A 144,179-nucleotide genomic window follows, 5' to 3' on the forward strand; every position below is an offset into this window, starting at 1 on the left:
TGCAGCTGACAAGGACTCTGCATCAACTCCTGACAAATATATTCACTGTCATCGACTGACTTGTCAGCAAGTGACAGAAAAGGGATTTTCTTTGCAGCTGGTTCCCTGCGGCAAGGGAAGTGAAAATACATAAATAAAAATAAATAATAATGCGAGAGTCTTTCCTCTGTAGTAGTTATGTGATGGGAACTAGTTTATCAAGATGTGTTAAAACAGGGAAATGGTGCCCAAAAAAAGCTTTTAAGGATGATTAAACTTCTCTTTTTGTCCCTCAGGATTTCCTTTCTATGAACATTCTAAAATGAATAGCTGTACATATTTTAAGCAAACATGATGCTTTATTGCAGACGCTTACATGAGCTGATTTTCAAGGGCCTTGTGACTTTTTGGTTCGAACACTGATGTTTTATAGACTTTGAGCATTGACTTGATTCAGACTCACAAAGTAATGTTATATTACTGTGTCATACATTGTAGCTGTTCTGTTACGAACCAAATCTTTGAAACTGGGTAAATGGTGTGATTTGCATTGTATATAAAATTAAATGGACGTAGTCTTCCAATTGCAAAATGAACTCGAGCTGCAATTTGACCGGAGGAGGAGTCCTGGAGGAGCTTCCCGGAAGTGATCTCTGCTGCTGGACCAGAATTCACCTTCTTCAGCCCTCAAAGTATGTTTGCTTTGTTTAGCCTTAGGTACCTTCTGCTAGTAATACTTTGGTTTCCTGCTTTGACCTGGACAAACACAGGTGTTGCAACCCTGAACCCTAGACTTCGACCGGGTTTGAACATCCTCTAAATGGTAAGAATATTTTACAAAATGGACCAAATGGAAAGGAGAGCATAAACTTGCTACTTATACAATTAACTCATTAGGGAAATGTTTACTTATGTATGGAAGTGAAAAGCCCAAGCTCATTTTTTCCCTTTCAAACCAGTGGAGTCACCCCGCGGTGATTAAATGCTACTTCCATCACTTCCTAAGCGTCACTTTTCCAAACTGATGGCTATGCCCAATTTTATAATAATAGTCTATGTTTGGATGTCATCTTGGAACTTGACTTCATTGTTTTTACACCTAATAGTCTGCCACACTCGATTTGGGAACTCGGTTCATTTGGGGGATGCAACATTCAGCCGGTCCGAGTTTGCTTTCACGCTGAATTTAATGAAATTAAACTTTCCGAGCAAACAAACTAGGGTTTGATTAAGAAGTGCTAGTGTGAATGCAGCCTTAGAGAGTTACAACCCTGGATGATTTCTAATTCTCACATAACAGTTAAACAGATGTATGAATCTGTCCTCTCATACGCTGAGATCTTCAAGCCGACTCACCACCCTCTGATAATACACGACTGGGCCACTCAATGTTTACAGGTGCTTTATATTAAACGAAAGGTGAGGTTTTAAATGAACAAGACAGAAATCGGAGTCCTGCCTTTGCCCGGCGATAAGTGTAAACTCGCAATGTTTATTAGGAAAGAAGTGGATGAAAACAGAACTAAAGGCTGTAATAGCCCCGCAGTATCAGCAGGAACAAACAGCAGTGAACTTCTTGATTTCCTCTGATGTCAAAACCTGGTGGAAAAAAAAAAAATCAATATGAAGAATGAAACCTTATTTGCACAACGCCACCTGATATACTGTGGCTCACTGCAAGATGTCAACAAGCTTATTAATGTTTCAGGAGACGACTGCTTTTTGTGGCTAAGTGGGGGATTAAATGATGGTGGATCTATTTTTACCCACAAGCACGCGGGAGAGTAGAGATTCATTTGAATGGGATAGATAGCTTTTATTAAGGGTGTATAATCAGATGGACATCTGCCAATCTCAGTCCGGCGAACAAGCGATCCCACACACAAACAACGCAGGTGGAAGTTTCTTTAAACAACACATAGGCAACATGGCCCAGCTTTATCTGATCCACCATAAAATTAAGACCAGTGTTTCCCAAAAGTTTTGTGTGGGGACCCACTTTGTGAAGATGGCAAACAATCATGACCCAAATCTCAATATCAACTGGGACAAGAGCAGAATTGTGCATCATTTTTTGGGACTAATTTAGAGCCATTTCTGTGACACATAATCATTTTGAACTGGTAAACAAATAATTACCTAGAGACGCTAGAGTAATTACAACTTCATTTCATGGATGTTATTTAAAAACGTACACATGAATCTTGACTAAAAGGTTGGAAAATGTGGCAAATTTGTTTGAGGGTAATCGGGTTTGGGTTTAGGAATCACTGCCTTTGAAGCACGTGCTGCGACAGCTTCACCATTTACCACTTACACTTGACTTAAGATGAGTTGATGCTCACAACAGAACATTTACATGTTCTACTTCTGCGTCTTCTGACAAAACATGGCTTAACTAGGTCACACGGCAGAGTAGTGGCTAGCACTGTTGCCTCGCAGCAAGAAGGTTGCCTGTTTGCATCCCTGTTTGGCGGAGGGGTTCTCCCCTTTTGCACATGGGTTTTGCCGATGTCCAGGGTTTACTCCGCCTTTTGCTCTATGTCAGCTGGGATTGGCTCCACGTTCCCCACAACCCTCATGTGGAGGATAAAGCGATAGACAATGAATGAATGAATGAATGAATGAATGAATGAATGAATGAATGAATGAATGAATGAATGAATGACCAAACATGGCACAACCTTTATTTTGAAAGCTTCGGGCCATGCATTGTCTCAATAAGTTAACCTGTTACAACTAAAATAAAGTGATTGTTCACTGCTCCTCTTTCACTCTGGGTGTCTTGTTAGACATCAAACTCTTATTCCTGCTCTTTTTTTTTTAACTCAGGTGTGAATGTTTTATTAAACATGATATATTACATGTTACACCTCATTCTGTTGCATAATATACAATATACTATACTGCAATCCCAATAAAAAACATTGAATGACAGTGGTTGCCAGATTTGATGAATTACATAAATAAGATGCTGCACAAGCACATACATCTCTGTCCCTTTGTTTTATTTTCATAAACACATTTTGGTAATTTTTGCATGTTAGAAACAGATGGAGATTGAAAGTGAAAGTGTCCTGCCATCACGAGAATTATCACATGATGACAGGAGACGACGACAAGGGAACAATAACGGACCATAATAACAGTATTTATGATAAATATCAACTGACAACGTGACAAAGCGAGAGAGAGAGAGGGCACATTAGCTGACCTTGGATGAAGTTCCCTGTTTTGCTGCCTTTCTTGGAGAAAAGTATCCACACTGACATGTCTGTCACAATAATTTTTCTTCCGTCTACAGTATGTTGTAACACATAGCCACTGCAGACAATCGTTTTTCTTCTCCATTTATGAGAGGGGTCCTGAGCCTTTTTAGTTTCAGTATCACTCAACATTTTCAACTGCTCCTGGCTCAGGTTGCTGTGTTTTAAAGTGCTATAAGTGTTATTTGGTATCTGGCATCACAGACCAGCACACCAAAAAAAAAAAAAAAAACCTACAATTTGCAGCCCACAGATGATTTTACAGAAATGTATTTTGTGAATATGATACTGTTATCGGTGAAGCCAGTATTTCAATTTAAAATGTTCCCTTAAGCTCTGATGACACATAGTGGTCATTTCATGCTTTAAAATAATACATTTTCTACATATATCACCTTTAAAAGATCCATTTCAGATTGAAAAATGGTGTTGTCATAATTCGATGTGTTGCACTTTATCTCCTTTATCTACGTCAGTTTGCACCTCAGGGGGGAAAAAAATGTTGTGATAAACCAAAAGATGAAATGATAACAAAAGTTTATCATCAAGGCAGATAAATGGTGGGTCTTGGTATGAGTTTACCAAGTCCATGAAGGCAGGCAGCATTTAAGCGACTAAGTGAAATGCTCTAAATGAAAAGCCTCAAGTCTGGCCATAATGCTGCAGTCAGTTACGGATTCCCTGTCAGGCTCAATCAGAGTTTGAATGTGGAGCGGAATACATTTTCACCATCACCGACCCTGTCTGTCCCCGACTCCCAGTGAGTGAAGCGTTTGTGGAGAGAAACATAAAAGGTTTGCTCGCTGGACATGTTTTTGCCCTCGGGGGTACACAAACTCAATAGCTAGCTGGCTAGCCGGCTAGCCCTCTATACTTGAGTGCACCTGTGCTTTCCTGGTGGCAGACACGGAAAATTGAGGTCATGATCCTCATGAGTATGTGAGTCAAGATGCCTCAGTGTTGAAATATCTCTCTTTTCTCTCAGCTCCATGTTCCATCCCCTTGAAATATCCATGCCGAGTATGATATGCAGTATATATAATATATTACATATTTACATATGGAGTGCAAAAACAGGACGTCGAGTCTTCTCTTATGAGAGAGACTTCACTTTCCACATTTATTTTACCCAGTTTCTGTTCTGTCGCTATCATTCTGTGGGAATGGATTGCCAAAATGTTTGTTTAATCCCTTTTAAATTAAATCAATACCTAGATAAATATGCACAGGGGTAAGGATACTTTCCACAGTCACTTTAATTTCCCTCATTAAATGGAGAGCACCAGCAGGACATTAATGTAAGTACACTCGATTTATCAGAATAAAGCACCTTAAAAACACTGTAATGCAATAAAGGGAGCGTCTCACCCCCAGTGTTTGAAATCTATGGGGGGGATTAGGGTTTGGTATCAGGTGAAATAGCTGCGCGGAGCTGCACTCAGTCCAGAGAAATCAAACCAAACAACCTTTCCTCTTTGAAGTGAAGTGCAGGCTTGTAAATGTGATGTGATCTCTGTATTTTAATCTTTAAATCCCTGCCTCATGACTGTTTGGTCAAAGTCATGCAATACGTACTCTGAGACCTAAAGAAACACTGCCGGATTCAAACGTCTCTTTGTATTACATCTGTGTCTCTTTAAAGTAACATTGTAACTTGCAGTGACGTTGCTTTGCTTTTTGTTACCCATTTGTATCACTTTGCATAACTTTGTGTAGAGTTTGTATCAGTTTGTAGTCGCCTTGCATTGAGTTTGTGTCTCTCTGAAGTGAACTCGTTGCAGTGGTTTCTCTTGACTTTTGTCATCAGTCAGCATCTTGTTAGTCACGTCGCATCGTTCCGTGGCCTGTTTGCATCTCTTTGTAGACACTTTTTGTCTCCTCGTTGTCATTTTGTGGTCACTTTACATCTCTTGGTAGTTGCTTTATACATTGTTGTCTCATTGTAGATTTGTGTTTCTTTATAGTCTGTCTGTGTCTCTTTGTACAGTAGTCGAAAAATGTATCATCAAATATTGTCATCAACATGCCAACTAGCCCCGATGATATTGACTGAACAGCTGAATAAGCTGCCACATTGTTGACTTTTACATCTGCTTCTGCTGCGGCATGAGAATGCAAAATAAGATGTTAATTTCATGACAGAAGAGACTGCAGTCAGGTGCAGTGAAAAATGTATGCATAACAGTATCAGTATCGGTTTAAGTTACAATCACTGCCAATATATCACGATATCCACAATTGTGCATTTCTATTTCAGTCTCTTTGTAGCCAATTGTTGTCTCTTTGGAGTCATCTTGTGTCTCTTTGAAGTCATGTTGAATCTCATTGCGGTAACGTTGCAGTCCTTTCTCTTCCAATTGTAGTCACTTAGTGTCTTTCTGCAGCCAGTCTGAGTCTCTTTACGGCCATTTTGAAGTTTAATTTTATGTTTGTTGTTGCAAAAGTCAAAAATTGAGGCTGCCAGGAAGCCAGCGGACCCATGGGCCACCTTTTGCTTCTTCTTTGTTGGTGTTTTACGGTAGTTGGCGTCCATGGTAATGTCACATTATTGCCTCCTTCTTCTCTTCTCTTCGCACGTCATATCAGTACTCTACTGTATGTCCTTCAAACTCCCTTCAAAACTGCATTAAGATGAAATAACTCTACTGTGCTTTTGAAACATAATCTGTAGTCAAACAATGTTTAGGATGTCAATAAACCTTCAAACCCAGTCGTCACCGTGCGGCACAGTGTTTTCGCGTCTGTTGAGCCTGTCGCGGCGTCGCTTGTCAGTGCGTCCACACTGGTCCTGAGCAGGTGACGGACAGCTGAGGCCAGTGGGACGTCAGTGAGAACAGCTGATCCCTGCAGAACCAGCCTGGATCTGACCCAGATGAGGATGCTCCACTGTAATCGGCCTCCCTGAGGTAATCTAAACAGGACATTATCTGCTCCGCTGCTTCTCTGCAGTATCTGGAGGCCTCTGTCGAACACCTGCTCTGGAAGGCCTCATGCTGCTCCTCTGCCTCCTGTTTTTGTTTTCCCAACTTCTCTCACCCGAATTGAGACAGATAGCAGGCATCTAAATGTTTGTCTGTCTGAGCCCTGAGTGACATTGTGTTCTGACTCTCTATTTTTAAAATGCACTCACTGATGGCCCCATGCACTAACTGCCATTAACAATTATGAAGCATCAAACAGAAATGATCCAATATATTAGATGTTTCCCATGCACACAGTTCCTAGACTTATTACCATCGTGACCGGGTCACTTCTAAATTGCCAGTTGCGCTCGCTTTGCATCTCAATGTTAAATTAAGTGTTTGCCATGTAGGTTGCTTTCCACGATAATCTAATTTCAAGGACAAGCAGTTTTAAGCTCGGCAAATTGACCCTTAGACCCATCGTGTTGTTTTCATATTTGATCTTTCCCATTAATTATGTTTTTAATTGTTCTTCTGGTAATTACAGATGTGATTTTGTTTGATGGTACATGTTGTGCTGTATGTTAAGTGCTTGTATTATTCCAGAGACACAAAGACAAAGTTTCACAGCACATGACAAGGAAAATACAGTGTTTTTTTTCCTCAAAATAGTTGATTTCTAAGACTTGTTTGTCAAGTATCTCCTATATCCTGTGTGTATATTTTGAAATAATATAAATACAATTAAGTAGGCAATGATTTGTTTGCCAATGCACTGGGCTATATTTAAAAAAGTGGGTCTCTAAAAAGAAAGTTTGGGAAACACAGGTATGAGGCAACAACAAAAGTGAAGAGGTAAAAAAAGTACAACAAGAAAGATGAAGTTTGTTGATAATGAGTACAAGTGTGTAAAAGTATAATTTGTCCTCCTGCCCAGCCCTATGCTGTTTTATCACAAAGTTAAGTTCCCTTATGCTCCTTTTATGCACGTTAATATTACATAAGAAAGCTTGAGACACATTGTTGTGGCACAATCGTTGGATTCTGCCAAAACATTTCAGTGTTATTGCCACAAATCTGCATATATCTATATATTTTTTTGTCATCTTTAGTACGGTCATTTTCCTGCTTCAACTTCAGCGATGACTCAAAAAAAAACAAAAAAAAAACATGTAATATGCCAAAGAAAAAGTAAGTGTGATACAACAATGAGTCACAACGACATTTCACAAATCAAATAAAATGACAGGAGACTGTGAGGGGGAGACAACCCCAGGATCTGCCAATCTGAATCCATCCTGGATGCTCTGTGATGCTGCTGTTGTAAAGATTTCGATATGTTAACTGGACTTGAAAATAAAAGGTCTGGCCCGGATGCCGTTTGAGTTTGTTGGATCAATATCTAAACACTGCGCTGACAAAACAGTGAAACGACTTTAAACTCTCCCTTTAGTAAACAGTTTCAGTAGATATCTGCCAAAGTCAGATATGTGGGGACATCTGAAATCCATCTTTCTCTGCAGGTTCAGGTTTTGCCTTATCAGCCCCGAACCGCATTTCTTCTAAAAATAGAAAAAGTAATTCCTGTGTGAACTTGTTTGCTTCTGATAAGGAGAAAAATTGGACGCGATTGTGGCTTAATTTACCCGTTTCTGGACTGTACTGACACTGCTGTGAATTTATCTTTTCCACAAACACCAACTCTCATTTTTGTACTCAAAGGTCAAAATGAATGTCTTGTCATTTACTCTAAATTCACTGGTTTCTAATCGCTTTCAGTGGCTCCTTTTGGCACAATGATTTAAGCTCAAGGGTTAATGAAACACAGCTAAAGCACAACATGGTCGAAAACCTGAAAAATACATTGAAGTCCCCCCGCATGTCATTGTATGAGGCTCATTTAGGTGACGCACAATAACTCAAATGACTCGCATAATAGAGGCTGGAAAGTCATTCAGCCTGACCCTATTCTTCAAATATGGGTTTAATTGCCCAGAATATGAAGTGTTAGATCTGCTCACTTATCAAATTAACAGCTCAGAAAAGGACAGTAAAGTACTTAACACTTCTTTCACCGGGAACGAGTCTTAGCAAAAAAAGGTGAGTTGTTTGTCTGTTAAAAGAGGAAAAGAGCAGGGAGAGAAGAGTGCACTTTTCCATTCACTAGGATGGGAACATAATCATATAGAGTAGTTGTCTATAGTTGCACTATAGGACTGAGCACAGCCCACAGATGACGCAGCAGAACGGTTTTCTGTTTGTCATCACAAACAAATTGGATTATTAAAGAAAGAAAGCAGGAATCAAGTAGCACACAATGATGATTAATGTTACTTGTAAGTAAGAAAAATGCAAGAAAAGCAGACTTTATATACTTTATATCTTCACTGTATTCAATTCTCAGGCCACCGCTTCTTTTGTAATGACTTAATATATGTACTAATATGTGATTATTACGTTTTTCTATTTTCAACAAGATACAGCAGGTGTTATCAAGGACATTCATTAGTGTTGCAACTGCAGGTTTAAGAGAGTCAGACCCTGCTATTGTTATTGTTATTACTTAATTACTTAAATACCAAAGACTTTAACCTCTGAAAGCAGTTTTCTCTGGAAAAAAATGTCTGTTATTGTAATGCCACGGACCTGTTCATCGTATTTCTGGTTGAAGTATAATGATGAACTGAACGCTTTAGTTACAGGAGAAAATCCTTTACTTCAAGCTGGGCCTTTTGATTAGTTACACTGATCTACAGCATTAACATTTGAGTGTAAAGTTAAAGCAGACCAGCTGTCCTATCACTTCTTCTTTTGGCTTTACTTAATCAGGTCATAAAAGGCCCAAAAAGGTCCATGTGTATTTGTACATATGCCTATAAAAAAACGTACCTTTAAGTCAAAAATATCTTTCACTCTCCTTTCCTCCTGTTCTGACTAAGGTGTGATGTCGGTGGTACATCTCTCTCTCTCTCTTATTTGGTCTGAACAGCATGCGGCATGTGCTCATTTGACTAATCTAGGCAGAGGAAGCGGCCTGTTAAAGGAGCATATGCGCCTCATGCGTGCGTCTATATACAGTACGTGCTAAAAACAACATCCATGGATAATTACCCATCACGTGTGTGGCAAGATACGACACGCAGAGCACGTTAATTATGGTTCCGTTTCGTGCAGCTCAGCCACGCCGAAAGTGTCGTTTATGACTAAGTGCACGTGTAGATTCCAGTGAAAAGCACCGGTGTAAACACAGATCACACTCACGACGTCGCACGCACGCACGTGACAAACTGTGTACAACTTGTGTCCCCCACGTGATGTTTTATTCATGGCAGCAGACGTATAGCCACACGTGAGCGTATCATATTTCACCGTGCGTCTCTCTTGTGCCCGGGTCTGTTTTGGCCCAGATAACGGGAAACCTGCCTGGAGGGGAGACACAACACACCGCAGGACGTAATAGAAGCTATCACACCGCTCGGCAGGAGAGACGTCCGGGAGCCTCACGCTGTGGAGAGAAACACCTCTCAACTCTGGGGCGAGAAGGTGTGCTGTCGATGTGTTGTGATGCAGCACACTGAGGTTTGGAGAAGCAGGAGGGGAAATGTTTGATTAAAACGTCACTGAATGAGAATGAAATACAACACATGAGAGAGGAAGTCGTTTAAATCTGAAGACACTGAGCTGCAGTTGTCTGAGGCTTATTTACCAGGGATAATATGGTATAAAAATGGAATATTAACTCTTTTTTTGCTCATTTTTGGGTGAAGGACATCAAATTTCAGACTAAATAATGACTTTTACTCCTGTCAAAAGTCAAAACTGTAGTATGTAAGGGTTAACTTAAAGCTGCAGTGCATAACGTTTGGCGTTATTATTCCGTCTCTGTTTGGACGGTGTACTTGCACTTGTATGCTTCATCTGAAAACAAGCTCTGCCAAAGCAAAACTGTCAGACCTGACTGAGGGAGTGTTTGTATATATACAGCAGCAGCACAGGGGCGGGTGGAGACGAGGAATAACTCTTGTTTTTTTTTTGTTTACTTCACAACAGTGCAATGTCGCCGTTGCCTCCATCTGTCATGAAACGCAGCACTGGAATGTTGCCGAGGTGACACATGATCTTAACACTGCTTTTCTGACAAGGCTTAATTAGCATTGACACTGTTTTGAATGTCATGGAGGATTGTTTATATTTAAAAAGTAACACAGTATAACACTATACTACACTGGTGTCAACTACGACATAACATACAACATCAACATCATGTTCTATTGAAGAAGCCCTGAATCTATAGGATTGAGACAATTATCTCCCCCAGGAAACGTTAACCGAAGCTGAGTCGTTCCCTCGTGACGAACTTGCTTCTTTCATGTTATTTCCTATAGGCTTTATACTGCAAAACAAAAGACTATAATTATGTCCACTTGTGTATATACACTCATGCTCCAGACTGGAGCTTTACTATCGATAAACTACCTGACCTGACATCCTACCCCTTTTCTGCATATTTATCTGACATAAAATCTCACCCATACTGCCGTCTTATTATTAATTTATACAGAAATAATGAAATCATGACGCTTTTGGAAGACACACCAGCCTTATTAGGGGGGAGTTTATTAAATGTAGGGAAAGTTCTCACATAATTGCTCTTGTACTAAGTTATCTCAGGGGGCCGTCTTTCAGCTCGGGTCCCCTGTCGATTGCCTGTCTTCCTTGCTTAACCCCATTGTAACACTCCTGACATCAGAATGTAATTGCTGGATTGAATGCCTTTACTTCTCTCCTTAATAACCCTACAGACTCACTGGTAAAGTCGCATGAGTTCCTCCTGAACTTGGACGTTCATCTCTACGGGACCGTAAACACAACAAAAACGCTGACTTGTAAAGACGCCTCCGCGACTGGACTCCACGTTATTGTTTCCAAATCGTCTCACAGCTTTTTTTAAAATAAACATTTAAAACCTCCCTTGTGGCTTCTCATCTACGTCTGCTTTATGGCCCGTGTAGATTTAACAGTAGACAGGGAAATCAATGCCTCTTAACAGCCTTTCAATACATGATAAAATGTGGAACTTCAATTGCCCTAATTAGTTCGCCTTTTATTAAAAATGTCTGTGGTGATAGTCCATCTCACCACATTACAGTAAATTGCAATGATTCTGATCTTTGATGGCAGCCTCTTTAACGACACCGCGACTTAACAGCCTTTTACTCACACTTAATGGTCCAGCCTCAAATATTTTATAGGGCTGAAATATGTCTGTGTTCCCTTAAACTCGATACGTATGGATTGAAATGAAGCAGAGTGCACGAGCTGAACAGCTTTAATTAAAGCAGAGAAGCTAATATTGAAACAACAAAGAGAGATGATTCAGTTTAGTGCAGGAAGAGTCTTAAATGACTCAGGTCTGTATCAATGAATGAATATAAGGTTTGTGTATTTCACACACTTATTCCATTGACTGATTGCCAGTTTGTTATTCCCTACAGCACAAAATAAGATTCCATTGATGAATCAATAAGTAAGGCACTTAGATTGGACTTTCCCCCCCCCTATAATTGTTATTTCCCCACACATTCTAAAGCACATGTAAGCTACTGCAGTTTAAAGACATCGGATGCAGGCGTGGATATGGTTATTTCTGCTTGTCCGAGTCAATATATGGATGGAGCTCGGGTTACTTTATGTGTGGGGAATCATTTAAGTTGTAAGAGTGCATCCTTCCATAGGGACCTGCATGTAGCTACTTACATTCATTCATCAGCTGCTGCGATGGCGTAAAGGTTGTTGAACTCACAAGTGACCGAAGCAACCTTTTGGTGTTTGATTTCAATTCCTTGCTCTTGAGCAGTTTTAATGAAGACTTTGTGCACAGATTGATCACATAAGGTTGAAATCTAGCCTCTCTCGTGAGCAATAACAGGTCAGCCACAGGTGCATATGTTCTGTCACCTTATTCTTTATTGTAAATAAACACAAACGTGTCATTTTTTTTTGGTCCACTCTCGTTATAAGAGCCTACCTGCAAAAGGGAAAATGTCTGTTCATCCTCGTTGATACAGAAAACAAAAACGCATTGAACTCCCCCAAGAATCAAAACTCCCCTCGTCCACCCAGCATCATCTAGTTTAAAAAAAAAGAAGAAGAAAAAAAAAAAAACACCATCCAAAAATACTCCAGCAAATACACCAGCAAAAGTATAATGAGATCGAAAAAAAAAAAAAGAAAGACAGAGAGAGATGAACACAAAAAAAAAGAAAAAAAAGAACAAACCTGTGAGATCGGCTGCAAGAAAAGTATCACGTTAAAACGTCACGTCAAAAATGACTCCGGTTTTTTTTTTGGCTCATTTTCTCACAAAGAAAAGAGAAACAAAGTAAAATCAAGGATTCGACCGGTGAGATCCACCGATACATCAAAATCACAAAACTCGAAGGCAACAAACAACACTGCAAAATGCAAACCAAAGCATAGCAACAGCAAAAGTCGACAGAAAACAGAAAAAAAAATGAAAAATAAAAAACAAAAAATCTTCCAAAACCACCAATAAATGTTGTCAAAAATCTCAACACTGACAAAACCTGCTTGGTTTCGACCCTCGAAACAAAACTGCAAGCAAGGAAAAGCCTCCTCAAGACTGACAAGGTACCCGTTTACCCTTCTTGGCACTCTCCATCAGAATAACTGCATGCTAAAAACTTGAAGCCTGGGATGTGGAAAAACGCTCAAAACCACCATGTCAACGCTCAATTCAAACACCAGCAAAAGGAGGAAAAATTAAAAAAAAGGAGAGGGGCAATGAAAAAGACAAAAATATGCTTACAAAAAAAAGCCAGTGGAAATGTACTCACCGAGCGGGAGTAAAATGTTGCAATAAAAATGTGATATGGCTCAAAATACAGTATGGCGGTGCGAGCCGAAATGCTGTGCCTTTTCTCTCTCTAGATCTCAGCCTCCGGTTCTGTCATGTGACTGATTCAGCCCCGGCTTCCAGCAATAAGAGCCCAGTGTTGAACAGCTGACGCTGAGCGCTCTCCTAACGGCTTAGCTCGCTCCAAAAGTCAAAAGAGGTGGTGTTGGTGGGGTCCTTATCATCCCACAGTTATGACTGAGCTGCTTGTGTTGTGTTTTTGTTCAGGTTTTTCCCCTCTCTCTCTCTCTCGCTCTCTCTCCTTTTCTGTTTTAAAGACACGGCGCTCGCTCGCTCGCTCACTCACTCGGTGGCAGCGTCACGGCAGCTTCCACATCCACGCACACACACGCGTCCATTTGATTCAGTGTGGAAGGAGAGGCTTTTTATACACCGCATGTTTCCCCTCTTATGACAAATTAGGGGGACGGGTTTGGGGTGGAGGAGGTAAAGGAGGCGGAGGTGGGGGGTGGTTAAAAAACGGGGGGTGGGGGGGGGGTTCGCGTGTGTGTGTGTGTGTGTGTGTGTGTGTGTGTGTGTGTGTGTGTGTGTGTGTGTGTGTGTGTGTGTGTGTGTGTGTGTGTGTGTGTACAACAGTTTAAGAAACTGCACCACTCTCGGAATAGCACCCATCATGCCATTCCGTGAAGATCGTATCAGAACAGTCCATGGTCCTGAAGTAGGATGTGTGTGTGAGGGAATGCAAGCATGCCAACAGTAAACACGAGTGTTGCCACAGAGCTCTGTCCGTGGTGCTGAAGCAGAATGTACTGACTGTACAGTCAGCATCGATGAAATCATTGAGCACTGTCCGTGGTGCTGAATCATGATACAGGCACATGCTCACATGTACAGTTGGCATCAGTGATATCCTGAAACGCTGTCCGTGGTGCTGAAGCATAATGTGAGATATACCGATAAAGAGTAAGGAGCAACAATATCGTGAAGCACTGCCCATGGTGCTGAAGCATGACACAGGTACATGCACGCATGTAAGCGCTGTCCGTGGTGCTGAAGCATAATGTGAGACATACAGATACACAGTAAGGATTAACACTATTGTATCTATTATATCTATCTATCTATCTATCTATCTATCTATCTATCTCAAGCACTTGTCCATGACACCACCTACACAAAGACTTATTAAGGGCATTAGCAAGATTTTGAGGGAGTACTAAATCACACAAACAGATAATGACAATGTCAAATTTTAAAAACTGAAATAGTGGTGCTAAGTGGCATGCATTGTCACAACATGTTGTATAATTTATGATTAGACATGAAAAAGAAAATTAATGGTACCTGACCATGGTGCTGAATATGATTCAGTGCAAAAACAAAAAGGTAGTTTCTTCATGTCATATTGTCATTTTCAGCTTTGTTTGAACTATTTTGGGGAGTTTACAGTATGTAGAAGAATATGTGGTATATAATAAGTAGACATATTGAATAGTTCTTTAAAAAAAAAGTACAAACAGTATCGGAGTGCATCCAGTCTGGACACAGTATTCATGACTCCAAACTGAAAGAACATCAAGCACTATTTCCAAAAATAAACAGGCATTATAATTTCCCTGAAGTTGTTTGTCTCTGTCCGCGGTACCCGAAACAAAATCGCTTTCACTCCTTACTCTATTTGCCTGATGACACCTCAGCTCTTTAAAAGTCACCATGCATGTTTATTTACTCCGCGTTTGTTCCTCAGCTTTAATAGGTCATGTTGACTTCATTGCACTTACACTCATCCCTGTAAAAGCCACTTCCTCCCGCTGTCATTTGTTAAATAAATACACCTGAGAAATGTAGGTTGTTGCCAATTGCGCCAGACAGGAAAGTAATAATGCGTTATTGATGCATTAGCTTCTGACTGCAGTTGTCAGGCGAAATTCGGTACAAGTTCCTGTAACACACACAGCGCCAGAGACAACTGTCACCATTCATTCATCATAACTGCGGCCGGTGCACTGTTTCTACCTTAAGCACTGTCTAATTTAATTTGCTTTTCAGATCACATCCATGCCTCTGGGAGGCACCATGTAAAATGCTTTACGGTCTCTGAAGGAAACATTAGGTGTCCAATAACAGTGATCAAAGTTGGCCTGAAGCTAAATCTAGCAGCTTTATCACTGATTGTGTTTACCTCTTTCACTTAGCCACCAGAGTGTGTTAAGCCGTTTTAGAAACACGCTGATCTTTATTTTTTTCATTTACTTTTTTTTACGCCATTTGGTGTGATATGTCAACAGTGTCAGAGCATGTTGGTCTTCACGCCCATAAAATTCACTTGACAGTCAGCGTGTTGCTGCGCACGACGATCCAGAGTGTAATTATCGATGCCTGAGGGTGCTCATGACCTAACTCACTGTCAGCGAGGTGATTGGCGACGCTGCAAAAGGTCTGACTCCGGTAAATAGATGGAGTTGGGTTCCAACGCGTGGGTAGAGCAGAGGTGACAAACAAAATGACACAATTAGGCCACAGCCAGCCTAAACACATGCTAATCCAATCCCACATGATAAACTATGACTAATGCAGGATATTGTTTTTCACAAACAAGTCAGTTGGCTTCAACTCAACCTCTGAATGAATCACTAAATGAATTGTCTTTGATAATCGACCAACTAGCATGAGGGTATGTTTTTAAAAAGTAAAACAAGTTCTCTGAATTTTCAGCTTCTTAAAAGTGTGAATATTTCCTGGTATAATGTCATTATTATTATTGTTTTTTATATTCATTTCTGTTGCAAATGAAGTTGTGTTTTAAATATATTATTATGCACACTATATACAGTATATTGCATATCCCATAGTTAATGACAGTGGCTAATTACATGAATACATACATACAAATACATATAAACTATATATTAATAATATAATACGATCAGTTAGTGTATATATTCTATTTCTGACTTATATGTAAAGAGCTTTAAGATGATGCACAATTGTTGATTTCATATAGATTCTTCTTGCTTTTGGTTCCTACCTGGCCATGTTCACGGGGGGAACAGTTGAAGTTGCGCATGTGAAGGAGAGATAAACAAAGAAAAACACTGTAACCTGTGTATAACCCAGAGAACACTACCATTCAGAAATCAGGGTTACACTAACAAGCTAAAAAGGAAACCCAGTCTCATAGCAAAGCGTGTAATTGAGCCGTCGGGCCACATGACTCTGCATGATGATGTGACGCCTGTGCTTGTGTGAGGTAAACGCCAGTTTTTAGCAGGAATATCGACTGGGGGGGTGACGCTTTAACTCCATGCCAACAAGTTTCAACAAAGGAAAAGAGTCGGTGGCAGTCAGTGCTTCCCAAACTCCGAGGTTAAAATACGTTGTCTCTTCTTTTAAATCATTCATGGTTTTTTATTAAAACGTTTTAGATTTGCTTGGTAGAGGAGTTCTTTAAACTGTTATTAAAGTAAACTCAACATGAGAGTTTTATCGGTAGTTTGGAGAACTGCTGAACAAATGTGTAGTTTTGCAGGGTTTCATGATATGTTAAGGTTAATGTCACGGACTGGACTCTAAATGGAGAATAGAGTGTAGTGTAGCATAGTTTGACAAACTTTCATAAACTGATTGCCATCGTACTGGTATCAGGGTGTCCACACCTTAATTGACATCAAATTCAGGGACTTTCCAGGACCAATTCCCTCAAATTCAAGGCAGCACGCTTTGCATCTGGACAATCGATTGTCTTTGGGATCTTGGGCAAATCAGTCTTCTTTTGGTGAACCAGAAATATTGGAATTTGCATTTCCCAGGCGTCATGTCATTTGCTCTCTCTTGCTTAACTTTACTCCCTCATTGGTCTGCACGAGTCTCACGTCAACGGCGGAGAGAGAAAGTGGACTCAATTCAACTCAATGTTTGGTCTGCATTTACCTATATATCAACCTAGCATTTTTCTCTCACACAATTCAAGAGGTTTCAATGACCCATGTCTATTTAGGGTAGATTTTCCAAAACTTTCATTGATTTTCAAGGATTTCAAGGACCCATGGTAACCCTGTGGTAAACAAGTAAGTCAGTAAGATAGTAGTGGAACCAAACAGCGAAGTCTAACCGCGTGCACTGGAAAGATGTACAGGTAAATAAAGAATTCATGTTGCTTTCAACATTATTTATACATGCGACTGTAAACATGGGAGATGCTGTCCTTGTTTACACCAAAACACACATCACTCATACGGACTCTTCCCTGATGTGGTCGAGCAGATTTGGTTAGACCAAATACACACAACAAAAAAAAACAAAAAAAAAAACATATTTTTTCCATTTGATTCCGGAGTAAATGTGAACCTCGGTTAATTTCCCAATGGTGGACTTACTAATTAATTAAAATATGGAGCTAAGCTTGGTTGCCTAGTATGATATCCTCATTAGCAGAACACAGTGGAAGGACCACACATTGCCTTTGGCTATAAAGAGCCAAACAGAGGCAAAGGCTAAAAAACATGGATGCTTTCCGAGTCTTTCCACACTTTGGAAGCATTTCTTCTTGACCTTCGTTAAGCTTACACGTAAGTACATTATTTATAGACTGTGTGCCACAATATATAGAGATATGTAGGGGTGTTCACCTGATGATGTCAGATGTCTACGATTCCCGTGAGTAATACATTTCAAGAATGTTCCACTATATATTCCCCTTTCCTACTTTTATTAATTGTATGGTCTCCAATCAGGTGAGGCCTACATTACTTGGCATTAGTGCATTGGACTGTGTGTGGGAACGTGCACACAAAAAACGGAATTAATTCAATGTATTAAAGCAACAACAGGATTTATATTCTTTAATTACCATTCTGTCGAGAAGTCTCTAGAAACCACGCAGGATATTTCAATCTAAATTAAATGGAGTCTGCAAACACAAAGTGTAAGTGGATTTTATGCTCATTACGACTGTATAAATGGGTTACATTTACAAATCTAGAGCTTTAGGTGGAAAGGATTATATCTAATAATTCAGAATGAAAATACACTCGAAAAGCCATTTTCCGTTGCCTGTGTTTGCTTTTATCAGCGCCGGAATGTGGGTTTAGTATAATGACTGAATGGAGGGTTCTTTTTTTTTTTCCGCCATTATGCATATTTTAAAATGTTGGAAATGTGCTTATGTGTGGGCAGGGTCAGGTGGGAGAATGTCAGCCAGTGCATTTCAATGATCAGACACAAATAAATGGATCTCCCCCGAGTTTTTTCCCTGTAACATTCATTTTCCTGCTTCCCTTTGTCCCTGCAAATGGCTGCACTCCATCCAAGCTGACTGACACACAGCGGTCTGTTGGGACCCGAGGCAGGTTTACTGACATGATCATCAGTCACCCTGCAAAGAATTAACTGCTACGCCTTAAAGAAAAAAACAAAAAAAAAAAAAACTGGAGTAGGAGGGCCCATTGTTGAATGTTTATTTCATTTAATAAGAAGAGACTGCAGAGCCTGAGAACGTCTCGATTATTTCATGCATTCTTCAAAACGCCAGTTGCTTCATTTCCCTGCAAAGCAACTCAGCAGAAGATCAGGTTGTTTTATGCTCGTGCTATTGCTAATGTAGACTTCGCTCACTTAGCGAGGTGAGTTTATTCACACAACGCTGTTTTTGCACAATGACTACAGTTCAAAGTGTTTTATAAGAAAAAAAAAAAGGTATGGAGACATATTAAAATAATACATCAGAGTCAGCGTCCATGGCACTGGGGCTGCAAGAGTGAACTGTAAATTATTTCACAGTCTTTAACTGCAAATGTCACAATAAATCACATCACTATCAAGGTGATCACTTATTCTTTAATACCATACTTCTGTGCTCTACTGTTAAATTGCATATTATAGCAAATTACTTTTTTTTTTTTTTAAGTAAATTTTACACAGTTAAAACAGTATTTAGACAGGAAAATACTATTAAAGTTCAGTATTATACTGTACTGCATTACCCTTACTGTGCAATACAATACAAAGGGCTGAAAAAGGTGCAGGATAAGATGTTGGGAGTAAAGGCAACTAATGTTCCAGTGGTGATAGGACTATAGGAGCTGTAACAGCCAACCTGGGAAAGCTGCTAAATCACAGTATAATAATTTACCTTAAAGATTATACAGTAATCTACTGGGAATGATTTCCAGGTTTGTTTCCTCCATTTAACAAGATAAAGAAAGTAGAGAATAGTATCTTATAATGTAGAGTCAATTATGTTATGGATAAATGTGGCGAGGATTGCTTCCTGAAAGGAATGACCACTGTAGACAGGGAAGACAAACTGCTGTGGTGACCCCCAAAAATGAGAACAGTTCAATGAATATATCAGAGTCCCCAAAAAAAGAGAAGAAAATAAATAAATAAATAAATAAATAAATAAAAAAGCAATATGTTTTGACCAAAAAACTATTTTCACCTTGCTTGGTTGTGACTCTGGTGACATTGAATGAACCTGTCCTGTGTGACCTGAGGGGTCTGAGAGTTTTATCGCATACAGGCTGATGGGAGATATATTTAGAACTGAGACTATTTGGTGCTTTATAGACGAGTATAATAGCATTTAAAAAAATGTATCCTATGACATTTGAGGCCAGTGCAGTGATTTATGGGTCCGTATAATGTCCTCCAACTTGTTGGGGTTAGTGAGGTCACAGTGGACGGAATGAGCTGCAGCTGTCCCCTTCATGTTATTATTATTATTATTATTATTATTATTATTATTATTATTATTAATAAGAAGATGTGAAATATAGCTGGTACGGCAGCTTATTTTGTCTGTCTGTGCAGAAATCATTTATTTTTTTACTTTGTTTGGAAGACGCGTTACAACACTTTGCATAGAGGAGGAAGAGGACCCAAACTCCAGATTTCAACAATGAACAAAAAGAGAAACACAAGGAGTTTAACCAGGAACACATGAAAACAGAAGATGAGAAGACTGAAATGTGACATAAACATAAACATAAACAACCTAAACAACCAACCAACTAACCCAAATGAATCCAAACAGACACTGAGGAGCACAGAGAATAAATACATGCAGCCACAATCAAACACAGGTGTGACAAAAACGAGACACAGGTGAAACACATTAGGGTGGGGGAAGACAATCAGAGAAGACAGGACATGAAGCAAAACTGGACAAGGTAAACACACACACACACACACACACACAAGAAAAAAAACAGGAAACAAGGAACTGGAAACCAGACCGAGAATGGAAAAACCCAGTGTTAAGAAAACAGAACAACAAAAAGTCCAAACAGAATAATAGGCTCCTTCTTTGCAGACTCCCCCTCTTGGTGTGGTGCACTTTAGTAACAACAGAAACAGCATATGTCTTTCTTTCCTTTTTTTTTTGTAAATTAAGGATGCTGAGGTGCAAATTAAAATTTTAACACTCAATTGTTTTTCTTCAAGGGGTTTCAGACCAAGAAAGTGTTGCGTTCTCCTGTCCACGGCCAACCCTGGTACATAAGGGGGTTCTCGATACAATACGATGTGATACTACACTTAGCAGTGCTGCATACATCACATTTAATCAACAAAGCCACACATTGAACTGTTAATAATCAAATAAATACGACTGAATCAAATACGATAATACGTGTGAACAGTTACCTAAGAATGATCTGCCAACCATAAACATATTGCACTCATCTTCCATCCATCTTCTACAACTTTATCCTCCACATGAGGGTCCCGCTGTGCCTTATTGTTCATCTTGCCTTTGCAAATTTATTCAGCTGTTCTCAAGGGGGGGGGGGGGGGGGGGAAGGAGGGGGCTCATCTTCTAGGGGCCCCTGGCAATTGCGTGCCTTACCTATCATGTTGCGCCACCCCTGGTAACATAGCACGATGTAAGCGAAGGTAATGAAGCATAGCTGTTATTGTGAGGCAGTCACAGGTTCATTACTGAGGTTATAGAGCAGCTGATCATAAAAAATGCATTGTCATAAGAAGACTTGAATATTTTAAGCGTTTCTGACACCACCGAGCGAGAATCGCGACACTTTCGATTGGCCTTTTTTTTTTCTTCCTAAAAATATAAATAATGTCAACGCTTCGTGTTTGAAAGCAGTACAGTACAAAACATGTATATGGCCCAATGATTGAGTTGTCAAGTCTCTCATTCAGATCTAACACGCGATGAGTTCTCGCTAAGCAATACAGTATTTAATGGGATTGTCATTAGCATGCGGTTGCGACAAAGGACTTTGTCTGGTCTATCAGAGAGTGAAGCAAAGTGAAATGTGCAGCATTATTCTTTTTCCGAACAGCATTCTCCACTGTATTTCTCTTCTGTCTAACCTTCAGCTGCATCTTATGAGATTCCCTGCACATAATCTCATGATAAAAGCATCTCATTATAAGAAGAGGATGCTCATAATATAACATGATGTTGCTCTGCTGGATGTTTCTTTTCATTTATAGCTTTATCAATAGAGTGGAGGTGGTCGTCTGCCTTGCAACCATACGGATGTCCAAAGTTTAGATGACGCAGTGTCTTCCCCGACTTTCATTTGTGTGTCTGGAGCCGCGTTCATCAAAGTAAAAAAAAAAAAAAAAAACTGATCTTGATGGATCAGCGTTTGGAGGATGAGATCGTGATTCATTATCCAAAATGATTTGCTTAAGACCGGGAAAACAGAGCAAAGCCTTTTATGTGGAACTTGACTGTGATATTATTATATCGTGCTGATTAATAATAAGTCTCAGGAGATATACATGTATATCTTCAGTTTAAGCGTTGTATCATAATATATTCATGCGCAGGTCCATTTTTATGTTAAATTGAATCCGACTTTGAGAAGGTCACACTTTGTCCCGCACACTGTATCCAATCGACTTTGTCCAAAGTACATTTTACTCGCGCAAACTTTGGTCTAATTTGTATGCCGTGAGAGTTTGATATGACTGAAACACAGATTCCACCTTCAGAATATGGTGTTTTCACTTTGCTTTGATATGCGCTGTAGGGTCTGCACTTTAAAGCCTGTTTACAAATCGGCAAATGTGAATCCCCGGAGTATATTAATGTCCAGTAATGGCGGACGCTGCCAGTAACCATGACAGCTGGGCTATATAAAGAGGCAATTACTGTATATATAAACAATTACAGGATATTGCAGGAAACAAACAGGGTTTGTTTGGGCTGAAAGAGGAACTCGATTTTATGCATCCAAGTCAGTTTACTTGGGCAGTTTTCTGCTCCACAGGGAGAAGAGATACATCTGATAAATTCTTATTTCTCTGTTGTTGAGTTGTGAAAATGGAAAACGGACATTGTTGGAGAGATGTGAAGTTATGAAAACCGTGTGGTCTCACTCCTCATCTTCAATTTAGGCTGTAGGAGTTCAACGTTCCATTAGCTAATACTTAGCCATCAATGAGTGTGTTTCCATGCACGTCAGATTTTAATTGGACTATAATTCAATTTTCATAATGCCATGTATGCACGTTAGTCCGACTAAAATCGAGCTAGTCTTAGTCGGACTAACATACCTGGATAACGTGATTCAGGAGGACATATTTTGAACTTGTTTTGGTCCTCTGTTGTTACATCTGGCAACATAACAACACATTGTCACAAAAAGCTGCAGCGTTTGAGTTTTTAAGGTTAGTTGTTTAATTGTTTTGATAATTGATTTCTCGTCCCTCATTCAAGTTTTTTGTTGTTGCTTTTTCCAAGTTATAATTCTCCTTGAAGCAAAGTAAACTCAGGCTAAGCCTTTATTTATTAATGCTTACTTTCAAGGTCTTGTTACTACTTCCCAGCTGGAGTCATACGATTCTCACCAGAAATCCCAGCACAATTTACTTTAAAGGTCTCAGGTTTTTTTTTTTTTTTTTTCAAGCTGTGCCCTTGTGCACTGTTTGTCTGTTTGCTCGTTTACTTGCGTTGTACTGGAGCGGAACCTCTTACATCATTCTCATCCAAAACAATAGTCGACATTTGTAATTCTCATGCAAACCAAAGCTCTCTCTTCACTGTCATCCGCCGGTGAAATAAGATCAAATTACAGGTCTTCCATATTCATTCAGACGAGCAATCATTTTGACGTCTTTTCCGGAGAGGTAAACAAGAGGCCAAAGGTCCAGACATTCGCAGACAGTCAAAGAACCGAGGAGACGTGAACGCTCGTGTGGGTGCACAGGCTGGACTCCAGTTTTTCATCATACGACCTCAGAGTAACATAGTAACAAGAAAGAGGAGTGTTATGGTAAATGTTGGCCTCTGCGTTAATTCATCGTGCTCAGTTGTTGACAGGAATCGAGGCAAAAGTGTCTCACCTTGTTACATGTTCATGAACAAAATAATTGGCTTTGAAAACGGAGGTAAACACCGTAACAGCTTTAACCTAACACATGAAAAAAAAAAAACACACAGGGAAGAAGACAATAAAGATTTTATTTCAAATGGTCCATTTCAGGTTTGTTAAATGTATAATATGTAACATTTCCGCACTATAATATCCAAATATGATGAGATTAACATTAAATATTTTGTTGAGTAGTGCACTTACATTTGCCCGTGGCGGTTATTCTTAAAGTTAAATTTGAATTATTCACAACGGTGACAGAGAAAAATAATCTAGGGAAAAAAAACAGCTCCAAAAGAAGTAAATGTGCAGGGGGAGGGAACAAATTAAGCATTATTTATTAGAAACAAAAAAAAGGTAAGGTCAGCTAAAGTAAGGATTCAATTTAAATAAATTAAAAAGGACCAGTATCATCAGCAGGCCTTGAGGATGTGAGGTCTGTTTTTTTGCTACTCTGGTCTGTCCACCTACCTCCAGGCCTCCCTTGCTTTTTGGTACATTCCAGTTTCGGCAGGAACACCCCCTCAGGTCAGAGTCCCCACTTCCTCGCTTCTCTTCCAACTTCTCAACTGGAAGGCGGTCAACTTTGGAGGTGATGGAATTGAGGTGACGGAATGCACCGATGTCCTGCAAGCCCACAGCCACTACATGGAGACTGTGGGTTCGGTTTTGGGTTATTAATAACAGTATGAAAGCAATAATTTTAGCTCCTACAAGCCATTATTGTTCCATATATTGTTTAGACTTTTTAAATGTATAGAAATGGACCGTTGCCCTCCATGCAAATGAGACGAGACAACAATTCCCCTGCTTCTTCAAACTAGGTCTTCTGTTATTGTTGTGATTAAGAGATTCCGAGCGGCTGAAATGACATACTGTGCGCTTAGATTACACGCATGCAAACAAACGTGCAAATTAACCTTCGTAATTATAATACCGAAAAGAGAAGAAGAGGATGATGATGACGAGGAGGAGAAGGAGGAGGAGGAGGAGTCCACGTCCAATCGCGCCGACCTTGTTAACAGCAGTCAGGCATAATTATCACTTCACACGTGGATATTTCCATTTCGGTGACATCCACAGAGACTGACGCAGGATGACCTTTTCACCACAGAGGAGCTGGACTCTCCCGGCCATGACAGCGCGGGAATCAGAGGGGAACAGAGGCAGGTTGATTGCACTGTGCACTGACCGTGCCCTTTGGTTTAATTAATTAACATAAGTATATGACAGTTAATTTGTTTGCATGCAGCAGTGCTGTACCGCCGAGTGCCATCACTGTTCTCTGTGGTTTTATTTAATTGCACGTTTGAGCATATGGTGTGAGATAGAGGGACACAAGTGATTTGGATTACTAACGGTGGACATCTTATTAGCTTTTTTTTGCTTTTTTTTTTCCCTTTTTGCAAATTCATAACCACATCATTTAATCACAGGAGCATGAAATTGGTCCATCTGTTGCGTCCAAAATGTCTGTGGCTAAAAAACTTCATCAGTGAACTTGGTTTTAGTGTGTCACTTAGAAATTGATGTGGTTATTATGGATGGCCGATTCCTGCATTAGTAATGTTATTATTATTATTATTTGCCTTGAGCCATTATTTTTCCATACTAAAAAAAAAGAAGGGGAAAATACTTTTACAGGCTAATACTAAACGTATTTGCTTTTTTTCTCAAAATATCCCAGTTAAAGCAGTGTAATACTTGGTTATTGTACATCTTTTTGGTACTTTTCACTTAGCAAAGATCTGTAGTGTCTACTCCACAACGTTTCTATTATACCTTGTGTTACGACACTGAGACATTGAGAGGGAAACTGGTCCAATGATCCGGTCAATGTGGGCAGCTAACATTGGACTTCAACCTAGATCAACACGAGCAAAGCTCTGGTGCAGAAACACGGATAAAACACACTAAAATGCTATAAAACTGCAGATTGTATTCTTTCTTCTTCGCTTTTTTATCACTCATTACATAACTGTGTCACTGATGGTAAATATTAATAACACTAATAATTCATATAAAAGTGTTTGCAGTTTTACCTTGACTCAATTTAATGAGGTACATTTCACTTTCACATGATTATTTCTCTCTTTCTTTGTACTTTTTACATAAATGTTTGACTACTCTACACAAACTGAATAAAGCAGAAAAAGCATTGCAGCGACGGCTGGCTCTGTTGCCTCTCCTCCGCAGGTTGATGCTCTGTGACATGTTTTTCGACGAACATATTTCAGGCTCACTTCACAGTGCTGAGTCTACGTAGACTATTTAAAAAAAAAAAAAAAAAAAAGGTGTAATCACAGTATTTGTGTACCACATAATTGTTTTGGGCAAGTGTCAAGTCTGGAGGATGTTCACAGTGTGGACACTGTGTGGTGCCATGTTCTTATCACTGCCAACTGAAGTCAGAGCCATCGCGCGATCAACAATCCAACAATCTACTTCCTAATTAAATGTGGAAAACAATTATTTCTGCTAAACAGAACACTGAGGTTCTCTTTTCCCCGTGGTCATAAAAGCAAAAATACTGCACTGCACAGTGCACTGCACAATATGAGATTATGTAACGCCGTGTCATCATTTGTCTGCAGTGGACTTGTGAGAAAAATCACCTGAAATCGTCAATTTGTCCTTGGCACTTTCAAGGCCATTTACGGAAACGTATGGAGCATGATTAGGTATTCAGAGCTTGTGTGTTTTCCATTTCTGTGTCTGTCGGCAAAGTGTCGGAGGGGGGGAAAAAAAAAAAACATACCGGGGTGTCTTTGATTTTGATATATTAAAGACCTCCGCATAAGTCTTTGTCGCCTTTGCTGATTTGCTGCCACCTGATGCCGCTGCGTTGCTGGGAAAAGAAAAATTATCTTGGCTGAAAATGAGAATTAGTAATTGTGCCCAGCTGAGGGAACTATAAATGCCCGTGCATCGTATTGCAGTAAAGCTACACAGAGCTCCTGTCACACTGAGGCCTATACAAGTCACGGTGCAATGTATTTCATGACTAACCACAAACCTGACATGACATTAAGCATCTTTGTTGACAAATACTGTATTATTCGTTGGAAAAAGTTTGACATTTGGGGGATTTTTCCCTCCCTGGCAGCTCGTTCAGTAGTCTAGTAAATACGGTACATGGGTTTTCTTTGCCTGTTTCTTCCCACAGTCCATAAACATGCAGAGGTTGATCGAACGCTCTTAAATGCTTTATGGTGAGACGACGAAGGATGGAGCTTCTCGAGTCAGTGATGAGTTACGTTGGAAAGCTTTATTGGAAACAGCTCAGATCTGAGGAGAGCCGAGTACAATGCCAAACAAGAACAAGGAGATGTTAACAGTTGGGGATCCCAGAGTTGTGGTACATCTCAGGTTTTGGCGAAATGGTGGAGAGGAGCGAGACACCAGGTCAAGATGTCTGGTGCCTTCCTCTGCTGATACCTAGAGAGGTTAGGTTAGGTTCAACAAAGATATGAGGAACACTGTAGACAAATTATGGGTGCCAGGGTTACACAGAGTTGCAGCAGACCTTGTCCTGTGTTTGTTAGGCTTGTGCTTTTAGGAAAGTGACTTGCTAATTCAAAGAAGGCTGAATAATACGTTTTAGTTGACCTTAGTTTGACATTAAGGAGGTTTTTAGCTTCTTGCTTTTATATTTCTAATGCATTTCTCAGCTTTCAATGTAATTTGTGATAAATAGCAGCGAGTTAGTTAAATGTATTGCACGCACAACACAATGTGGTTCAAGCAACGTCCCATGGAAATGTTTGCGTGTTCACGGGTGAAACTTAAGGAAAAAACACTTACACTGTGGTGTCTACAGTAATTTAAAAATTTGGAAACAAAAGTGGTTCATTAGATGAGTTTACTTTTAATTTCATAGCTGAGTGGAGCTACACTGTTTTTCAAGAAAGCAGTTAAAGTGTATCTCTTCTTGGCTCATGTCTACAGGTTTCATGCATTCAGTACCAGACGTGCGAGTGAATTGTGCGAGTTTGTTGTTTGGGTTGGACGGCCTTGTGTAGCCCAGCTGATTCCCGAGTTTATCACTGTTTGATACCAATCTGCTTTTGATATAAAGATGGGCTGAAGTCAAATCTCACATCACAGGAACCCCAACAACGACACTCATTACAGAGGATGTGGAGCAGCTGGCCGAAACAACAACAACCTCTCCTAGGATATGAAAAATAACAAAAAAAAAAAACACAAGATAATTGTTTATTTCAGAAAAGCGAAACCAGAGTGCAACATCCCCTGCTCGTCACCAGCACAGACATGGAGAGAGTCATGAGAATAAGAATCAGGAACACAAGGTTGCAAAGTGCTTAAAAAGGGAATAAAATTATTTCAAACAACATCCTTTACAAGTAGTAGTAAAACTAAGGGGAATAAACCAATTTTGCATTGGACTAACAGGACACAGAGAGAAATGCGATAATAAAAATAAGGAATAAATGTGTTACAAAACTGACAAATAACATAAACAATGAACTCCCCAAAGGCTTTAAGAAGGTAAATCGTATATACTGTGAATATATTTTTGTACATAGACTTGTTTCCAAGGTTACGTGGTGTTCAGCCAAACAAGAAGGTCTTTCATTTATTGGTACAGGTGTTTCTGGAGGAAGCGCTCGCATAGGAGCCAAGGTAGAAACCGCAGACATCCTTTATAATCCTATGCTGCAGAACCTGATAGTGGAGAAAACGCTTCCCTGTGTCCAATAGCACTTTGGCTGCCATGCAGTGTCTTCCACAGGCCAGGAGGAACTCCAGGGGTTCTTGCCTGATATTGTCTCTCTCTCTCTATTTAACCTCTTGGCGTTAGTAAATGGCTCTTTTTTTTGGGGGGGTGCATTTGGCATGTGATGCTTGCCCCCTAGTTGAGTGGCTTCCAGTCTGAGCTGTGTACACACACGCCTGTGCATACGACGCTGCAGCGTTTGTGCAGGACCACGAGAATCCATCTGCACAGATGCAGTGTGAATTCAAAACATGAAGACAATCAAGATGCAGGCTCTGTAAAAAAATGAGAAAGGCTTGATTCCCCACATTCCCCTTTGTGTTATTTGTAATTTATTTTTAATGTGTTCACTTCTCTCATATCCCACATGATCGATACGATGCGCCTTATCGTCCCCATGTGGACATTCGTTGCGGGGCTCAGTGGTGCTGATATATCACAATCGATAAATTAATAAAACACTATTATCCGGCACGCAGCCAACATTGCACATGACCACATATTGTGCTCATCTAGATATCGCACACAGCCTCCTATTGCATTAGTGACGAGATAGTGTTGAATAGAAATGTGGCGCACAGGATTTTGTTGGCAGAATGTTGAAAATTTGTTTCGAAAAGGATTAATTAACTTTTTGGTCCACTGTATCACTCCAAGTGAATGAATGAATACCCCGAGTTGGTTAATGATTTTACGATACTTCATCGTCACACAAATTGTTATGCTTTCATTGTTTCTAATTATAACCAAAATATGTATGCATATCACATCCTATCACATATCATAAAATATCAGAGAAACGTGATGTTTAACTCTTAGAACCATTCCATTTCCATTACGGTTTAAACATACAGTATATACAGAGGCTATAAGATATAGAGTGTATTATATCCTTTTTTTCAGCACAACCAAGACAATCTGATATAAAAAAAATATATTTAATTTTCACCCGTTATAGAAGCACACCTGAGCAAAAAGTACATCAAATGTTTAAAATCAGATTTAATTTTTAAGTTTGTTTGGCTTATTTTTATGAATTATTGTGACTTCTGTACAATAATTATTGCTACTTTATATCACTACTAATAAACGGATATACAGTTAATCTTAAAGGTGCCATATGTAAGAATGTGGTCAAAAACGGTTACTACACTCAAATTCAAAATACCGAGGTCTTTTAGGTTTCGTTTTCTCCTTTGTTCTAGCTCAGACGTAACTGGCAACCCGTGGTTGCTCGGCAGCTGAGACTCTACTCACTGCAATGATTGGTAGACGGTGGTAGGTGGCGCCACATGCCAAAACATGTTTGTGTATTCATTTCAAAACATAAACATGATTTGCGGTCTGCAAAATATTTTTTTAAGGCAAATATTTTGGCTGTACTGTTGTTGGTGTTTGTTATATGAACATTAATTTCCGAGTCTCTGTGACATATTAAGAGGATTTTACGACCAGTTGCTTTAGATTTTTACATAATACACCTTTAACTTTGACTCAACAACACATAAGATTTGGATTTCCATATAAGGAGTTGTGTATTATTCCCATAAGTTCATCATAAGTTTATAACTTACACTTTGAAAATCATATGGTTTTACTTGTTGTATTTGCTCCCACTCTACATTTTATAGAGTATATGTATGTTTGTAGAGCCCACGGTTTGTGTAGTGGTTAGCACTCTTGCCTTTGCAGCAAGAAGACCCGGGTTTCCTGGGTTTGAGCCCCGTTTGGAACAACTTCAGAACAGGGGCCTTTCTGCAAGGAGTTTGCATGTTCTCCCTGTGTGTGTGAGTGGGTTTTCTTCGGCTTCCTCCCACAGTCCAAAAACATGCAATATGGGGATAAGGTGAATTAGTCACTCTAATTTGACCGTAGGTGTGTGTGTGGGTGATTGAATGGTTTGTCTCTATATGTGGCCCTGCGATGGACTGGCGAACGATACCCCGCCTATCGCCCGATGCCACCTGAGATAGGCCCAGGATAAAGCAGTAGATGATTGATGGATGGATGTATGTTTGTATGTTTCTTTGTGATCCATGCGCATCAAACACCTAAGGTGCTGTTACAAATGACAAATAAATGTGCTGTTCACGTGACCCATAATGCTAAAGTGAATGAAGAAAATGATCTGGGGAAATCAAACAACGCTTGACTCACCAAAGGAAATAATAATAATAATAAACTGAGTCAAAATCAAACAAACAAATTAAATGCAATTTTACTCAATATGGAACTTTAAAGTTTTACTAGGGCCAAGATTAGTTGCTCATATATTCAAACACATCATAGTGTGGTTTTGTTTTATTCATTAAACTGATTTGCTGCGTTAAAAAACCCGATCTAAAAATCTAAATCATCTGTGACACACACTCTCCCTTTATTTACACATAAGTAGCTGCACATAATCTGAGTTTTGTTTTATAAGCACTATAATGAAGCAGTAAATGCTGACTGTGGCTCTTTTTCCCACTTATTTCTCTCTGCATAAACAGCTGGTTGTGACAAGAACACTGCACTTGGTGCTCATCAGGGATTTGTAGCTTATATACGCTAACTACATGAATATTAATTATGCTTCCGAATCTACTCTATATGCCTTGCACAAGAGGCTTAGTCCGCATCTAATTAGGGCTCCCCAACTTTATTCATAAACCATTGAGTCACATTTATTTTGTATTTGTTTTGAAATTGGATCTGCCAGTGAAGGAAGACGGATAAGACGAGGGGAAAGAGAGCACAATAGAGATCAGATGGAATGTTAAATGAAATGTAGTCAATGGAAAAACAGGTGCCTGAAAAAAAACAAGATCAAGACAAAACGAGGCACAGCAAAGAAAGAGAACAAAATATTAAACACTATATTGTTATATAATCAGCAAATTTATATTGAATGTGACATAAAATGCACTGACAGCCACGTTTCCCATCATTCTCTCCCTCATTCTCAATGCCTCCACTGCTCCGAGATACTTTTTTTTTTTTTTTTTTTTGAGACAAGATTTGACCTACATGTCAAGTCGAGTCAAAATAATTGGTGTAGCTTCACCAGGCAAGAGTTGAAGGGCTTTATAGTGTCGTAGAACAAAAAAAATCACGAGTGAAAAAAACATCCAGAACTCGAGGTTCCCCGGGGAGGGTTAGTGTTCCCGACGAAGCTTGCACACACTGCGCTTCATTTCAACAATTAACATGCACCGAAAGTCCGGTCTATCGGCGTATGGATTATTAATAATGTAGACTCTCGCTGCATGTTTAACAATCTGTCATCACAACAGTTGACCTTTCTGAACATAATTGAAACAGATTTGGTTCAACCTCTGTTCTTTCACAAGTCTTTGCACTCGTTGCTCGTTTGTATTCCGTGCTGCGATTTCCTCGCGGCGCACGCATTACTATTTGCTTTACCCCCAGCTGTGCTTCTGTTGTTTATCGTGCCCTGATGAAAGGCACACACTGAACTCCATGTAAAGTTGCGGGAACTTCGAGGGCTTTTTTCGCATTTCTCTCTTTCAAAAGTAACGCCTCATTAGTGGCTCTGCGGCAGGACGGCAGCATTCGCAGAGAACGAGATTCTGAACTGCTTTGTTGTGATTTCCCTCTCCACAATCACTGAAGATATAAGTGGCGACGGTTGTTTTTCATGGAAAGAATAACGAGGGGTGTCAGTGATGAACGGCGATGGAAATTAAACTGTATCCCAGACATTTATTCTTGACAGACTTTTCATGACAACATCAAGAATCATAAATTTTGCTGCGTGCTGAGAGCGGCGGCTATGCTGAAGAAGCGGCGACTTTGATGGAACACTTTTTGAACTGGAACCGGCAAACCTCACAATGGATATAAAAGTTGTAATGAGGACGCTATTATGTCATCTAAATACCGGCGTTGTGCCACGGGCTAAATTCAGAGGTCTGATTTTCTCGAGGATTGTGAAGTCGTTTATGATCCGAGGCGAATCTGAGCCAGTGTTCTTTTAATAATCCTGTAAAATTAGGCAGTTTACAAATTAATGCAACAAACTACACTCTTACCATATATCAACCATGCAAGGTTCTTCGGTTTGTCCTAGGAGAACCCTTTTTTCGCTCCAGAACCTTTTTATGAAGATTCCACCAATAACCTTTTTAAAATCCTTTATTCTGGAAAGGGGTTTTAAAGGGTTCTCTGGATCAAAATGGTTCTTACTGGAACCATTAGTGTTACCAAGAACCCTGGATTAACTCTGTGCTTGAGGGTTTTTCAGAAGCAAAATGGTTCCAGGTAGAACCTCAGCGCTTGTAGAAGAACCCTTTTGGAATCCTTATTTCTAAGAGTGGAGACAGGAATACAATTCCAATCATAGTGAAATCAAGTCAAATCTGTAACTTGTTGGCCAGAAATACATGGGGCCAATTCCAATTCCTATCTTAACCCTCAAGCTCAACCCTTAATCTTAACTGGCCCTCAAAACCAAGTGTTGAGGGTTATTTTGTCACTTAGAAATGGGACACCCCTTAAATGCAGATACGTCTTCAGACTGTGGGGGGCAGAATAACGCGAAAGCTGCGTCCAGTCTGTGAACTCCAAAAAAGAAGAAGAAGAACACATTTACGTCACGATTATTTATAACGATCCGTTTGTCAGTCAAGTTATTAGGTTGTCAGTTAGTTATAAGATGATACTCATACAAATACCACAACCACGGACATATTCAGCTGGTAGTTACCACACACCACGACTTATTGAAAAGTAAACGATAGCAAACGATCGCGTGTGCGCACCGGCCGGCTATTGACAAAAGGTCGTAAAATAAAAATAAATGTTACGCAACAATGACATAAGTAATCCATAATATGGGTCTAAACTAAGATAATACAATGGTTTTCATCATTTTTATATCTCTATTAACAAAGAAAATACTTAATTTGTATCATACTCGTTTCGCTGCTTTCGGTGCCATCTTTGTTTTGTCAAAACACGCAGGGTGGTCTCTGAAAATCTCAATATTGAGGGCGATACAGCCCTTAAACTTGACCCTCAACTTAATTTTTCTGAGAATTGGGACAGCACTTGCGCGCATTTTTGAGATTGAGGGTTAAGCAAGGAATTGGAATTCACCCATAGTCCCAGCTCGCCTCAAACTCTACACGGTTAGGTTGGTTTTCCATTACAATATAATACCTCCTCATCACTGTGCGGCTGCATGAAACTGCCGTGACTTTGTATTACACACGCACACACCCAAACAAGTGACTAAAGCAGTTGTTTTCAGTGTAACTGAATCATTAGAATCAGTTAATTAAAAAGATTTGTTCAGTACTTCCTGCATGACCGGAGCACAGACTCTCTGTCTGAAATACAGCGGCAAGGTTTATGACGCGACTCGCTGGTCGCTATCGCAGGCTTTCAGCAGTGCTGATGTAAATACACCAGACTCCTCTTTTAAATGATGACATTTTAGACACTTCCTTTGCTAAGTGTTGGAGATTAACTGACGTTTTCAGGATTGTTAAGTCTTTTTACCTGATCTACAGTTCGGTTTGATTCTTGTGTCAGACGTCTTGCTCATGCTTCTTCCTGTGACGGTACTCTGACCAATCAGTGGCCGGTCTGACAACATCACACATAGTAGCAGTTCCTATTAGTGGAAAAGGGGCCTTAGTTTGCGGTTCTCTCAAATTGTGATTTAACTGCAGTGGTTAATATTTCATATTTTATTTAATAAACTTGTATTTGTACATACCATATGGGAAAAAGCATAAAAACCACCAGCATTTAGCCGTGGTGACCTCAACAGTTATATGTTTGATTTATCTCCCCCGCTGTAGTTTCTCTTTGGCTGCGTCTCATCTTTGCAATGATGGCTTAGTTCCATCAAGAGTTCCAGTAAACCATGACAAAGAAGCGGCACACTTGTTATTTATATTATTAATTACACTTCTGCTTCCCCAACGAATGACTGGGCAAAAACGTCTGCCGTGGAAAAGAGCAACAAAATAATGAAGGTGAGTGCATTTTCAACTTTTTAAACAACTATTCCTATACGGTGCTAAATGTTTTAACTTTCTATGATATTTTGAAGTTTGTAGACTCGGGTTAATCTCTCATCCTGATTGGATTAAAAGTTTAAACTCAGATTAAAGCCGACTATTGTTAATAGCCATTATAGAAAATGGGAAAAAAAAAAATAACACGTGAGTTTATTCTCATCTGCATAGTTTGGTACAAATCACCGCCGCACTACATATCTTAATGAATTCTCAGTGGGATTTAATCAAATCACACTGATGCAAAAGCCGATGATTTACAAGCACATGTTGAGGTTTTATGGGATGTTTACTGATTGTCTGTGTATAACACACACACACACACACACACACACACACACAGACACACACAAGCCCTGCATGATTCAGTGTGTAATCAGTTTTTAATGAACTGCTTCATGAACACTTTCTCTGGAGTATTTCAACAGTTAATGCAGCCAGGTGTCGAAATCTTTACACGTTTGTTTGTTGATGGTAAATTATCTCTTTTTTTCTTTTTCTTTTTTTGGGGTCCAATTTACTTTTATCACTGCATTTAAAGAAAAATACAGCTTGAATTTGGGGAGTTTACGCCCTGTTTGGTTGCAGAGTTTAGTGTTTTGGACAACCAGCTCTGTTTTATTAAGTAAGAGGAATAAAAAAGGCTTCATCATGATTGAACTTTGACGTAACAAAAAGTCTTTCAATTGGTTAAAAAACACACCACAATTATTTCGTATTTTTTGGTTTTGTGCTCATGCACAAAGCATCAGTAAAAGGTCGTCAAACTTTTTCAAGGACAAAGGGGAAACACTCGACATGAGTGGGTGGAAACAGTGTGGATCATAGACGTTTTCAGTGAAAAATAATTCATCTTTCCTAAATCCCATTGCCTGTCAAGCATCCCTGTGGCATGCTGCGCCATTATTATTTTACCATTAATGACAAACTGCTATCAATCACAAAGAGTTTCATAACTCTGTGCCACTTGATTGTGAACTGCTCATCATCCCGTCCTCAACGATGAATAATTGCCCGAATCGTCGCGGGGAGTCGATGACAAATGAAGGTTAACAAAATGACGACTTTGAAGCATGTCATCTAAAAAACGATTAATAATCATTTGAGGATTCACGGAACAGGAGATGTTAATATGGAGGGGGGGGGGGGGGGGGAAAGCAGGATTTGCAGAGATTTGGATGGAGCTGGCGTGGGTCTAAGGTTGCACCGATTATCATCAATGTCGCAGAGATTCAGGCTGAAGGAAGATGGAGCAAGTGGAAGAGCCACACAGAGATTTCTCTACAAAGGCCCAGCGCGGCTGAACAGGAAGCACTGATAAGACTTCTAAACGTATAAGTCTTTGCCAGGACTTGCACTGTGGTGAAAATTGAAACATAACAGACAAGAAAAGATAAGCTAAGGAAATTATCTTCTTTTCACTCTTGCAGCAGCAACATGATAGAAGCATCAATCTCACCGCTGCTGCTTTTATGAACTGAAACACCGCACAGGCTGAGCCATCAACAAGAGTTAAGTCCGGTTAGGGGAAAGCACAATATGGAATTATAAAGGATTACACAGGAAAAGAGAATTTATGTGAGAAAAGGCTACGTTTTCTGAGACTTTTCTTAGATTCAACTCTTTTATAACAACTGGAGAAACTATTATTACCAGATTGCGGTTGTTGAGTTACTGCCAATATTTTACTTCAGGATTTGGACTCAAAATACCACGAAGCAATGACTGTGACCACCTGTAGCACGGGTTTGACAGAATCTTCAGCAAAATGACAGACTTGTCAGAGACAGCTGCGTGAGTGAAGTGTGTCAGATATTGCAGGAAGATTCTGCAGCTACATTTAGTTATAATTTAGATTCCTAAAACTGTGGCCTTATTTTATCGTTCTTTGTACATAGTTGTAAAAAAAAAAGTCATGAAGCACTGTTTAATTTAACCTAAGCTTAAATTCAACGTGCACCTACCTTTATATATGATATATATATTAAAATTAAAGGCGCCATATGTAAGAATGTGGCCAAAAACGGTTACTACATTGGAATTCAAAATACCGAGGTCTTTTAGGTTTCGTTTTCTGACGTAACTGGCAACCCGTGGTTGCTCGGCAGCTGAGACTCTACTGACTGCAATGATTGGTAGACGGCGGTAGGTGGCGCCACATGCCAAAAACATGATTTCAAAACATAAACATGATATATATATTATATATATATATATAGAATATTTTTTTTAATGCAAATATTTTTGCTGTACTGTTGTTGTTGGTGAGTTCAGTTTGTCATATGAACATTATTCCTGAGTCTCAGTGACATATTAGGAGGATTTTATGGGCAGTTGCTTTAGATTTATTACATATTGTACCTTTGACATTTACTTGTATAAGTTGTTAAATTACACCATATTCTAATATTATTTCTGTAAAAATAGTATGTATTATATGAGTAAATCATATTATATTGAGTTAGTACCGTAAGTTTGATGGTTATGTGAGGGTTATGGAAACACTGACGTCAGAATTTCATTTTAAGTTTGACTGATGAGACTCGACGTGAACCCATGCAAGAGTTTGCTGAAGCTGCATTGAGGAATGACTGATTTCCGTCATGGTAGCTTTAATTATTCACTTATTTCAAACATTATATCAAAAGACATGACATCAAAAAATCATGAATAATTAAAGAAACAGAAATTGAAAAAAAAATGTTGCGCATGCTCGGCAAACTCTTTATCATATGTTGACTGGAAATCCATAATTGATCAAATGTACTCATATTTGCATCTGCTTGTATTAGTATTGCATGTGATTTTCATAATTGATAAGGCTCTTTGTGTTGATTTAGCACTCCTCATAATTTCCCTGCAAAATAGATTATTTAGAAAAAACTGAAATAGGTTTGGTTAAGGTGCGAGAAACACTGAATTCACGTTTGACTTGAGAATATTATTTAAAAGTTTGACTTATGAGACTTGTCATGAACCCATGCAAAAGTCATTGTAAACGTGTCACCTCTGCTTCTCTCTGCTCGCCTTGAGCGTCACACTCCATTCCCACTGAACGTTGCCTTTTGACTCTGGATCCCTCTTGCAAATGAAAGCGCTTCACAGGAGACCGGTCTTCTCAGCAGGTTTCCTTGCACTTTGCCTTTGTATGTACGGTATTTTTAGTTATGTGCAATATTTTAAGGGTTCACAATGACTTCACAAAAGACATTTTTCAGGTTTAAATGGAATGACTTTGCTCAACAAGCTGGACTCACATCAGCCCCCGGTGCCTTACGATGAAAAATAACAGCCGAGTTCAGCTGAAAGTTATGCTAAATCTTAAAATAATATCTGTAGTTGGCTTTCTTTGAACCTGAAAATCGCAGTGGATTTGTGAGTGTAATTATATCTGAGGGATATGCATCAGCTGCACCGCTAAAATGTCCACTGTCCATTGTGGTCTATTTCTAGATGAATGACTGCACTGTTTCCTCCTGAGGGGGGAAATGAAAAAAAAAAAAAAAAAAAAAAATCTGACAGTGTGTAGAGTGAAAGCAGGGGCAGGGACTGGGAAGTATCAGTCTGGCTTCCACCACAGAGCTGGTGACTCAGCAGAGACCAGCAGTGGATTTCAATAAATCAAAACGCTAACTGGACTCAGGGGGTGGCCGTTGCTGAGTGTTTCTCATTACAGCTGGGTAAGACAACAAAGAGCAGAGTGACAGTTTGGAGAGGAGCCAGAGAATAATCTACACACTTTTGAGCTTGTAAGCAACTTTACTGCAGATTCGTTACCTTTTTTTTTTTTGTCCACCCACAATGCATCAACACTCCACTTTGATTTGTCCCCACTGTGAAACCTTTTGGATTGACTGTCCTGAACAGCTTGGGACTTGTCGACTAGACTTCATAACTGTAAAAGGAAATAAAAGACCTTCGGCCAAAAGTGCCAATAAAAAAAAAGTGCAACGAGATCAGAGAATTGTTTGTGCTCCTGCTGAAAAATATACTACAGTATTAACTCTTAGATTTTACTTTTCAGTCAAAGGCACAATGCATAAAAGTCATACATTTACATAGTAAACATTCTAGACCCATGGTTCTCAAACTGTGATACGTGTACCACGAGTGGTATGCGAGCAACCAGAATTAGAGTCACTTTATCTCTCGCTCCATCTTTATCTACTTTCACTATACCAGTGTGTGAAGTATATGTGACGAAGAGGAGGATGATGGCAAATTATCATACTGGGAAAAGTCCGTAGCCGACTTTGCTCAGAACTATTAACACCGCTGTATTTTAAAGGCGCCATATGTAAGAATGTGGCAAAAAATGGTTACTACATTCAAATTCAAAATACCGAGGTCTTTTAGGTTTTGTTTTCTGACGTAACTGGCAACCCGTGGTTGCCCGGCAGCTGAGACTCTACTGACTGCAATGATTGGTAGACGGCGGTAGGTGGCGCCACATGGCAAAAAATGATTTCAAAACATAAACATGATTTGCAGTCTGCAAAATTTTTTTCTTAATGCAAATATTTTGGCTGTACTGTTGTTGTTGGTGAGTTCAGTTTTGTTATATGAACATTATTCCTGAGTCTCTGTGACATATTAGGAGGATTTTATGGCCAGTTGCTTTAGATTTATTACATAATGCACCTTTAACGTTTCCAATAATGGTGTTACTTCAAATACACATACAGCACTTTAATATGGAGTTGGTTCTCTCTCTTTTGCAGCTATAACGGCTTCCACTCTTCTTGGAAGACTTTCCTCAAGATTTCGAAGCGTTTCTGTGGGAATTTGTGTCCGTTCATTCTTGTAGAGCATTTGTGAGGTCAAACACTGATGTTGGACGAGAAAGACCTGGCTCACCATCTCTGTTCCAGTTCATCCCAAAGGTGCTTGATGGGGGTTGAGGTCAAGTTCTTCCACACCAAACTTGTCAAAGCATGTTTTTATAGTGTTTGCTTTGTGCACTGGGGCACAATCATGCTGGAATAGAAAAAAAGGGTCTTCCTCAAACTGTTGCCACAAAGCATGGAAGCATAGCTTTGTGCAAAATGTCTTGGTATGCTGATCCGTGAAGATTGGCTTTCATTTGAGATAAGCAGCCTCGCCCAAAGCCTGATTGAAACACCGGATACCTTTTATATTTAGCCAAACTCGGTGGAGACATGCATGTAGGACAAAGTGCATGTTTTGCTCAAGTAAGGACAACACTGTACTTCTGCAAGACTGTGGAACATGTGAGGGAAATCATGAAAAAATTAAAGTCCCCAGCTCCACTGGTCTACATTGCTGATGTTTACCTATGGGCAAGACACTTAGGACCTTATTTAAATGATCTAAAGCACAAGTACAGTTGAGTGTGTCCAATCCAGGAGCAAATTGATGTGCAAAAGGGTTGTGTTTACTCACTGAATTATTCCTAAATGTGTTTTGGGCATAGCAAGTACAGGTAAAACTAGAGAAGGGAACACATCTCTGCTGAGGAGATGGATCTGACATCTGTGCATGAGGTAAAGGCATGTAGCAGATAGTCTGCGGTTGCACCAGTGGAAGCTTTGTCAGTGCTGCCCACTGATCCTCTGTTCCATTAAAGCTCACATAGAGTGGTCCTGTTGCACATATATGTTATTTATGGAGGTCTACTTACACACATTAACTTGTTTTTATGGTCAAAAACCTCCTAGTTGCTGTAAACGAGCCGATAGAAATCCTCTTTTCTGACGGTGTTCCCCAGCCGCAATATTTCAGACTCAACTCTCACACCCAGAAGACAGAGTGTGTTGTGATTGGCCAGCCAGCGTAGAGCGTTTAAATTAGCATTTTCCTGCCCTTTCCTTAAGATATATATATGCATATGTTTCACAGGTCCACTGTGTACCATCTGGCACCAAAACACTGCCAATGTCAGTAATTTAAAACAATCTTCTATTTCTTTTCATACATAAAAGCGACATAAATTAGCCATAGCTCTGTCTGTTGCACTGAGCAGGTATAGTGCACATTAGCTTTATCGGAAGGTTAACTGTTCACGTATTGGCTGTAAATATGAGCTTGACTGATTTGTTTCTGTATCCTCGCAAAGTCTTTCCCCAAACTCGTTTGATATAAAGTGTACGGCATACTGTATATACAGTATATAACTGGGATGGGCTTCATGTTAAAAGTTGTCCCGGTTCCCCAGCATGTGTCAACTCTTCTCAGAGTCTCCTTGAGCAAAACACTAAGCCCTTAATTGCTCTGCTGCTCTGTGTTTCCAGGCCAAGCCTCCACTCTCTGCTCTCTAGTGACATTCATGCTATTGTATCATATGTGCTTTGGGAATATGTGTGGAGAACACACACTATATCTGTGTTTAATGAGGTATGGTAATTGCTAAAAACACTATGAAATACAGTAAATAAAAACTAATTAATTCGGGCTTATAAAACTAAACAGCTACCATTTGAAATGATACTATTGTAAGGATATTCTGTCCTTTTAAGCTTATTTAAGCACTTCAGTGACAGTGACCTGAATATAACGTTTGCTTAAAGTGTCCGTTTTGCTTTTCTGCATAGATAAAATCCATTTCTCCTACTTTAACAAATGCAAAAGAAGCTGTGTTTGCTCTCGTAGGAAGTAAACAAAATTGCAAGCTCTACTTACACAAAATAACATAATTAACAGACACCGAATCTGACAGTGCACCTGGTAGAGTCCCTAAAACCCTGTTCTGCCTGAGGAGCGAAGCTGCTGCCGATCTGCTTCTTCTAGGACATTCTTCTATAATTGTCTCAGTATGGAAAAATCCTGCAAATTTCCTCTAAATTTTTGCGAAGAAACCATGGTGACAGCGTCCAATCTCATGGTCTCTTGGCTCAGACTCTTTGTGTGCTCGGCACACCTGCATTCCTAAGTGGCCACTTTTTGGGTGCACGTATGTGGTGCTGCATGTTTTGGTGTACAATTCTTGTCCATAATGAGCTTGTGAAATCTTGTGGTCTGCTCTAATAGCCACATCCTAAGCCATACCCCTGGGCTAAAAGGTCGCGCTGTGCTGTTGGGAGCCGAGGCGAGGCACCAGCGCCTGGCAGCCTGCAGCCAAACCATCCATCAGCACAGCTTAGGCCATCGCTACTGCTCAGCACCGTAGCAGAGGCGCCAGCTGCCACACTCTGCCCTGGCTGGAAAACGCAGAGACAAATCGCACTTATACAATACATGCTGGGTTTATCTAAGAGCAGCACTCAGAGGGTGAAAAAAGAAGAAAAGCAAGACGGATGCACAGACACCGCCGCTTGTGTTGCATTGTGACACTTCAATATGCTCCAAAAATAGCTGCAATTACTTATCTCCTTTTAGATTAATAGACGCTTTTATTGCCGGTTACTCAATCCATTAGTAGTTTGCACATCCACAGGGGAAATCTAATCTTTAAAAAGGCTAATACAATTTCAACAAAAACAGAGCCGTCATCTGTCCATGCAAATATATTACCTAATACCTTGCAATGAGTGTACATTTTTCAGTGTTGCGGCTCAGAAAATGCCAAGCTCATTAGCATCAACTGGCCCAGCTTGATGAAAAGCTAAGCCATGATTTGAGAAGAAGCTGAAATGAGAGGGGAAGGATTAGTTGCTTGTCAGCAGGCTGCAGAAGAAGTCAGACTGGGCGCCGCACAGATGTCTGTAGCATCAAACTTCACTTTTGTATTTTTTTTTATTAACAAGATTATTTTACAGCGTCTCATAAATCACACATGGTTCCTGGAGCAGACGCAAAGATGGCTAACGCTTGTATTACACTACAGTAACAATAATAGGAGGTTCTATTTTTACTATTTTTTCTGCATACTAATCTCCAATTAAAAGCTTGATAATAACAAAAGAAAATGTGTGAGGACGAATTTAAACTTTAACACGTGGGGATTATCTATTCCCATTGTGAACGTATTACCCTGATGATAGCCTTTTCTAATTCTCATTACTAAGCCATTACCTGGATATTAATATGGATAAAACACAGTGTTATTGCAATATTATCTCCTCATTACCACACCATTATTACCATTATTATGAAGCTGTAAATGAAAAAGATGATAGATAGATAGATAGATAGATAGATAGATAGATAGATAGATAGATAGATAGATAGATAGATAGATAGATAGATAGATAGATAGATAGATAGATAGATAGATAGATAGATAGATAGATAGATAGATAGATAGATAGATAGATAGGAAGGATTATATTTCTTATATAAGTATCTCAGTCTGACAATAGACTCAAATTGAAGTATTGACATTTATGCCACTCTATAAAATCCTTTTTACATTCACTGATTATAATCATTGGCCCATACATATAGCACAGGCATGAGTGATTCATTCTCCTGATTAATTACAAAGCTCATTATGAAAAACTAAGATTGCAGAATGAAACACCTCATGTGAAAGTCTTCATTAGGGGCGAATCATTAAAACCAGAGAGACAAATGCATTGAAAGCAAGAAAACGTCTTCTAAGACAAAGACTGAAGTCATTGTATTGGATATGATGAATAGTTCTTGATTTCCCATATTAATCAGGATTTTTTTCTTTGCATGTACAGCTGGTTAAATAATGTGGTCAATTCATAATCCACAACACAAAAGGCACAACATCACAGACATCCTTTCCCCTCAAGGAATAATCAGATAAACCATTGCACGAAATAATCGTCATTATTTTTGGGGCAAGTCTGAAACATCCTTTTACCCGACTGTTTGAGAGAGGGGAGCTGTAGCCATTGATCAAAGCAGTGATTGTAAGGTGGCACTGGATTGAGTCCAACAATCACCCGCAATTACATTGATTGGATAAATCTCCAATAGCACGCTGTGACTAAACAAAGAGGAAGCAGTTGGAGACCAGGGAGGACAGTGTGAGGTGATGAATGATTCACAGTGTATTCTGCACCTGTAATTTAGTTTGACAAGCTGATGAGGCTATGCCACGTGCCACGCTGCATGCTAATACGCTTCATGCACAGACTGCAGTCCCACCTGCCCATTTACCTGCCGTTTCACCACATAATGCACTGAACGTCTGGAAAGGAAAATACAGCGCAAGGCTCCGACTACAGGAAATGGCCTCAACGCAAAGATTTAATGAGACATCAAGAACTTCGAACAACCTCAAATTATCTGTGTCCATTAGGAAGAGAGAAAGAAGACATCTTGACAGCTACATCTGGATGAAAATGACCTTTTTCTATTCATCTAAATAATTCCATGTTTACGTCCTATCTTCCCTACACCTGCTCATCAGTCACATCCTTGCCAGTGCTCTATCTCTATCCAGAAAACCATATCTCCCTTCTCCAAGACTGACAATGACGTCTCCTCCTCCCCGCCCCCCCCACCCCCTTTTCATTCCTTTCCCATACCTTTAAATCCGTCCATCTGGATGAGAAACATGCACGATGATTTATGCCAGTTGTTGAAGATATTGCAGGAATCTTACGTGAGCCAGTTTATCTGCAAATAGATTAGAACTGGTGCACCATTTTAGTAAGCTTTTAATGTCTTTCTGGTGATTTACAAACTGGAATTTTACTGTAGTATAAATGTAAACCAGTGGTTTCCAAAGACTGGGTTGGGCCCCACAGGTGGGTCACAAGGGGATTTATGTTGGATCAATTACACACACATTAAAGACACACGACAGGTGAAGAAGAAGAGAGTACAGGCAGGGGGCAGAGTGGGTGACAGGAGGTCTACAGTGAGACCTGTTATGATGTATTGCTTGGAGACAGGGTCATTGTCTAAAAGACAGCTGGAGGTGGCAGAGCTGAAGATGCAAAGATTTCCATTGGGAGTGACCAGGATGCACAGCATTAGAGTAAGAGATTCAAGGTTGAGATGGTTAAGGGGGGGGGGAGTGATTATATTGGACAAAGGATGTAGAAGATGGAGCTGCCACAGAGCTTCATGTTGTGAAGGAGGACATGAGGACAGTTGGTGGAACAGAAGAGGACACAAGGGAAAGTACAAGGTGTACAACATCTGCTGTGGCGGATCATCTTGCCTCCATTTAACCAACACAGAACCTTTCATGTAAATTGTTGGGGGATTTTATAAAATATAAAACATGATCTAAACTGGATAGAATTTGATTTAATAATGCATTTGTTTCCACTGAAGAATCTCATTTGTACGTGATGTTTTACATGCATTACTCAATTTGTAAAGGTTAGCTTGAAATGTCATTCATTTCACCTACACGTGCACCTAAACGTCAGCTCATTTTACAGTTGTTGCCAATATGGTTTACAAAAACAGCCCTGTGTTGTCAGATAATGAAATACAGCAGCCATTAACACTTTGGTCCACAGAAACCAGACTGTTCACACATCACATCAGCACATCTGAAGCCAGATGATCAGTCAGCAGTAAAAGTGCCAAGGTCAGAATGAAAACTTCACAGTATTTTTTTTTTTTCACCCGAGCCCATTATCTTTGTGTTCCTTTGCTCTGCTATGCACCCACTCTCTGCACTCTTTGTGTGTGTGTGTGTGTGTGTGTGTGTGTGTGTGTGTGTGTGTGTGTGTGTGTGTGTGTGTGTGTGTGTGTGTGTGTGTGTGTGTGTGTGTGTGTGTGTGTGTGTGTGTGTGTGTGTGTGTGTGTGCCTTCTCTGATGCATGAGATTGGACATTGCACATTAGCTGGTGAGATGTGTTGTGCAAACGCGGAGGCCTGGTCTTTGAATTACTAAGTGCAAAGTGAAAAGCTGTTTCTGTTTGTTGTGGGAGCAACAGTTTGTATCCCAGAACATTTCAACACTTTTGTTTCCAATTTCCAAGAAAAAAGAACCGCGCAAGCCCCACAAATGTACTGGCAGGAATGATTAGAGTCTTACTACTTCGGCCTTGACTAACACAACACTGCCACTTTTGTGTGATTGAAATGTTTTTTTTTTATTCTCCTTTGTCCACTTGAATGAAAGATAACCATTGATTAATTCGCTGAGGGAAGACAAATCTCATCATTCCGACTCATTTCGTGATTTCGTTTCCAAATTAAAACAGGGCTGGTGACCAAAAAATTACAGCGTTCATCCATAAGGAACAAAAGCCACTGCTTTTATATCAGGTCATTTTTGATTCACTGGGTTCCAGTGACACGTGCATTTCAGGGTTAACCATCACTTAAAGCTTGTCCATTAAGGAGACTTATGAACTAAACCACACCGTCTAGAACATTGTTGTGCTCAGTGTTGCAGTACTTCAGAGGAGGGATTGAGTAATTGAACACCCAGAGAGCCATTGTGCTCACAGAACAACTAAAATATATATACATATATATGATGTCTGACTGAAAACAGGTTTTCTGTACATTATTGATATCTTCTAGCATCCCATGATGCCGTGTGATGCACTAGACAAATAAACACAAAGGGAGTTAAATGCGAGTTATTGTCAAATCTCACAGTTGCATTCAACACAAACCGTATTTCATGGCTCGTCAAAGCCTGTTGGGAATTCCCTCGCTGAGGAAATGAAGGCCATCGGTGACGATACAAAGCAAACAAATCTGACATGATGTGCCGTAGCCAAGACTCCCGAAAGACCCTGTTTCTTTTTCAGACAGCTAATTAGATTTCAAAACGGGGATACATGAAAGAGTTCAGGTGTCTTTGACTGAACACGCTTGTGTAATATTATTTATGTTCAAAAAGAAATCTGCGAGGGAATATAAATCTGATAATGAATCAAACATGGTGTTCTTAAAAGTTAACCCTGAGCTTGTGTGTGTGTGTGCATTGTTAATGAATGTCGGCTTTACAGACTCGCACCCGTTCACCCGCGGTAAAAATGCCACTTGAAGCCAATTATAGGACAAATTTTGAAGGATTTCGCCAATTAACCGGCAGGCTCTGTCACCCCACACCCTGCAGTGTTTCCCTATGTGTGATATTGACCCATGCAAAACCCCTTTGGAATAAATCATTTGTTAATCTGCTAATGAAGGTGACCTGGACACGATTCCTGAACTGTGACGGCTCTGAAAAGATCCCTTTCTCACTGAGTTCTCGCTCTTCTATTAGGGGGAAGTCTGTTTTTTTTAATAAGCTTCAACGTCTCGGTCATTTTACATCAAACTCTAACAGGATTCTTAGAACTATGTCGTGTGGTAGATGTTAACATTATTTATTCCCTATAACCCAATGGAAACACGTGGCTTTGCAAGCCGAGTGCAATTAAATGTTATTCAAATGTGCAGCAAATACGAATTCAATTAATCACAATGTCCTCTGGCAAACAGATATTTCAGTTTCAGTCTGCTCCCTATATGCGAATGATATTGGAGTAATTAAGTGTTTTCCTCATCTCATTCTGTTTGTGTCTTTAGATGGACTCCGATGCCAACTGCCTGCGCTGGGCTAATTAATCCATCGGTTGCTCGGTGGGTTCAAAACAGTAAAAGGAAATCTATGTGAAGTGTTCTCGCAAACTCGTCCCTCACAGCACCTGCTTGGGTGTGTGTTAAAAACTCGTTTGCAGTGGAGGAATATAAGCTGATGTAGATGAAAATACAAACAGTCGTATGACTGAAAGAAAACCAGAACAAGACAATAAAGGGTTAAGAAAACATAATTGTTGAAAAAAAAATCCACTGGGATACAATGAAGAGGCACAGAGTGCAGGATGTATCTTCTTCGATATATATATATATATAATGGATTGAAAAACAACCTCTTTGACGCAGGGTTAAAGGTAAATAAACTAAAACATCCAAATTAACTTCTGCTGGTTGATAAAAATCCCGACCACGGAGGCCACAACGTCTTAGCGTGGCACTTTAAACGGGTAATTTGCCATTAATGAGAGCAATTTCACCACCTAATCTTTCTGTTGAGTTCAATGAGAAAATAAGCACAGAAAATCATCAGTGGCTCAAGACCTATTATTACTGTAGTGGGAGGCACATTTACAGTTTGTACTTGGTACCAAGCCAATTACTAAAATCCTGCTAATGTCATGAAGGTTAATTACAATTATTGCATATCATTTATAGCAAAAACTTTCGCAAAAATGGTGGCAGTGTGTTCTAATTTAGTCTTAAATTTGATTTTTTTTCCACCCAATTTCTGCTAATAATGTGGGACCATGTCAATGGAATTTGATTTTACTGTCACTTTCTTCAGTATTTTCTGTTAAGTAGATTTAAAACAAGCATAACCATAAGTTATCAACCACAAAACTATACATACTAAATTATGATTCAATTACATCCTTTGCAATTTACCAAGTGAAAATTATGAATTGTTCAGCCCTGGATGAGAAGCTGGTATCAGGCAGTGTACGTTTTATCTTCCTATACCAACAGTTAACCTGATATATAATCTGTCATTTTATTCATTTTATTATGTGAGAGTGATGCACAGGTCAATTTTTTTTTCATGAGCTGCACAAACACCTGAACCCACTACTTCTATTTTTTTCACGCCATTATTATATAATTATGTTAATTCTCTCTGAACAAATTTAGCTGCAAATACTACTGCTAAAGGTTAAGGTTATGGACCAGCATCTGTCAATGCATGACTGCATTTTACAAAGAGAATTCAAGGACTCACGGTCACTCACATTATGGACCAACAAACAGTGAGATGAAAGCAGCAAAGCACCACAGACCAGATTCTCGAAGGGATCGACAGAGCTAGAAAACACGTTTCATCGCTTCAGATTATTTGTGTCTTTGTTGACATCATGCAGGGACCCTTATGTTACAAGCTGTGGAGCATAACTTTTAAATATTAACAGACATCCCTTTCATTCGAACCAGTGTCACAGGAGTTAACACTATCACGCATCAGGAGGTGATTAGTGTTGTGTCAAGACAGACGGAGACAAAGGTGAGTATGACTGAGAACACAGAGAAACACCCACAGATGTAAATTCTGCTAAACACACAAACACTCCCCAAATAATTTCTGACACGCAGAACCTGTTGTAGAGTCTCTGCGTCGTCTCCGGCTGCACGGAATATTTTTTAAGTGTCCGTCACTCCGTCAAGGGACAACGGAGACGGCAAGAGCTGCGACTGGTCCTCAGGACAGGCCGAGCGAAGCTGCTCTGTGCCGGCTCACAGTGAGCACTGAGCGTCCACAGAGGGCAGAGCTGATCCCCGCCGACTTCGTCGCTGCCGAACTATAAATACGTCATATCTTAACACACACAGCACATTTTTAGACTCTAAATGGCCAATTTCTCGCCTCAAATTATCTTAAAACTGCGTTCCGGGACACAGAAAAGTGAGAAACAGCCACTGTTTCAACAACAACAGTCTTTCTCTCTCGGACGCCATTGCTCACTGTAGCCAAAAGCACAACAACCTTGCGCAGCGACCCCTACTGATCGGGCGGGAAATTGCAGCGCCTATCCGTCACCACAACGCATAAGTATAAAGGCTTGAGTGGTCTACGTGGTGACGCAGACGGATAATGCATTACGCAGTCGGAGAAGTATAATGTGGCCTTAATACTGTGTTTCTGTTAACAAAGTAAAAAAATGTATTTTAAATGTCATAGCAGGCCTATTTCCCTCCACATGTACTGCTTTTGTTCCGACAGTGAACCTTCAGTTTACATTTTATGATTTTACTTATTTAATACCCAGGCTTAATAATTAAGTTTAAAATAGTAGTCAAGTGTATCCATGTGGACATGTTGTCAAAAGCAGTGGCACAACAGAAATCTAACATGAATTAGTTTCACTGCGAATAAGGTAACAGCAAGGCCCTCAGAGCTGTCTGCATAAATCAGTAGTTCCCAGAAGCCACTCAGTGTTGTATGAGGTAAAGATCTGCGTAGAGTTAAAAAAAAATCAGTTAATTAGTCATTCTGGCCTAAAAAATGTGCAATATAACCAGATAACTCGCATGCTTGGAGAGCTTCTTCAGCGCTTTCACTTTGGCTTTGGTAAACCTGCAGATATTTGAATGGGTGCTGACTCTCAGTGTGAGAGGAGGAGGCAGACATGTTATTGGTTGGTGGAACATCGGGGCCAGTCTGTTAGGGCTGTCTCCCTCTGTCACAGTCTCGGCTACTTCTCTGTTATCTGTACAGAACACATGTCCACCCGTGCTATTACACACTGACTGCTAATGGAGCACAAGGCTGAGGTGGACCTCCTATTCACTACTGGCTCCCCCGGTGACTTTCTGACTCAAATTCAATTCTTGACTGGACAGAAACACACAGAGAGGCAAACATGTGTGCAATATATATATATATTTCTATGAATTATACATGTGCCCTAGTTGTTTTTTTATTCAAATCTATGACAAAGTGCCCTTATTTTTTACTGGAGAAAGTAAAGATAACTTCAACAGAGACAGACGACGGGCCATTTTGCTCGAGGCAAAATATCTTTAATAGAAATGGTAATGTCCTCCCTGTATCTGATCACGTTCAGTTAGAGATGCATTCTCTGGGCAGCAATTTGAGTTATACTGATTTCCTATTTCTTTCCCCTCTGTCTTTCTGCTTGCTTCTAATAACGGAGCTGCCGAGAGAGCGGCGGCGTTAGGAAGCCGACAGAAAAGCAACTTAATGAATTTGACGTCACTCTGATATTTCAGGCCATGCACACGTATGAGGGAGAAAGTACCAATCATGAGAATTTTTGGCGTTGCCTAGGGCTGTGCGGTATGAGCAAAAATATATATCACGGTATTTTTCCACATCTTCGACAGTTTCATGCATAATCAGGTGTTTTTCTACTGGTTGAGAACAGAATTACTGCAGTAGATTGACTTAGGGTGGTCTATTTTACTGTCATGAATACTGTAGAATAAATCCACACTAGTACAGGTTCACGTGGCCCCAGAAAATGATGCTGTTTACAAAGAAGAGCTACTCATGATTCTAATGAAGTGAGGAATCGGAATACAAAGACAATTGCTGTCAAAATACAGAACTTTTACTGTGCAAATCAACATCTTTTATAAAACTTCCCAGTGTTACCTGATGATGTGGAGGGTGCTGACCTTAACTTCATGCATTTTTTTTTATATTCCAAGACATGCTTACTAGGGCTGTCAAAATTGCTCAAAATTGATATTCAAATATTCCCTCAAAAAAAAACACAGATATTCGAAAATATCTGCATAGTATTTGCATCTGGTGTGCGTTGCATCCGCTGCAATCAGCCAGACTGTCAGGCGATGACAGCATGACGTCAGTTTATTAAACTTTAGACATATATTTCACAACATATTACCTACACAAAAATAAGTAAATTAACTAATGACCAAGAGCGCAGACCTCTCTGGCTCACTCTCTCTCGCCCCCGCCCCTCGTGCTCTCTCCGCACACTTGTTTAAATGACAAACAGACAAATGCTGAGTGCTGATCAAAAGTTTACTCTTGTCCCAAATATGACAGGCTTCGTTCAGTGATTGAAACAAATATATTAACATTAATGAAACGCTCACTCGCAAAGCAGACAGCAGCGCCGATGTTGTGTAATCAAATACACCAATACGGCGGTATATTGAAAATTCATATCGTAACGGGGAAAAAAAAAAAATTGGTATTCGGTGTGAACCGGTATACCGCCCAGCCCTAGCGTTGCCCCAAGTCTATTGTGGGCACGATTAGGTGATGAGTACATTGTGGACTCCTATTTTCTGTGGTTGTTCTGCCTGGAAAACGTTTTAGAACTCGGTTGCTTTTTCATGAGCTGGAGCCACCACATACTTACATCGTTATGTCACGTTATACATCACTTTATACACACTACGACAGTCACTTATTCTAAAATTAAGGTTGAATGAATATTATGTGCACATGCCTCGCCTTCTGCCTCACCTCCTCCGGAGCTAGGAGCTAAGCTAAAAGGCGAGTCAGCAGATTTGTTTGCCCTTATTGAGATGTTGCCCTGCTACGACACACCTGATTCTGAAAGAATGGCTCATTATTAGGCTTTCGTAGAGCTTGATGATGAGCTGACCATTTAAATCAGGTGTGTTAGGGCAGGGTGACATCTGAAACATGGAGGGCACTTATGCCAAAAGTCTGAACAAATATCCAAACTGTAGGTGTCTGAATTTCAAATTCTCCATAATATGCAGAAGTTTTCCTCCTTGCGAGAATCAATAAAAGGGGAAAACTGAAGGGTAAAGCTCTCGAAGTGATTGTCAAGACTAGAAAATCCTGTGGTGTTGATGGTATATACACCATGTTTTATGTACCGTAGTTGTCCAGTCTAAAATTGGGGGATTCAGATGTTTTATCTCTCTTTTTTTCCTGACTAAGTGGGCATCACAATGTTCCCTCTGTTTCAGAGCTATTTTCTGTGCCAGAGATAAAGAGCCAAAATAAGCACCTACTTAGGGGATGACAGTGACCAATATCACTGGTATCACGGTGAACCCTCAGTCCATTTAATCTTATGTTCCTTACTTTTCTCCTCGCACTAAAGGCTAGGTTCAGGAACAAAGTTTAAAAACTCTTAACTTTCTTAAAAAGAACAAAAAAAAAACATGACAAACTTTATCAAAGACGATTGTTGAAGGAGACCAACGATGCCAAAGTCATAGAGATACAGCAAACTTTAAGAGCAAAATGAGGAAAAAGTCAGCACAGGGTTTGTGAAAACTCCAAGTACTGTGAATGAAAACTAATCAGAATAAAAGTTACACGACATTTTCACCTGCTGTGACCTCTAATTAGTCGACTGTGCCAAGGGAATGGAAGAAAAATGTGGTGCGAGAGGGTCAGAGAAAGGCCTCATCCTTCTGAAAAATGAACGTTCTGACAAAAATCAATAATAAGGCCATTAGACGAAATTTCTCAACAACTAGCTATTAGTTACCTACAGATTATCTTCAGGCAAAACAACAGCTTGTGCAATATTTATTATGATGTATGCTGTAATGTTGCAGGAGAAAGATTTGAGCTTGGGGCTGTTTTCTTTTCTTTCTTGGTATTAATTCCGACTGTAGAACAGAGCAAGCACAATTGTTGTTGTTTTTTCCAGGATGGAAGAAAAAAAATAAGATGTTTCACAGTTGTTTCTAGATTATAGCATAAATAAAGGAAATACATCTCGTGAATTATTCGGTTCAGAAGGAAAACTCACTTCCACTTGCAAACATCGTCTTTACCTTCCACTTCCTTTCCTTTTGTGTGCACCACATGGTTTGAGGAAGAAGGTCAGGAAAACAGGATAATTCTGCATAAATGATGATAAAGTGAAACCTGTAGTGTTGTGTTGGTCAGGAGTGATTCGTTCGAAAGTACGAATCATTTGAGTGAACGAACTGACTGGGATCACTTCATGAACCGATTCGTTCCTTTCTTAGTTCAGTTGAGCTCAGCAGCGAGAGTGGAACTGCTGCGTTTCTGTGAATCACTCGTGAAGTCGTTTGCCGACGCCGTCACTCACTCGTGAATCTTCGGCAAACGACGACAGCCAACGTGCGTCGAGCGGGGAGGGAGTGACTAGTAAGAAGAACTGTGTCTGCCGTGCTGCTGTGATTCGTTCGCACTGTCAGTACACTGACTCAGTCATGATTCCCGAACGAACTGACACAGAGAGCTGGTGAACTGTGGCTTTGGACGTGAATCTTGTGAACAAACTGAGAGCCTGTGAACTGTGGCTGTGGACGTGAATCTCGTGAACGAACTGAGAGCTGGTGAACTGTGGCTGTGGACGTGAATCTCGTGAACGAACTGAGAGCTGGTGAACTGTGGCTGTGGACGTGAATCTCGTGAACGAACTGAGAGCTGGTGAACTGTGGCTGTGGACGTGAATCTCGTGAACGAACTGAGAGCTGGTGAACTGTGGCTGTGGACGTGAATCTCGTGAACGAACTGAGAGCTGGTGAACTGTGGCTGTGGACGTGAATCTCGTGAACGAACTGACACACAAAGAGCTGGAGAGCTGTGGCTGAGGACATGAATCTCGTCCGTGCTGTTACTCACTCTATGACCCGTGGGGCGAACGTACTGCACTCAGGGAGGAGGTGTATCACGTAGCAGGGCACTGGGCTCCTGCTTAGCACGATTCGGTGAACAAATCTTTTGAACGAATCATTTTAATGAACTGATTCAAGTGATTCAGTATCACTAGAAAACCTGCCACACTTTGTCCAGCAAACACATCGTCATTGGGCTGTGTTTTGTGAAGCGCCACTTTTTATGTTAGGAAAAGTGAAGCAGAAGATCCACAATGCAGTGCGGTAAAGCTGGAGACCGCTCCATTCCAAGTGAATGAGAAGGGTTTAAATTGAAGCCTGTGAGTCGGGCCGTTATATAACGCCGCTGCAAAGAACACAGATAACACTGTTCCTTACTGCCACTCAATTTCTGGAAAACTTCATTTTAACAATTTAAACTTGTACCAGAGACTCAAAGAAATCTCCGGAGACCAGCAAAGTATAATCACCAAAGTTATTTCCCGGCGAACAGTAAAGCATTTGCACAGGAATCCTCAAGTGGCCCCCACAGTTGTCGAGAGCCAACATGCTCAAGTTTTAAACATGATAAGGCTTTCTTTGATTTGCATGATCCGCTTATGACGTTCAAACGCGCTACATGCAGAAACTCAAATGAAATGAATATATTTTAGCTCACTATGTGTCGCTTGCCTTTCCTCAAATCACTGTATTTAGTGGAATGGATAACATTATTTTTAGACTCTCAGTTGATGATATACTTAGTCCTTTTTCAATAAATTAATCAGATCAAAGTTGTGCCCCTGACAATTGGCGACCGCACATGCCACAGATTCTCATCCTCCTTGGAGATGGGAAGTGGCCATTAGCCGGGACAATGATTTGATCGCTTCTGTCAATGACAACATAGTCAGCGAGCCCATTGCATCACTGAGCACCATGAGGAGCTTTAGCCTCGATAACATTTGCTTCCTCTGGAGCTTTCAAGTTTACTTTGCAGCTGTAGAATCGCAGCGGTAGTAGAGAGCCATTACTGACTGATGTTTTCGTCTGTCGTCTTGTGTTTTTGAAAGGGTAGTGATGTATCTTTTAGCCGATGTACATACAAAAGGGACTGAAAAAGCCCAGCTGACATGTTTGTATTTCATTTCAGATTTAGCCTGAAGGCGAACCATGTACAATTTCTAGTATTGAGCCAATAGTCATCTTAGTTAAGAAAGATGATCTTTAGAGGCTGCTCACATGCAACATTAAAGACGAGTGAACATTTGTGCAAAAAGCCAGAGGTGTTTATGACCGGGGCACTTGTGCGGTTGTGCTTCTGTAGCATCGATTGTTACCAAGCAACCAAAACCTTGGAGCTGCTGAGATGAATAAAGTGGCTGCAGCCTCATTAAACATGGATTATAGGCACTTTCCTAACAGCAGCTTTGCTCCTCTATATGTGTGGAAATAAAAGGAAAAAAAAAATATGATCGCTCACCAACTGAAGTGGGAGATTCAGAATGTATTTTTGAGTGAGCAAAATTCAGTTTGACCAACTTCTTTGGCCCGAGTATCAAAAGAATGCAATGAATATACTTTTTAAAAAATTTAAATTTTAGTGAAATGTGGACAGGCGCGTGTCTCTATGCTGATTATTTATGTGACGTGTATCTATCTATAATAATGTATCTGCACATGCAAAAGACGTTGTAATGGTTTAATGTTATATCCTTTAAACTTTTAACCCATTGTCAGATGTGTCCACACAATACTGATCAACTCCATCAGCCACACGGGACCCTCTGTGAGTTTTTCAACATAGCAGTGATTTGTTTTTACATTTGCTTCGAGGGAGAGTGATGTGTTTTACATCACACCTGAAGGAAGCACAACAGCTACGTGTGGAAAGCAAAATGGCACTGAACTTCATTTAATCGGAATTATCCCCAGTTCTCTGAAACATGAGTGAGGTGAAATAATGTTCGAAAGAGAACTTTGGGTGAAGACATTAACACCGGATCTCGTAAGCACCTGAGGCGTGGGGGGTTTATCTTGGGTGGTAGCGACACAGGCAGTGTTTTAGTGATAGAATTTACACACTGGAGCTTATTTTCTTTCCTTTTGAAGCTGTATTCAGGTATCTAATGCCTATTTTGAAACTGAAAACAGAAAGTCAGAGCCACACCCCCATAGTGTCAGAGGTGAAATGCTCTTCTGAGCAAAGAATCTGTGACATTTAAAAAAAATGCATCCTTCTCAGTCAGAATTTAGCTAAAATGAAACGGCTCCGTTTTGGTTCTCTTCCATCATGAGTTTAGCAGTTTAATTGCAGTGCTCTTCGCCCACACTGTCTCACTTCATTTGTCACATAAACACTTTGACCCATCTGTCACAGTCCCACTGGCCATTGGCAGCGCCGGGAGAAATTCCTGCCACATCGGGGAGCCATCAAAACATCCATAAAGTTTTTTACAAACCTCAACAGGCAGGCAGACCTCAGCATAACAGATGAGCAGCTTGTCAACCGGTTTAACATTCAGGAACGGTAACATGTCGACATGCTGTGGGGTTAGATTGACAGCCAATTAAGTGTGGGACAAAATCAGATAGCACACAGTGTGTTAGGGATGAAGAGATGGAGCCTCATGAGAAGCTTTGGTGAGTATGGGCCAATTCCAATTCCTATCTTAACCCTCAATCTTAACCCTCAAGCTCAACCCTTAATCTTAACTGGCCCTCAAAACCAAGTGTTGAGGGTTATTTTGTCACTTAGAAATGGGACACCCCTTAAATGCAGATACGTCTTCAGACTGTGGGGGGCAGAATAACGCGAAAGCTGCGTCCAGTCTGTCAACGCCAAAAGAGAAGAAGAAGAAGAACACATTTAAGTCACAATTATTTATTACGATCCGTTTGTCAGTCAAGTTATTAGGTTGTCAGTTAGTTATAAGATGAAACGATTGCTTGCAAACGATCGCTTGTCTGCACCGGCCGGCTATTGACAAAAGATCGTAAAATAAAAATAAATGTTACGCAACAATGAAGGTAATACAATGGTTTTCATATTTTTTACATCTCTATTAACAAAGAAAATACTTAATTTGTAGCGTACTCGTTTCGCTGCTTTCGGCGCCATCTTTGTTATGTCAAAACACGCAATGCATTCTGGGTAGCCCTTGCTCCCAAAGGTGGTCTTGGAAAAATCTCAATATTGAGGGAGATACAGACCTTAAACTCGCCTCTCAACTTAATTTTTCTGAGAATCGGGACAGCACTAGCGGGAGCGCGCATTTTTGAGATTGAGGGTTAAGATTGAGGGTTAAGCAAGGAATTGGAATTCACCCTAAGTCTGATTAATGTTAACTGGTTTAATTGCAAATAATGTCATGTTTCTATCATGTAACGGTTCTGTTTGGTACCCTGATGGAGAGGTGCCAATGGTTGGGGGAGAGTTATTTTGGTACTATTCTTCACAGAAATATAAAACAATGCAAACTGTACTGAACCGTTCCACCCTTTTTGGCAGCAGTAGCATAGCTTACTTTGTCTTTAGTTTTACTAGATTTAGAATAAGCACCTTTCTTTACAGAGGCAACCATCTCTACCATGTTTCTATAGCAGCCCAAACTGACAAAGCAACAAGAGCATGCGCTTTCAAGCAGAAGTTTACAATGCAAACAAAGAATGACTCTGCCAACATAACCTTGATGCACATACCAATGAAGAATAAGAAGTAAAACATCTCGGCGAGTGTAGAGAAATGTGAGCGAGTGCAAACATCCAATATGCTATGTCAAGGCCTCTGTAGTTTCCTGACACACTTGGGACAATGAAGATAAGTATTTTGTCTGTTGTTTATTTGTTTGTACGTTCTGGAAAGAAATGAAAAAAAAAAAAAAACACACAAAAAAAACAACTCACTCACTTGCTGAAGTTAAATAAAAATATCCAATTCAGCAGATCTCAGACCCGTGTCTGTTGTGTATTCCCCGAGTGACAGAGACCTGCACTGTGTGTTTAACTGTGTGCTACTGGTTTTGTCAGTGATGCAAGCTGCACCGCTTGCGTAAGTCACGTCATGCATTGTTATCAGAGTTCCACTGTATCACTGCGGCTGACTGTGAAGCAGTCAGAGAAAATAAACTCAGTTTCATTCCCCTGCATGTTTTACAAGGTTCCTTGCTCCACCACACCTGATTCAAATAAATGGCTCATTATCAGGCTTCTGCAGAGCTTGCTGATGTGCTGATTTGAATCAGGCGTGTTGGAGCAAGGAAGCATCTCAAACATGCCGGGACCAGGATTGAGAAACCCTGCATTAAAAGACCAGTGGAGTTGTTGAAATCTACCTCTGGTCTCCTTGTGCGCTCAAATAAAAGACACCTGTGGTGTTCAATGGATATTTATGCAGCATTGTCACGGTTAAGCCCAATTTATACTTCTGCGTATACCCCTATACGTCACCTCTGCGTCATATCCTGCTGCACAAAAATATGTTTTAAGTGTCCGTTACTCCGTTAAGGGACAACGGAGACGGCAAGGGCTGCGATTGGTTCTCAGGACAGGCCGAGATAACGCTGCTCTGTGCCGGCTACTGTAAGCACCGAGCGTCCACAGAGGCGGAGATGATCACCGCTGCCAAATTATAAATGAGTCATATCTTAATACACACACCACATGTTTAGACTCTAAATGGCTAATTTCTCTCTTAAAACACAGTTTTAAGAGAGAGAACCACTGTTTCAATGTTATTCCACTGCAACAACAACAGTCTCTCTCTCGGATGCAATTGCTCACTATAGCCAGAAGCACAACGACCTTGCGTAGCGACCCCTACTGATCGGGAAACGGGAAATGCAGTGCGTATCCGGCACCGCGATGGAGGACTATGAAGGCTCGAGGGGTTTCCGTGGTTACGCAGTCGGAGGAGTGTAATGTGGCCTTTAAAGGTGAAGTCAGTAGTTTATAGTGCCATCTAGAGGAGAGGCTAAAATTTACAACAAAGAACTGCTCCTCTGCTCACCCCCTTCCTTCCCTGAGCGCTACGGAACCACAAAACTATTAGCTTAGCATACATTCTTGTCTTTTTACAGCACAGTTTATGTATTGGTTAAGCAAATAAATGTAATATAGCTTATATTAATAATGAATCAACTTGCAGGAATAATAGCAACCTGCTCTATGTGGGCAAAGAATGTGTAACACTTAGAGAGCTATTAGCTGAAGTCTTTGTGCTAAGAGCCTTCTGCAAACCTACACCTCTAAATCAGTAATTCCACATTAGAGTGGAATTTTAAGCGTGCAAATGAAAATGCGGGTGGTCAGATATGAATGCTGTCTAATGAAATGTCAGTCTAACTTGGCAAAAACTTGTGAAAACTATTAATTTAAAAAGTTCTTTCCCCACATCTTGTACCGCGAAACAGGTCTGGTATTTCTTTGGTATAAGTCAACAAATTATCAGCATGTGGCCATGATTGAACTCAGCTGGGAATTATATCCCCGGGCATATTAGCTGCCACCATTCACCTGCCACATCACGGCTCAGAACACTGAAGTTGACCTTCTCATCAGGACACGGACCGTGTTAATGGTACACCATTTTCTTATCTTTCATTCTGTGCCTAAGCTCTATATAGGGCTCTGAATCAATGGGGGGAAAATGCTTTTATGATAGAGCCCCCAGATGATTTACTGTTCCCATAAATGTGCTCACGGTGATATTGCAGAGCTCAAAGAAATTTAGCGCAGCATATATTCCAAATGAATCGTTTATCAAAAACTCACTTAACCTCCATGAGAGTTTGAACTGTGGTAAAACCTGGGCGGGTGTGTGCAGGTGAGGAGAGGCGTCTATCAAAGCCTCCATACAACCTCCTCATCAGCGAAACAGTCTCAGAGTCATATTATTTATCATTTAGAACGAAGTCGTTTCAGCTACACTTTTAATAAAATGATGTTCTGATGAATTGTAAAAGAAGTGTTAATAGTTTTTTTTTTTTTTTTAATCAATCCTCATCCCATTTTACATAATATTCATTCACTTTCAAGTGCTTATCATTTCTCAAATCACCAGGGGTCCCATCTGAGCCCGGGTGACGCTTTGGCAGCAAAAGAGTGTCGACATCGTCTCCCAGCATTGGCAAAGCCTAAAAAACAATGGTGGATAATGCGTGTCCTCTAGAGCCAAATCTCACCCATAAATGTGCTGCAATAGGTTCCGTTTCTGACCTTTCTCCAATTTCAATACCAAGAAGTCCCACAAATACAACATTTTCTGTTACACATAGAAATGGGTGTCAAATTGGGGCATGTGTGGCACTTCAGCAAGTCAGTGATGAACGTGATCCATCAAATCTGAGCTGTAAAGAATTGGATTTAGCCTAATTAAACCCAATCTACATGGTCTTTGGACTATGGGGGAACCTGGAGTACCTGGAGAAAACCCACACACAATGAGGCAATGACTCTTACCGACAAAAGAACCCTTAATTTTATATGCTTAATATAATTTGAATAATGTTTTCCCCTCTCCGCCTTCCTCTTTTGTGCACAAAATCAAGATGGAAAGGTGTAATAAGACTGTAGTAACTAATGATGTATGCCATTAAATATAGGAATAAAGACGAACTGTGAGCACCTTTTTACCACTAAACTTTATTGCCTCATCCTCATATTCCCTCTGGCTCTGTATCTTCAAAAGTTTATGAAGTGCAATGTGATGCATCCTGACCTCTCGCTGAGTTTGGGGCACTCTCTTCCTCTTTCATCTCTCTCGTCGGCCTTCTCTGCAGCCCAGTCAGAGATTATCACAACATGCAAAGGGCACCTGAACTTAAACCAGCACTGCAGAGTATAATATTAACAGTCTGCCGAGCTTCTTCACTCCAGAAACAGCATTCTCCTCATCTATCGCCCTCCCGCTCTTCTCTTGTCCTTAGCCAGCCTCCCCCCCTGCAGGTCCTGCACACAAGCAAGAAGGAGATTTGGGCAGCGGGTCTTTGCTGCCTTCTCCCTCAATAAGAACATGACTAAGAATAATAGCGCTCAGTGATGCGTTGCGGCTGTCTGCACTGTTGTGCACAACAACATTGATTAGATTGCTTCTCTGACTAATGGCCACTTCCCCTCCCCTAGAGGAGAAAGTGAATCTCTATCTGATAGTCAGTCTTCCATTCAGCCCCAGCTTGTTCCACCGCTTCTTCATCTACGGTGCATCCATCTTAGCCGACTCGGAGAGGGAGAAATCGTTAAAATTTTATTTGATATCCTCATTTTTTGTTTGTCAAAAAGTCAGCAAAGTGTGAGCGTTCGTGCAGCAGTGTCTGTGTAATTGAGGGAAATGCACATAAATGAATCAGTATCAATATTCTCTGGACAGCTGAGCTTAAGATGCATTTTTTTTTTTTGGCCTATTCATTATGATGTTGATGCTCTCGTGAGATCAGTATTCCCAGCAGTCAGGAGAGTTTCACTCTCTCTCTGCACTCACTTTTTACTCCAGTTCATTATTGCCTCGACTTAACCTTGATGATATTCCAATGGGCAGCTTCAAGTTACCACTTCAACTGCAATTTCTCACCTTTCTCAAATTCACGACTACTGAATTTTAATAGCGTGGGTAAACAAACCTTAGAAAATATGCAGTAACAAACAAATGGGAAAGACACGATGGAGGGAGTGGAGTTTAAAGCACGGTGATGCAAATACTATTATGCCAGTGCTGAAGATAATCCATACTTTGTAAATAAATACAGTTATAGTCTTTGGAACCAGAGAGTGAAGCCAATGTATGACCTGGATTTTACTTAATTTCATACATCTGTTAAAGGTGCATTATGTAATAAATCTAAAACTACTGACCATAAAATCCTCCTAATATGTCACAGAGACTCAGAAATAATGTTCATATAACAAACTGAACTCACCAACAACAACAGTACAGACAAAATATTTGCATTAAAAAAAATATTTTGCAGACTGCAAATCATGTTTATGTTTTGAAATCATGTTTTGGCATGTGGCGCCACCTACCGCCGTTTACCAATCATTGCAGTCAGTAGAGTCTCAGCTGCCGAGTGACCACGGGTTGCCAGTTACGTCAGAAAAACGAAACCTAAAAGACCTCGGTATTTTGAATTTGAATGTAGTAACCGTTTTTGGCCACATTATTACATATTGCACCTTTTACATTAATCTAAAATGTTAAGTAATTACCAGAGTTCTTCAGTTCAGCATGGAGTCCATTATATAATTTATAGTACAATTTTGAGTCAAATAGATGAGCCTGGTTTTATTAGCCAGTGGACATGACGTGAATGAGCGGAGACTTGCTCATGCCTGACTTTTCAACCATAACTATAAACCCTTGTTGGTCACCAACAAGACATACAAGCAAAACTTGTTCCAGTAACAACAATGACGCACTTTGCAAGAGGAAAATCATGTGTTTGGACTGATAATGAAGCTCTTACTCAACAGCACAGTTGAATAAGATGTTAACCAAACACATGAAGACGTTGAATGGGAGTCTTTTCAGTCCAAGTACACTGATATCCTAAGCTCTTTTCCTAAGCTCGTGTTGCATTCTACATTGGAGGTTTGTGCTGTAGTGGCTTATAAGAACCTATCAAGAAATTAATGCAGATATGTTATCGTTTCCAAAATCTTGTTTTTGCCAATCCATAAAAAAATACAGCGCCAAAGTTTTCAAACAAAAACTGAGCCAGCAGCATTGTCCCATTTTTTTTAAGAGCTCTAAAACGCCGGGGTAATGTGGACAACAGGCATATCTGGAGCAGAATTTATGTGTTGTGAAACCAAAAAAAAAGAGAGTAGTGTGGATGTAGCAAAAAGGCTTACAAACCACTTTGGTTAAATGGGCAATCTGATAAAGATGGTGTAAAAAAAAGGCAGGGGTTTTATAGTGTGGGGACAAGGGCTGTCACTTTTTATTCAAAATTTGATATTATTTCGAAGTTGGGGTGTAAAGTTTACGTTGGATTCATGCTGCAGTATCATAGACCGTTTGAAAGTTGTACCTCTTAGGATCCAGCAGAGGGCAATTGTAAGGTTCCCTATGATAATAATAATAATGATTATAATTAAGAGGGACCTGTACAAACAAACAGAAATGAGTTCGACAAAGGCAGTCACAGCATCAACGGCACCTGGGACATCCTGGTGCGGAGTCCTGCAGATAGCACCCACTGCTGTGGTGGATATGCATGGGGTAACTGCAACTCTCTGTTAAGCTGGCTCATAAATATCTGTGTGTGGGCGACATCTGTGCACTCTGAGCACATGTTTACATCCACAGGTGGAGTGGGGGATGTTTGACTTTATTAGAACAAATTACAGATCATTATAAATTTGTTCAAACTTGATTTTTTTTGAAGTGACAGCCCCACTGGGGCACATAGTAGATGATGAGATGATTGTGTGCAGGTGCATTGATCAGGTGGAGGGGAGGTTCCAGAGTTTTTATGAGAGGGAAGAGACAAGGCCAGGCCCTGGTCCACAGCTGAATGGTCTGAAAAATGGAAAAACTCCCATGACCTACTCGTGGCAAAAAAAAAAGTTGGGAACTCACCAAAGTCATTTGGATTTATATGCAGTGAATAATGCAGTTTTCAGAAAAGCAGCCCCTCTGATGTGCACACTTTGCTAATCACCTGGAACAGTCTTGAAGCCACGCAGTGTCTCAGTCAACAACATTTGGTAAATACAAAAGGATGTGAATCCTAGTTGTTACATGCATGAAACATGCTGTCCCCAACATATAACTACACATTTGTTTATTTTCATGTGTAATCCCATGCACAAATACTCTGTCCAAACACACGTGTCTCCTCTCAGCACAACAGCTGGGTGCGTCTCCTCTGCAAAGTGGCGTGGTTTTAATCAGAAAACATGTTGATGTGATCAATGAGGCGTAATGGCAGGATGTCTCAACAATCTGGGGCTCGTCGATCAAAATTTGATCAGGTATCGTCACTCCTCTGACGAGTCTGAGGTCTGAGGTTTGGAATTGAAGCACTCCCCTTGCAATCATTGCTTATTACAGTCATCTAGGATTGTAATTTTCACTCCATTATGTATGAGCTGGCTGTCTGATGAAGGACATCTGTCTCTGTTACAATGTATTATCACCAACAGGCTGTTGGGTGAAATGGACAGACAGTGTGAAAATGAACTCGTGTACTATGTGAGATTATCTGACCACCATCTGCTGCAACCCAGAAGAGTTGGCTGTGCTGTGTATACGAGAAGTGATGTCTCTGTGAGGACGTGGACGGTCACGTTTCAATCATTACCGGTGTTTTGAATTTCCTCTTTTAAAACTTCACTCTCTGTATAATAATGAATTAATAATTAAAGTTGTAAAAAGTAAGTCCAAACTTCCAGATTCCATGCACTGCAAATAGCTGGTTTTGCTCACAAAACCTGGATAAACAATCCATTTTAAAATAATAATCATGGGTCAAATTATGTGACATTGTTTTTTTTATATATTTTATATTTGTTAACCATCATTTACACTGCACATGTCTGCAATAAAGGAAAACAAACTGTGGTTATGCTGCACATCAGGGGAACTCATTGCAGCTTTTATAACCACATCAGGCTCCGGTTCAGGTTGGAAACGAAAACAGAGACACTCGTGGGATTGGTTTGTTCTCTCTTAGACCCAAAATGAAGCAGTTTATGAGTCGCTGCGGCAGCTGCACAAGTTCACATTCACACACACTTTGTTTACTGTGATGCACCTTCAGGTACCGACAATTGAGACCAATTGATTTAACATGAATCCGTACTTGTTAATAACAGCATAATATAGCTGGTACCATTGAAAGGAGAGCAGACCTTGTGGCATAAGGATATTTTTTTGCAAACTGAATCAAATGTGTTGTCCTGCCAAAAGAGCATTACACCATTTTGTGGTGTGAAAATTACATTTTGCAAGTGAGGACATTTTGGCTTGTTTTCACAACTTTAAAGGGCATTCTGGGGGTTAATACTTGGTTTTAGTGTAATGGTAGAATTAAGGTTATGTTTAGGGTGTGGCACTTCGTGGTTAAGGTTAGGGTAGGGTGATAAAGTCTATGATCCCCTTTGCACCCAACATTAGAATGTGTTTTCTGTGATCGGATAGCGATTCACCGCATGCATGTTCGCCTGGTATTAACATGCGTCTCCAGTGTCCACATCAAGATCTGATTGCTATCTGATCACAGTGACCCCACCTTATGTCACATCCCGCCTCTTCTTCTGCAAAGATTCCCGGAGCAGAGTAAAGTCACGTCCTGAGTGCAATGTTAAGGCCCTGGGATACTTCCGTGCACATGCCATGCGTGCCTAAGTGCGCTTAGCATTGTGTGTTGCTTATTGTCACGGACCCTGGTATAATCGTGCATTAGGCAGATGTGCTAACAATCCGTCTCGGGTGCGTTTAAACCTGTATGTACAAGTGGTTAGGTAGTATCTGTTTGCACTCCAATCACATAAAATGCATTTTAATGTCCTGCATAAAGGGGGTGTCTAAGAGTGTCCTCAATAAGAATGCTGCACAAAAGAGTATGTGTGTGTGTGTGTGTGTGTGTATACAAATAACTGTGTAAATATTTGGTGTCTCCATCTGATGTTTGCTCAGTTAATCAATAGCACTGATGCCATACTCGGATGACATATAGTCCAGACGTCCCTATCGCCTCATTCCAATCAGATTAACACTGAATATCATCTATGTACACACCGGCCTCCTGGCCAGGATTTGGAGCTCAGGAGATGCTGCCAGCATCACAGCAGAAGGAGAGCACGCACACCGTCTGAACGGCACTAATCTGTCAGGAGCTTTGACAAAAATAACACCAGATTTTGTGTTGATAAGAAAGCAATTACAGGACCTTTAAACAGTTCAAATCAGAGGTGTACAAGTCCGACAAACAGGCAAGGTCAAGGCAGCAGGTGTCCAGAATGCAGGTGTATGATATCTCACAGCATCCATACTCTATTCATAAACGGTCGGTGGAGATTGTATTCAAACCGGCAGCTGAATGCAAACATTAGCTGCAATCATGAAAGCCATTTCTTGCTTGATTTCTATCAGCAAGAGCCAATTCTGCACAAGGTTGTGGCATCAATGTGGAGCATTTTTTTTTTTTTTTTTCCATTGGGTAAGAGACAACACTAAAATGCTCCTCTGCATTTGGAATTGTTTCATATTTCTATTCCTGCCTCCTCAGCCATGTAATACCATTCTCTCATAATCAGTTGAGGATTTAATTTCACACAAAGAATGCAAAACAAACGCATCCAGCAGCCGTTCACTATATTCATCCATCACCTTCTTATTGAAAATCATTCTGCGAGGCCTCCCTGCTCTCCATAAATCCATTTAATTTACTGAGCTGTTTCCACTGCGCCTTTTTTTTTTCTTCCTTTCTCTTCTTTAGTCTGTATTCCTGACAGTTAATCGAGTTCATTTTGAGAGGAAACAATATCAAATCAGTCAAAAGTTCTGCCAGTGTCAGCCTCTCCACCTTGATGTGATTGATTGGTTGGGATCTCAGCAAATGCCTGTGGAGTGGAAGCAGATTCTGTCAACGGGGGGGACAAAGGTAAACACAGGCGGGTGTCGGACCGAATGAAAAGGGGGAGACGCACACAATCGAGTCATTACAATGCCGGTCATCTCTGGAAGAAGAGGGAACATGCACAGTCTGTTTTTCTTTTGTCAAGAGCACTCAGAAATCCCTTGAACCACAGCTCTTTTGTCTGAGATAATAATTTGCATCTTATTTGGCTTAAAAACGGTGGGACACCCACATGTCTTTTTTCACCATTGAGCCATGATTCCATAATAACCTCTTAGTTTAATATAAATCAAGCGACTTTTAACTTCTGCAACCTATAGATTTGGACCAATCACAGGGCAGTTCAGAGAAAGAGAGGATGCTCTGATTGGCTGTTCTGCTAAGCAGTGCACGTCACCTTGGCCTCCCAAAGAGGTCCCTATTCCAACACTGGAGACAAAGAAGCATCTAAAAGAGTCGATAAACAAAATGTGTCAATACTTCTGGTGGGAGGAGCTAAACACGTTAGCAATCAATAATCAACTTGCAGTAGTTATAATAGCCAAGGCTTCGAACAATTCAATTAGCAAAGGCTACAACTGTTATAGTTTTTCTACGGCAATTACAAAACACACTAATAATTACATGTTGAAAGCACATCATATTAACTTCACACACACGTCTTTGGTAATGCTCCACATGTTAAACTGGGACTAAAAGGATTTATTGCAAATCAAATCACAGTATTTGACAAACCAATCTCAGTTGGATATTTTCCAAAAAACATTCAGGTCAATAGCTCCAAACTGTCAGCAGTACTGATTTTTTGGGGGGGCTTGATGTGTGTTCATTTTGTGGTAAGTTATATTACATAATTCATTTGTAAAGATATTTTAACTCTGCTGCTCTCCTGGTATTAAGATTTTTGCACGGATCAAGTTTGCAGATACTCTTTTTAACGTGCGATAAACAACCTCCTGAATAAGTGACTGACAAACATTTTCCTCAAAAACGTAATGCAGATAAGTAAATCTTTCTCACTTCTCTCGCTCTTTGCCATTAAGTATGGATTCTCTTGTTCATTCCCAGCCATTATCAAAGTGCTTGCAGTTAATCATCATTAATCTCTTTGGGTATTGAGTTATTATCTGTATTCAAAGGTCAAGGAACTTGTGCATGTAGATAACGTGTCATCACCGAGTATTTGCATGAATAGAAAACAGATTTTGGAGGAGGAAAAACAAGGAAGGATGATTACCAACTTGACCTGAATGTCGTCATGATTTCCCCATTTATTACGTGTTCACAATTCTGCATCTATGATTAAGAATCTAACAAGAGAAGCTTAGTTACAGCAGGAAGAACACAATAGAGTTTAAATTATATCCAAAACTCTTTACATTTTAGGTGTAGAGGATTAAATAATTGAGAGACGTCCACCGCTATATCCTTCCCTGCTCAAACACACCTGATTCAAATGGTCAGCTCATCGGTAAGCTCTGCTGAAGCCTCAACGACCCATTTATTTGAATCATGTGTGTTGGAGCAGGGAAAAACCAAAAAACATGCAGCACACTGGACCCCAGGACCAGGAGTGAGAAACCCTGATATTGGACAGGTCGCCAGTCCATCACAGACACACATAGAGACAAACCACCATCCATACTCACAATTAAAAAAGTATTTGAGAGCTTACACCTGTGGATTTCCTGTGAAATGTGGTTTATTTAGATACAAAAATGTAAAATTAAAGTGAATGACTATTTTCAATTAGAAAACAGTAAGAAAATATTTAGTCCTGATGGAGTGTGAAGAAGAAGAACAGCATGTAATGACCGTAACAGTCTGCTTCCCATGTGATGGTGATAGTGATTACAACACTGTGGCATCTGCAGGTAAATCCACTGTCACCTCTGGTGCGCGGTTGTAAACACTCGGCGGTATTTATCGTCATTATCGCCGACCTCGTCGTCTTCAAACATAATCATGTCTTAACCATAAATCCTGGTCGATTTTTTCAGGGCGTTCGAAGTTATCAGCGATGACGAAACTCCTCAAAATCACTGCCTTCAGAAATTTCTCCGCTGTCAAAGTCCTCCACGTTCGCTCGAAGTTATTTCAAAACAATGTCTCGCGTAACCCTTATATCCCCGAAAAGTGACGTATCCGCTTTACTGGCATCTATGGTAGTATAAAACGTGCAGCCGCTCTCCCAGCGTCAATGGTAGAAATGCGGCAATGCTTTCCCGGCGTAAATGGGTTAACACCCACAGTGTCCAATTAGCCTCTGCATTGTTTTTGGACTGTCGGAAGAAACCGCAGAGGAACCCACGCGCACACACGGGGAGAACATGCAAACTCCATGCAGAAAGGCCCTTCTGTTTCCGACCCTTTGCTGCAAGAAAACAGCACAAACCACTACACCGCCATTTGGTACATGGTATGTTTTTGTTAAATGATCCATTTGCATAAACCTCAATGAAATTCATCAATATGACAGCTGCAGCCAGCTTAAATGGCTTAAAATAGCACAATTGTGTGTGATACATTGTAGTGTCAGCCATTCACAGCTGGTATTACTGCCTGCTGTAGTAAAATTGCACTTAAAGGCGCCGTTTAAACTAACAATAAATAAATAATCACACTGTAGAATTTGGAAAAGGTGTCTGTAATGTTCTTTTACTGTAAATTAGTGTAACATTATGGCCAAAGAAAAAACACACGTAAATTGCCAGTCAAGGTCTTTGTGTTTAATTACTCTATAGTTTTCAGATGTAAACATTTGAATAAAGAAAACAAAAGAGGGCTTTTGTCAATAAGCATCAACTACACTGTCGTCTTCCAGCCCATTGTTCTCCCACAGCAATCTAAGACTCGACTGCAGATGCATTCCACTTCTCCTCTGATTAGCATATTTGATTATGCAGAGGAATTCTCGACTTCACCCCGCTTCCTGAGAACGTCTATTAATTTCCACTGAAGAGGAAAAAATCCGATCACAATTAAATGATAAATGGTTAAGTGTTGCATATGGTAATCGCACCCTGTCTAGATGCAAGTCTCTTCTTTGCTTCTTTTTTTTTACGTGCAACAATGAATAGCATTGAATTAGCATGAAAGGTCACATTCCACACTGGGTCGAGGGTTTGACACTCGACGTTGCATGGTGATTGCTGCTTTACATAAATCACGTCCTCTTTCAAAACTGTATTGAGACGAAACAATGTTCTCCACAAAATGATTTCCTTGGTAAACAAAGTTTTCCTCGCAATTTGTGAATCAGAGCCGTGAAGGATTTGTTTTTGTGTATCAGCCCCTTGATGTATCAGACAGACATCCTAATGCTAATTAGCCCCTTCAAAAAAGCTCCAGTGTCTCAATGCTTGTGCACATTTCTGCCTCTTATTTCATGGTTCATGCAGTAGGGGGCATTGTTCGAGGTATAGAAGCAGTTAGATTCTCTTTTTTTTTCTAGATAAGTTAATGCAATAAATCTTTTTGCGACTCTCCTGGGTTTGCTCCAGGTCACTGATGTCTGGTTCTCAATGAAAGGTTAATGTCTGACAACTGAACCTGAGGCAGATTAAAGCAGATGTGTTTCTATTCAGATGTTAATAAAAGTCAATGACTGAGACAATTTTCTTTAACTTCTGAAAAACACCCTTCTTTTATAGTCAGCGTGAGGGAACATGATGAAAAAATACACCTATAGAAACTTTTTTTTTTTTTTTTTTTACCAGTACCAGACAGAAAAAAAGGTTCAAACATATTATATATTGAGTGTATTATTAAGTATTAAAGGTGCCATATGTAAGAATGTGGCCAAAAACGGTTACTACACTCAAATTCAAAATCCTGAGGTCTTTTAGGTTTCGTTTTCTCCGCCATTGTAGCTCAGACGTAACTGGCAACCCGTAGTTGCTCGGCAGCTGAGACTCTACTGACTGCAATGACTGGTAGATGGCTGTAGGTGGCGCCACATGGTTTCAAAACATAAACATGATTTGCGGTCTGCAAAATATTTTTTTTTAATGGGAATATTTTGGCTGTACTGTTGTTGTTGGTGAGTTTAGTTTGTCATATGAATATTATTCCTGAGTCTCTGTGACATATGGAGGATTTTCAACTGGCCATAAAATCCTGCAAATATAATATAATAAAAAACATAATGCACCTTTAAGTAAATACTTTTGTGTTAATGTACATTCAGGCAATGTTCCATCTATATAAACACTGAATGGTACATGTACATGCTGTTTAGTATGATAATATAAAATACTCAATGTCCAACACTCAGTTATTTTCTACGTTTCTGAAGTAAAATCAAGTCACTAATTTAAAATGCTATATTAATACAACTTGATATGCAAGTGTACATGTCTATGTACTAATTGCATTGGTTGTAATAATTGGTGTAATAATAAAAACAATACAATTTCCAACAACCAAAGCTGTTTCCTATGGTTTATCCTCTAAAATAAAATAAAAAAAGTCCTCACATCATCACACTTATATTAAACCACTGAACTATAGTCCAGCTGTACATATATATAGAGTCTCAACTGTAGCTGTGACTCTCTGTGCATCAGATATCGAGTTACACTTGGATTAGCCTCAATGAGTCTCTCATTTCACAGCTCCATCCATTTGACTGGCACAGTAAAGGAACGTGATTACATATCTCATCTATGGCAGGGACCAGCTCTACATGGAATTCATCTTTTGTGAAAAGAGCGTTCAGTTGTACAGAACACAGAGCACATTTATTTGTGTGCACTTCAGAAAGAGCTGGCAGTAAATCCCCCAGTAGGCCAGATACTCTGATCTTCCATTACACATTGTATTGAACTGCCTTTTGGGAGGAAACACAGTTGTGAGGACCCCCGCCCCCCCCCCCCCCTCCACACAGCCTTTTGTGCTTTGATCGTGTCTTTGTGCTCTATTGGAAGAAAAAAAGGGAGCACAAAGCAGAACAATCTCATGTGGTAAGAAATGTTCTCCATTGTTTCATTAATCAGCTGTGTGTAATCTTTATTTTTTCCTTGAGGCGGTCGAGTTACAAATGAGGACAGCTGTAGGCAATAGAGCAAAAGAGAAACAAGATGCAAAGATAAGAGCCCACAGGTGAAGCAGCAGCAGCAGCAGTAGCAGTGAGGTTTTAATGGAACAAGCCTGAAAGCAAAAGTGAAAAGAAGAGGTCTGGAACATGAGGATCACACTGCAGCCTCATGTTGTTCCACTTTTCCCTGTCTAAGTAGCTCTGCTGCTGATGTGCAGGTCAAGGTTCCATTATTACCCGCATCTAGGACCCATCCTCCATAATATTCCATAATCTTTGACCAGAGCCCAACTCAGCCCAACCCAAATAGCCCATTGTAAAGTATGATTTCTTCCTATTTGACCATTTTCTCACTTATAGTCTCTTCTTTCTAACGAGGAAAGGATTGGCAGTGATCAACAAACGCCTCAGATATATCCCACTCAAAAAAAAAAAAAAAAAACCTCTTCAATTGCGGATTTAAAGGGATTTCTTTTACCAGTAAGAATGTGTATAATTGGCGTTTACTCCCAGGTCAAATGACTCTGCAATGCACGCCGGTTTTATCTTTTTTAATTAGCGGGACTGCAAGAGCCGGTGAACACGCTAATTTCTTCTTTGTCTGCTCTATTTCTGGCACAATAATTACCATTACTGTTTGTAGAGGTCCTTACATTTTAAAACCTGAGACAGCTCTCAATATCCTGATTGATTTATAGTAACCCCTGTGACATTATCACGGAGGGCTGTGATAGGGTGGTTGCTGTTCTTTTTGGTTGGGTAAAAAAAAGCACTATGGAAACTGGGAAACTATTAGCAATAGGACCGGACTACAGGACACGAAAAGGGGACAGAAAGGAGAAAACCACCAAGGGGGGTCCTCCTAACTGACATCAGTGAAAGGTGCCATATGTAAGAATGTGGCCAAAAACGGTTACTACATTCAAATTCAAAATACCGAGGTCTTTTAGGTTTCGTTTTCTGACGTAACTGGCAACCCCGGGTTGCCAGTCACTCGGTAGCTGAGACTCTACTGACTGCAATGATTGGTAGACGGCGATAGGTTGCGCCACATGCAAAAACATGATTTTAAAACATAAACATGATTTGCAGTCTGCAAAATATTGTTTTTTAATGCAAATATTTTGGCTGTACTGTTATTGATGAGTTCAGTTTGTTATATGAATATTATTCCTGAGTCTCTGTGTCATATTAGGAGGATGTTATAGTTGCTTTAGATTTATTACATAATGCACCTTTAACAATTCCCTGAGTAATACACATGTGGCGCTAATGCTAAAGCTATACACACCAGAACTAACTAGTTTGTCCAACTTTAACACTCTTTAAATCTCCTAAAAAAATCAAATTCAAGGTAAAGGGACCATGTCATTTAATTTCATTTCATCTTTAATGATTTTGTCCATTTTAGCGTCTTTGTTGTAACTTTCAAGGTAAAAAAAATTGAGAGATTTTCATCAGCAACAGTGGTGAAGACAACTCGGTCTTTTATTAGCAGAAATCATGATTAACCAGTTTAACACATTCATTTAACACTACATAATTTTGAAAAATTATTATTTTCCCTCCTTTTGTGACCAAAATCATATTTTCATTCATAAAAATACTTTTTTTTTCCACTTTGTCCATCCTTGACCTTATTCCGTGTGTATTTAGAAGACACTGAGCATCAGTTTAGTGAAAATAGATGCTCTCAAAATGTCATCGCACTAGGTCTCCGCCAACTAAAATTAGAGTAACAACAGGAAAAGAAATTGGGTTGAGTAGCAACAGAGCCCCTTTTGGAAATAATACTCTATAGGGGACAGCGTTTGAAAAAGGAAACTACTTAAGATTTGTTCTTCACAGCTTGTGCCTGAGCTCAGTAAAAGCACCATCTAAAATGTCAGCGACGCCACATGCACATATGCAAATTGACCTTTGTACAATATAATGTGGGCAAACCGGGGATGCAACTGCAATCAGACGCTTGTTAATGAAAATAAGAGCAAACACAAAGAGATGGTGCATTGAAAGTGCAGAAATAAAAGCTGTTATGTAAAACAAGCTCGCGTTGGTCATCCTCACAAACGTATAGCTTTAAGAGAGATGTTTTATGTCTGAAAACTATGAATATTATTACGTTACTGTGCCAGTTGTGGGAAGAGGAAGATGACCTTATGTTTGGCTTCAGCCTTATGCCATAAAATATTCCATTACTACAAATGCACCACTAATTTAAGTGGAGAAGGACCATAAAAAATGTTTGAGCATTAAACAGTAAGAATAAACAGTTTATGTAACTAATGTTAATCATTACTATTTATCTAGTATTAATCTACTCAATGGAATCATTGCCATTTTCAGGCTTATATACATGCAGTACGTTCAATAAATGTTGTATAACCGTAAATTGTCATTATTCTAGAGTGCGCAGAGACACGCATCCAACAGTTCTTTTTACTGTTCACTCAGAATCGTCTGAAAAACAAAATAAAACCCAGTGAAAGGGGGTTTTACAAACGGTAACACGTTATTGATGATGGGGGTGTTTGGAGCCACGGGGTGCAGGCTACAGTCGCTCAGAGAACCACTTTTTACAAGTGCGGTGAGAAAAAAAAAAAGAAGAAAGACCTTGTTAACATGTCAAACTTTGAGGCTATACAGCAGTCGATGGCCATGTCGGCCTTCCACTCCTGTCAGCCAAGAACAAAAAATCAGAGGCTGCAGTCGGCACCAAACAGTTGGAGATTGATAAAAATGTGGTCTGGTCTGACGAATCTCAATATCTGCTCAGGCACGCAGATGGTAAGTCCTGATTTGGCTTCAACAGCATGGATCCATGGACACAACCTGCCTTGTGTCAACAGTCCAGGCTGGTGGTTGAACTGGATCGTGTGAAGAAAGTCATCTCGTCAGTTTGGGCTCCCGAATGTAAAATGCCACAGCCTGTGCGAATGTCGCCGCTGACCACGTGCGTCTCCTCACAGCCATGATTTACCATCTTCTAAGAGCTACTTATGGCATGATAAAGCACCATGTTACCAGGCAATACATTTCAGATTGATTACATGGGCAGAACACATTCAGCGAATTTCAATGAAACTCCCCAGTCACCGAAACCGAATCCACTAAAACACTGTCGCGAGCTGGCAGGAAGACAAGCTTACAAATCTCCGGAAATAATGTGGTGCAATCATTTCAAGTCGAGACGAAGGCTGTTTTGCAAGCGTACAGACGCCCGACTCACTAATGTTCCTATAAAACACTGAAGTTCACCCGTTTAAAAATACATCTACTCACCTTCTTAGATCGGTGGCGGCAAAAATAAATGGCACAGAAAAGCAAATAATTCAACGGGTGAATATGGAGGCACTCTCTTTTCGACAGCATGTGCAATATGATGAAGGAAATCAATTACAAGAAGAAAAGCGGTTCATGGAAAGACATGGGTCGAGTCAACATCGTCATATAACTACATATAGAGAACATCTAAGAAATACTAGGATATATACAGTCAACACAGGTGTAGAGAGGATAGCTTGTTTGGTTCAGTAGATTCAATTTAAACACTTTGACACTTCAGGACGGACTATTTGAATAGTTTTAGGGGCTGTCCACACACACAAAAAAACAGTCTAGATGAATCCACCAAAAGTTTTTAATCATGTCGGCTTTCATCCACACAGGAACAGCATCTTGGGAGCCATGAAACTATATTTTTTTTGGAACGGGTCCCAGAGTATAGGTGAAAAACAGCATGCTTGTGTTTTCTTGTAGACAACCAATACGCCACTTTGGGGAATTTGGTCCCACCTCTGTCGTTGCTCACATCATCCTCTTGTGTGTGGAGATTGTTTGGTCTTTCTTCACTTTGATAACTTTTATTTTCTTTACTTTATTTCCCTGAGCTTGGTTCATTCTGTCTGTTTCTGTATACAATGTAATGTCTACTCCCTGAATAAACCAATGTCAATGTTTTTGAGCTTTCGGGAATTCCAATAGCACTAACCGCAGTGGGACTACGGTAATCCAAACGTGCGCTTGTGCAAATGTGTTGTCTGTGATACGTTCTGTGTTAAAGGGTTAAGAAATTTTTATAAACAACAAAGACAAAGATTGTTGATGTTTCCTTCTGTTCCTGTGTGGATCAGGCCTTATTTCATCAACAACACACTGATTCTGATCGGTTAGATGTTAACTACTCTGAGGCAAATTGATGAAAATGGGGGGGTGGGGGGGGACATAAGCTTGAGCTTCAGATGTGTTCCAAAAAATGTTATTAATGATTAATTAACTGCATAAAAAAGGTTGTTTGATGTGTCATTGCCTCAAGTGTAAACACATGCGCTAATTGAGGAGAAACGAGGCTGTGACATGGAACAGAGGTCCACAGGCAAACCAGGAATGTCGCGCACTGCTGTGTTGAATAGCTGCATACATACAGTGATGCACTTGGGACAAATCATCAGTATACCTGGGTTCATAAGGGGTTTCTGGTCTTTCAGACCCCGTTTCCCTGGTGACTGACCTGAATAGAACTCATCATTTCTCAGCCCGTGTCCCCGAGAAGCCACCACACAATAACATCATGTCCCTCGTGATCCACAGCCACCCCGAGGTGTTTTTTTTTGTGTGTGTTTTTTTTTACTGCAGCCTCTGAAGTTCCACTCGTGGCTCGTCTTGTGCTCCCGCTGATGCCCAGGAGACGCTCTCCCTCCCCAGTATATCCCCAGAAAATGTTCTTCTTCATTTCACTTTTCATATCTTTTGTTTAAAAATAGATAAATAAAACAGGGGGGGAACAGCCACAGTGTCCACTCAAAAATGCCTGCTTCCAAAGTGATGATGGACAGCCTGGAAGGTAAAGCCGTTTCAGAGTTATATATTTATTTATTTATTTATTGCAGCATTTAGATATTTGAAATCCAATATTGGTCCTGTATTTTTCATTTTGTCAGTCTGTGCCTCCATAATATTTTCTCAAAAGAGAAAGTTTTATTCTTATTATATGTGAAGACAGGAGTTGTAATAGTAATAATAAAGAATTCTATTGGCTAAATTAGTTCTGAAGTGACCTTCAGGTAATTGTTAGTAGATTGAGGCAGTTCATAAAGAATCCCACACTATTCTTCTCAGCCACAGGTTCAGTTTGTCCCGAATAGACTGCAACTCAAGAGTCTCATTGATTTCCCAGAACTTGTGCAGAATTGTAAGAGCGTCCCTCCATCTGGAAGGATCAGACTACAAGTGGCTTCAGAGTTGAATTGATTTGCGAAAGAAAGTTCCCTACTTATATCTTCATATTCATGTGCTGAGGAAGACGAGCACAAACTCTTAAATGTCAGACAGCAGCCATGACAACATGGTGACTATACGACAGCAGGGAAAAGTCAAATTTAAGTGCAGGTTTGGAGACTGGATTTTCAAAATTGCTCGCAAACACAGTTTTCTCTCACAGGTTTCTGTCGCTTATGTGGCGTGAAAAACATGTAATCATGTGAAAATATAAAAGCTGTAGGGTTTTTGTATTATTTTATTCTCACCTGTGTGTTTATATATTTTTTCATACACTATGTTTTTGTACACTATACGTGCTCGGAAACAGTTTTTACATTTATAATGTGCCGTTTTGCACGATTTTAAAGAAAATTATCCCAAAGAGACATTTAAGTTTTACCTAAACTTATCTTTTCCATGTTTTGTGGCAAGTAAATCAGATTTTTTTTTTCCCCTTTCATTGATAAGAACTAGACCTTGGCCTTGGTGTGGTTTGCTGATTTCTACTTGACTTATTTTTAAGTCATGACTTGTAGAAAGAGTGTTATTATTCCAGGTTATAATGTGTTCATATTAAACCAGTATTCACAGAAATAAGGTTTTTTATTCCAGTGCAAAAGTAAAACTGGGTATGAACACATCCTGGAAATGTTGACAGAATGCTGCAGAGATGGGTGAGCAAAGGGCCCCAACAGCAATTTTATCTTCCGCCGGGCCCAATAACAAGTTAACCCAGCCGTGGTCAAAGGTTAAGAATTCAACAAGATTGTGCTGACAGCTGTAAGGAGACTTGCAAAGAATACACTGTTGAGTATCAGTGTGCAGTGGAGCTCACTAATTTCTCCATTCTTCAAGCTCCTGTTTTCCGGCACACACTGCATGAAACAAGGAGAAGTCCTGAACTCTCTGTGTGTGGAGTCTGGGAGGAGACTGGAGCGGCAGGGTGACATGGAGAATATGTGATCGCCTGCACGAGGACGAGCCGCACTTCTTCTTGATGCGAGTTGACAGGCCACGCACTTAGCTTCCGTGATGATGTCCTCCACTTCATCCTCTGAAGGATTGCTCATCTTTCTTTTAATATCTGCATTAGGCTGCGGCATGAGTTCTCACTTTGGTTAATGTCAATTTGAGTGTTCTGCCAAAATGAAATTAGAAAATGTACAGTGTACTATTAATATACTAGAAATATACCTCAATGTTGACAAGTACATTTCGGGTGTATTAAACTTAGACACAGCCAAAACACATCTATATCTAGAAATATACCTGCTACATTTAAAGTGCAAGAAAACCCTATTATAAATGTACTTATTGGATTTAAAATGAGTACACAGATAGATGTTGATCATTAAATTGATATTAGGTGTATTTATACAAAGTAAGCAACACCGAAAGAGTTTTATTAATATGCAAAACACACAAATCTTTGTATACTTAATGTATGCCATGTGCACTTAAAACACGTGAGGCAATAACGCCACGAGAAACAAGCATTCAGTCCCTTGTTTTTAAAAGTTTTCCTTTTGATAAGTTACCAGCTTGAAAAAGAAGTGCTGTTAACCTCTCTCCTTGCACTCGTCCTCATTTCAGTTTTCATGGTGTAATGTGACCGGAATAACGTCCCTGTTCATCTCAAAAACCTGCACAGATTCCTATTGTTTCCCCTGGAGATGTGTATAAAAGAGAAAAGAATTTTAGTCTTGTCAGCATTAATCCCACTTTGTACCCCGTTTTTATATATGCGTGTATTTCAAATTTTGACATCTTTTTTTCCGTGTGTGTGTGTGTGTGTGTGTGTGTACTTGTATATTTGAGAGGACAAATATGGTCCTTTTTGAGGGTTAAGTTAACTTAGTTTTAGTATTCAGGCTACACTCAGGCTATTGTGTCCTAACCAAGTACAATAATGTGTGTTGTGTACAAGCACACACATATTTATGCTTTGTATTTTATCGTATCTGTTCACCTGCCTGGGGACTACAGATGGAAATTACCTCGAAGCTAAATCTGGTACGCAGCATCTTTTGTTTCTGCTGAGATTTATGCATTTTTTCCGCCGTCCCTTTTTTTTCCCCAAATAAAGACAATTTTTGACCAGAAACAACAAACGGTGGGAAAAGTGGTGATCAATTTTAAATGTTCAGATGGCTTAGTGTGGAGGAAAGCACAGTATTTATGGTTTAAGTTGTGGAACGAGTCAGATTCAACCACTCATATCACTGGAGGAAGGTTATATGCATGGCAATTTATGATGCTGGATGTTTTTTTTATTTGTATCTCACATAGTAATGGACTTGTGTGGACATTATTAAAATTAATTAGCTCATTTAACTTCAGCTTCAAACCAGTGACAGCACAAAAACATGGTCATTTGTTTGCCTGGGGGGCTCTGGTGTGCTCGTACAGTTACAATGAAAGACCAGGAGTGTGAGAAATCACTCTGACTCTGTAGAATGACTTGTGCATATATTCTGTATGGCCTACGAGAAAATCCAAGCCGGACAATTTTTCATAAGACTGCACCATCTTGAAAAGTTGCAAAGCTGATGTTACAAAGCTCAGAAGTAATAATAAGGCAAAAGAAGAATAAGAGGCAGCCAGAATAGACTGCAGGCAAGCAGCTTCAGAATAAAGAGAAATGATGCAGAAGGGGAGAAGAAAGGGCTGTGATAAAAAAAAATAAGAGAGGGTATAAAGAAAGGGGTATTAAAGCAGTGGGCGATCCTGACAAGTAAGAATCCTGCCTGATCACAAGCACTGAGCTCAGATCAGATGCTGAAGTCAGCGCATTTGAAGCAGCAGAAGCCACCATGGGAATAAATTTCCCCCCAAACTGAGGGAAGACAGAGCAAAGGAGAAAGGAGGCATATGGAGATGGAGAGAGTGGAAAGAAGAAAGAGGCCACTGTGGGAACTTGATGAATCTCAAGGATTACCGAAGATATAGAGGCAGGGAGCAAGAAAGAGGAAAAGACAACAATGAACATCCTTCTGCAGATAGACCTTTGAAGCCTTCAGCGAGAGAATTGAAAATTGACAGTTGTTTCAGTTTTGCAGTTTAATACAAGATGCAAACAATATAAAGCGCAAGACTGTGCACACAAAAGTGGACAAAGCGTTCCAGTTGCAACCCGTGTTTTGAGGCCTGACGATTTGCGGATGATCATCCCGATTGTGTTGTATTTGAGTCGCTATGCGTTGTGTCCGAGTCTTGTGTCTCCAAATGTCTGAATCCAGTCCACGTTCCAGTCACTAAAAAGAGTCAGAGTTGAGTAAGATTCTAATTCCCCATTATACGAGTCTGAGTCTGTGTCATTAAGCCTGAATTTGATGTAAAATCCATGAAAACAAAGCACACAAATTGCTTCATAACCCTAAAATAATCCCAACTGTCACTGACAGGATCAGTCTGAAAGCCAGTCACCAACTGCATGGTTTATTTCTCAATTGGACATAACAAAATAGCCATATTAATGATAGATTAGTTTTTGACCATACAGTAAAATAGAAGTGGAGGTATTATGCTATTTTATTCTTATGCAAATTGTACAGGGTGCTAGTAAGCAGCAAACCTGCAACAAAAGTAAAAAAAAAACTTTAAAACTGGAAGTACCCACACCTTTGATTTAGGACACTGTTCACATCTGCTCTGCCACAACTCTTGATTCCTTTGGGTCAGCCAAATGACCACCTCGGCCTTTGGAAGGATACAATTAAAAAAGAAACTACTCTTTTATATAGAGAACACATGGACACCACACTGCAGGGCCTCTATAGGGTATGACAAAAAAGGTGGTGGGGGTATTTGAACCACAAATAAATTGTGAATACTCTGAAGTGCTGTGAAATTAGAAAGTTAGAAATCCTATCCCTTTAGTACAATATTACTGTATTGCAGATGTTAGCGTTGCTGTACACCCAATTACATAGCAGCTTTATTACATTTGTGTGGTTTACAGGGACCTTGACACTGTGCACACGCACCGAACATCCGCAAATTGCCTGATTTAATAATGTAAACGTATTTTAATTAAACACGTCTGTGCAATTAAGATTGTACATGGTTTTATTTAGGCTTTCCAAATGTGTGGAAGTCATTGCAGTGTCCTTAGAAGAAGAGCTGCACGAACCTGTGTAAGGAAGAGCAACAAGACTCCTGGATCAAGATGTTTAGCTAAAGACTAAGACGTCCAAGGAAAAAAAAAAGAACTTAAGTATTTTAACATCCTGCCACTATAAGTCAACCTGCAGTGAACGTTGGTCTTCAACAGTAAATGTCAAGGGCAGAGGCAAAGTCAGACGGATGAGCCTATGTAGCGTAAAAGAAGCCATTTGTCACTGCTCTGCATTCTATTAAAAGAGAGGCCAATTTGTAGCTCCAGCTCAGCACCATACAAGATGAGGAGGGAGAGAAAATATCCTCCATCATCAGATAATCTCCACAAAGCCGCTGTGCAATACTCCCCCGGTCGTCTTTTGCATTTGGCGAGCATCCTCAAGAGGTGAAGTTTTTGATACGAATCGATGGTTTGTTCAGCCGCGCAACACATTAACTTTGCTGCACTCTGCTATAGTTGCTCGCCCGAAACATGCTAACCTCTGAAGATCAGATAAACTGCCTTTCGCTGTCAGAGCTTTTTAATGAAAATGCCACAAATGCCAAAGCAAATTTTTTTGGAGCTGATGAGAGGATAATACATGGCTTCCCATTTGAGATGCTGATATGTGCAAACTTTACTCCTTAGACTGAATAGAAAAATCTCACAAGGCTGCAAAACAGATGTTCCTGGATGTCACCTGCACCCAGCAGTGAATCATAATGGTGTCTACTCATGAGCTGTGTTTTGAGAATAATACTGTTGAGAATAATACTGTATAAAGTTGACACATTTTCGTCCATTGTAAAGGAGTTATTTTTGCACCTTGCGGAGTCACCCCTTTTTCGCCAACTGCCATGTCTGTCCTACTTCCTGAGCTTCGCCTTTCAAACCAGAAGACTGCATCCATTTTATATACACATCCTATATATGATCCTTCCATTCAGGTTACAGTGTGTTCCTTGTGTGCTACATTGCTGCTCTCTATATTTAGTACATCTTGATCAATGCTTGATGATAGAGCCATTTTCTGGCTGCAGGCATTAGCGCAGCCATTATACTTTCTCTGATGCAGCACTTTCTGTGTAAGTGGACAATTTTGCTGACTTTACCACTGTGGGTCGATGATAAATTGGATTCTAAGTAAACAGTGATGAAGCACCTAAAGCAGTGGGTATTGGCAGTCATAAACCCTACCTTCATTTCCTGGTGATTCCAATCATCAGTGACAAATATACTTAGGAGCACCTCAGGAGCACGGTTGACAGAGGCATTGTGTGCACTTTAGATGAAACTCAATCCTTTTGGTTGGTCACGCAGCCAACCTGACCCACCCTTCATGCACTTCCCTGCCTCCTGTTGCTATTTCTGGACTGTATTTCCCCAGTAATCCACTTATCTGACAGCATCTTCAACCTCTTTCATAATAATCTTTAATAAGTATGACCTTTGATGCCGCAGACAGTTTCACAGTACCGTCTGATTTCCCCTCAACATGCCGACAGACTGGTAATCCTCCTCCTCTCTTATCTCAGCTCCTTCTGATACCAATGCTTTAGTTTTCTTCAGGCTGTGGCAGCCGTTGGTAATGAACTTGACATTTTTGACTCCAGCACACAGACAGTCAGAGTTAGGACTGATTGTCAATCCATTACAAAGGGAAATTTCTCCTTTTAATGATGTGAAAAAACCTGCATTAAACCTCTCCAAAAATGGGGAAAAAAAGGATATCAGAATCAGAGGCACGACTGCAGTACTGACATTCCCCCCAAAAAAACAACAGTGCTCATGTACTCACCATGTCACTTTTTGTAGAAAAAACATCAGATTCAGACAACTGCTTTGATCCAAAGACAGGCAATTTATTTGCAGCTTCTAGTCCACACAGAAACAAAGCTAGACTGCAGGTTATTACTAGACTGCAGACTTACTGGCCACTTTATTAGGTACACCCTAAGAGTGATAGCCATGAAACCAGCTGCTGATGTTTAAGCTCAGACTTCCTCAAATAAATACAGATCTGCCGTCTTAAATACCGAATCCCTGCTGATCAACTCAGGTGATGCATCACATTTACAAAGTGCATGTTCATTAAAATATGAATATACACACATACAGTATGTGTTTCTTCTGGTACTGTAGCCAGTCCACTTCAAAACAGAATGTCTTGTACATTCCATGATGGCGTCCTGCATCCCTTGGTTGTAACAAGGGGTTATTTGAGGTACTGTTGGCATTATATCATTCCAAAGTATTCTGGCCATTTTCTCTCTCTCACTCTCTGACCTCTGGGATCAATGAAGAGAACTGCCACTCACTGGATATATTCTCCTTTCCAGACCACTCTCTGTAAACCCCAGACATTGGTTGTGCAAAGTCTCTTATATCACATTTCCTCTCGATTTGGATGCTTGGTTTGAACTTCAGCAGGTCCTCTTAATGAGCTCTACGTGCCTAAATGCACTGAGTTTCTTCCTTGTGATTGGACAATTAGATATTTATGTTAAACAGTTCAATGGGTGTACCTAATGTAGTGGCTGGCAAGTTAACACCCCCACTGAGGAGGTATACCCAATTCTGCAAAGTGTATACAGTATGTCAGAAGCAGCAAATTATGGGAAACAATTTCTATCATTTAAAACCATGACAATTACTCAAAAATATGACTATTGTCAGTGTTTAGTCGCTTGGTAGCAAATAAGGAGGTTGGAGTTTGCTCACATTATAAAACCTTTCCCTGAAGCCATCATAAGCCCATTCCAACAACATGCCTCCTTTTGGGTGATAATATTAAAAACATGTTTGAGTTATAAGTCACTGAATGTCCCATCTGGGCAGTTTGTGTCACCTGGCATCTGCGCGCCCCAGCACTGAAAAGTGAAAAGTGCCTAAGTTGAGCAGATCCATGTTTGAGCTGCAGGCGTCTGGAGGAGCAGAGCATCAGCTCACTCCAGTCTCATGCTTTCAGCCCAGGGATAAGCCAAAAGATGAGCATGATGGACTTAAATGTCATTACAAGCTTGTACCGTTGGCAGAAGCGCTTGGAAACACACTTCCATAACAAGCCGATTAAATGAAAATGTATGTCGCAAAGTTAAAACCTGATAAGAGAGGGACAAATGTATTAATATTCCCATCGTGTAGCGAGGCATCGTGAAGCAGGTCTCACAGCTGAGCCAATGCAATACCCTCGTGCCTAGCAAAAGTCTTGTGAAGGGGCATTAGTCTTGGTTCATTGAGGACATCATAATCTGTATCGGGCATGGGGAGATTCTTTAAATTTGACAGTATTTGACAAAGCAGAACAAAGAAGAAGACACTCATGGGCAACAAGTATCGAGGCAATATGGGAGCAACTTTATTTTACTGGTAAGGCTTTTCAGGGCCAATCTTAAAAATCAGCACCCAGAGTTGTTTGGTCACCAGGTGCCATACGTGAGACCAATTTGTGCTCAGTGTTTTAATGACTGTACAAATTAGGGATGTTAATACTTTGGATGGGAAAAGTGAATATAGACAGTCCCATGTGTAACAGATGGTGATACTGCATGTGATTAGAGGCTCTTTTGGTCAGCGGGAGTCGACTTCATAGTTTGTGTGTGGTGGTATAACCTTAAGCCTGCTAAAGTAATTGGACTGAAACAATCCCCCAAAATAATCTGTGCTCAGCTCTCTGTCTTGTGAGTGAAACATTGCATCGCGTCCCTTTTTTTTTTGCTCCCTTCTTGCCAATTGAAGCGATGCCAACCTGTAATTCTCTTCCCTCCTCCAGATCCCCACACCGACATCAAGTGAAACAAGTCCATCCCTCCTGCCTCCAGAGGCAAACTGCCAAATGGTTCCATTAGCATGCCTCTGGAGGAACAGGGCCAGGCAATAACGCTGCTCATTCTCTGCAAGTCAGATGGGAAAGTGCAACAAGGCACCACGGAGAGTCACTTAAGCAGCGCGACTCCAGTGTATAAGGTGTTAACAAATGAGACATGGCTACATATAGATTAGACCAGTGTAAAAGTTCCACTTTTAATACAGTCTCTGAACTACATATGCAGTTTTTTTTGACTCCGTGCCTCCATGAGGAAGACATACAGAAGGTAAAAAATAAGAAGAAGACTCGGCTTTCTAAATGTTCTGGTAACTCGTCAGCTGCAAGAGTTTTGTGTGGCAACACATTGATTTGATCCAAGAATGATGTGACAGCAGCATTAAAGCAGATTGAAACAGGATAAATGTCTGCAGGGAGACTGGAGTCACATCCACTCCGCTGCCTGATATGTGGGACAGTTTGGGAGGGAAAGTGGTTGGAACTTATTGAACACAATGATTTAAATTCAGTGCACATGGATGCAATATCCCATGTTTACACTGTAAATAGCAAGCCCATACTGCACATAGTTTGCTTACACAATGTCTGTACTGCATATTCTATTTTTACAATCTTAAATCCATATTTATTCTACATTGTACATTCATATAATATGAAAGTACATGTGTATTACCTTTTCCTTTACTGTCTTTGCTGCTGTGACACTAAATTGCCTCACTGTGGGACTAATAAAGGATTATCTTATCTTCTTGCCAAGTGAACTGCACTCATTGCCATTACTCAAAGGTTAATTCAAGACGGTCAATATGTTTACCACAAATCTGATTTTTAATTAAGACCGCGTAGCATTTAAGAAAACAAAACAATCTGGAAAACGTTAAACAAATCAACGTAAAACTTCTCAAACTCAATTCATTTAGGATATCATGTATCACTTTCACACACTGTATAAATTTCTCTGAAACATTCATTTTGTCTATGATTTATCAGTTGCAAGTATTTCCTTCCTACAGTTTCATTGAGAGACTTTCCTCTCTATATTAATGAGGGAAATTGGCTGGGATTCAAGGGCAGTAACGAGGAGGCCTCGTCCTGAGTGAAACGAAGCTAAAACACTCTGTACAATTTCAGCAAATGCAGCGTTAAATATGTGCAAAATAGAGAGTGAAGTAAAAAGAAAAATCTTAAAGGGAGGTTAATTTTGTCCACAACAGACTTGTATTATGCTCCAATTAAAATAAATGTAATATCTGTATACATCTGTGACACTTATGTGATATCAGGTACTCAATTAACTTCAATGTCGTGAATTTAACCCTTCTCTTGCCATCCTGATAGGATTTTCATTAGTTATCATTTTGATTATCGTAACTCCTAGATTATATGTGATATCTAGAAAATTCAAAAACTATTGACTTGCAATCTGTCCAGGATGTGACCCCACCTTTCGCCCTATGTCAGCTGAGATTGGCACAGCACCTCGTGGGACCCTCATGTTGACAGATACAGTGGTAAAAGCAGAAAAATAGAGCTTTGCGCCCATATACTTGTCATTACTGTAGCCCTCAGGACTTCTGCGGAACGTCCGCGCTATCACAGACCAGATTCAGCAGCGCCTCACGCGTTTGTGACGTCAGTTTAGCGGTTGAATAACTGCCAGAAATCGAAAAGTGAAGGTTATCTTGGGGAAAAGGGAGCAGAAAGGGGCAGAAGCCCTTACTCATTGAATATTTTATGACAATACTACAGCCATAAAAACAATATAAATCCAAGCAGCCTCGTTATCTTGATGGTCATAAGAGGGTTAAAGACAAATCCATTCCAATTTACAATATATCACCCCCTGGTGGCTGGCTGTAATACAGATTATGAACAGCATGGCCATATTTTAATGCATTATGTCTGCGTGGACACACCAGGGCCTTTCTGTGTGGAGTTTGCATGTTTCCCTCCGGGTGTGTGTGGGTTTTCTCCGGGTTTCCTCCTACAGTCCAAAAACGTCATTAGATGCTTTAAATAGATTTAATAGATGCAAGTGTGAGTGAATGATTGTTTGCCCTATGATGGACTGGTGATCTGTCCAGGGTGTAGCTGACCTTTTGCCTTATGTCAACTGAGATTGGTCTCCAGCCCCCCTCCCATGACCCTCATATGGAGGATAAAGCAGTAGAAAATGAATGATAGTTACATTCAGTGAAGGGCTTTGACTAGAGGTTAACATTTAGTCCATACTGAGGTGATGAGAATGGACAGCAGTGATAATGTCAAACAGTGGGACCTGACAAACATGATCCGAGCAAATCTCAGCAGAATCTCTCCCATTGACTTATTTATAATATATACTGTACAGATTCCATATTCAAGTTCATATTCAAATAATGTCCTGCTCCTGTACTTCTCATAAATATTCTGAACAGCCACCAGTGCTGCAGCTGTGGAAATTAGCATATGGACATTACTACATGATGTCAGGCGTCAAACGATAATCCAGGTTATTTTCTGTCTTTTTGTCGGTGTTGCTTTGTGAGGCCCGGGCCACAGTCTGCTCCTCCTGCCCAAGCTCAAAGCAACGGGTGCGCGTTTCCAGCACGCAGTAACAACGCCCACGCCGCACATGCCAACTTCCTCACAAAAGGAAATTTGTGAGCACTGCGAGGAGTTTTTCTGAGAGCCGAGCGTCTAATACGAACTTCGCTGAAACATCTCCAAACACACTCGGTAGCTTTAAAGCTTTATAGCACACGGCGCTGATGCCTTATTCTGGCTGCTGTGATATTCTCTCCAGTGCTGACTCACAAACTAAATCCACACGCCGCAGTACCAAAAATGGAATGGAATGGGTTATTTTTAAGATTCCAACAAATAACAGTCTTTTGATGCTTGTGGTAAAATATACAGTTCTTTTTGCTGGTTTTCTCGCTGCTCTCTTCTGGAGTTTAATAGCAAACAATTTGGTTACTTGATCAGTTATCAATTTAGATAACTTTTGTGATTTACATCTTCTTTTTTTTCTTCTTTGGGATTTATTCATTTTCACTGTTGCTATTTTTAATCTTAAAGGGCAATAGGGAAATGTCATCGCCACTTTTCAAACCTGTGAGATGCGTTTTCTTTTAGCTGAATCTCTCTTTAATTGTGGCACAAATGTGTCTCGGCGAGTGAAAGCCTTTACTATCAAATATGCTAATCAGATGGAATATTTTAACATTGAATTGTCACATTTTCGCCTCTCAACGAACGCAAACCTCCGTGAGAGGAGGAATGTCACACTGGCTGCTCTCTCATCCTCACACCTGCTTCTCAAACCGTGTGTCTGCTGCTGCTGCATCCCTTTAAGCCATTTTGCATATATTTAAAAAAGCCATTTTTGCACGCATTTAAATGAGAAAGTAGCTTTTGTGAGGGGAAAAGCATCGCCGTGATTGAGGGTATATAGGTGCCGTGATGGTGGTAAAGTCCTTTTGTGGCCTGCTGGGAATCTCATCAAGCACAAGAGGAAAAACACATTGGGTCGTATGCATCGCTGGCACCGTATATGTCAGTGTATGCCGGTATAAGTGGACTTCCTGCATGAGAACAAATCAAAAACCATTCACTTTTCCCCATATACCATAAGATGCATGCTGTTAAAAGTCATTCAACTGACACGTTTAGTGTCATACTTAAAAAATAGTGTATTCAAGGTCCACAAATTTCATAAAGGCTAATACGTTGCAAGAATTAACTGCATTGTCTAAAAGTGTTGAGTGCACACATCTTTCATCAAAAACAAAACATAACACATGTAACTGCAAATGTATGCCAAGCATTAGAGAGAGAGAGATGTCTACTATTAGCGTGGAGAGACTCTCGACTCCCTGTTGACAGGAGGACAGATGAACCTCACTTGAGTCCTTGACATCTTATTTAAATGTTGAAGAGGAACATCACTGAACATTAGCTTTAAAACATTTCTTTGCTATGCTCCGTTGCCACATCGCTCCGTCACTCAGCACTCGCAGCGTGAGACAAAAGGGAGTCACTCTCATTGTCTCGTCCTCTGCGGTGTGAGTGCGCGGCTTTGTGGAGGGTGAGATTCATCTGCTTTTATTTTTATATCCGACTCCGTTTCTCCTTTCTTCTGAGCTTGAGTTATAACCATAAGTGATATGTAAATATATATATAAAAAAAATCTAAGAATCACGCAGTATGTGATCAATTTTCCAGTCACTGTCAATCAAAAGTACAGCAAACCGGTCTTTAGCTGTGGCCTAATTACATACTAATTTAACCGTTCAGTGTCTTTTAATGTAACTCGTGCAGTGCTCGTAGGAAGTATGTATTCCTATAGTGTAAAGGCTAACAAAATACAACACATTTTTATTTTTTTTTCGATTAGCATTAGCGGTGCTAGCTGTTGTGACTGTCAGCCAGTCAGAGTTTGTATTTTGTTAGCCCTACGCTAATGCTAATCGTAGCCTCGCTAGCTTACCTTTGGAAACAGGTTCGCCAAGTTAGCCGCAAAGTAGTAACATAGTAGCATTATGTCCATATGTGGTATGAAATGTTTGTAAATCTGTCATTTTAGCTTTTTGGTTTCGTCATTTACGTACCATGATTATTTCTTTGATATAAGACTGGGTTTCTCACTTCCTGAGGAGCCACTGCTCCAGCACACCTGATTCCAATAAATGGGTCGTTAACAGGCTTCAGCAGAACTTACTGACAGTAGTGAGAAACCCTGTTATAAGATTTGGTGATCGGACATGTCTGCAATTGAAAAAAATAATTTGTATATTACATTTACATATTTAAAAAGTGGCATAATGGTGCCCGCAGAGCTCTTAGCAGCAACTTAAGGTGAGGTGATTCGCCCATCGATAGATTGACCAGAGGAGCCGCAAAACGAAAAATCGGAAAAATGATCTCCGAAAACACCACTGACCCTGGAACGTTTGGATGAAATGATTGGCAATATCTTTGGAAGGATGCAGATAAAGTCACTATAAAAAAGGTCTAAAAGCAACACACAACTGGCTGCACATGAATAAAACGGTATCAAAAGTGGAAGCATATGGATCAGCTGTAAAAAGAACTGCAGCTCCCACTGCTTTTGGAAAAAGTCTCAGCGGAGTGAGCTGCAGCAAAAGAGATTAATCTCTGAAGTTTACAAGGATAAACCTCCTCCTCTCCTGTCTCAACTTTACATAACAATCCAGATTTTTGAAAAGCTAATACATTTTCCTGAGCTGCTCTTTATGACTTCTTTATTCCCCCCACATCCAATGTTACATAAGCTTTATTCATTCGATTCTGTTTTTCATAATAAAATACAAGTTAAAAAAAGATGGGATCAGCCTTTTTTCTCTTTTTATTTGCTTATTTATCTTGGTTTTGTTCATTGTTGGAAAGTAAATATAATTTGAACACAAAACACTGGTCATGTTGTATATTTAAGTTTGTCAGAGCTGTGGGAATTCAGCAGCAGACATCGCTGAAAATAATCTCATTTTTATTGAACTTAAGGAAAGCCAAAAACCTCTTGCCTTGTTCAAATGAAGTGGGGTATGGTTTTTAAACAGATTATAATAGAGTTTTAATTTTATGAAATAAAAAAACAGTGAATAGTGGCGTAATCTTTGTACTGCTCCATAACAACGTTATTAAGTTACAGGGCACATAAAAAAAATACAGCAAAACATTTTAAGAGAGCCTGGTATAAAAAACAAACAAAAAAAATACCACAGACAGAATAATTGGTCAATTGTTCAAGGTGAACACAGTCAGGGGAAAGTCGTCCAAATTATTGCCCCATTTTCTCTCCACAAAAAGCTCCCACGCAGGCACGGATCCACTCCAGCCTTAGTCTTACATTTCCCTTCAACCCATGTCAAAAAGTTGAGACTCACGGAAGAGACCGAGTTACCGCTCGACTTGTGAATAATGCAGGCAGGATGACAGGAAGGTAAGGGTGGAGAGAGGGGGTTTGTGCTGAGAACAGCAGGTGCCTTTCATCATCATGACACAAGGAACACGGGGAGACACAGTGGGGTGTTTGCTCAGCACAAAGACAAATAAAGCACATGTATGCACGTATGTAGAAAGTGTGTGCGCAATACATGAGATTCTTAATGTGTGTGTGTGTGTGTGTGTGTGTTTGAGAGGGGGGGGGGGGTTGCAAAGGCAATGACGTCCTTGGGGAAATTAACTTGTGAATGTGGTATTGAGTGCACTTTGCTGATAGAAACTGAAGCCTTTTTGAAAGCCAATGCCCAGCATTGGAACTCAAATGAGTGCAATTTGATACAAGGAAGGTATAAATCTGCTTTTTTGTTTACAGATATACACTACAGTTCAAAGGTTTGGGGTAACGGATACATTTTTTTTATGTGTTTTCCATTAAAAGTCACACTTGTATTCGTCAAGAGTTGCAAAATGAAGAGGAAAATATAGTAAAGACATTGCCAAGATTAGAAATAATGATTTTTATTCAAAATAATAATTTTGCCCTTTTGTCAAAGAACCAGCAAAACTGTTTTCAGCTGTGCTAACATAATTGCATAAGGGTATTCTAATCATCCAATAGCCTTCTAACATGATTAGCAAACAATGTAGCATTAGAACACTGGAGAGATGGTTGCTAGAATTGGGCCTCTATACACCCATGTACATATTCCATTAAAAACCAGATTTTTTTTTGTAGCTAGAATAGTCGTTACCAACAATTAACAATGTATAGAGTGCATTTCTGATTCATTTAATGTTGTATTCATTGGAAAAAAGTGTTTTTCCTTCAAAAAAATAAGGACATTTCTAAGTGACCCCAAACTTTTGAACAGTAGTGTGTAATAACAAAAATGAGCTGATTTATTCAACTTTTTAAGCCCGATATACAGATTCTCTACATTCTCTTCAATATACACTGAATTATGTCCACAGTTCGAACTGTAACTTTCACAACATTAGACTCATGTCACAGGTTTTTAATCATTGTGTGTTTTATTGTGAAATGAGTGTGTGGCTATAGGAGACTCATCTAAAAGTGACATTTTGTCTAATTTATACAGTTAAATGCAGTATTTGCATAAGGAAACATCACAGTAATGTAATGCATGACATTACTCATAAGTTATCGTAAAATAATCAGGAACATATTGCTGAATTAAAGTAATATGGTAATAGACAGTAAAAAATTGCTGCTTTATTACAATAATATACTGTATGGCATGTGAAGTCACAGTTAAAGTTATTATAAAGGAAAATACTACTACAATAATATACTGTAGGACTCAAGTACTGCAATTACAATCAAATATAATGTTGAGATCCTGTTAAATCACAGTAATGTGGCACATGACTGAAGTTACAGTAAAAAATAAAGCGGAATTTAAACAAGAAACCTTTTAAAGTGTAATAAATGCAGTTAAATACAGTATTCACACATGGAAATCATAATATACTAAATGAGATAAGTACCATGGAGTAACAGTAAAGTACTGTACTTTCACAGTAACCATCACTCGCACTATAGGAGTGTGTGTGTGTTCTTGTTGGAGGCCACGGCAGCAGAGCCACGGTGGTGCACATCAAGCGAAAGCTGAAAGCCAGTGGCATCCGCCTTTAAGGATCCAGTTCAACTTTTAATCACCCTTCAAATTCCCTTTGATACGTTCTACCGAGAGGAGAAGGAGTGAGAAGATGAGACAACGGCAGCTTCCAACAAAACCGCACTGTATGGTGATGCTCGCCGTAGATAGATCCTCTGTCTAATTACCTAAAACTTCAGCTGTGATTTCCTTTGAAGACGGCTGCCTCACAGGCACGATCAGACTGTGACCATAGGCCAAATCACTCTAGCATTCACTTCATGTGCTCAGGACTGTTGGCTGAGAAGCTGCAGGAGATTTCAGCTATGATTTATTATTTTTGTGGTAATTCAAAGTTGGGAGTTTTGGGGATCAGGGTCTTTGAACTTGGATTTGAGAAGGGGAGCTGCACCATGTTATCAAAAGGCGCTTTAAAAAAAAAAATGCTGAATGCAATTTAAATAAAGAGAGTTTTTCTGTCGAGGTTGATTTGTTCTGGAGTTTTGCTCAAAGAAGTTCACCTTCATACTTCTGTTTAGTCTACTGTCAATGGAGAAATATTTTCTTTTCATTATCTGAAGGATGAAGTCCAGACACAGTTCAGCAAACTGATATAAATAAAAACCAATGTCATTGGTATAAGAGGCAAATTATGACCAATAGTAGAATTCTTGGAAGCGCAAAGGAGGATAACGTCAAAAAATATATTTCTCATCGTGATTAAATGTAGGTGTTGCATACATTTGTTTATTTACCTATTTCGAACAGATACTTTTTTTTCTTATTAATGCTGAACCATATTCTCTGGTGATGGCATCAGGAAATTATCCCATGGTACGCATCAGGAGAGACCATTCGTAGTGTAACTTCAACCTTTTACCTGCTATGTTATGCCAACACCAAAAATCTTAAATATTTAAAAAAAATAAATCCAGGCGAAGCAAAGAAACTGAAATTTAAGCATGTATTTTTAATGGTAAATTACTGGCAGCTGTAGTTGCCAGAATTATACCGTGAAAAATCTGCATTTGTCGACATAATTGCTGATTGAAGTAATCAAACATTCAGACTCCAAGATATTTACTTCTGATATGCATTATGGTAATTTTCGGTCCTCAACACAATTAGTTCATAGACTAAACAGCCATAATGTAAATTTTTACAATGTAATCAAAGGGTATTTTTCACTTATAAACATAGTGCAAGTATTTTAACAGAAGGAAAAGAGAATTTCCCTTTAAGAGTTTACGGTCGGTTTATTGTCGGGGTTTGACAGAATGTTACCATATAATCTACCGACTTTAGAGTGAAGTGCTGATGAAGACAGCACCAGCTCAAGGACCCTATAAGTGCAATATTTACACAAATAAACAGCTGCTAATGCTGTTTTATGTTAACAATGTAGCAACAGTAAGAGCTTACATACAGCCCCTTTAAAAACGGGCACTTCATGTGTACAGACTCATTAATTATTCACCCTTGCATCAAACAAAGATACGAGTCTAATTTTATGCTATCCAATATTGAAAAGATGCTCTTGAATAATGTATTGATTCATGAGCCAATATTTGACATATGTACAAGTCAAGTGAGTTCCACCTCTGTCATCCGAGCTACTTCATAAACCCCCTGTAGAGTTTATTCTATGTCTATATTAATCTTCAGGAAATCAAATCAATGTCTCTACCCGCATCTTAGCTCCGCCTGTTACCATGGAAACCAAAAAGGCTAGTGAATATTGCATGGGGGGAAGGGGTGAGAGGTAAGGCTGGTTGGAGTGAAGACGGAGAACATGGCTTTGACACTCAAGAGGGGGATCAGGCAGCAGAGACAGAGGTTAGTGCCGCTCATACATCACACACGCTGTCATCTTGAGAGCATCACATTAGGGAACTGGGTGGTGGGGAAATCCAGTCAGGAGTGTCAACTTTCACTAATGCGCCACAGTAAATCATCAACACTGTGTGCAGCTTCACTCTGTACCGTTCTGCTTCCTGCTCTTCTTCTTTTTCAGGTTTCAATGTCAAACACCATCTTCATCATATCCCACTTACTGTAACCCCCACTGAGACTGTGAGCAGGGAACACACACACACACAGCTAAGGTTGTAGCTCAACTTGACATTTAAGTGCACTACTATTCTTGTCCCAGTATACAAGCACTGGCTTGGATTTGATTGGTGGAATTAAGTGTGTCCACCTCTGCTACAGGAGCTTGTTAGTATCAGTAATTTTCCAGTTAACCAAGTCATTAGCACTGTGGCTACCTGATCAATACTGGAAACCTGATTTGTTTTATTTAAGTGCAGTTTTCCGTAGGGGTTAGCACTCTTGCCTTTGCAGCAAGGAGACCGGGAAGTTGGCAACCTGCTCAGTACAAGGACTTTTCTGCATGGAGTTTGCATGTTCACCCCATGTGTTTGAGGGTTTTCTCTGGCTTCTTTCCACAATCCAAAAGCATGCAATATGGGGTTATTTATCTCTATACGTGGCCCTGCGATGGACTGGCAAACTGTCAGTCCATCACACATCTTCCTATGTCAGCTGAGATTGGCACTACCCTCCACAACCCTTGTGTGGAGGATAAAGCGGTAGAAAAATCGATGGATGGATGGATGTGCAGTTACCGGGGTTATGGTTAGTGTTACAACAGGAAGTTGCCACAATTCTCTCATGCATGGAACAAGTCAGGATTCCGGTACAGATCAGGTAGTGAAAAGCATATCGAGCAGCAGTCTTTCTACGATCTATTACCTTTAAGATTATGATGCCAGATCAATATTTTTTTTTCCATCTCCTCAGTTTTTATCCATGGTTTTTCTCGTTTTTCTTTTATGAACTCCTTTCATTTATAGGTCAATGTCTGGTAGGAACAATGCAGAGCCCAGTCAGTCTGATTGATCGTACAGATGTTTGACTCCAATTATCTGGATGTTCATCCAACTTTGAGAAATGTAATTCAGAAATATTTAATTTGAGCTAACAGGTTTACCAACACAATAATTGGAAATGTAAATGCATTGACTGACTAACACACACTTCCCTTTTATTCTACAGAGTTAATTTCAGGATATCTGCGTGATATAGAGTTTGATATTTCAGTAAAAACAGAGGAAAAGGTCAATGCAACAGCATACATTATTAGACTAATATGAATATGACTGGAGTTCAGCAGATGATGGTGATTCATGAGAGACATAAACCACTAGAAGGTCAATGACATCACCTGATGGCGAAGTAATTCAAAACCAATGTGAAACACCTCAAAGTGAATGTAATAGTTTGCGGCAGTAAATCAAGAGATGCGAGCCGATATTTGTGTCCTGTTTGGTGTTGGTGAGATTCAGTGGTGACACCAACATCAACAAATGTCCTTTACATTCAAACACCGATGATGGAGGGGAAGGTGAAAGCATGCATAGCAAACTTTAGGTCAACAAATTAACAAAGTATTTTGGTGACAGAAGTTAGACAGTGGCGCTTTTAATTAAGTACAGTACAAGTGGTTTTCATGGTTCAGTTTGACTGATTTTATCAAGATTGTGATGTTTTTTTTCAACAAAATGTCTTCAGACATTCAAAAATAAATACATTATAAAAAATTCAGTTTGAGATTTTTTGTTTGTAGAGTTTAAATATGGATTTATTTATTTATTTATTTGATTCTCGTTCGTTTCCACTGTGCCTCCACTTGTTCAAACCTCTACCAAGCTTCTCTATCCATTTGTGTTACAAAATAAAGTTAATAATTCATCTTTATTTTTCATTATTTATTTGTGTTGGCAAAAACTATGCAATCACCCAAGGCCTCTTTTTTTTTTACAGCTAGTGGCTCCCACAACAGAATAAAATTTCAACCAATTTCTACCAAATTGAAATACTTGTATTTAATGACCAGCTCTTACATAAACAGATGCACACAGGGTTGTTTGAATAAAAAGTTATTTTCACAAATCCTGCATAAACTGTGAGCGTGCAGCACTTTGTTTAGACAATAAATATTTCCTTTTGCTTTAGAGCTTATTTTCTCTCTTTTGCCATTGCATCAGTTGTGCTTTGGAGACAGAAATAAGACAAAGAAACTGCCAAAGAAGTGGCAATTAAAAAAAAACACTCACAAAGACAGAAAATAGAAGTATTATTGACAGCTTTTTGGAAAAAAAAACAGTTACGTGCTTGTTTGTGTCTCCAAGCACCCAATTACAAACCTTAGGTCCTTTGAACAGCAATGGATACAGATAAACAGATAGTTGGGGGCAAAGTAGCATCAGTTTTGATGATTCTTTTATAGTGTGAGAAGCACCAAGGTATTTGAGAACCTTTTCCACGACCTTTCCTTGTGGCTATTTTTGCCCTCGTTTGCGATTCAGGTGATATATTTGATGAATATTTCCAGTTCCTGATTGGGTGACAGGAAATTAAGTACATTCTGAGGAATCTTCCTTTTACCATGAAACATGCCATGAAGTGCATTGAGTGATGATGCAAGCCCAGGGTAACCCATTTTAACAGGTCAAAATGTGGAAAAAATAATTGACCTAAATTTGGATTGAGGCACCCATGCTCACATCATGGTTTCGAGGAGATTCATCCACAGAAGTTGTTTGTTGGAAAAAGTGTGTTTTTCAGTCAAATGGGACCTGTGTATTTTAACTGTTCAGATGTGCGGGGGAGTGTATGTGCGCAAGTTGGGTGAAGATACCCATATGTCATTTATTTTGACAGGCATTTGTAACCAGAATCAGGAGGCGTTCAGCAGTTTTATTTGTTCAAGTGCTCAGTGTGATCTGATCACCTGTGGACCGCGCCAAAAACTGTTCACGCCTAGCATTAAAAAGTGTCATGGATGCATCTGTGACCAATTGGATCTGGTCTCCTCACTCTGAATTCAAATACACCAACATCATTTGTTTGTGAGAACAAAATCAAGTGACACTGTTCACTGTTCACTCTTTTGTGTCTTCTGTATTTTTGCCTGTCCTAAATCTTTTATAGCAGTGTGTACATGACTAGATCAACAGAACAGATGTGAATAGTCTGTGAGAACAGGCTCATCAATCCTTGAAATAATAGGATACAAGATTACAGCATTGTGGTGACAAGCACAATGGCTTTCATCCTTTTATTTCACTTGAATATCACACTTGAGCTGTCCATTAAAAGTTTTCAGGTTCTTCACTGCTCTGTGTTCCTGGAAATCCTTGGTCAGTGTTTCCTGAGGGAGGAATCTGCCTGATGGCTCAGCCAGAGATTCAGGCGGAAAGAAAATGTAGATCATGTCCTGGTCACGGAAGAATAGACCCAACTTTAAGAGATAAAATTAGGGCCAAGGGAGTTAGTTAATCCTGTTGACAGTATATGTGGTGTGTAGAGAGAAGGGTTCAGACAGTGTTACCAGGTTTTCTGTGGGAATACTGTGATGACTGAGGCATTTAAGGTTTGTATAGAGAAAGTAAGAGCAAATGGGCTTCAAGGCCTGGCTGGTTGTGACACTGGAGTTTAAATTTGATAAATCTATAGATTCTAATCCATAAAAAAAAATTAAAAAAAAACAATCCAAAGGGGGGTAGGCTAAAAGTAAAACAGGAGAAGACAAAGAAGACACTGGAGACCACAGAGACTAAATACACAGAGGTGGAATCACATTAAGGTTTGAAGTAAACTACAAAATCAGAGGACCGCTCAAAGAACACAAGGAAAACATACCATGAAGATGATATCTGGCAATACGAGTAGGAAACTGAAGGCAATTAAATGACAGCTCACTTGGTTGCCTTTTTGTTACTGAAATCCCAAATGAGTGGCAAGAAAATTAATGGATTAACGTAGTATTGAATTAAAAATGTCATTATCAAACATTAAAAAGGTGTTAATGTGCTTTTGTCAATATTATCAAGCGAAATTACTCAACCGTCAAAACAGACCCTCTCAGAGGATCTACGTGGGTGTACCTCTATAGGACTTTGGCTGGCATAAACACTGACTTTGTCAGGACCAGCAGTCCTCATGGAGACCAAAACCTGGTCCGAATGAGGTAGAATCTCATTTCTAAATTCAGTACCAAAATTTTAATTGTGTTAAGGTAAGGCATTAACTGGTTATTGTTAAGGATAGTGCTTTGTTTAGACTGTATTGACTTCCATTCATTTGGACAGTGTCCTAAAAATAATAGCTTTGCAAACGTGTAAGTTAGCAGTCATTTGTGTGGATTCATTAGTTCAGCAGGAGTCCCATCATAGGAGCCCCATGATTTAGTACCCACTCAATGTTTTTATTACAGCGTAAGCTTAAAAAAAAGCAATTGTTTCCATCAGTTAAGTACCCACTGTAATTTGACCTCATCCAATGGAGTTACAACTCAAAACTAAATCACGGTAAAGTGTCAGTCATGTGGGATAATCTGTTTTTTTAGGACTAGGGCTGTTAGTGGCCCACTAGCAGGACACCAGGAGAGTCAAAAAATATTATTATAAAATATAGATTTGAAAACGGCACTTAAAGGCAAACACAAACTTAATAATAGATGAGACGGCTTTGATTTTACCCTCCTTTATATTAAAAGAAGTCAAATGGAGTCTGACAGTAATGAGGCTGGTTTAGGGGGAAGATGACACGCCACTGCTTCACAGTGAAGCAGCTGAAGGTTAGTCTGGAAGGGTGAAAAATAAATAAATAAAAGAAAGCTTTAAGACTAAAGTGAAGCACCTACTCATGTCAACCATCACTGAACTTCGATGGGTTTTTGTTCATTTTATTTTGCTAAAAGTTCACTTTTTTCCCTTTGCAGCTCATAGATTGAGCTTTAAAATGATTTGAAAGCAGAGAACAGCGAGGGTGACTTTAATCTTTTTAATACGACATTGGTTGAATGCTATTTTTTGAGAGGAATACTACATAGGTTTCGTAAAAAAGTGCAAATTGTGCATTAGGAATAGGTTTCGTGTGAAATTCAACTTATTTAATCATGTCACAATTCTTACATGATTTTCCTGTATAAGTGTGACTGTTTGTTTTCTATCAAATTCCTAAAGGTTGCATTATTTCCTACAACACATGGATGGTCTAATTCTTTAATCAAATGACTGGTAAACTGCTTGAGACCATTTTCAGTTAGTGGGTTAATACACGTCTGCTGCCTGTGCAGCTTTCTCCTCATGGTTTAGCATCTCAGATAACACACAAAAGTGGGATTTTGAAAAATAAAATAAAACAAACCTTGTGTTGTTTTTTTAGTTTTAAACCATTAAAAGCTAAAAGTTATTTCGCATTTTGTAACATGTTTATTTGTTCTTAGTCAAATAAGCTTTTGCATGTTATTCCAAGCTGTGTCATTTTGGTTTGTACATCTGTTCAATTTTCGGCTCATCAACATTACTGTACGATTTAACGGGAAATAAAAAAGGACCCCGGGGGGTTTGCTACATATTGACTATAATCTACACAGTTCTGTAAGCATGTTCTTTTTATAGATTAAATATGTTCTTACTCTTACAGGAGTATCTAATCAATGTGGGACTCACTGCCATATCATTGGAAAACCACAAAACTGGTAATTATATTAACTTCCATTTTTATAAATATGATCATGTAAAATAGTTATTCATGCAAGCACTCTATAGGAAGTGAAAAATCAGCTCTCAGTGTTTGTTTATCCTTCACTTCTACTCCGTCATGTTTGTTTTGTATGATGCGTTTAAAGCTGCAGTGCGTAACTTTTGGTAACGGTTACTGTTGATTAATGACGTTGCTGTTCTGCCTCTGGTCGATTTGAACATAAATGTTTGTTTACTGAAAACCGGCTCCGTCTTGACATCAAACTAATTACTTCCTGTGTGCAGCGCAGGCATGTTGCCAGGCAAGTTGCACTTTATACAACACCACACTGAGAAACTCGGCATCATGTGAATCAGCATTTGACAATGTTTTGAATGTAATAGACTTCTGTTTACATTTAAACGTTTTAACTGTGTATTGATGTTTAGGACCCCCTAAAACGCTACACATACCTTAGTATTCTGTGGTCAGTCTTGCCATGTTACTCCAATTTCTGGAGTTTGGAAAGTTTCTCAAAGCTCTCAAATACGCATACAAGTGCTTAAACCAAACCATGCCTACAGAGCCTGAACAATGATATTGGACAGGCTGCAAAGATGACCTCCATATTTTTTTTAAATGGAGGTTTGGAACAACCAGGACTGTTCCTGGAGCCAGCCATTCAGGCAAAGTGAGCATCTGGGGACAATTAAATGACTTGGTTACAGAGGTGAACAAGAACGTGATGGTCAATCTGGCTGAGCTCCATGACCGAGTTTAGCTTGATGAGCAGGAACAAAAATGTTTAACAGCTTTAGCACAGGGCTGTGAGCAGGTCTTAATACTTTCTGAATGCATCGTCAGCAAGACAATAGCATCCACTTGTAGCCAGGAGGTAAACCAGCTGTTCTAAAAAGGTTTCAGTCACTTAAAAAAAAAGTTCTACTTAATGGTGGAATGAATCCGCGTAACTACGAGTTTTTCCAACAACCTGCGTCGCAATATATTCTCCATTCAGTCCCAGCTGCACGGTCATTGTCAGTTTTACAAGTCTGAGCGAAGGTTGCAGTTTTATTTCTTCAGCCAAGACCACTGAAAGTATCACAATTGAGTTAAGAAAATTGCTCCAGACTTTCAGGTTATGTTGAAGGATTACATATTCATTATTTTTTTTTTTATGTAAGGGTTGTTGAAGATTCTTGGGCACTTGAAGAGTATAGTCTGAATGATGCGAGGGTTATACAACCGTCATTGTGCACTCTTAACTTAAGACTCTTTCCAGCTCCATCTTCACTAAAGTTGGTGCAAACTAAACTTCTAAGTAGTGAAAGAGAAATATAGACATTTAAAACTGATATATTACTTCCACCAAGGTGGTTTTGTTTTTAGGATGACATTTTCTAGGAATGTACTGAAATTCTGATTTCCACACCGAATGCAATGCTAATTTTTCAAGCAAAAAAATAGTTAGGTTTAAGCACCCGTTTTATATACTCAAACTTCTCAATTTGATGCTCTGGATCTGTATAGAATTTAACCTGCTTGTAGCCATTACCATCTTACAATCATTAATTGATCGACTACCGATTTATCCACCAAATGAGGTTCGCTGGTGCCAATTCCAGCTGACAGGTCAAAAGGTGGAGGGCTAAACCCTGGACAGTTCACCAGTCTTGCATAAGCATGACTAAATACATTTTGATTTTTGGATCAGATCAAGTGTCTGATCCTGCATACACATACCAAATTTATTTTAAATCAAATGTGTTTTGACAAATATATTTTTCCAGTTTTGCCTATTATAAGAGTGAGGGGATTTTTGCATGATGTGATGTCACATGCCAGTTTTAAGATTTGCACAGAAACAACATTTGGTAAACACTCATCCTCTAACGAATTTAAAGGTTTCAGTCGCACATGTAATGAAACTGAATATTTCCTCCCCCAGAGCCGTCAGTCTCATGAAGAACAGCTTTGGATGATGCTTCAGCTTGGACTGTGACCATGACGACGTGCTATTCAACCTAATGAGAAACAAGCTTATAGGCCAAGTTCACTTTCAAGTACGAGTTTGACGAGCAGCCATGTTGTCTTATGAACATTAAACTGTCACAAAAGGCTGCCTGGGCGCTCATTCGATCGGAAAGGAACGTCAGCTCAATTGGCTTTGCAGAGATTTAGACACTTCCTCCTTTGCCCCTGGCTGAGTGTCCTTGGGGTCTGTGACGCTTCCAAGAGCGAAATAATTTTTAATGAAGAGTCTCAGAATTTAAGTTCGGTAAACATTTTTTTTTCCCCTTCAAGGAGAGACACTTCAGTCATAACAAAGGACAGAACAAAACTTGCGTTGCCATTTATCATAATACTCAAAAGGGTTGAGAAAATGACAGTTCAAGTATAAACATGCAATGAGTATGCTTAGTTACTTTATCTAAATAAGAAAAAAAAAATACATGCATGATGAATGCACTGCTATCAAAATGGGAAACTCCAGGTCACCTTAGTATTTTTATTTCAGCTGGATGAGTCTGTGTTTACCCACCTGCAATTATTTACAAGGAACCGAGAATAAACCTGTAGATTATGTAACCCCAGTCCCATGCAGCAGGTAAGTATTGACTGACAATTAGGGTGTTATAGTATAAAGGGACGGGCCTAAGTTCGTCTGAAGATGGCGCTATATACCTGTAATAGATAACTTTTAAAGGTTACAGAGTGGTCCTGTTGCACATATGTTAGTTATGGAGGTCTACTTACATATATTAACTTTTTTTATGGTCAAAAACCTCCAAGTTGCTGTAAACAATCCTCTTTTCTGACGCCGTTCGTCAGCCGCGATGTTTCAGAGTGAACTTTCACCCCCAGAAGACAGTTTTGTGATGGCCAGTACTATTCAGCACACCCGCTCTCAGAAGCGCAGCTCCCCCCTCTGGAACGGTGGATGCACTGCTCCTCATTATCAAAACATTCTTTTAACAATGTTTAAAAATAGCTTCTTCACGACTCCCCGCCGCAGTCCCTTTTATGACTTTGACCCAGAGTCAGAAGACACTGTCGCTCGTGAAACACCTCCACAACGGACGTTATTCTTCTTCTGCGGTTCAATGTACGCAACCGGAGCTGGACGATCGGCTGTTCAGGAGAACCGATGTTTACGTAACTATTACGGGATTTTTAGAGATCTCGTTGAGCCCCGAGATTACAATAAACAGCGTTCTCAGCAATGGCTGAACCGTTTGTTTCAAACCTTCAGGGCTTCATAAACAAGGTAATGACGCAGATACACACCAAAAAAAAAAAAACAGCGTTAATAGGAACTTCCGGTCTAGGTCCGCTTTAACACAACATATGATACTTCCCCTATAAATTAAAAATTCACTTTAACCCGTTTGACCACTTATTTACTGTAAAGGTATCACCTTTGCAATTACAAAGGATTTAGCTGAAACAAGACTTGTTTATTACAAAGTATGAATTTTCCCTTTGTAAATTAGTTACACAGGGCTATTACAAAGTAAGCGTTGTAGGCCCAGTCGATGTTTGTGAGCGTGGTGGCCAGAAACCAAATCACACTTAATCAACACAAACAAGACGGTGCGTGCAAAGTGTTAGAGGGGTACTCACTACTCCAGCAACAGTCAGAGATGAAGATGGAAGGGGAAAACGCAAATGTGGAGTTTGGCAAGGTGGAGTTTCAATGGCAAGGGAATGGGCATGCAGCAACCAACGTTCAAGTACAGCAGCTACAGTCTTTCTCCAGCAGTCCAAGGCTCTCCCGGTCCTCATTCTCTCCCTTGCATGGCAAATGTCCGGTCCTGAATCACATAATTTTAGTTACTAAGCACTCATTCATGGTGGAAACCCCACAGTAAGTCTTAAACGAATGAGCAATTGCTAGCTGCAACGCAAAATTAACAGTGTGAAAGCCCATGCGCAGGCTAAGCTAAAGGCTAACAGCGATTAGCATTTAAGCTCGTCTTTTACACATTACACACACATCACTTAGCACATCGAAAAACGCACGTATTTACCTCTGGCAGACTCAGTTCACACCCAAAACGCAGAACAACTCTCGGACCGTCTTGTTACGATAGTTTACAGCCCACCGCTATCCTGAATGGACGGTGATAAAGCTCATTCTGCCGTCACTAACCGCTGCTACGGCACACACGGAGGTCAGGTGACGCTAAGCACCTCCTCCCCGAACAAGGTGAGGACAGGATTGGTTCAGGACTACAGACCTACCAACAAAGATGCTAGAATAAAAAGATGCTTCACTGCGCCACAAACAAACGTGGCCGTTCTGGTATTTGTGCACACAACCAACTATACATTTCTAGAACCAACGCAACTTTTACCCTCCGACTTGTACCTGTATCTAGAATGAATGTTTCAACACGTTATAATTGACTCATTTTAAACAAATTTACACTTCATGAACATGTAATTTTTTTTAACAAACAAAAATATTAATGTCTGCATATAAATTAATTTGGTAATGCCACTACAAACCTTCATGGCGAAATTCTGAGGACCAAAAATGTACATAAAGCCCTTGGTGTCATGGTTCTTTCAGCAGTTTCCCTCTCTCCCTCTGCCAAGACACACCTCATCAAGCCAATACTATTCACCTGTAATCACAGCTGATCCTCATCTCCTGCAATCAGCACTCCGCATCTACAGCCAGTCTTGTATAAAAGTACTTTAAAGCAATACTATATTACCAGAAAATGACTTTGGTAGAAGTTAGTGACCTTTTAGAATATTACTTAAGTAAAAGTACCTGACATTTACTGTACCTATGTATCAAAAGTAACTTTCCGATATAAAATGTACTCAAGATGAGTCCTTTATTCGTCCCACAGTGGGGAAATTTACGCATTACTATTAGAAGGAAAAGTATTTAAGTGCTCAACAACTGGCATCTTTTGTAAGTAACAACTTTGTGAAAACGAATCTATTTCATGAGCCTACTTTGTGAATTGGCTCTTCAGAAACGCACAGATTGTTGTTGGACTGAGGGAGGTTTTTTGACTGGTTTTGATAGGAGTGGGGGAGCGAGCACAGTGCATTCTGGGAGTTGTTTGTGTACATTTTTCTACCTTTCTCGGCCAAGAAGGCACTTGCTTAAAATATTTCTCGTCTCTACTACATAGATGACAGTTTTAATAGACATTCATCTTCAATGGTGAAATATCCTTTAATTTGACAATATATTTATTAAAAGGAATTAATTAACTGTGATAATTAGTTGAGTTTAATTAAAATTAAGTGGGGTTTTTTAGGCAACATGCCCCAGTACAGTACTGGAGACCTCAAAAGCAGCATTGATGCTTTCAGTCCAACCTATGACAGCTATCAGCCAGACACTTACCACCACATCATCAGAAGATGATGGTAAGGGTGTGAAAAAAACGGTCATCGTCAACCATGTCTCATGTCCCTCTTCAACTTTCACCAGGTATGTGGGTAACCCATTTCATCCAAGTTTGTTTCCGACTGTGGGGTGCAGAAGACGGAACTTGGAAATCATCACCCCAAGTTAGGGGAAGGCCAGAGGTGAACCTCCTTGCAGCAGTAGCTGTTTTGTACGGGGGGCACATACACTGAACCTTCGGACTGGTGCAAGAGCATGCGTGTCCAGATGATAGGACAAACAACCTTTTATGACATACAAAAGGCATACTTGAACCCAGCTGTTGAGGACTTTTACCATGCAAAAAGAACAGAACTCATGGCAAGACTGTACTTGGAACAGGAGAATGGGAAGAGGCTACACTTGACGAGGGGCATGAACACTATTATGGACCAGGGCCTTGATGTGGAGGTGATGACCACTGACCGCTCCATGTCAGTTCTAAAAATGATGAGGGAACAATTTCCTGATGTAAAACACGAGTTTGACATCTGGCACAACGCCAAAGGTATGTACAATTTGCCCTGTGTGTACACAAACGCACACAATCTTCCACACTTCTCCAGCCCTCACCTGATCCCACCCATGTGTTCGATCACATTCAGGGCCGTTTGAAGGAATTTGGGGGCCCCAAGCAAAATGGACACATCCCTGCCGATTCCTCGTCTCCTGTTTGTTTGCCATTTCCTCTGCGGTGGTTTAAATAAAGACAGTTACCAACCATCCCGCACTGGGTCCGCACACCCGTTTCAGTAACTGCTCAAGTATAAGGATAACTGTCACGACAAAATTGGGGAGGTGTCATTCTGAGGACCAAGAATGTGAGCAAAGCATGCAACAGTTAAATGATCTATTCCTGACCAATCAGTTTTGATGTAGTCGCCAGTGGACATGCAGTCATTTATAGTCTTACTAGTGTTTAATCAACACACCAAGTGTTGATTGAGAAGAGGTTTCAACCCTTCACGCTGCCATCACCTCTCCCTCCTCTTTCCTTGTCCCTTACAACAGTAAATGGTCAGATGGAGGTGAAAATTCACTTATGTGGGCTACAGCTGTTGAGGTGCGAAGGTGTAGAGGTGTGATTTAACGCTGGCAGCGAACCACATCACAGAAATATGGTGCGAGCTGCTGAAACTGATGTAGAAATGGTCGAACAAAAACAGCAAAACCAGTAATTCATATAATTATTCAGAAAGTGGAAAAATTCTACTTAATATGTAGATTGCAGAATTTCCCTTGAGCAAACCTATATTAAATGTGTTTAAATGACTTCTTTGTATTCCAAATTATAAGCAATTCTAACTTCAATGAATTAGCATTCAAATAAGTCCACAGCAGGGAGCATGATCAGAAGGTATGTGTGGTTAGTCTTTCGCTTATGCAATTTCGCCTAATAGCTTGCTGGCCTGTATGCGCCGTGGTGCAACACAATATTGTCCCAATAAGGAAGTAATGCGATGCACACCAGGAAATTGGCTTTTCAATTAACAGGTGGTCATTTTATAGAGTGTGCAGTAACACCGAGACAATTAATGTAGCAGCTGGAACATTTTAAAGCTTCTTAAAGCAAAGTATGCGTGTCAAATTTGTTTTCAACTTTATTAGCATGACCGTGTCCCTTCCTCTATTACACTCCGACTATTATCCCTCCTATTTCCGTCTGATTTTGGCCTACTGACATGTCCATTAAGAATTGCAAAATGTGTGGATTGAGGAATTAAGAGGAAATTAAATTTATTAACCGCACAAGTTCATAGATGGATTATTGATTGAGCTAAATAATGAGTCGTGGGCATCCCTGGACATGAGTCTCTGCGTGACTGTAAATATTTATTCATCAATGGGGGGGGGGGGGGGGGACAAATGACGCGAGAAGACATGCAGAACCACCCAAATCAGACAAAAAATAAATAAAAATACCCGAGACCTGTCCATAGAAGAAACAAAATAATACTTCAACGATGCACAAACAGCCAGAAAGACCATCTCACACCAAATCACAGAGAGAATGCAACCACGGACAGAACAATCAAATACAGACAAAGGAATTCAAAAATATGCTAATGACAAAAAGCTCGACACAACCACGGAGACACGGATCAAAAGAAAAACGACCTGAAAACACAACAAATCACAAAGAAGCACATGGCAATCAGGAAAGACACAGAAACGGCCAAAAAGAGATGCAAAGTGATTACAAAGAGACAGAGTGACCACAGAACAATCACCGAAACACAAAAGGAGCACTAAAAAGATATACAACTGCCAAAACAAAAAAAAGGTAAAAATACAATGAAAAACTAGCTAATTTAGTAATGATGGAAAAATGGGACAAAAAAGACAATTAGTGTGGTGTGTATTATGTACTCCTTTGTGTTAGTTAACTAAACGTTGGGATACTATGAATTCACCGTCAAGATATTGTATATAGCCCCATCATTACCAGAGAAGCACCTTTCACCACCACAGGAGAATCATTCTGATAAATTAATTTCATTTTTTTTCCAATATGCGGTTGTCTCACTCGGTGCCTTCGCCATCACTTCGACAGAGTGCTGTGGGACAACTAACGAAGCTGCTGCCCTTACATGCACCAGAGAAGAGCAGGCACAAAGAGAATAAAAATTGAGTAGATCCTGCTGGGTTCATTTCCTTGTTCATTCAGATAATAGATTTTTTTATTTTTTTTTATTTTAACCTGCTACTCAGATAATCGTGTCACCTCTGTCTTTTATCTTCCTCATCTGTCACGCAGCACTGCTGCATCAAAAAAACCAAAAAAAAAACCATCATGAATTAAAAAGCTTGAAGCAAATTTAGGGAGGATGAGGTCCTTCTGCTCCTAATGCCAAGTAATGATGTGCTGCGTCCACAGAGAAATATAACACTTTTTCCTTCTTCTCTGAAACATCCATGAAATTTTTGTTTTTAAACACATGAAAAAGTTCAACATAAAACCAGTGAGTTGTTCCCCAGTCTTCCATCTTTTGTTCCTCCCTGCCCATATGCCCGTCCCTTATTAAATCCCACAGTACATACTTTGTGCCCGCTACCACCCAGCTGTTGTTTGCCACTACATTATTGTTGCTGTTCCGTCATTGCAGTCCAAATATTAATTCCGCTGGTTGCTTCCATTTTCCCCCTCGTCTGCCTCTGTTTTTGACCAGCTATAATCCAACTTTTGGTCTTAGTCCCACCAGGTTTTGTTTGACATTCTGCACTGCCTTAATGTTGCCAAACTGCAAACCCGGCTGTGGACCATAAAGTGTTAACTCAACCTGTTCCAACTCTTGCATCTGCTCTAGGTTTTTGTGTTTCCTTAAAACAGTCTTTTTTTTTTTTTAAAAAAGACCACTTTAGTAAACCTGTTGCCTAATCAAATAACTTGACTTTTGTTACCAAGACAGGGAAAATGGGCAAAATTAGGATTGAGATTGAGAAGTGTCCACACCCTAAAATAGAAACAGCCGTTGTGCAAACACGGACACTTATTCACGCAAGTGGCTTGGCAAAAGATGAGTAACGTTAAGGATTGGTAGTTTAAGCACATTACTACAATCAGTTGTAAATCTCTACAAGACTCACACTAAAAGATAATAGCCTATGATCCATACATTAGGGTATTTTAACCCTAATTAAATGTTGCGTTGCAATGATTTACATTAGAACAGTGGTTCCCAACCTGTTTTTATCTTGAAGCACCCTTGCTTGTGTTGTTCCTGTTCTCAGTGTGTATGGATAAAAACATCCGTGAAATCAAAACCAAGGTATACTGTACTCTTGAGATAACGCCTTGTTTTGATACCAGTGAGTCTTTGCTACTTGCGTTTCCACAGACGCTGACAACAGGATTGTGATCAGGTGTAGCTGGTAACTGACCTGATGAGACACACAGGAATGGTCACAGGTGTTGGTAATAGATAGCTAAATAAATGCATGTGGACCCCCAAAAAAAAGTAAGTGTGATTTATATCAATGCACCAACTGATCCATGAGCCTTTGTGCAAGGATGGGTTTAATGCAGAAGTATCACTGATTGGTGTGATTCTCATTTCTACCATGACCATAAACTGAATTTGATTTAATTTCCTTCCACATATAGATTGTAAAGCCAGTGATGTGTTGAAATTTAAGTTTGCTGATCAGCCATTTTACCAAAAAAATAAAAAATGTGTGTGCGACGCCAGACCTGGCTGCATCCAAGCTTCAAGCAAAAGCTTCAGTGGTCAGTCAGCCTCTGCTGAGGATGATAACACCCAAGCCCCCAAATCCAGCCCAAGGCTGCAAGTACGCAACAAGGGAATGTTAACTTTCTCCACCTGACGTGCACTAAATCTTCACCTCCACTCCTCCATCTGGCAAGTCGGCCGGTCTTGTCAGCAGTCCACTGGCCCACCAACACGGACACGCACATACACCCCGAGCGCTAGGGAAAAGCCCTCATCTTTCTTGTCAAATCAGTCACATGGATCTTTAATGGCACTACTACTTCAAGCCGCCTTGCCATCGGCACTTTCCTGGATTTGCAGAGGGTTTTTCAAAATCATCTTTGCCTCGAGGCAAACAACAACAACCCAGTAACCATGCGTGTCTTTCTGTGCAACATTAATCTCAAACCCCCCCATCGCTGGCTACGTTTCTCTTAACATGAGAAAACTTTCATTGGTGAGCCGACAGTGGCACAGAACGAGGATAAAGACAGTAAGTTAGTGTTGTGTACGACATGTACAATTCCCATTCTCAGAACACTTTTCATAACAAAATCTGTCGTTTGTCAACTCAAACCTTTGACAGACAACCGCACAAAGAAAATATTTCAGTATTCTCCCTGAAAAACTGTAAAGTCCATTTATTAAAACTTATGAAATCCTGAATGAACGAGTTACCAATTAGCAGAAAGGTGCTAAACAGCCTTTGGAGCTGCGGGGCATTTTTAATTCATATCGCATTAAACAAAACAAAGTGTGACAGGAATGTTTACTACTGGGTCACACCACACTTTGTTTTAATTACACTTTTTGTAATTGGAAAGTCTACTTGTTGCAAGTTTTGAACGTGGGATGTTTGTCCATTCTTGTTATATACGAGACTAAAGCTGCTCAGCAGTCTGTGTTCACCGCTGTCTGATTCCCGTCTTCATGATGATGCATACTTTAGAATAGGAGGCCGATCTGGCCTGTCGATTACAGGCAGGCCAGACGAGCACATGCCAACGCTGTGATTCTTTCCAATTCTGCTTCATGATGAGGCCTGGAATTGTTCTGTTGAAATGACCGTGGAGTTCTTGATAAAATACTTCGACAGGAGCATAATGTCTCTAAACAATTGTAATGCAAGCCTCTGCATCAATGGCACCTTCACATGTGATCCTCATTAATGTCGATGTTCGCCACGTTTGGCGCAGAGTCCAACGTCTATTCCAAAACGAGCAGATATGTGAGATCATCCTCATGTCCTTGTTTGACATAATGATTGCTTATGAAAATAGTCAGTGTAAGCATAGCTTTTTAACTTCTTTGTCCATCATATTTTTTTTCTGTATTTAAATGCTTATTTGAATTATTCAGCCACTTTTTTTTGGTGTCACTGCAGGAGAGACTTCTTTTCTCCCTGCAAAAACCTGCAGGTCCAAAAGGGATGACACCAAGAGGTCCACAACCTCTTGAGCATTTTATATTAGATATGTTAAAACCCTGAGGGCAAATTCTGCCCTGGGCATTACAAATGACTACCCTTTGAAACAGTTCCCCATCATACGATGCTTTCTAAGAGAATGCACATTTGTATTTATAAGTTTCTTCTCAAGGTCACACGGAGGTTCTCTGTAAACTGGAGCAGAGGAAGAGTTTTTTTGTGCTAATGCCTCTTGATTTGTGATTACCTTCAGGGCTCTGAAAAATCAGGAAATGGCATGAGGTAAAAAAACAACAAAAAACTGACCACCTATTCTCTTCGTGCTCCGAGTGGCAAAGTGCGCCTCTTTAGAAAGGGCATCTCTGCCCTCATGTCGCACCATGGAGGAGTTGAGCAGCCATTAGTGCCCCTCTGGTCAGATGAAGGGTCTTGCCCTGCTGTGACTCAACAGCAAAATGAACAGCAGCACTTGAACTGCACGGGCCAGTGAAGTCCCTGCTGCATTCAAGTCCCAATCAATGTCCTTTTGAGCTCATATTTGCTAATGCATTCCTGTAATTACGGCACACAGGACATTGCAGCCACCAAATTGCAACAACAAAGCTCTTAAGGCTCAGAGCTGCATATCTGGGGATTTCGAGTTAATGAATTAAGTGGATTTCTTTTGCATGTCATGTCACAAGTTAAACGTAGTGTTCACTTTTAAAATCGTGGAGCAGGAACTTTATAGGGTTATTGGTTTGTTTTGGTGATTTACAGGAATACGTATGGGTAAAATATTGTTCTAAACTTCTGATTATAGTATCAGAAGTGTTTTTTTACACCGTGTTAAAATAGGGGAAATGTTTAACATAACCTGAAGCCACGATTATGATACACATTTACAACAAAAAAAACACACTGAACTGCATAAACGTCCTCAAGTTTGTTTTTCTGTGCATAATAAACCAGCATTGTTGAGACTCTCGGCTGTTATCGGAGCAGCTGGCAGAGGGACCACAGCGCTCACTCACTGCGTTGAAAGGTCTATGGCAGTTTCATAAGCGCTCAGAGTCGACCTGCGTCGCCATGCTTCTCGCTGCGCGTTACGACGGCCAGTATTACTCCTCGGGGGGTACCGTGTCTGCCCACCCTGCGGTCTCACCGTTATCTGGGCACGGCCAGGCTCACACGGGAGAGCTGTAAATGAGCGGTGAGGAATGTGTCGGCTCACGTGTGGCACATACACTGCCTTTACTCTCATGAATTAAGCATGAGGAAGTATGCAGCACTATATGCAAGAATATGTGAGAGCCTATCCAATTACCTGTGTCTGTATCTGATTCCGGTTTCTTTCCTATACATACAATTTTAAATAAAACTTGGCATGAGCTCTCATTTTGTATGATAATAGAATTGACTCCTGGCATCCCAATCGTATAAGGAGGTTGGATTGTGGTAAAGAAAAACTGTTTTTATTCATTTCCTGCTCCGCTCCATGCTCTCCATCATGAGATAAACAGCTTACCTTTGGCCCGACTGTTTCCTCTTTAATAAGTGCTAAAGCACTTTACTGTCCCACTTTGCAAAGCCATTAATTTGATAAGTGACGGGATCTCTCACTTAGCAATCATATTCCGGACAATTAAACCCATATCTGAGGAATAGGGACCCATCTGGAGGGCCTTTTTAGTGCAAATTATGTCAAACCATTTGAATCAGTGTCGCATATTCTGTCCAAATGAGCCATTGTTGTCAGAGAACTATGGCAGATTTACATTAATGTCGTATTTAGAGTTCATTTCAGGCTTTACTCGTTCAGTGGCGTGATGTCCAGAAGGTAGCAGCACAAAATCATGGGAATCTTTGTCCTGGTGTTTCATTTAGTTCTCTTGTATTTGTTTTACAAGGAGAGCTTCAGCAGTAGAACACACAGCAAACACTTGCGATACATTCGTAACACATTTAGAATTTCCAAGTTCCTGAACTAAGATTTCCAACTCCGATTAGTTTCACAGTAAATCAGTTGTTATCAATGGTATGTTTGCATTTCAGACTTCTCAACTGGAACACAGTGAAGTCCGACTTCTCATGTAAAATGGAACACCGCACAAATGATGTTCTTCCTCTGTCTGGGGTTTTATTGGGTTTACACTGAAATTGCAGTAGAGACGATAAAACGGATGATTTCATTAAGAGGCAAACAAAGGAAAACCTAGATATCTGAAGAGTGATTATGCATTTTTATTCATTTAAAGAGTGTTGCAAACATGTTGGCTACTAAAACAAAGGTCTTGTGAAATAAAATGTGACAGATCTTATCTCATATCCACTTTTACATTTCCCCAGAAACCAAATTCAGAACGTGGAAGATTCCTCATAGTCATACAGACTCATTCATAGTCACACAACAATGACACGCTGGCAGTCGTGTTTGCTAAAAAAACAAAAAAACAAGGCAAAAGTGAAAAGAGAAAAACATTTCCCAAACAACCAACCCATTGAAAACCCAAAAACCCAGAGAAAGTCAACTGAAGGTGTTGACTCTCCAATGACACAAGGACCAACTGAGCGACTGCGACTCTCCCTGCTTTTGTCTCCTCCCAGTCACACTGATTAACCTCAGCTGTGAGGACAACACAGGTGAACCCAATAACTCCCGATTAGCCAAGAAAAACTGGGACCTGGTTTATTTTGCTAGTATTCTGGCAGTTAGTGATCTTACTAAAACAGTGTCGACTGTGCAACACAACATTTGATTCATTATTAGGTGATGTTTGGACAGATCTATCTACTTTAATGTGAATTCATTCATTAATTTTCATTTATTTTTGTGATGTGCTTGAAAAAAGTATTATTTTGACCTCATCAATACAATTATTTAATTAAAACAAACAAACAAACAAAAAACATTTCCTTTACATGATAATCATTCATAATTTTACATTTTAAGTAATTTCTGAAACTTAAAAAAGACAATTGTATCTCATCCCATTTAACACGTTTCATAGCTTAACCCCCAACTTATATATTTATTCTCACTGTACGATGTTTCAATATAAACAAACTTTTTTGTATGATGTTTGTTTATATTACTGGACATGAACACTGTTATTGTAGTAGGTTAATAATTACATCGCTTCATTTTTTACATGACCCAACTGCAACCTCATACTCTTTGTAATGCATTAGAAACACAGCATTGTATGCATTTTTTTTGTCACATGTTACAACCTTGGTTGTAATATCCCTTTCGCTTTACTTTGTGTGGACATTTTTGTCTGCGCCCCACAACTTTAAAGGGCTTTTTCAGGGTTAAGACCTGTTTTTAGGGTAAAAAGGGCCACTTTACCCAAAGTATATACTATCACACAAACACAGCATCATCATAATTATTTGAAGTTCATGCTTCACTTGCCCAATTGAGGGGAAAAAATGGGTGAAACAGCCATTAAATAAATATACATGTTGGGGGTTAAACTATGAAACAGCCTGAGCGATGAGTTAAAATTGTGTAGCTCTCTTTGAAGTTTCAGAGAAGCCTTCAAAGGTAAACTAATGAAGGATTATCATTTCAGCTAAGAAAACGTTTTGTTATTTGTTTGATTCTTTTGTGAGCTGAATTAATAATTAGTAAAATATTGTGTTTCACAGTCGACACCAGAATACTAGCAAAAGGTCCAGGTCCCAGTCTTTCTTGGCTAATCAGGAGCTATTGGGTTCACCTGTGTTGTCCTCACAGCTGAGGTTAATCAGTGTGACTGGGAGGAGACAAAAGCAGGGAGAGAGTCAGTTGCTCAGTTGGTCCTTGTGTCTGTGGAGGGTCAACACCTTCAGTTGACGCTCTCTGGGGTTTTGGGAAATGTGTCAACTTTCTGAATTTGTTTCCTGGCGAAACTTCACAGTGATAAAATATGACTTTAGTCAATTTTATTGGTCACAGATATGTCACATTTCTTTTGTAAGACGTTTGTTTGAGTAGCCTCTCAGGACTTCTGCTACAGGTAAAGCGACACTTGATTTGTTCACTCTGGTTTGCCTATACAGGCTTCAGTAGAAACATGGCGTCTCGCTGCCAACAGTGGCAATGCAACAGCGGCCTGTGACCATGTTATTTTACATGACTTTTTGAAGCGCTACGAAAACCAAACAAACTATTATACAGCGACTAGACAATGCAGGATCACATATGTAAAAAAAAAAAAAGGTGAATTTTGGGTCATATTAACCCAGAAATACTACGCGGTGTCCCTTTAAGTCCAAAACCATATTTTCTCTCAAGATAACCAGGTGTCCTTTGGTTGCTTGTTAAAGGGGAACTTCACACAAAGAATGTACTGTTATTTTTTTTAATGATTGAGTCTTAAGTTTGCACAATTCCACAACAGAAAATTGTGCATCATACTTTGTTTATTCTTCCCATGACCAATTGTGGAAAAAATAAAATAAAATGGGTGAAACTGCCATTAAATATATTTTGGGGGTTAAACTATGAAACCGACTGAGAGATGAGTTAAAATTGTGTATAGCTCTTGTAAGCTAGGAAAATGTTTTATTTGGGCTATGTGGTATTGATTTTGATTCAATAATTGTGGCCTATAGGTAAGGTCAACCTAGGCCTCGAGCTTCAGACTTTTCCTTTTTCGACCTCTGGTTTGGACAAATGTTTGATTATTTTTGTCCCCCCCCATTCATTCGCATAGATATGTCTAAACATCACTGTGACACTGTTTTAGTGCGATAATACTGCCAGAAAACTAGCAAAATGAACCAGGTCTCAGTTTTTCTTGGCTAATCAGGAGCTATTGAGTTCACCTGTGTTGTCCTCACAGCTGAGGTTAATCGGTGCGACTGGGAGGAGACGAAAGCAGGGAGAGTGTCAGTTGCTCAGTTGGTCCTTGTGTCTGTGGAGGGTCAACACCTTCAGTTGACTCTGGGTTTTTGTTGTCAATGGGTTTCGTTTTTGTGAAATTGGTTTCTTCTGTGACTTTTGCCATTTTTTAAACAAACGCAACACAGCCCACGCTGCATTGTTTTCATTAAAAAGTGAATCCTCAACTTTCTGAATTTGTTTTCTGGGGAAATGTCAGAATTATAAATGACTCGATATTATTGGTTAAATAATCACATTTATTTCATAAGACTTTTGTTTGAGTAGCCAACATGCTTGCAACACTTTTTAAATCCATATTTATTTAACCAATGCAAAATGGCTCAGTAGCACCCCCACAGGTCAAACGCCTACGGAGCGGTCTGACATTTAGTTGCGCCAAATTTCACAATTTTTTTGGGGAACATTGTCCGGCCCAAAATGAACAAAAAATCCTCCTGGGACCATGACCTCGACTAAACAGGAAGTCGGCCATCTTGGATTAGTTCTTCTCCCACCCAAAACTTTGCAGCGTAACTCCTCCCACAGTTTGGAGAAAACCCCACACATCCTATATCAGAATGTGCGCTTTGATCAGGAATAGCCAACTTGGACTTTTCTAAGTGCTCGAATTTGACCCACACGCTATGTCGGCCATTTTGGTTACGCCGGTTTGCCGCTGAACAGAAAGTGCCGTGTAACTTGGACGTATATTGACCGATTTGGCTCGAAAACCTTATGTGAGACCAAGGGCTCACCCTGAACACATCAGATGGAAAAATTACCTGCAAACAGGAAGTAGGTCACCTGAAACCGGAAGTGCCCTGTTACTCTCCTGTATATTGACCGATTGGCTCGACACTTTATATGAGACAAAGGCCCTGCCCTAAATACGTCTGCAAGGCATTACCTGCACACAGGAAGTAGGTCACCCTAAACCGGAAGTGCCCTGTAACTTTGCAGTACATTGACCATTTGGCATTAAACTTCATGGGTGACACAAGCGACGCCCCTGAACATGAATTTGACCCAAGCGCCATGTCGGCCGTGACCTGTAATTTGGATGTATATTGACCGATTTGGCTTATGTGAGACCAAGGGCCTGCCCTGAACACATCTGATGAAAAATTACCTGCACACAGGAAGTAGATTGTGCGAAACTGGATGTGCCATTTAACCCGCGCATACATTAACCGATCGCTTAGAAACTTGATATGCGAGACCAAGGGCACGCCCTGAACATGTCTGCAAACTATGACCTTGACACAGGAAGTAGATCACCCGAAACCGGAAGTGCCCTGTAACTTTTTCGTACATTCACCAATTGACTCAAAAACTTTATGTGAGACAAGTAACCCTACCAGAACAGAGTCCAGGGCTTAACGGGCCTGGCGGTGGCACCGGCGGCTGCGAGGTCCCGCACAACGCTGCTTGCAGCTTTAATTATAATTTGTATTCTGCGTTATTACGTCCAGGTCATATATAACAAAAACAATATTTGCTGACTGTCTGTGAGTGGTTCAAGAAACACTTTTGCCAACATGACAAATCAGATCCACCTGCACTCACACCAATCAGTGGTGCACACCTGCAGTCCATCACTCACGCGCACACAAAATTGTCACAGACGATGCATTCCCGAGCCACTTACCCTAGGTTTATATTGAATTAAGTTTATTCAATTTTAGAAGGTTACGTATAATTCTCTTTGTAGAACATGTTCATTTTAGCTTAAGTTAATTAATGTGTCACAAATTGAAGTGAATTTAATTTTATGTGTACAAACTGTTTTATCTTGTATAGACAGTGTGTATCCACGTTATTAAGCATGATTTACTATGTAAACTGAGCAACAGTGGGAGAATGTTATTTGAAACTGAGAAATGCAAACAATTACTTTCTAAGCCAGGTGCTGAATTATTAAAGAAAATATACTGATGATGCACAAAAGTACATGGGTTTGTTTTTTGTATTACGATTATGAATCATCAATAATGTAACTTATTTCCAGATTTATTCTCCTTATTTATTTACGTTTTTTTTTTTTTTTCGTTCAGTGGCTTTAGTTTAATTTATTTTCCTCTGCAAATCAAAAGGACACATGGAGAGAAAACTAATTTGCTTTCTGTGAACACATTTTTTTAAAGACCTTTTCAGGAAAATGTAGACCTTTTTTGTATAGTTTTATTACCTGACCACACCTACTTCGTAGTCAACCTGTGTATATAAACTCCAGTGCTTGCCCCTGCCACATTGTTTGTCCCCCTTGTGTTTGTTGCTCTTGTGACTTCAAGTGTTTGCTTGCTGTTTCTGACTTCAGTGAATTTTGGGCTGGACTTATTCCGTCTTCACTGTATCCGAGTTATTGGTCTCTCGGTGAATGTCGCAAAGAAAATCACGTGTGGGTGTGTTCTTTTAAGGGATATAAAATAGTCCTTTTATTAGTCCAACAGTAAAGATGAACAACACACATTTCCACATAGCATATTAACAATGCAACTATAACAACTTATCCAGAGTTTAAAAAGAAGCAGATGCTGATTGAGCCTGGACAAAAGCATCCGTGTACCGTATGGCGAGTCGGTTTGGAGAATGTGCTGGTCTTATGAATACGACCCAGCTGACCTAAATTCAAACCCACCACTGACGCCCTCCTTCATGCTCAGCATGACAGGCAGCAGATCCAGCAGTGAACAGACGTCATCGCCTTCAGACGGCAGGATCGTCGGGGTCTCATGCAAAAGTAATGAATGTTTTCTTCTGCAATGACGAGAAGGATGAAAAATAAAAAAAATACTCGGACTGCTCCCTCTCGGTGTTTGAAATTCTCTCAGATATTTGAGCAAATCTGATGGAAAGACACTTTGCAACAGCAGAGCAAATGTTCTCCAGACAGGTCAGTGATGGATTTGATTGTACAGTCTTAACATGAGGTTTGGGCACATTTTTCTTAAAAGACTATGGGTGCATTAACAGCCCTTAATCGAACCCTCTTGTTTGCTTAGAATGTCCAGTTCATTTGGGGAGGTGTGAATGTGCACCAAAGAAGCAAACTCTGGTCCACCTAAAACGTAGATCTGTTTGCTTCAAGGGGACCACATCGTAGGGCATTGTGGGTACAACGCAACCAAAACATGCGCACATGTAGAACAAAAGCCATGCAGGACAAAATGTCTGAGCCCACTGTTGCAACGTACGTGTGTCGTATGTTTGCATAAAACAAAATAAACAACCCAAGACGACCCGAGTGAGTTTCCTTGTCTCGTCTTCTCCTTTAGCGCAGCACCTCCTCAGGGGAAGGAGGAGGATACGCTATTCAAAAGGTTCGGTTCATTTCACTTAAGTGCCGTGTGAAAGCAAACACAGACCGGCTGAATGTTGCAACCGCTAATTGAACCAAATCCCCAACGGTACCAAGTCTGGTGGACTATTAGGTGTGAAAAACACCTTTTTAGAGTTTGGCTCCTGGAGGACACACCACCGGTGCCTCAGAGCAGAGAATGGTGCTGAATTTAACATGATTTTGAAACCTAATTTTTAAACACTTGCGACCGGATTATTCATTCAAATTTGCCAAGGTGGTTAATAACACATTTTCCTGTGGGGTGACAAGAAGGTTTTTTAAATCACTTTACATGGTCTTTAATGACTGAAAACTTTACTTTGAGCTCATAAATCCATAAACTTTGAAGCAATCTCTGCAGCTCTAGCTCATGGTCGTCCCCGTCCTTCATCCAATTTTTTTGGAAGAGGTTTTCGTAATCATCGCAGCATTAGATGTGTGAACATCAAATGGGAAAATAACTCAGGCAAACTTTGGTCATTTAAAACCAATGCAGCAGACTCTCTCAAAAGTGAACAAGATTTGTAATACTGGCAGAAACGGGGGGGTGGCAGTGCATTTGGTGGGTTGTTTTTCCGGGCGTTTCATCGGCAGAACAAGCCGCCTCATTTTGCTAGACAAGATTAGATCGTGATTCACTTCATGGAATCAATTTCACAGTGTATTACAACAGCATCCCCGCCAAGATCAGTCTGAATGTCATTTTGTGGAGAAATTTGTCTCGCTCGGCGTTTCCTGCGTACAGTACCTACACTCCTATTTATCATATTTGCCCTCGGAAAATCTTTATTAGCGTGAATGTCTTGTGTCGGGTCTCGGGAGAGCGTGCTGGCATTGATGCGGATGACGGCAGCAAGTCTCTTTGACGCTCTGTAGTGTTGACAGACGTGGAAATGGTAAGGATCTGTCAGGAAGCACTGCAGAACTCGCTGCTCCTGCTCCGGCTGCTTCTATAAATATTTCAGGAAATAACAATCATGGTTGTTTATTCCTTCCATAGTTATCAGTGAGTGTGACTGACGTGTTTTGAAAATGGTGGTTGTTTTGACAGATTTCAGGCCTGACAGTGACGCCGGATGCCGTGTCTGCCACCTGTGTGGTGATGAAGCCGACAGGCGGCGAGTGCACACACACGTGTATACGGCTAAAGCCGCAGCAGTGACACTGCAGTTTGCTCGGCTCATTTTCAGACTCTAATTTTTGCACATGGTTGTATTCATCCCCAAAAAAATGATCAAAGAAATGGCTTTGAGGGTAACATGGTTTCTAGGAAACTGGAGACAAGTGATAAGCAATATATAGGCTGCAGCAACCAGTGGGGTCATGTCCATGCTTTCTAAAATACACTCTTTCTCTCCCTTTCAAATGTGTTCTCTTTTTCCTCCTTCTGTACATATAGATGTTCTGATTTTTTTCATTTCGATTCATGAGGTTGTGATGTGTTTGCTGACATTTTCAGCCTTGACGGGGGAATTGTAATATTGAGATTTTCTTTAGAATGTTTTTTTTTTTCTTTCTCTGCTCTTGTAAACATGTGAGTTTGACAGCAAAATGATGTTTTATATAACGGTTGCCATGTCTCAGTTTACATTACATTAACACATTCTTATTCAGTTATATTTACTTTTTCATAGGTCCCGTTTTTTTTTTTACTGGGTGCACATTTCTTGTCATGTTTGTTACATGTTCAATTTAAATCTACAATCCCTGGGTGTTTATAATTCTGACGGCGCAAATGTAACCCATCCAATTTTTCCCCTGAGGTTTAATAAATGGTTATAATCAACACCCATTCTGCTTTTGTGCATGTGTTCACAGATAAAACGGTACCAAATGGTTTCCATTTGAAGTCTGCATAAGAATTTTGATTTGATTCCGAAATCTACTTCACAATATGTAGTGCAAAGAAATTGGGTGGAGGGATTTATATTGTGTTTGATGGTAGAGGTTTCCATTTTCTTTTATATTCTGATCACTTATTAGCTCACTGCTTTTGCACATGTGGCATTATATCGAAAATGCCACTTTTGCTTTAACAGCAAAACATAGTAAGCCTATTTGGTTGCAATGCTCTGCATGCTTCCCCCTCCATAGTCTTTTATAAATCAATGTAAATCAAGATGAATCACCTCAACAATGTCGGCGCAAAATGATGATGGGAAATTGCATCTAAATTATGGGCTAAACCAAGGAAACGTTTCCATCACAGCTGATCCATGAATCTAGAGAATACATCTGACACCATCAAATGTAATGTTTAGCAAATCGGAAACAAAAAAAACACCCCACAAACACTTTGGAGATAAAAGACAAAGCGGTGTGAGGCCTTTCTGAGCAGGTGGCACAGGCGTCCAGATGCTGCGGAGAATCATCCAAGCAGATAATGTCCTGCATATTTTACCTGCGGGGCCTGATTACAGTGGAGCGTCCTCATCTGGGTCAGATCCAAGCTGGTTCTGCGGGGATCGGCTGTCATGGTGATGGTTTCATCTGTCCCAGAACACAGAGGCTTGAAGACATCTTTATGTGTGGGGGGGAAAATGAAATGTTAATTTCAGAAACGCCTCCATTTTAGGGAAAGCCAGAGCGCTAGAAATTCTATCTTGTGGGTGTAAAGTTGTTGGAATAAAGATCTCACAGCAGATATATCGACATATGTACCATAGTTTTGTGGATACAAATGTACAGTGTTGGTGATAGGCATGTAAAACTATGGTAATGAGTATTTCTGTAAGCTACCATACAATTATTTATTTTTTCCTATTTGTACAATATTACTAAGCCATGTTTTGGTGACTATAAATACAATGGCATTACCATAACCTGTTAAGTGTACTTTTTTAAAAAGGATTACCATATCATACTGTTGCCATGTTGTCACTGTATTTTAATGTAAATTGTGTGTAATTTTCAATATTGTACCATTTTCTGTAAATTCCGACTAATACATTGTAAATCAAAGTTTAATTGGAAAATGATATATCTAAATAAGGTTTTGTTCCAGTCTGCTGCTTCAATTAAACTTCCCCATCTAGTGCTTTTTTGCATTAAAACCTTAAATGTTCACTTAGTGATGAACAAGATTCCTTTCATTTGTTTCATATGGTCCATGGGTTTAACCCTAATGACAAGATGAAGACAAAGTTTTCTTTTAGAACTTTAAATGGATTTACATTCATCTGATCCTGAAGAAAGTGCTAAATTTCATATCAAGGTTTTGCTTTTTTAATTATTCCACCTTTCAGGTGAAGGATTAACACACACAGTGCCATGTATTGGTGCATCTTTCAAACGTGTATTGGTGCCTTTTGTTTCTAGAGAAGTTTCTTTTTGAAAGAAAATGATGTGCATTTCATGTCTCAAACAAATCAGATTTTCCCACAACGGAGTGGTTTTGCAGTTTGCAACAGAAGTGACTCGAACAAAAGTAAACGGCATGTTGCACTCAGTGATAAGTGTACGTTTGGTGCAGCACTTGGAGTCGGAGTAAGACCACGATAGTGATTATGTTCCTCCATAATGAAGTGAAATGTCGGCAGTAAAACACCGTGGCTCATCTTTATATTTCTACTGTGGAGTATTGAACTATAGAGAATTCCAAAAAAAAAAAAAAAGCAATATTAGTAATTCATTAGTGGCTTCATATTAAGACTGAATAAACTGTTAAAAAAAAACATGTGAGTTAATGGGTGGTGATTGGAAAATTGCATTTTGACTCATGCGGCGAGGCCTCTGTCTTTTCATCAGCTGCCACTGTTCACATAATTGGTACATGACTGCCTTCACACTGAGAAAATGATTATTGCTTATAGTTATCATTTTGTGTATTGATGTCATTTCAAAAGTATGAAGGCTAATGGGTCCACTTGTACCCAATAAACATGATCGATTTTTTTGTTATCACACAAAGGCACCACATCGGCATCAGGATCACTTGTACATGACTTTGTCTATCGACAAATGTATTGATGGTTGTGATTGCTGCCATGTTTTTGACATTTGTTTTCTGTGATCCTGGCTGTGTTTGTAGCAGCTACATCGTTCAGTTAACTTGGCGCAAAGACTGTAAAAACGGTTACAACCAATCTGGCTTTTTAAGGTGATGTGAGGAAACACGATAACATGTTAAAGAATGATTTAAGGCATCTTTACATCCATTCATTTTAATAGAAATGCCATTTAAAAAAAGATAAAAATCCCCTTTTCTGTGATTATTTGAAAAAAAAAAAAGGTCTGGTTGTTTCACTATGCTATTAATGTGAACAGTCTGTATTTACAGTAAGATTGTCTGTCACGCAATAGATCCTGAGCATCGTCTCTTCATGTCTAATCATATATCAGACTTCATTGTCTGATCTGTCACTTGAGGTTACCTGCGGGGACATGGCGTGCCAGATAAAATGGGAATAGGACTCGAATCTAGCCTCTGTATGTTGCCCAAACCAAAAGGTCGGTTTGATCCTGATGCTGCTCCATTGCTTTTTGGTTTCTTATCCCAACTAATTTTCCTCTACTCGGATGTGGACATTGTGCAGCAAATCACATTTCATATGTTGACAATCCAAATATGACTTCTTTTTTTTTACTGTTAAAGGTGCCATATGTAAGAATGTGGCCAAGAAAGGTTACTACATTCAAATTCAAAATACCGAGGCCTTTTAGGTTTCATTTTTGACGTAACTGGCAACCCGTGGTTGCTCGGCAGCTGAAACTCTACTGACTGCAATGATTGGTCGACGGCGGTAGGTGGCGCCACATGCCAAACTTGATTTCAAAACATAAACATGATTTGCAGTCTGCAAAATATTTTTTTTGATGCAAATATTTTCTCTGTGACATATTAGGAGGATTTTATGGCCAGTTGCTTTAGATTTATTACTAAATGTACCTTTAAACGTTACCTTTCTGTCAGAGGTGTGGCTCAAGAGATGGAGATTCAGCTAAGCGACTATACACGGTGTCGTCATTAGAGGAGGCAAACATAATTAGCTAATCAAGCCGGCTGACACGTCACACATGCAGATGTAATTGACAGCCAGTGTGAATTTAAAATATTCATTCAGATGAGCGCCAACAGTTGTGATACTGTAACAAACACAATCCCAAAACTAATTGGGTCAGCCACTGCTCAAAGAGGCAATTTGGAAAGCAATTACAGCCTCCAGTTTTCTCATGAGCGACTGATAACCACTTGAATGTGTCTAAACCCTCTTAATCTCGCTAAAATAGAAGTTTGCTCCTTTTCATGCTCAACTTTCACAGTGCCTCGTACATTTTGCGCATCACAGGTAGAGGAATAAAATAAAACTGTCCAGTCCTGTCAGACGTTCCCATTATCACCAACCCAGACTGCATACATGATCAAACGGGATTCGTGTGTGAAGTTTCAGTGAAAATTCTCAAGCAACTGATGTTGAAGGTGAATGGAATTGCTCACATTATGCTCTCTTGTATAAAAGACGGCATAAAGAAGGCAATCAATGGGGAGCGACTGAGTGATATGTCTTAGTAATTACCCAGTAATGGATAAAATAATTGATGTCATGTCAGATCTAAGTGTGAAATGAGAAGGTTACCACAAGGTTGAACAAACTGGTAATAACTTGCATTGTATATTTTGTACATGGTCACCTCCATGTTTTCCCCACTTCAATGTTATGTGGTGATGGAAACTCTCTACATGTCCACTTTTATAAGTGCATCTATAGAACTGATGACACAACCATCAGACTGGAAAAAGGGTGAATTTGAATGGGTCATGGTCTGGTCTGGAGTATTTCTGAAACCGCTGATTGACTGGGATTTTTATACACAAGCCTTCTCCAGGTTTTACAGAGAATGGTCCAAAAGACAGAAAAATATCCAGTGAATAGCAGTGAAAAGGCTTTATTGATGTTAAGAAAATGGTCAGACTTTTTTGGTCAGGCAATAGTAACTCGATGTCAAACCTTGAGGCACCACAACCACTTAGATGTCATTTGACCATAATAAAATGGCAGGTGAGTGTCCAGCGGTAAAATGAACTTCAGAGTTGAGAAAGTAATGCAGGGTTCACATCAAGTTGAACTAATGGGAGCAGCAAACAAGATACCTTCAAGGAACCTGGTAAACTGCATCACTTCTGCAAACACTTAAAGTCCACTTTATCATTACACAAATAATGGAATACTCATCATGACGTGTCCATGAATGAACACTCCTGTGAGGATGTTGGTTCAGTTTTCAGAAAACATAATATACAAGTGGAACCATTAACCTGATCGGAAGATGTATGCATTAAAGCTCACATAGAGTGGTCCTGTTACACATATGTTAGTTATGGAGGTCTACTTACATACATTAACTTGTTTTTATGGTCAAAAACCTCCCGGTTGCTGTAAACGAGCCGATAGAAATTCTCTTTTCTGACGCTGTTCCCCAGCTGCGATATTTCAGACATAAATCTCACCCACAGAAGACAGTGTGTTGTGATTAGCCAGCTAGCGTGGAGGCTTCCCAACTGTCTTGTGATTGGCCAATACCCGGAAGTGACATATTCAGCACACCCGCTCTCTCAGAAGCACAGCTCCCCCCTCTGGAACAGTGGATGCACTGCTACTCATTATCAAAACATTATTTTAACAATGTTTAAAAAATAGCTTCCCGCCGCAGTCACTTTTATGACTTTGACCCAGAGTCAGAAAACACTGTCGCTCGTGAAACCCCTCCACAACGGACGTTATTCTTCTTCTGCGGGTCAATGTACGCAACCGGATGTGCCCGGACTAATGCACGGAGCAGGAGGATCTGCTGTTCCGGAGAACTGCTGTTTATGTAACCGGACCGGGATTTTTCAGAGATCTCGCTGAGCCCGAGATTACAATAAAACACTGCGTTCTCAGCAGTGGCTGAACTGTTTTTTTTTAACCTTCAGGGCTTCGTAAACAAAGTAAGGACGCAGATGCACACTAAAAAACAGCGTTAATTGGAACTTCCGGTCTAGGTCCGCTTAAAACATGTATTGCATTAATATATTTTAAAGGAGAAATTACTTTGAAACAAAACGAAGTAAATTGTGGAAGTTCACCATGAATATTTGCAACAAACTTGACCAGATTTTGATAATTCATCAATATTTTACTTTGAAGCACAATGGCAACCTGCTGGATGTATGAGAGGTTAGACGACAGGATCACCAAGTTCATTAGGATTCATCCTCTTAGAAACACGCCACAGATGTCTGCAAAGTAGTTCGACCAACAAAGTTGCCTCAAGTGAATCACGGCAGCAGAGATTACAAAACAGGCCGACAGTAGACTCGTGACGAAAATAATCAGGGAGGAAGACAGTCAGGACTGGAAGGCCCAGCTCAATCAGCTTGGCCCCACTACAATTTCAAGAAAGAAACAGGTTTATGAAGATTTATGTCCAATTTGTCAGGTCAGAAGCAAAAGCTTTCCCATGTTCATGACAGACTAAAGTAATCTTGAGGTTTTTTCATTTCTTTTTTTTTTCTTTTTTTTTTTTTACATCTGGCTTCATTTCACAGAAACGCGGCCATTGCTTTTGGAGACAACTCGATCAAATGGTTATTTAAGGCAAGACTTGGACGTGACGTTGTGAACATGAGGTCAAGGTCTCTGTGAAATGATTAGACGGCATCTTCAGAGCAGACCACACTGTTTTCCAATTTCATGGCTGCTGTACAGACAGAATGGCAAATCGGTTAACTGAGTAGAATACCAATCTGTATTTATAGGAGTAGCTGATTTAACAGGGTATAAATTCAGGATGACCTACAGTATGTTTTCCATAGGTGCGGGGGGGACGTCTCTGACACCGTTGCTGCTCTGCAAGCACATAATGATTTACAGCACTTTCAATTAGCTCAGAGCTCCTTATACAGTAGCCGCGGTGCAGCGCGTCGCTACAGCCGTAAATCACATGGAATTACAAAGTATCAGACAAAGCCGAACAAGGAAATCCAACCGACTTCTAAATATGCATCAACACATTCTATCTATTCATTCATACACTTCCATTTCCACATCCATCAGTGCATGGCTTGATAAAGATTAGTTTCAATGAGTGCCTTGAGTCAGCTAATGCTCGGCTAAATCATTAATTTGCTCCAATTAAAAGAGGCAAAAGCCTATTTCTGGCTTTCGCACTCGGTCTTTGAAACAGCTGCGTTATTAGTTGTTGATTAAGTTTGTTTGTGAGCCTCCGCTGATTTGCATTCTTGAAGCTCTTTACCGTTTTCAGCCTTCATCCAAAGGAAGCCGGCAGATGGCTGCTATTCAGTGTTTATCAAGCAACACTAACTTTTATGTCTTTCACTCCCGGTCTCCACAGACTCATTATCAATGCTAGTTAGATGCAATAGTAAAAAGCGGCCCAGAGGTTGAACACCTGGCAGCAGAGTTGCAGGATGTTACAGAATCATTTTTTTTTTTTACATTTTTGAACAGGTCCATGAGAAACAGTGCACACTGGAAGAATAAATTGCAAGGTTAATCGTGGTACAGAAACCCCACTGGTTTGGTCAATCAACAACCATCCTCAAATTGAGTTTGTTTACCCTTCACTTGTGCTTATTTTGTTTCACAGCCAGGTTTTATCAGTGTGGGGTGTCAAAGCCTGAGGCACAAGCTTGACTGCAAATCAGAATAATTTAATCAGATTGCCCAGAGATCTAATTATGGGTCAGCCTCTGTTGCCAGGAGAGGCCCTCTGAAGGTGATGGGTCAGGTGATTGACGGACTCGATGGTTCTTTCAGTGTGAGTTAATTGGCCCCCAAATTCTCTGTATCATTCTCAACTCCTCTTCTCTGATACCTACTTTGAAGTCCATTCTTTAAACGGTACAGCATCACATTGTTCAAGTCCAGACGTGCAGTATACCGGGCAATATGTCAGGCAACTTTTTCTTTTTCAGAAAAAAAAGTGATGGATGGCTGTTCTGCAGGATGCCAAAACAGTTCTTAGACTTTCCAGCAGGCTGTACATTGAGGTGTAATGCTGCCCCCCATAGTTGAAAGTTCTTCTTCACAGCATGATCGTCTCCATGTTCTCCTTCTTCATTGCAGTTCTAAATGCAGCTCAGCAGCATAGACGATGAGAACCAGAGGGAATGGGTTCTGCTTGTGTCGATCGCTTCATATTGGGGACAGAATGCAGTGTAATATATTTTTTTTACATTATTGTATTGCAGTGTTCTCTTGAGATGAGGGGAAGTTTATCAGTAAGTTGTAGGTGTTGGGATACAGCAGCTCTGCAAAATACCATACTGAGTGAAGATGCACTCAAATTTAGGGATTTCACCTAAAATGCACTATAACCTTTACAGGTGAACTTGAGTTAAGCTTCTCTCAACTTTCAAATGCACGTGTCCAATTGTTCAATGTTTCAGTACTTGTTGAATAACAAGATGGTTAACTGCAAAAATCACAACTGTCTGTAGTGGTTAAATTGTTATTGAACCATTTAAAGTTCTAGTTCAATGACAATTTGTATCCAAACAGTCCTTTTAAAATTGAAGTTATTGAGATTTTTTGTTTGGTATTGCAACCACTGTTGGCTCCATTGCATTCTTCTATTTAAATGCCCTGCTTTCATGGTCGAATCACTGTAGCATGAACTTTTCATAGGTATATGCTGTCGATTATACCTAACTTTTTGTGAGTAGTGTATATTCAGTCTGTCCAGTTCAGCGAGACATTGCTCCACATCTGTGAATTTAAAGTGCACGGTGAACTCGGACGTCTTAAACAGGCTCTGGTTCCGCTCATTTACTGAAGCTTTTCCGTGTAAACATGAGTCACAAAATGTCCAGAGCTCTGTGAAGCAGGTTACAGTCATTCTTGTGAGTTTACATTTGCATAAGCTTCCTGAACATTACTGCCATTTCACAACAGAACTTATGTTACAGTGACAAAGTAAGGTCAGACCAAACTTCAGCAAAAGCCAGGAAGTGATATAAATACAAAACAAAACGGCTTTTGCAGAATAAAGGAAAGTTTCAAGCTGATAATAATAACAAATAAAATGCAACAGCAAAAATGTACACATTATCCCATTAAATCAGCAGTTCCCAACCCTTTATGCCGGAGGCCTTGGGCTGGAGCATGCAGCAAAAACCCACAGAAGGCAAACTTACTGCTTTGTCTTTTTTTTTCTTTTCCTTCTTTAAATGTCAAGTTATTTATTACAGATCACAATGGAGTTTAAATTAATTCAAAAGTAAAAGCAAACCGGAATCTGCAGCAGATGAAATGTTGAACAAAGACGCTGATCTGATCTCTCAATCTATGACCATTTTGTTCCCTAGAAACTGGCTCAGGGTTCACTTAGTTGGTGGGTCAGGTATTGAGTTGTTTTTTTTTAACTAACTGTATTTTCACTATGCTGTGTGTGTGTATATATAAACTTGAAAGTAGTAGTAGTACCTTAATATCAGCTCAGTGTCATTACACCACTGGCCCTAGATTGCAATTGTTTGTAATTCTGACCAAAAATGATCTTTCCAAAAAGAAAAAAATGTGTGTATATATGAGTATTTCCTGATCGGGTTTAGCAAACTAAAAGCAATGTTTGTGTTATATTTTTTTCCTGCAGGTCAGAGATGCTAGAGACCTGTTAATCATCTGCAATTCCTGTGATTGTGGGAAAAAAAATGTATACAATTGTACTACTCGCACTATCCTTTGCCATCTGCTGGTCGATCCACATAGTGAGCACCCTTGTATTGGATTAATTCCATGAAAGTATGTTGGTGGTCGGCATTCTGCAATGTGCCTAAAAGCCGCTACTTACATGGTTTCAGATTCCCTGTGTAATCACTATGGCTTTGCAAAGGCATTTGTTTTTCGTAATTTGGAATTTCCATCACGGACGGCACAACGGCAGCCTCTTAGAACGTTTTTTGTTTTTTTTTCCCAAAGATTCATGTTTTCTTCGTGACTCCTGGGACTACATGCAAACCTCGCCAGTTACTAAAAGCCACTTACATCACCTTGAACATCTCTCCTGCAACCATGTTTATTCAGAAGGAAACCGAGTCTCCAGAGTTCACATGATCATTGAATCTTTTTCTGCAGTGCAGAGGTCCTGCAGTGCAGAAATAGAAGCTATTTTTCAAAACCGTCTCAAGGGCAAAGTGTGAATTGTATGATGTAAGTCAGATAAAGACCTGTTCAGCAGCTACACAGCATCTAACTAATGAAATACAAACCTCGGCGTGAAGCGCTGCTACGACATTGGAGCCGAAACTCACTTTAAACGAGGTGAACCGCAGCATCCAAATGGAAGGGAAATGTACAAGATATCAAGCTTTATGTCTCTCCTGGGAGCTGCGGGTTTAATGTCGGCTTGTTGCTTTACAGAAGGGTCTGATTTCAGCATATTTTGTAGGAATCCACAGGTTTTTACCAATTTCCTGTATGTCCACCGTATTTTACATTTATGACCACACTTTACTGTCATTTCTGCCACCTTATAGCTGGTCTCACCAACAGCAATTTGTTAACCTGGGATCTGAGCAGCCCTAGTGACTCGGACCTGGACATTAGTGTAGTAAAACGTTTTTACTGAGACACATTTGAAAATGGGTATTTATAAAGAGATTTTTTTTTTTCTATGGGATTTTGTGAACAATAGCTTGCTTCAACAAATTATCTGGAACTAAAAAGAAAAATCCACTTTCATTGCAAAAGGCTCTTAGACATGTGTGAATGGTTTAGACAGGAAATGCAATTCTAGTGGGTAAAAAAAACTATTAAGATGAGCATCATCATGTAGATTTTGTCCAGTGTTGTCATGGTGCTTGTGAAGGACACGGTCAAACAAATGAAACCCTCTGTGGCACAAACATCAAGTAAATAGGCCTTGTGAAGAGATTTAGATTTTCATCTGTAAATATGAGAAACAAAAAGCCATAAAACTAAGTATGAGAAAGTGAGTGATGCCGAATATCAGCGGGGACAGAAGGATTTATTTCTTATTTTTAGTACAAACTATTATTCATGCATTTCGAGCAGCACTTTTTATTCACCCGTAGGTTTTTCTGTCACATTTCAAGGCCTTTTTTGGTGCAAAACAAGTATAAATTATGAACCGTGTTAAGGGAGTTTTATATTTGCCTTTTGCCACGCAGCATCCTCTGCCGTGTCTTGGCTAAGGAGTTCTCCTCATGTGACAGATGAACGTTTGGAATGGGGCCACATCTTGCATACATTACATTAAAAGAGCAGTGAGGACGGCGTGTCTTTTTTGCCCCGTGGCTGTACTTATTAGTCGTTAATGAGCACTTGATTGTAGGGTTAAGTCTTTTTGGTCAGCTAAGAATAACATGGCGAGGACGGGTAGGAGGTGAGTGATCTCTCTGTAATAAAACCTTCCTCTGCAGTCCTTGAGTTGAATACAAACGCTGAGCATTAGAGACAGTTGTAGCCTAGAGTGATGTGAATCTGTGTGTGTGTGAGGTCAAGAGTTCGAAGTCCCCTTCAGCACGAGACTTGGCCTGTGAGCGGCTCCGACAAAGCAGAGCAAGACTTTGGATGCATTGGGCGGTAACCTCATCGAGGAGAAACCCGTGGCTGTGCTGCAAACGCGCTTTGTGTGCTCAGCAAACGCTTTCCTGCATAATTAACGCTTGGGAAAAAAATGTTGTTGGTTGAAAATCGTGAGGGTGAGGTCAGCCTGTTTCTACCATCTGCAGCGGGAACGGCGCACGGAGGAATACCACACTGGCATATCCTCGGGACCTTTTTGAAGTATTTAAAAGCACAGGACATTGTTAAATTCACACTCGTAAAATGTGATTTTAAGTATTAATGCATGCTCACAATAGTAATTGTAAACATGTATCAGCGTCGGGGCTTGCCTGCCAGGCTAAAATATTGAACATGCATGATTTTTCTGGCAGAGTTCTCTTCATGAACCCTCTCTTATCCTTTTAAGATGAACAAACAGAGAAATTGTTTACTTTTGTCGAGTTTTAAAATTCTGTAGTTATTCAAAAATGCATGAAATGTATTCAAGACGCTGCAGCAAGCATGACTGGATGGATGAATGAATAAAGGCAACCCTTTTATTGTTCCACAAGGGGGATTTGTCTTGCACTAGGAGCATAAAAACATTAGAAACATTAAAAAAGATAAAACATGATGTTTAAGGTATGACTACTGATCCCTGTGGAGAGATTGTGCTGCAGCAGCCACAGCCACGCACAATACACAGAGGCAATAAACCCACTTTTTAATAATAAAATGAACGCAATAAACAGTCATTCAATAAGAAATTTATTAAATCAGTCCAAAAAAACCCCCCAAAAAATAGGCAAATGATTCATGCAGTAGTTTCCCATGGTCCATCAATAACATAAATATGAGACAAGTTTAAACACTGAGCTGCAGATGAAATGCATACATATTAGATATAAGTGTGAGGGGAAACATTTCACACAATGGCACCATCCCTTGACGGAACCATAAGTACTGAAGGTGTTGAAAGTTAAAGCCACATTGTTATATTATTGTTGTTGTTGTTATGATGATTCTGAACCTTTTCGCACGTTTGTTTTTCCCGGTTACACTACCCATTATCACATTACCAGTGATTCCTATCTGATTTGTTTTTCTTCTGGGTTGTGTGGACACAGAAATCCAATTATCAAGCCGGAATCTTCAAATCACGTGGTCCTGAATCAGATGTGCATTTATATCCCCCAAAAATACTCAAATAATGGTAACGCTTTCTTTTACAGTCCCCTAATTACCAGGTATTTACCTGGTAAATTCATGGTAACACAAAAGTGTAATAAGAAAGTACTGGGCATTTACCTGGTAACTATATAGTAAATTATAGTATGTTATTGAGTAATTACTGCTGTTAATAAGAAGGTATGTACAGCGAAACTATGGCCTAAAAGCTGGGTATTCACCTGGTATCTATATGGTAAATTTAAGTGTATTATTGGGTTATAAACTGGTAATAAGCAGGTACCTACAGTCCCCTAATTACTAGCTATTTACCCAAGGGGTAACCAAACCCTAACCCAAACTATGTGTGTAAGAACATGGTAATTACATGGAAACAAGCTTGGCTTTCTTTTACAGTACAGTTTTACTTTACTTACCGAGTGCATTACCCAGTATTTTGGCAACGGTTTCACTGTATTCACTTTCTTATACCATTGGTAATTACCTAGTAACACTTTTGTGATAAATACCTGGCAGCATGATTTCAGGCACTTTTGCAACTCTTAATATATATGATTTTCTGTACGGGTCACATTGTCTTCATGTCAAAGTTAGAGTCGAGACACTGGAAGTTACAAATGCGAACCATATCTGATCTGTGCTGTTAATGTGAACATTCTGTCAATGTTGACACTGATGCCAATAAAAGCAAAAACCACACCGGCAACACTGTGCTTCACTTGTAAATTAAAAGCAATATAAGCGACTCTTGCTGTGTCACAATACATCAGTCAACACGCATAATCGTGTTTGCATTTTCCCTCCACTGACATGAAGCGCGTTCGCTAAATGAAGCTATTTTGTTCACCCGGCGACGAGGCTTAGCTGCCGTCTGCTGCGCTGATGGTCGACCGCTCTGCTTCAATCTGTGCCAGAGGCTTTGTCCGTCCTGGAGATTCACTGCTGGGGACCAAACCCATCAAGAACAGGCACTTTATTGTAAACAGAAGAGGAAGGAGTCCAAAATGAGGTTCTGAGTCTGCGGTGAGTGGAGTGATGGCAAAACAAATAAATAGGCCTTTACTGAAGTAACGTCATCTCTATCCCACACTTGAAAAGGGGTGAAAATGAAGATGAATAGAAATGATTTGTCTTAATTTAGAGATTATGATATTACAAAATTATAAATATCATGTTCTGCCTCAACTACTATTATTTTCCTGGTTTATGGAAAACCATTTAAAGGTGCATTATGTAATAAATCTAAAATAACTGGCCATATGTCACAGAGACGCAGGAATAATGTTCATATAACAAACTGAACTCACCAACAACAACAGTACAGACAAAATATTTGCATTAAAAAAATATTTTGCAGACGGCAAATCATGTTTATGTTTTGAAATCATGTTTTGGCATGTGGCGCCACCTACCGCCGTCTACCAATCATTGCAGTCAGTAGAGTCTCTGCTGCCGAGCAACCACGGGTTGCCAGTTAAGTCAAAAAAGAAGCCTAAAAGACCTTAGTATTTTGAATTTGAATGGAGTAACCGTTTTTGGCCACATTCTTACACATGGCACCTTTAAATATTTTAAATAGAAGTGAGGTACAACATCCATCTTTTCATAAGAACCATCATTAAAGCAGTCTAGTTTCAAATAACTGCTATTTAATGACTCTACCCTCTTCCCGTTTTTTGTTCCTGTGAGGAGAACAAGTCCACTTTTGTCCCGAGGCCTCCGACCTGCTGACTCGTGTCTCTGCATCAGATAGTGGATCATTTCTGTTCTGTTCTGCTCCTCATTTAATTTCATATATTTGCAATTGGCAGCTGATGCCAATTCATTAGCAAATCTGGCATGCTAGTCCAGTCTTGTAACCAGCAATTAATCTAGCTGCTTGTAAAAGTTTGAAGACATAATAACCCAAGCTGGGCCACCAGCTGGGGAGAACTCGACCCCACGCTACCAGCAACCCTAAATGTCCCAGATTCCATTTCTGCCAGTTTTTTTGTTTTTTTTCTTTTAAGCAAATTGACTCCAATGTCACTCATTTATGCCACTTATGTTTGAAATTATCCAACAGTTTGCCAGCTCTTGGACCTGTATCAAATTTAGCCATGGCTAAATGTATTTTTTTCCTCCATCAGCTCTTTACAGGGCAGCGCATGACTCTCTGCACACGTCGTCTCCTGTACATATATGTACATGCCCAATCCATAAGTCGTTGTTTGCATATCTGTTCATTCGGTGTCTGTCTTTGCTCGAACCTTTGTTGTCGTCCTTTTTTTTGATCTTTAGCTCACTTATGTGACTTATATTATACCTAACCCTATGTTTTTGGCTTATTTTAAACATAAAAGGTCAGAAAATGTCCTGTGAGTAAGTGTGTTTTTGCCAGAAGAACTTTCAATATCTGGCACAATTGGTAGTGTTTTAACAATTTAAAATGAGGAAAACACTGTACTTGTACATGAACGCCAGATTGTGAAAGTTGAAATTGAACAGTATAAAATATTTAAAGTAACATTTGTTTGAGTTGGGTGAATTCCTTGCATAACCCTCAATCTCAAAAATGTTTAATTTAAATGGGAAAACCCATTGTCTGTTATATTGATACCAACAGGCAAGGAACATGCGTTGAAGTTGCAAAATTGTAAATGTTATCAACCAATTGTCACTGTTATTCCACACCATTAAGGTGTTATTTCCATCACACTTGTAAAAAAAAAAGAAAAAGACACAGATTCAACAAATCATATTAAATAATTCAAAAAAATGTTTGCAGAGAATGATTAGCTCATGCTCTGTCACTACCCGCCATTAGCGCTCTGTGCTCTACAGTAATTACCACATGTATTTGCATTATAATTAATGAGATAATCCATGTGCTTGGAAGTTGCTTTTCTAAACGAATGTATTCATCTCATTGTACAATAATCCATATTATCCAAGAGTATAAACAAACATTTATCTGTGATTTACCAATTAGTGCTGATTAGAGTTGTTGTTTTACACATAACCCAGATTTTTTATTTTGTTTTGCTGTCGATGTGTTTTTTTTTTGTATGCTTGATTTGAGAAAGTTATTTCTGTTGTGGCCTTCATTAAATAGAAGGTTTTTTACCAATCATTTCATAATAGGTTTGGGAATTTGTCTGAATGTAAATTTCTCTCATGCAAATTACCAAGAAAAGGAAATGAAGCCTTCAACTTGATTGCCTGTACAAAACTCATTAGGTGTTTGACCCATTAAAGCGTAATCGCTGCTGACTGCAAGACACAAATATATGTGATATTGTGGATGCATACTAATCCCGAAAACAGATATTGCCATTACACTGAGGTTAGTCGCCTGTGGCATTTTCTTGAGGAAGCACTCCGAGAGAAAATTGATGTGAAAATCGCAACTTAATTGAGTTTCCTGCCCAAGGAGTTGTTATTGTTGTTGTTTTTATGCTTCAGATGTTTAAGGAAATCACACAATTTCAGGTAACTTTTGTTCGAAACTTCCACAGGAATATAAATGATGACTCAGGGACTGAGGGTGTTTTTTCAGCTAAATCAACCTCTCCTAGAAGATGCTGGAGACGTTTTCTCTCATTCAAGCTTCTGAAGGCTTCTGGTGAAACACATATTGGTCTATTTAGGAAAGTAAGGAATAATCATGTCTTTGAGATGATGTGATGGGGCCTGATCACTCGGTGCATTATGTGAGGAGGAGGAGAACTCGGAGTGCTGTAGAGACTGGAGTAATGCGATTGCTTCTCCTCGTTCCTGTCGGTACCTGTGCTGCTGCATTCTGAACAAATTGAAGACTCTTCGGACTTTTGAGCACCTTCGATGAGTTAAAGTAATGTAGTCCAGGCTGTTTCTGATTTTTGTCATGTTGCGCAGGTGGAAGAAAGCTGACTTATTGACTTGTATGTGTGAGTCAAATTACAAATCTGGGTCAATAACAACTCCAAGGTTCCTTACAGTAGACCTGGAGGCCATGGTAATGCCATCGAGGAGGACTTAATGTTCAGGTAGAGCTTCCCTAAGGTGTTCAGGCCCAAGGACCATAACTTCAGTTTTGTGATGATTAGCCATGTTGCTACTGTGAAAGTATAGAAGGATGGATGATACGGAATTCCTATGAAAGACTGATTTGGCAAAATAACTTTGTATGAGGCTATAGTGCAAAGAAGGTCAAAGTCAACACCACACACACACCGGTTCCCTCAGGAGGTCGGCTGCCAAGTTTGAAGCCTGTGACGAATACTGTTGGACGATTATGCAATCGAGAGACAGACGTGCAGACGTTCCGCACCACACTCGCCGGAACTCGATGAAGTAGTAAACCATAAGGATGTAGCTGAACCGGAGAGTCTCGTCACGGCTTTTGCAGCCAACAAACCTGCTGCAAGTGCGTCATGTCGCCTGGATCAAAGCATGTGAGGGTTGTTTCCAGTTGAACCTGTGCCTCCAATAATTTAAGATGGCGAGTCCAACCCAGTGCTTGTAGTTACACCTGTGAATTGAGGAGTTCTGGACGTTTTTAAGGCAGCAAACGTGTGCCATTTGCTGAATTTAAGGCAAACCAAATGTGTCAAAATGATAAAATTTAGCCGTTGCGTTAGTGCGGCTGTTTTTTCGTGAGATCAACCGGTTGTTAAAGTGTTTTATGTCTGGTTTTAAAGACCCTTCAAGGGACGCTCACTGTAAATGAGCAGTAGCATAATTGCTGTGATGAATGGCAAATGGATATTCACTGTGCAGTCGTCTAATTCTGCATCTGTTCAGGTAACATAAGCATTTTATGTTTTTTTTTTGGTATTCAACAGAAAATGTTAAGATCTGATGATGGGGACTTATCACCTACAACTAAAGATCAGAATTAATCATTTTGAAGAAAGTAAGAATTTTCACCTGGAAAATGAAGCATGATCTCCAATTAAAATGTTTTTGCAGAAATGCGCGTCTACTTTCCCAACCTTAAAGTGCTTTGGACTAAATTCTGTAATTTCCCTTCTAACTATAAGTCATTTCACCTTTTGTCATAAGCTGCTTGCACAAAAAGTGGGTCTTTTTTTTTTTTTTTTCCTGCTGTCTTTCACAGGAAACTATTCTTGCTTTCACAGTCAGAGAATCCTTTCCCCGAGAGCTTGCTAACACCTTCTATCACACGCCATCAGCAGGATGTTTATTTTTTTCAACACCCTGCTGTTGATTGTGCTGTGGGTGATTTAATAAGCAGAGAGAAATTGACTTTGCAGGGTTTGCTGCTTCACCCCAGAGTGGTTAGCTACACGGAGCACACATTACTGGAGCAGGGGGCGAGCGCTCGCTGCTCACCGAGCCGACTGACGCACAGACCCAAAGATGGCTACCTGGCGGCTCAGCTGTGGTGAGTCGCCTCAAGATGTTTGATTGCAGCAATCTCCCGTGTGCACTGGTAATCATGCATCAAGCTGTGTACCAGCTCCAATTTGTGTACAGCATGACGTATGGGACAGCACATGAGAGGACTGCAGGAAATAATGTATCACATTTGAGCAGAAAAACAGCAAATCTTACGCACATTATTTAGTCTGAGGTCAGTGTCTGAAATTTAATTTCTGTGTGACCATTTTGTGTGGACAATTTGAATACTATAATAAATGACTTTCCATTTCCTACATTTATTTCCTACGGGGCCCCCAAAGTGACATGAGAAGAAAAAATGTTTTTTTTTGTTTTTTTTCATAATTTTTTTGAAAACTCGAGATTTTCCATGTCCTACATTCATTTTCCCACGGAGACCCCGAAGTGGAAAAAAATTGAAATCTTGAGTTTGCAAAAAAAAAAATCTAAAAAAATGTTTTCATATTTTTTGGGGGGAAACTCGAGATCTCGACTTTCAAACTCGAGATTTAATTTTTTTTTTTTTTGTCATTTTTTTTTTCTCATGTCACTTCGGGGGCTCCGTAATTTCCCAATAAATTTAGGCCACGAGATCAGTTTCACTTTAACAGATAACCGGCAACTGCAAGGTTTTGACCAAAACTAAAAGGCCAAGTGTGGAAGTGAATGAGTGTACAATGGTCAGATTGCACCAAATGGAGAACTCCGACACTCACACCTCCTATTCTTAACAGCATTGGGAATCTATTGGCGTGTTTCCATTTGGTTTTGGAACAGTAAAGCCTGTGTACCTTTTACTTGGAAGGCAGGGTGACCGATGGCTCTCAGTGAGATATGTAGCGTGATGTCATACAGGGTCCAAGGACATCGAAACGCGACAAAGGACATCGAGCAGTTAGTGACTGTTTTTCTCAGCAAGATGTCGAAGAAACACCACTCGCAAAGGATTGATGCTTTTCGCCCAATCAGCTGAATCACCGGTACCATACCATTACTGTGGTATACCAAGAGAAGTGTACCAAAATATAATGGTTAGGGCTGGTTATTCTGGTACTATATTCCCCATGGAAACAGCCAAAAATTTTTTTAAATATGTAATAAATATGTACAGTACTAAACTGAACCTTTCCACTCAGTGGAATCATGACATTTGTTGGCCATCATATACTAGAAAGAATATAAAATGAGGTTTTATGTGGACATTTTTCTTGCATCGGTGTATATTCAGTTTCTTCGAGTTGGAATAACTCATGTGTCGGAGAGTATCAGCAGTGTATGCTTTTGTCATTGCCCTCACTTGTAAAGAACTTGGGTCACCAAAAATACTGAGCTCATTTACATTATTACATTTATTGAGCGGAAATCCATACGCTGCCCAGCACTGTATACCTTCGGAAATTCACCAGCTTCAACATTAAAGCAATTATACACATCGGCACATCAATATTTATATTCTATTTAGATAATTAATTACATTACTCTGAAATGCTTCATCTGGTGATTTTATCACTGCGGGTAGTTTCCTTTGTGAAGATGAATTAAATTATCCCAAATGTGATTTTGAAGTTTGTATAACGCGTGCATAAAGTTTGGACTATTTTGGGTGGAAGTTACATTTATGAGTCCTTCATGAAACTTTAATGAAAAATCCTTTACTATAAATAGAACACCCCCTTTCAAAGTCCTAATTCCCAGTAAAGCCGATCTGACGCTCATTTGAAGTGGGTCACTTTTGGAATATGGACAGTTTACAGGATCACTCCTACAAATGTCTGACTACAATAATGAAACCAGAGAAAAGATCCTCCTATCCTATCAAACCTTTTATGACAAGACGGATATTCACGTGTGAAACTGATGGAGTGCCACTTTTAAAAAAAAAAAATCAATAATTGTGAACATTGCCTCTGTGGCAGTGACGTGTGCACAGAGCTTCCTTTGTGTTGCTTTGAATTCACAGCGGTTCTTTATAGATTTTACAAAGCTCTCGAACACAGAGATTACAGGAGTGTGGCTACATTAATGAAGAGTCTGCGGTGCATTTTACGATTCATAAATACTCCCCCCCCACCCAGCTCCATATTAAGCTACATGGTATGTTCCGCAAATGAATGTGGCATTTGTGAGTCTCCTCTCCTTCCTGTTCAGCGAGCAGACTGATTACAGGCCGGTTTAGGCCACAGATCAGTAAATATTGATGAATCCAACTCATTCACTGGCCAAAGCTCACGGCAGCATATCCTCCGAGTCAGCAGATCATGTCTGGAGAGCAGTGTGTGTGTGCGTTTGTCACTGAAACATCCCAAGATGCATAAATCCATAATTAACATTTCCACTTGGATGTTCAGGAACTTGAGAAAAAGGATGATACATTTTTACACTTGCAAACATGATGTTCATAATAATAAGAAAGATAGATAGATAGATAGATAGATAGATAGATAGATAGATAGATAGATAGATAGATAGATAGATAGATAGATAGATAGATAGATAGATAGATAGATATCCTGGTAATTGTTGGCGATTAACCCACATTTTCAGGACTTTTAAAGGTCACATAGAGTGGTCCTGTTGCACATATGTTAGCTACTTACATACATTAACTTGTTTTTATGGTCAAAAACCTCCTAGTTGCTGTAAACGAGCCGATAGAAATCCTCTTTTCTGACGCTGTTGCCCAGCTGCGATATTTCAGACTCAACTCTCACACCAAGAAGACAGAGTGTCTTGTGATTGGCCAGTACCCGGAAGTGACATATTCAGTACACCAGCTCTCAGAAGCACAGCTCCCCCCTCTGGAACGGTGGATGCACTGCTACTCATTATCAAAACATTGTTTTAACAATGTTTTAAAAATAGCTTCTTCACGACTCCCCGCTGCAGTCCCTTTTATGACTTTGACCCGGAGTCAGACCCAGAGTCAGAAGACACTGTCGCTCGTGAAACACCTCCACAACGGACGTTATTCTTCTTCTGTGGCTTCAATGTACGCAACCGGATGTGCCCGGACTAGTGCCCAGAGCAGGAGGATCTGCTGTTCCAGAGAACCAGGTTTTTTCAGAGATCTCGCTGAGCCTGAGATTACAATAAAACACAGCGTTCTCAGCAGTGGCTGAACTGTTCGTTTTGAACCTTCAGGGCTTCGTAAACAAGGTAATGATGCAGATACACACTAAAAAACAGCGTTAATTGGAACATCCGGTCTAGGTCCACTTTAGGTCCTTTTTAACTGACAGTTCGAAATTGTCTGACCAATCAGTGGTCAGCAGTCTGATGACATCATGCATAGTATCGTCTCAGCTCACGTGGAACCTCGCCAAAGCAGGTACTTAAAAAAAAGTACCAGGTACTATCGCTGATGGAAAAGAGTCGAGTCATGCTATTGGAAACATGCCATAAGTAATATTTAGCTAATGACTAATTAATCTGTCAATGTTTGTACATAGTAATCGAACAAATGTGTAGGTAATTACTTCTTGACAAATCATTCAATTATAAAGTTAGAATTAGGCATTAACATTAATGTGTAATTAATCATTTTGTTGCGCCGTATGTACTGTTTTAACCATGGGTAAACCAACTCTTCACTTTAATGAGGGGGTTAAGTGTGATTGTATTAATTCCCAGTGCAAACAAAAGCCAGATGTTTTTTTTTTTTTTTACTATAGTGGGAAAATAAATCCCAAACAGCCTCAAAAGTCCTGCAAGAACCATCATTTAAACTCTATTTAACCTCAAGTTAAAAGGGAGAAGATGTTTATTTTGTGAGAGGAATTTGAAGCAGCTGCTTGTGAGTCTCATAAGTTATTCAAATGAAACTCGACAGGTTTTCTTAAGATGAAATGATATGTTCGGTATCGCGCACACAGAGAGAGATTTTGGCCTTGAGAAAAAACTTGACTTTCATCGCACGATTCTGTTCATTAGTGGAGTTTGGAACTCTCTCTACCTTTCAGCCTCCCCTGGTTTAACACACGAGCACAAGGACGCTGCACTTTCAAGGCTGCACTCTCAAGGAGGAGGAGTAGAGGGAGGACTGGGAATCACTTATGCACAAGATGTGTTATTTTGCCTTAAGCCCATAAAACGGAGGTCGTTACTTTACATGTTTTGTTTTTTTGTTTTTTTTCAAACAAAAGTTAGCTGCATGGGCAATGGAAAACAAATGCAGAAGCTGATATGTGATATGGACTAATCAAAAATGATCTTGCAAAAATAAACCATATCAGAGAAGTTGAGGGAGGGGGGGGGGGGGGGGAAAATTGGGCAATCTCGCTTTTGAAATTGGAATCAAAATGGCTTTTAAGTGCAGAGAAGACGGTGAAAAGAGGAAGCAATCTATTTGGACGGAAGCCTGATTCACTATAGAGGAAAGCAGCTTCAATCTCACGCTCCTTCATCTTCCGAATAAACACAAGTATACTTTCATAAATAAGCTCAGGCGCGAGTCATTAATAACCCGGAGAAAGTCATTTCATCTCCTCCATATGCTGAATAATTGAGCTGCTGGTTGCCTTGTGCTCTCTTTGTAAATATGCTCATCAGTTCAGTTTTTTTTTGTTGGTGTGTTGGACCAAGGACGGCGTCGGTGTAATCGGGCGTCTGCGGCCTCCTCCTCCTCCTCCTCCTCCTCCTCCTGCCGGCCGCCGCGGCTTTTATCACTCGGCGCACGTCGCAAAACCCGAACAACTCGCTTAATTGGATTAGTCTGCGGTTGTGTTCTTTACTCCGTCCTCGTACACAGACGGGAGTCGCGCACCTTTTGATCTCTGAAGAGGCGCGACGCCGCCCCCCGTTAACGACGCGAACAAATCAGAGGGCACGACTGCTGCAAGAGCTGGTGACCTTTGTTTTTTTCCACAGCCATGTTTGCAGCTTAAATGTCCTTCTTCTTTTTTTCCCTTAAAAACATGATGGTCCTTTTATTATTCGAGATGAAAAGAGGCTTTGAACATAAATTGTCATTCAGAGGAGAAAATCCTGTCGAGACAAAAAAAAAATCTTTTTTTTTTTTATTTCACTGTACTATGAAATGCATGAAAATCCAAGACTGCCGGCATTAAATGTTTTTGTCCCGTTCGGTTAATGTGGATCCAGTGCATTGGATGAATGGGCCGAAATGGCAGCGCATCAATAAATGACACAAATAAAACCACCCACATTCGCTCAGTCGTTGAATGAAACCCGATTCCATGCGATGGGGGGGAAAATAGAGCGCTGCTTTCTGAGATGTTGCTGCACAGAAATGAACTCAACGGTCTGTAGATGAGAACAGTGAACGTGCGTGTGTGCGTGTGTGTGCGTATGTACGTACGCCGGCTGACGGGGAAGTAAATATGCAGTAATGACTGAGAGATCAGAGAAAAGGGGATAGATTTAATCATGCTCTGCTTCCTTCTCCATCATTATGCAGTGTGTGTACAGTAATGTAGAATAAATAAGTGTTAATCCGCTGGCTTGAATTAAACAGCAATCAGCTCTGCTTTGTTGCATCTTCATAAATTAATTTGTGAAAATCTGGAGAGCAAATACAGTATCTGTACGTGTGAGTACCATACTTTTATTTTCTTATATTTCCAGAGAGGAAGTGTCGTCGTTTAAATGTTGAAACCTCGCTTTGAGTTGGTGCTGGATTGACTTTAAAAAAAATAAAAATAATAGATGATGTTTTAAATTACATTTTCAATGCAGTGCACATAGAAAAAAAAATGAAGCAGGCATTTTAGAAAGTGATATAGTGTTTAACAAAAGAAAGCAGTTAAACCACACACCCAAGAAAGGGACAGTAGATTAAATCAGATTTAGCTGCTGTTGTTGCAGTTCGGATGAACAATAACATTGTGCAGGAGAGTGTGTGTGTGTGTGTGTGTGTGTGTGTGTGTTCTATGTTGAAATATTGCCTTTGTTGTTCCCAGAGCTCCAAACAACAAACGCAATTACTCAACAGGAAGCAGCAGCGATTAGAGTGTCACGCTTTTTTAAAATTATTATTTTGTCTAAATATTTCTAAAAAAATCCACCCACTACAGCAAAATTAATGTCCGATTGTATCATCGGTGCTAAACTTCAATGTTTCCCAGTGAGTGGCAAATTTAATTAAACTGTCATTGTGTTTCAGACGTTATCTTGACACCATCTCCTCATACAGGACACGCTGTTAAAGACTTCAATGTAAAATCAAATATGTGGATGTAAACTATATTTAAAAGTCAGTTTCACTACTGGGAAAAACAGTGAGAAACACAGACATTTTTATGTAAATGTCTGTAGGACGCGACGCCTGAGAACCTTGATTTTAACAATTTTTGACGAATTGTATATATTTTTTTTTTGCTCTCAGGTTGTTGCTTTAGGGGTTGCCACAGCGGATCATCTGCTGTCAGATTTCTCCGTCCTTTGTGTCCTCTTGAGTTCCACCAACTTCCTCCTTCACCAACACAGTCTCATGCGGTTGTCCTCTTTTCCTGCAGATCCATCTACCGAGCCCCCGAAGTGACATGAGGAGAAAAAAAGAAATTACAAAATGTTTTTTTTTTTTTTTTTTTAAATCTTGAGATTCCCAAAAAAAAATTTTTGTTTGAATTTTTATTTCATCAAAAAATGATGAAAACTTTTTTTTCAATTTTTTTGTGAAACTCGAGATCTTGAATTCGAAACTCAATATTATTATTTTTTTTTTTTTCATCATTTTTTTTTTTTTTCTCATGTCACTTCGGGGGCTCCATATTGTCCCTCCTCCGAACCGTCTCAACCTTGACTTTATTTCCAAACCTGAGCTGTCCCTTAATAAGAATATGTTCATTTCTAAGAAAATATTAATCTTCAGCCAACTTTAAGTTTAATTACTCACATTCTTACAACCCCTTTAACAGAGAGCTTATCTCACACGACTTTGCATTACTG

Source organism: Microchirus variegatus, assembly GCF_963457635.1.
Source record: "Microchirus variegatus genome assembly, chromosome: 15".
Taxonomy (NCBI): domain Eukaryota; kingdom Metazoa; phylum Chordata; class Actinopteri; order Pleuronectiformes; family Soleidae; genus Microchirus; species Microchirus variegatus.